Here is a 136,851-nt window from a genome sequence, read left to right on the forward strand (position 1 = left end):
CATAATAGCCTAGAAAAAAAGTCTGACTTTCTGCTTTTGGATTTCAATGGCAAAATGAAAATCTTCATCAGGCTTTTGCCCCGAAATGTCAATTCTTCAGCTCTTCGGTTGCCACCTGACCTTCTGTGCTTTTCACAGCACAACACTCTCGACTCTAATCTGCAGTCCTCACTTTCGTCTTCAGTTACCTGCAGCTCACTGGTGTCTTCTCCAGCTTGGCTAGCATCCCCCAACATCTCAGGGTATGCTGCATGGGCAGTGAACCCCTGCATTCTCCATCCATGGAGTTTGACATCAGTAAAGCTTCAGTCTCACCACATCATCATGGCACAACTGGGGGTTGGCTAATTATACAGCTAGGTTCTTCAGTACAACAGTTTAAAGTTCATCAATCCCTTATACTGCAATGCTAGTGCCAGACCAGTTTGTGCACAATGACATTTACCTTTCTCATGCATCAGAACACGGTATATTTCAGGGCCTTTAACTAGTTTTCATAGCACTCACTCACTTTGCTCTTACTTGGATACTCAGATCATTTCTGCCTTGTCATCACTTAAACACAGGCAGAAAGGCAGGAGCTTGTCATGTTTGCTAGCAATGATTTGTCAAGGGAATAGACACGTAGCTGGATGGTAGCATGCTACATCCATATCACACTTAGACCATGTGCCAGCAGCATACCTGTCAATCTGGGCATCTGGGTTTGAATTCTGCCATGGTAGATGGTGGAATTTGAATACAATAATAATTTGGAATTAAGAATCTACAAATGCCCATGACACCATTGTCAATTGTCAGAAAAACACATCTGGTTTACTAATGTCCTTCATGGAAGGAAACCTGCCATCCTCACCTGGTCTGGCCTACATGTGAACCCAGACCCACACCAATGTGGTTGACTCTCTACTGCATTCTGAAATGGCCCAGTAAGCCATTCAGTTCAAGGGCAGCTAGAGATGGGCAGTAAATGCTGGTTATCTAGTGACACTCACATCCCATGAATGAATTTAAAAATATCACACCGTGTGCTTCAAATAAATGGTCCTGTCTGAAGATCTAAGGGGAAGCTTTACTCCAAATCAGGGCACTATGGTCAGTTGGGAGTTCTGCCTTACCTGGTTGAAGCCAGCTTCTAATCTTAGTCCACAAGATTAATCATGGTAAATTGGTTACTTTGTGTGGTTGGGAGCTCCATATCACTGCAATGTACATGGTCAGTCCTGTAGGTTCAGTCTAACTATTTCTGGGAAGTAGCAGTAAGTCAGTCAGGGAGCTGCACAGAGATAATTCAGTGACTAATCTGTCATCTGCTTGGATTGCCCTTTCCAAATCCAGCTGTGAGGGGCCTGGTCTGTACAACTGGAATAGACAAAGAAGGGATGTGGTGGATGCTAAGAGCTGGAAGAGTGTCAATAGTCTTTTCAGGACAAGGAAGAGGACATTGAGCAGGAGGAACATCACTGTTACTGTGATGGGGTTGTGCAGTGTGGGACACAACAAGCCAGGTGGGATGGAGTTGGCAGCTGGTTCCAAGAGAACCCAAATGGGTGAAGTGATCATTCATTTACTGTGCATTTGTTGCTGCTGGAAAGCTGTCTCTGGTTTAGTAACAAAACAAATTCAGATTTTTTCATTGGATCTTTCTTCACTTTTTTCTGTTGTGTAATAAGAATGAACATTTGAAGGCTTTACAACATGGTGGTTCACTATTCCAGAATGACAAGACATTTTGCTATGAAAAAGAGTAACACTCCTTCAGACAGAGTTTTAATGTCATATTGTGCTGAGGAATGGTATCCTCTGTAGCTTCATTCTTGTACCTGCACCTAAAAAGACAGCCAATCAGAAAGGCAATGATTTAAAGTGCCACCATTTTTAAAGTTAAAAATCAAACAATGCCAGGTTATTTGGAAGCACTAGCTTTCGGAGCGCATCATGTGTTTCATCAACCAGCTGATGAAGGAGCATCACTCCGATAGCTAGTGTGCTTCCAAATAAACCTGTTGGACTATAATCTGGTGTTGTATGATTTTTAACTTTATATACCCCAGTCCAACACCAGCATCTCCAAATCATGACCATTTTTACAAATACGATATTCCACGTACAATGAAGTGTCATCCAATGTGCCTTCAGAAGGCTTCTTCCTTTCTTGCTCTCCCATTATATCCAGACGCAATCCCAGTGTCTGCAGTTGGGCTGGAGGTAGCCTGCCTTGTAGTGGAGCCTGTTGACTTTGAAGATTTGGGCAGACAACCCTGGCAACATTTGTGGCTAAGAGAGCCCAGGTACACTCAGAATATTATTCCCAGATGTAGACTTAGACACCTTGGATTGAACTTCCACATACTTGAAGGAGGTAGGCAAAGTGGACGTGGAATGGCTGGGTACCTCTGAATTTCCATCAGCCACTCAGCATTTTGTTGCACCTGGGTCTCTGTAGCAACTGCCAACTTGTCCATGGAGTCAGCCAAATGCATGCAATCCAGATGACCTTCGTGGACTCTGCTAGTGTTCAATTCAGTTTACCAAGTGGTTGTGACAAACCTGCCTTACACTGCCGCTGTGTCTGTTTGTGCATTTGTATGAAGTTAGTAATGGCTGACACCATTGAGTCCTCTCTTACCTGGGGCTCTATTATCTGGGATGTTACTTCCTCAACCAGTTTGAAGACATGCCAATGATATGCTGATCAGCATATGCTCCTGAATCTAGTCTACCTAATGTACCCATCCAGGCGATTGTGTCAGAGTTGATGAAGGATGCAGGAGATAGCCTTGCCTGTGCTTCCTCCGCAGTCTCTATGGCTTCATTCTCAGAGGTGGAGGAAGAGCTGATGGCCAGAGGAGCAAGTGTCTTGTGGAAGGAAGCTGTGTGGATGGCACTGATGTTCAAAAAGGATAGAGAGAGAATTTGTGTTGCAATAGAAGTGGAGACTTGATTATATTAAGAATATGTTCATGGTGGTGGTCATGAGGGAGCAGCACAGAACAATGAATCTTATTTGATTGCCAGGACATGAGGGATGTCAATCCTCTTCCATGAGGTCAAGTATCCTCTGCTTATACTGTGTGAGGAAAAGAATGTCTGCCCCCCGCCCCCCCCCCACCACCACCACCACTGGTCTCTCTGCCTCATTGTGGCATGTCTCCTCCTGTAATAAAATAAAAGGAGGCATCTTGAGCAAGATGAAAGTGGCTGTAATGACACTAGCAAATCACAAGCCTTGGTGGGAGATGGGTGCAGTGACTGAGTTTGCATGAGTGTGTCAATAGACAGAACATGATTATATTTAATCTTGCAGAATACAGATGGTCATTGACTTTCTTGCAGCATTGCAATGTGTTTCTCCATACCGGTGAAATGACACTGATCTGGCGGGCCACTTTAGGACAGATGAACAGGATCTGGTGCCAGTGTCTTATTTGTTGGTCAACGGGAATGAGAATGGCCTTCCTCTCCACCAGCCTAACCCACAAGGGCCTCTAGTTGGCAAAGTGAGGTGCCAAGTTACCTCTTTCTGATATTTCCTTTGGAATTGATAAATTGTTCATGGACTATGCAGGGAAATTCCTGGCTCACAATGTTTGAAACAGTGTGCAGCTGTGGTTTCAATATGGCACCAGTAACAGACCCAGTCCTGGCACTGCCAAACAGATCCGTTGCTGCCAAGTGACAGATAGTGCTAGATCAGAACTGTGGGTGTGGGTGCAGCCTAAAATTGTGTAAGACAGGTTGTTAGAGTTTAAGAAGAGAAAATATCCATGAAACATCCCGAAATTGACACTTAGCCAAAAATGGGAACACTGAGGCCAGTTACCTATTCAGCTCCCTAATGCAGTTTTAATTCTGGACATGACAATGATCCATTTGCAAAATTGGGGCAATTTTCAAACACTGACTATTTATTGCCTATAAAGTCAGTTGCAGCGATGAATATCTGGTGGTGTCTTTGTGCAACCATATTTCTAACCAGTTTCAGAAAGGCTCAGTGGTGTTCCGAAAGCAACTGAGACGCTAAATATGCAGTACACCATTGCAGAGACTCTAACTGTAATTTTCATGGAGAAGCAGGGAGAATATACAACCAATATTTCTGGGTGTGAAGAACTGGTGAGCTTTAAACAGTGACTGGAAGACTCCTCAAAAGGTAAGTTCTTAAAGAAAAAATAAGATTTTGGTGAGGGCGGGGTGCCGAAAGCAGTAGGTGTACTCTCCCAGTCAAAACAAAAATAAAATCATCTGGCTGACCCATTCTTGTTGAGTTCCCAATATCTGCTTCCTGAACAAACAGGTTTTCTCTGGTGACCTGTTATAGTCAACAAGATATTGACTAACTGTAGTGAAGCATCATTTTCATAGTCTAGATCAAATTTCTGGGCCTAATCTTGAAAATATTTTGTCCTTCCTTGTCGTCACATTGGACAAATGTCATGGGCTGCATCCATGTAGAAAATAGTCTCTTCTTTGCTCCATTTTGGCTTTGTGGTCTTTAAAAGTGAATAATGCAATGGGAAGACTTGGACGATTTGTGTTCCTATAATTCTCAGTAATGAAGAAGATCCTGAACATGTTCTCATGGGGGGAGAAGAAAATTGAAAGGTAATAAAATCTAAGCCTATGAAATCCTGAGAAGCATATATGATGTAGCAATAGGCAAGATATCAAATATAGAATCTCACTGTGTATGCTTTTCACTAATAGAAAATACAACATATGTATTATTTGATGACTACTTTTTTGAAAAAATGCATGCTAAATGTGGCCTTTCTGTATAATTGTACCTGCATTTCCATGAAAGATTAATGCTGTGTAGCTCTACAGTTATATTGCTACTTTGTTGGCATTGCTCAATAAAATACATGTAATACAAAAAATTAAACAGAACTTGAATATAACAGAAATATTTTATATTAAATCATTTCTTGGCTATATTGACACAGACCAATTCAAACTTGTGACCTATTTAGTGGAACACCCCTTTCCAATATTTTATTTCTTTGGAATTAACTCTAACAGCAATCTCCAATTCAATGAGGAACAACAGTCACATGGTGGACCCCAGTAACATTGTTGCACATCTCCTTTCTCACTTCTGTGATATATCTTCTCTTGTAGTGATTGCAATAATTTTCTCTCCATGAAAAACCAAAAATGATTGTTCCACCTAGTATAAGAAATATTGTTTGTTTAAAAGAATATCAAAAATTTAGCACAACATACAAAGATTAGACATTAGCAACATACAATTAACAATCTCCACATCCATATTTATGCAAACGTGAAACTTGGCATCCTGTTCGAGATAGCGGAAAGGGAAGAAGATGTTCCTTTTAATGCAGAGATTAGTGGGGGAGAAAGTAAGAACAAAGGGAATTACATTGTTATTCTGGGACAAGGGAAGGGATTGAGAGTGTAAGAGAAAGAGGCTGGTCAGATACAGAAGAGGGCTTGTCAACTACTATGGAGGAAATCCTCAATTGAAGATAAAGCAGGTCACGCTGGTAACACCCTGGTGAAGATGGTATCATCGGAACATGTGATGGAGATGAGAATTGAGTGGAATCCTTGCAAAACGTGGGGTGTGAGGAAGTGCAGTCAAGGTAGCTCTGGGAGTCAATGGATATTGATGGGCGGCCTATCTCCAGAAATGGAAAGAGAGAAGTCAAGGAATGGGAGGGAAGGGTCAGAGATGGACCAGATGAAGGTGAAAGAAGGATGGAAATTGGAAGCGAAACTGCTTAATTTTTCCAATTCTAGATGAGAGCAGCAAGCAGCACCAATGAATTCATCAATGTATCAAAGAAAGAGTTGTAGGTGGATGAGTATGTCAGCAGGATACCACCACAAAACACATCTTACTATCCCTAATTGTCAGCATCCAAAATAGATATTCCCTCTGTGACATGATGTTTCTCTCCTCATTCAATCCTAACACTTCCTCACTCCCAGTGGCACTTTCCATGCAAATACAGAAGGTGTAAGACTTTTCCACTCCACTCTGCCCTCCTCACTGTCCAAAGCCCCAAACAGACCTGTCAGGCGAAGCAACATTTAGCTTGTACTTCTTTCAATCTAGTTGACTACACACTGCTCACAAGGTGGTCGACTCTACATTGGCAAGACCAAATGTAGACTGGGTAACTGCTTTTTGGAACACGTGCTCTACATGACGTCTCCAACCTTCCAGTTGCTTGCTATTTCAATTAACCACCTTGGTTTCATGTGAACATTTCTGTCCTAGGCCTGATGCAATGTTCCAGTGGAGCACAATGCAAGTTGGCAGAATACCACCTCATTTTTCATGTAGGCACTTAGCAGCTTCTTGGATGTAATACTGAAATCCACAACTTCAAAACCTGCTGGAATGATACCTGTTCTCCAGTTTTCCTATATTCTTAACCCCTCTCTCCGTCTCCCATGGGCTTACCTTGTATATGTCTTGTTTACTTTGCTCTCAGCACAGAGGACCCATTTTCACCCTTCCACACCTAAATTAACCCCCATTTTACATCTCCATTTTTCTTTTGCTACAATTAGCAATCTCTTTGTGTTTAGCATTACGTCTCCATAACCATCTGTTTCCTTTGCTCCTCCTCTGCCTCTGTTAAATATATAAAAAACATTATTTTAAAATCTTCTGGTTCTGAAGAAGCCATATTGAACACAAAACAATAACTGTTTCTCTCTCCACAGATGCTGTCAAACCTGTCGAGTTTCCCAAGTATTCTGTGACCCAGAATTCCAATGTGTGCAGTATTTTATTTTTATTCCATATACATGGTGCAAGCATATATCTTATGCAACATAAAGCTTAGTAGAAAAGTATAAGGTAAAAATAGCAAAGCCTGTTAAAGTACTTAATGTTACCCTTTTACATTAATGAAGTTGCTCAATTAGATACTATTTCACCTAACTTCAGTACAGTCTATGTTAAATCAAGGTCAATTTAGTAAAGTGGTCAAAGTTGTTATACTACACGATCTTCATTACGCAAATTATGGATAAACTTATATCCATAAAATGTAAAGGAGGATTAATACTGTTAATATAAAGCAGGTAGTTTTTATTTACACTTACAGTGTTTCTTTATTTTATGAATGAAGTATCGCAACAAAAGTGATAATCAGAACACCATCCACTATTAAGGAGATGGTCTCGTTTGGGGATGTTCCTGTTTGGCAGATGATCCTCTTTGAAATTCAACTTGCCATATTATCAGGAGTTAGAAAATGCATATAGGGAAAAGCATATTGCGAAGTTACCTTAGTATGCTTTCAAAGGGGGAAAAGTCCTTCTTAAGAAAGAAAGAGATTGAATTGCTCATTAAAATGGTTGATTTTTTCCCCCCTTTTATTCTTTGCTCCCTCTCCATCTTTATTGAGGTAAAAAGATCTTTATATACATCTATCTGTGCCTGGTTTTAATATAGTTACAGAGCTGGCCTGCCACACACTGCATCAGAAAATTACAAGCACACCTTGTAACACACCAAGATTCTCTGATACCAATCAGACAAGACAAATGAATTGACCAGTTTTCCATTGTAGGAAATGTGAATAAAAATATCAGATGAGGGTGATATTTAAACTAGATAAGAGTCAAAAGCACTGAACACAATGATAATGTCCTTGGCCCTTCATTTCTTAATTTGATATTCAGTTTATTTATTTCCTGTAATTTCACAAGGGAACAAGTTATGACTTCTCCTGTTTAATGCCATATCATAATGTTAACTACTTACAGGTACATGACTGCAGCTTAGTGCATTCCAATGCCATGCACTACATGATCAAGCATACCCCTGTCCTTATGTTGGTGCCCCGTTGAAATTTATGCCATTTCTTTGGGTTTACCTGTGGATATGAAGTTGATCTATCAAAAAAAATCAAAGGTATAGGTTTTGTTACAAAAAGAAAGGAAATTATCATGCAACATTTAAACCATTACTGCTTCACATTTTATATTTAACTTTGCATTGATAACCCTGAGTGGGTAGGAGACATTGGGTTGAATTTCTCCAGCTACTGAAACAACATGGGTCACAGTGACAAATTTGAGAAAAGTGCATGAGATCAACAGTAAGGAGATTCCTGAAGTCATGAGCAACATGGTACATTTTTCAACCGAGCTTTGAATGGTGAGATATGATTCTTGGTAGTAAGGTGGAGGCGGGGGGGGGAGCGAAAGATCTATTTGCATGCATCAAATGTATTACCATCTCACCTCATTGATATTCCCATTTTCCCACCTGTTGAATAGAGGTTATTACTGACTTGAAAGACAGAGCAGTTACCTGGTGACTCCAGCTTGCCACTCACTTCTTCGACCCTCCATCTTGGACAACAGACCCTAACATATCAGGGCGTGCTCCATAAACAATGGCAACATGCATCTCCTGTCCACCCAGACCTCCAGCTCTCTGTCAGGAAAGTAGAGTTCCAATTTCCCACTTTTCAACATGTTGGGGCAATTGACAGGAACCACGCAAGGGATCTTCAGACTGCCAACGTTTGACTGGATGGTGTCAGGAATCATGTGAGGTCCTCAGGATGCCAAGTATTTCTGCCAACAGTGCTTAGGAAGATTCATTGAGTGGGACTCCATAGAGACACGGGTGTACACTTAATGAGGCAAGTATCAGAATTTAGTGCGGGAAAACTCATAGAGTAACCCTTCAAGAAACTTACAAAAATTGACAATTAACTGATTTCTGGTACAATTTAGTCCATTGAGTTACTTCTAGGAATAGTATATACCAGGCAATTTGAGTCTTTCTGCAGTCGGTCTGTCCTAGTTCTGAACGTTTCCTTAAAATTAGTTCTAATAGTCTTTTGAAAGTTGCGTCTGTCCTTTGTAATAACTTGGTCATGTTTATCACCTGAGAAACTTATTGATTAAGAGAAATCAGTGAATCTGGGATCAAGTCAAATGGTCACAAAGTATAGTAAGCATTGTTCATGGATGTTTGGAAGTGATAAGTGGTAAAATGGTCTATTATAATACTAATTTCTCAGTTTTGGTTCAATCTGGAATCTTTGCATTCCCTCAAAATAGATGATGTGAGCTCATCAGGCAGCTTTCTGTTTGCTTTTGGTCCTTACTCAACAAACCAAGAAAATTAAACCTCTGAAATCAGCCTATTTTCAGCAATAGTGCCCAATAGTCAAATTATTCTCAACATTCTAATTTGATTAATGATGTCCCTTCCAATATAATAAATAAAATTGATGAAGTACTGATATGCTGTCAATAGATACCATTAGCACATATATTTTGATATATTAAAGGCTTAGTATCATTACTTATTTCATTCTGTTGCTTCAATCCAAACAATTATTAAAATTATGATCATTTTTTTAAGTAGTTAAATTGTCATGATTTATTTATTTATTTACTTACACATGGTTATTGAGGCAAGGGATTGTTGCTGAGTTTGACATCCTGTATTATAGGATCTGTTCGGGGATGGGTGGGAAGGTGGAGAGCTGAACACTCACCATATTTTGTGGCTCCACCTTGCCATAAACACAACCAGCATAGGTATTTACAATCCAATCCCAAATTACAGTATATTTTCCATGACTACAGACAGGGAACGTGGTGCACTAAAGACTAATTAATGTTTATCATTCAGGTTGTAAAAGCCTTTTACTTTTCAAATATTTTGACATTGAGTCATTTACTTGCTGCAGACAGGAGAGTAGGTGGATGGCTCTGTGCCAGGCATTTTATGGAGGTGGTGCATAAAACGTGAAGGAAATCCTGAGTCCAGATAGTTGCCTGTTTGGGGGAGGGCCGCTGAGCAGGGCCCAGGAAACGCTTCGTGAAAATTATCTATAATCAGCAAATGAGCAAACTAGGGGATTCAGCCTCGACCTCAGACTTGTACCCCATTTGTAGAATAAAGGGTTAACTTCTGAAAATGTACATAAAAAGCTATGTCATTGATGATGCCATGACCATATGATGACCATGTAATTACAGACATCATGTTGAGAAGATTCTGAAAGCAGTGCTCAAAACAAAAGAGTGATGGGTGGGATTGCCCCTAAACTGTATCAAAATGCCTGGGAAAATTCAATCATGGTGGTGACCAATTAGCAAAAGGTTACCCCTTAAATTGCATAGACAGAATCACTGAGCAGGTGGTCCTCCAATCACAGGCAGAATCTCTCTCGTGTTGGCTGCTATGCTCATAGTGAACCAACTGGTGCAGCAAATGAAACTTCATTGGAATCTCTCGATGAATACCCATGTGAGTAAACACTCAGAGTGCAGGCACAGTCCAAGTGACTACCAGATTGGGTGTATGGAAATAAAACTGGAGCAACATGCAGGTATGGAATTTACCTTGTCACTTCAAGACACATTTAAAATCATCAATGTATCATGATAGGCCAAACAATGACAGGATTGGACAAAATGTTTCATATGCTATTAAAGTACTCCCCAATTAATGGCCTAAGCAAAGAAGGATCATTCAGTAAATTGTTTTACAATGTGGATGGCATTACCAATGATGTGCATGCAAGGCATGGGATAAACAAAGAGATAGCCACCCACGAGGATATAACTGGTACTTTTGATTCATACTCTTATGGTTCAGCATAAATTTTTCTCATTCGAGTAAATGTTAACAGGGGAAACAAAGTCTGAGAGAGACACCAACTCCTTCATCAATGATTGCTACCATTTGGGGGATATTTACAACACTGAACACTAAGAAGAAGAACTTAATCAGAGACAGAATAGTGGGTCAGGATTTTAGAAGAGTTCCTCTCATGCTTCCTATTGTCTAGGAATAAGGTCCCATCCAAGCTGCCTCTGGGAAAGTCATTCATTTTAAAGCAGTAAGTCACTTTAAAAAATGTACTCTCACAGCAGTGGGAAATGCCTTCAATGAAGCCATCAGAGGATCAGGCAATGAAGATATTGTCTCTCCTTGAAGAAGTTAAGAAATAAGATGGTAAATACCAGCAGGAAAATGTTGAGGTTGAAGGACACCCTCCAATTTTAAACTGGACCCAAATGTAGCCTTTCTTTTCTCTCAGATAAGGTGGTCACATTATAACAGAGCCATTATCATTTAGAATACAAGGTCCCGGAGATATCAGAGCGAAGATCAAAGGCTAGACAGCGAAACCTTTGAAACACAACAATCCAGAACCAGCCCTTCGGCCTAACAAGTCCACACTGATCCACCGAAGCGTATACCACCCAGACCCATACTCCTACATTTACCCTTCACCTAACACTACAGGCAATTTAGCATGGCCAATTCACCTAACCTGCACATTTTTGGATTGTGGGAGGAAACCGGAGCACCCGGAAGAAACCCACGCTGACACGGGGAGAATGTGCAAACTCCACACAGAGAGTCACCTGAGGTGGGAATTGAACCCGGGTCTCACACGCTGTGAGGCAGCAGTGCTAACCACTGTGCCACCGTGCCGCTCATCTGCCTGACCCCAGGGAAAAGACTTTACCTATTTACCCAATCCATGCCCCTCATAATTTTGTAAACCTCTATAAGGTCACCCCTCAGCCTCCAACGCTCCAGGGAAAACAGTCCCAGCCTGTTAAGCCTCTCCCTAGAGCTCAAATCCTCCAACCCAGACAACATCCTTGTAAATCTTTTCTGAACCCTTTCAAGTTTCACAACATCTTTCCCATAGGAAGGAGACCAGAACTGCACACAATATTCCAACAGTGGCCTAACCAATGTCCAGTACAGCCACAACATGACCTCCCAACTTCTGTACTCAATACTCTGACCAACAAAGGAAAGCATACCAAATGTCTTCTTCACTATCCTATCTACCTGCGACTCCATTTTTAAGGATCTGTGAATTTGTACTCCAACATCTCTTTGTTCACCCACACTTCCTCGGACCATTAAGTGTATAAGTCCTGCTAAGATTTGCTTTCCCAAAATGCAGCACCTCGCATTTTTCTGAATTAAACTCCATCAGCCACTTCTCAGCCCATTGGACAATTTGATCAAGATCCTGTTGTAATCTGAAGTAACCTTCTTCGTTGTCCACTACACCTCCAATTTTGGTGTCATCTGCAAACTTACTAACTATACCTATTGTGCTTGCATCCAAATCATTTATATAAATGACAAAAATTAGAGGACCCAGCATCGATCCTTGTGGCACTCCACTGGTCACAGGCCTCCAGTCTGAAGAACAACCCTCCACCCCACCATCACCACAACCATCTGTCTTCTACCTCTGAGCCAATTCTGTATCCAAATGGCTCGATCTCCCTGCATTCCATGAGATCTAATCTTGCTAACCAGTCTCCCTTGGGGAACCTTGGCGGACGCCTTATTGAAGTCCACACAGATCACATCTACTGCTCTGCCCTCATCAATCCTCTTTGTTACTTCTTCAAAAAACTCAATCAAGTTTGTGAGGCATGATTTCTCACGCACAAAGTCATGTTGACTAACCCTAATCAGTCCTTGCCTTTCCAAATACATGTACATCCTGTCCCTCAGGATTCCCTCCAACAACTTGCCCACCACCGACGTCAGGCTCACTGGTCTATAGTTCCCTGGCTTGTCCTTACCACCCTTCTTAAACAGTGTTCCGCTGAATGTTTTCATCACGTCATTTGAATATTATCGTTTAAACTACCTAACCCTTTGGGATCACATCCGCACCAGAGATATTTCAGAGAACAACATATTGGAAGGAATTGATGGCATTATTTGTCTTATGAATAAATTATTCATTTATAGTATGCCAAAAGCAGAGTATGAATATGAGAGGTGTGTTCTCCACCTCTTGATTTTTTATAAAAGAGAGTTCCATATTTCTGATAGGAGATTCCAATCCAAGTTCCTGCAGGTATGTGAAGCTATACTTGCATTCTGACAATTCTCTCATGGTGCAGAAATGATGGGGGAAGGCAAGCCATGCCCCATTGTGGGGCAAAGGATCTGGAACAGGGAAAATTTATTCTGACCCCAAACGGTGATGGGGTGACAGGAGGAGAGACTGGGAAAGGGATGTGTCAGATCCTGAACAAGCGGCAAGGCCTGCGTCTAGGAGGAGCATTTTGTCAGGGTCTGGGGGAGGTGTAAGTGGGAGTCTATAAGGTAAGCATGGGGGTGGTGGGGGGGTCAGTTGAATCATAACTCAGATCTATGTTTTTAATAGTCTAATATTCCCTGAGTAACTACTTACTTAATTTTATCAAAGCCCTCTGAATTCTCCAATTTAAATGGAGATATTCGGCGGATTCCACATGTAGGAGAGTTTCTAAGAGAAATCTTCAATTTTGGGTGATTCCTTTGGATCCTGCAAAAACTTGCAATTCCTATCTCTGCTAGAGTGACGATTGTCTGGCCACTGTAAAAGCCAGGTAGGTGTTGAGAAGACTTTAGCAAAGAAGCATCAGCTTACACCTTACGTACAGAGTGAAATATGTGTAAGCAAAAGCTTACCTTAAAAATGAGCCAAGTGTCCAACTATATCAATACTTTAGGTTAAGAACTCCACAAAGCATCACAAAAAACATATGCAACAACAACTGACTATTAATGTATTTGCCTCTGTTCATATTAATAAACAAATATTATCAAATAATCAACTCAGTCTTCTTGGAAGTCTTGTTTCAATTTGAATAATAAATTTGAACAAGCATTACTTACTGGTCTTGAGCTTTACTTGATGGAAGAGTTTTGGTTGCAGCAGTGGAAATCTCCATCTCCTTTCTTTTCTTAATGGTGCCAGCGTGCACATTTCCATTTACTGCATAACTAGCAGCCATGTCCTGTTTAGTTAGTCTGTTGCTTTTGTTCACATCTAATATTGCACAAATTAATGCACTCTCGCTTGTCCTTTGGTGAGGATGTCCCTTTTCAACATAGTCTGATGCAATGCTCTGTTTGGCAACTTTGCTTGTCACCAATGGTGCTGATCCCTTTGCTGAAAGGTCTGTCGTACATTGTTGCGATAGATTCTTAGAAATCTGTAAGCATGGCTGTTTGGAGTCACTCTGGTCGTAATTGCAACTGTTTTCCCGTAGTTGTTGGCCTGACGATAATTGCATCTTCTTCATGTAATTCACGACTAATGCAGCATTGATTGCTCGCTATGAAAAGAGAGAGGTCAGATAACTAAGTCTCAAGTATACAGAAATTGTGACTGGATGAGGTACACCTAAGAAAGAATTAATTGGCTTGGTAAGACAATGGTCTTAATGGCACAATGACAATAAAATACAGCGTAACAAAGGGAAATTCATTAATCCTTTCAGTGGAACATAGTCAAAGCCAGCATATTTGAAAAGCAAAGTACTCTGCTGTCCTCTAGTGGCATAGCAGTGCCAGAAGTGGACAATTCAAGATTTGGAGATGCCAGTGCTGGACTGGGATGTACAAAGTTAAAAATCACACAACACCAGGTTATAGTCCAATAGGTTTAATTGGAAGCACACTAGCTTTCGGAGAGTCGCTCCTTCATCAGGTGGCTACCACCTGGTGTTGTGTGATTTTTTAACTTTAGACAATTCAATGCATTAATTCAATCAAAATGAAGATTTTTTTTCTTGAATGAAAGACAGGAAATGTGTGAGCAAATCAGCAGGTAATCTTCATCTGCAATTTTTTTCTGACGGAGATTAGTAATGAGGGAACCTTGAACAAAAATAATTCCTTCCAAAAGCATTAATTTCTACCACACATTATGATATCCCATAAAAGTTTCTTTTCATTAATAGCAAGTGATTTTTGGCTTTTTGTAAGTATGTTAAGAGTAAAAGGATCATCAGGGAAAGAGTGGAGCCTATTAGAGACCAAAGGGACAACCTGTACGTGGAGCCTGAGGATGTGGGTGAGGTCTTAAATGAATAAGTTTCATTGCTATTTATGAAGGAGAAAGACATTGTAGTTGGAGATTTCAGTTCGGAAAGTGAGGTTCTGGAGTTTGTTAAGATTTACAAGGCGGAGGTATTAGGCATTTCCGTGGGCACAAAGGTACACAAATCCCCAAGACCTGATGAGATGACACTGATGACATTGCTGCGGGAGATGAGGGAGGAGATTGCTGTGGCCCTGGCAGAGATATTTAATACTTCACTGGCTACAGCTGAAGTGCCAGATAACTGAAGGAGAGCTAATGCTTTGTTCAAGAGTGGCAGTAGGGTTAGGTTAGGTAATTACAGAACAATTAGTTTACGTCTGTGATGGGAAATTACTGGAAAAAAGTTCTGAGCGATGGGATTAATCAGCAATTGGAAAGGCAGCAATTGATCAGGGATAGTCAAGACAGATTTGTTACCAAATGGTCCTAACAAATGCAATTGAATTCATTGCAAAAGTGACTCAATATATTGATGAGGGCAATGATGGACTTCAATAAGGCCTTTTACAAGCTCCGACATGGAAGGCTGGTCTAATAGATAGGAGCCTATGGGCTCCAAGGCAAGTTGGCAAACTGTATCCAAATTTGGCTGACAAGTAGGAAGCAAAGAATGATAGTGGAGGGATTTTGTTTTGTGATTGGAAGCCTGTGACCAGTGGCAGACCGTAGGGATTGGTGGTGGGACTTTTGGTATTCGTTATGTACATTAACAACTTGGATGTAAATATAGAAGGTAAAATGAGTAAGTTTGCAGATGATACAAAAGTTGATGGCATTGATGGTGAGGAGGATGTCTCAAGCTATGGTCTGATATTGATCAACTAGTAAATCGGGCACAGCTAAGCCAAAGATGATATTTATTCTTAATAAGTGTGAGCTGATGCATTTTGGGAGGTCCAATAGAGGAAGGGCATACACAATAATCAGAAGTCCCTCAGAACTACTGAGGAACAAAAGGACCTTAGTTTAGAAGCCCATAATTCCTTGAAGTCATCAATGTAGGTAGACAGGGTGATGAAGAAGGCATATGAGGATACTTGCCTTCATTAGTCAGGGCAAAGAATATAGGAGCAAGGCAATTTTGTTATATATTGATAAACCATTGTTAACGTTACAAGATAGAATACTGTATGCAGTTCTGGTCACCACATGTTTGGAAGGATGTGATTGCACTGCAGAGAAAATTCACTGGGATGTTGTATGTGATGAAAATTTTCAGTTATGAAGACATAGTGAATACACTGGGTTTGTTTTCCTGTGAGCAGAGATGGTTGACGGGGGATCTGATTGAGGGATATAAAACAATGTGAGGCATAGACAGAGAAGATCTTGAAATTTTATTCCAATTGGCAGATGTGTCTAAGACCAGAGGACGTATAAGTTTAAGGTGAGAAAGTGATTTAGAGAAAATATGAGAAAAGAAGATTTTCACCCAGAGAGTGGGAGAAATAAGGAACATGGTGCTGGAAAGAGTGATTAAAGCAGATACTCTCTAACAATTAAGAAGCATCTCGGTAAGTATTTAAATGCCAAGGCATTGTAGGCTATGGACCAAGTGCAGGTAAATGGGATTAGTGTAGTTTGGTGTTTATATGTCAGCATAGACTTGTAGGCTGAAGGGCCTGTTTCTATGCTGTATGACTCTTGACTCAATGACATGTCATAGTTTTGTTTAATAAAGGTAAGTAAGGCCACTGCACTTTATAGGTTTTACAAGAGTTTTAAAGTTTATCTCAGCAGGATTCACCTTCCAATTACTCCTTGCAAAGTTCTTTGTGATCTGAACACTGACAGAAAGATAGATATCATGGAGTGGGGCAACGTTCTCTGTGATCCTGTTAAGAGAAAGAGAAGGTCAGTGACTACATAGATCTGTGAGATTGTAGAACTGCAAAATACCATTACGCACAAGAATGTTCACTCCTCTTCATAGTGAACATTTCTACTACTTTCTATCACTAGAGATATTTCATTAATGTACTTATTAACAATAGTCATTATTAATTTGTTGTCGGCAATTACACTAATTATTCACATCAAATGTGGGATCGGGTTTCCATTAATTGCTATTCACCATCCTTTGGATAATATTATTAAGTTTGAGTGACCCATTGTATTTCACAGTTGCATTCTTTCTTGATGGTCAAGGAATTCTAACAAATACAAACCTTTGGGGACATCCAGGAACTCCACAGAAATGTAATTGGTGCAAGCTTTGTGGTTCTACTGAGAATCAATAAGTGAACCACTACACCGCTAACACAGATTGAATTCTTATTATTATCTATAAATACTCTGCAATGTGATTTTACCATGAGTGGGAAAGCCCCTAACTCACCTACAGCATTCAACAAATGAAAATGTGCATTAATCCTCAACAATTACAATGTGTGATATTAATGTAACTTTATTTTCTTTAACACGGTTCCTTTTCTCAATTTGGTGAGAGGAAAACAATTTGCACAGACTCAAAGCTGTCATGTATAGTTTACCAGGGGTGTCGTAAAGCCTGTTCACAAGTGAAGCGCTTTGTTGGGTCCTTTTCCAGCAAGTGCCTGACAAAAGATTTTGCTGAAATTTTGAAATGAAGAAAAGAAATAGAATGAAATGTCAGTTGGTAATAAGAAAGTATATTCTACATATTGTAAAACATTTCAGTGTAAAAATAATCTGTATTGACAGTTTTTTTTAAGTTCAACGTAGAGGCACTGAGAAAGTCACTTTAAAAACCAGTTCAATTCTTGAGGAAATTAATTCACTTCATAAATTTAATCAAAAGCAGCTTGACTTTTATTACAATGGACATCAATGGGTATGGAAGTAGAGAAAGGAAATTCCTATGAGTCTTCCTTGACAAGCTGCTACACATTACTCATTTAACAAAAGCACAACAACAGTATAAGTCACATTGACATAATTCTAGAACAAAATGGCTAATGGTTAAAATAATGCCCAGTTTCACATATAATTTTCTTTTCAGTACGTGACAGTTTCTTTTCATTCTACTGGGAAAACAAGTGTTTCATATTTATAGCAGAAAACAAATATATCCAAATTTCCAAATTTCCAGATCCTTTAATTTAATCCCCTTTTAGTTTGTGTGGATATTTGTCAATGCATTTTAGTTCATTTATCGCTCAGAAAATAGCAACTAACTGAGCAATTCTATGCAGTCATTTGGAAACTATATGGAACTCAGCAGCCTTTTCCACTGAAGAAGAGTGCTTCCTCTTTGCAAGTATTTCAGTTTGCAAGTACTTTTCCAATTGTGTGCAAGCTGGATTGTGTGGTCAACAGCACTCAACTCTGAAAGCATCTAGGATTCGGGGGGCAAATGTTCACAGGTAAAGGGATGGCTGGAAAATAGGAAGCCTTCAAAAATGAGAACGAGAGTCCAGAGACAGTATATTCCTGTTAGGAAAGGAAAGGCTGGTAAGTGTAGGGAGTGCTGAATGACTAGAGAATTTGAGGTTTTTGTTAAGAAAAAGGAAGCGCACGTTTGGTTTGGACATCTGAGATCGAGCAAATCCTTAGAAGAGTATAAAGGCAGTAGGAGTATACTTAAGAGGGAAATCAGGAGGGCAAAAAGGGGACATGAAATAGCTTTGGCAAATAGGGTTAAGGAGAATCTGAAGAGATTTTATAAACAAATTAAGGACAAACTAGGGATAAAATAGAGCCTCTCATGACAGCCTATGTGTGGAACCATAGGAGAGGGAGGAAATACCAAACAAGTATTTTGCATCAGTGTTTACTGTGGAGAAAGACATGAAAGATATAGAATGTGGGGAAATAGATGGTGACAATCTTGAAACATGTCCATATTACAGAGGAAGAGATGCTGGATAATGCATAAAAGTACATAAATCCCCAGGGCCTGATCAGATGGACCTTGGAACTCTGAGGGAAGCTAGGAAAGTGAATAATCATTGATAGTCACAGGTGAGGTGCTGGAAGACTGAAGGTTGGTGAATGTGATGCCAGTATTTCAGAAAGGTGATAAGGAAAAGCCAGGGAAATATAGATCAGTGACCCTGACATTGGTGGTTGGCAAGTTGTTGGAGGGAATTGTGAGGGACAGGTTTACATGTATTTGGAAATGCAAGGACTGATTAGGGATAGTCAGCATGCCCTTGTGTGTGGGAAATCATGTCTCACAAACTTGAATGAGTTTTTGATAAAGTAACAAAGAGGATTGATGAGGGCAGAATGGTGGACGTGGTCTATGTGGATTTCAGTAAGGCATTCGACAAGTTCCTCATGTTAGACTAGTTAGCAAGGTTAGATCTCATGGAATACAGGAGAACTAGCCATTTGGATACAGAACTGGCTCAAAGACAGAAGACAGAGGGTGGTAGTGGAGGGTTGCTTTTTAAACTGGAGGCTTGTGACCAGTGAAGTGCCACAAAGATCAGTGCTGGGACCCAGCTTTCTGTCACTTATATAAATGATTTGGATGTGAGCATAAGAGGTATAGTAAGTAAGTTTGGAGATGACACCAAAATTGGAGGTGTAGTGGACAGCGAAGAGGATTACCTCAGAGTACAATGGGATCTTGATTAGATGAGCTAGTGGGCTGAAGAGTCATAGATGGAGTTTAATTGAGATAGATGTGAGGGGCTGCATTTTGGAAAGACAAATCAGGGCAGGACTTATACACTTAATGGTAAGATCCTGGGGAGTATTGCTGAACAAAGACACCTTGGAGTGCAGGTTCATAGTTCCTTGAAAGTGGAGTCTCAGGTAGATAGGTTAGCAAAGAAGGCTTTTGGTATGCTTTCCTTGATTTGACAGAGCTTTGAGTATGGAGTTGGGAGGTCATGTTGCGGCTGTATAGGACATTGTTTAGGCCACATTTGGAATATTGCATGCAATTCTGATTTCTCGCCTACTGGAAGGAAACTTGTGAAACTTGAAAGGGTTCAGAAAAGATGTACAGGATGCTGCCAGAGTTGGAAGATTTGAGCTATAAGATGAGGCTGAATAGGTGGGGACTGTGTTCCTTGGAGCATCAGAGGCTGAGGGGGTGGCCTTATAGAGGTTTATAAAATTATGAGGGGCATGGATAGGGCAAGTAAACAAGGTCTTTTTCCAGGGTTGGGATATAAAAGAGTCCTAAGGGGCAACGTTTTCACACAGAGGGTGATGTGTGTATGGAATGAACTATTAGAGGAAGTGGTGGAGGCTGGTACAATTACAACATTTAAAAGGCATCTGGATAGGTATATGAATAGGAAGGGTTTAGAGGGATATTGGCCAAGTGCTGGCAAATGGGACTAGGTTAGGTTAAGATATCTAGTTGGAATGGATGAGTTGGATCAAAGGGTTTGTTTCCATGCTGTACTTCTCTATGACTCTGTGATTCTAAATATAAAGTGAAGTCTGAGGCATAGATTTCCCCATTCCTAATGACAGTTCTAATTTGACACCAAGTCAAGAGGACTGACAGATATTGAAATGTTGCAAATTAAATGATTACAATTAGATTAAAAAGTGAAAATATCATAAACAATCTTTGAAAATAATTATTTAAAATGACTCAAAGTTTTAAATGTGCTAGACAATATTGACATTGCACAAATGTGGAATTTGCTTTTCACAGCCAATCAGTGTGTCTAGTAGTAATTATGAACTTGGAAAGGTGTTGAAAACTCACATAAAAAAGGTGCAGGAGTAGGCCATTCGGCCCTTCAAGCCTACACCACCATTCAATATGATCATGGCTGATTGTGCCATCTCAGTATCCTATTCCTACTTTCTTTTCATACCCTTTGATCCCTTTAGCTGCAAGGGCTACATCTACCTCCCTTTTGAATCTATCCAATGAACACCTTTCTGTGGTAGAGAATTCCACAAGCCCACAACTCTCTGAGTGAAGAAATTCTTCTTCATCTCAGTCCTGAATGGCCTACCCATTATTCTTAGGTTCAGACTCCTAGTTCTGGACTTCCCTAACATCAGGAATATTCTTCCCACATCGAGTCTGTCCAGTTCCAGCAGGATTTTATATGTTTCTATTAGATCCCCCCTCACTCTTCTCAATTCCATTGAGTATAAGCCCAGTCATTCCAATCTTTCTTCATACGTCAATCTTACCATCCCGGGAATCAGTCTGGTGAACATTCATTGGACTCCTTCAAAAGCAAGAATGTCCTTCTTCAGAACCCTAATCTCAGTCTTATTCCAATTTATTTAATTTAGCATGGTGTAATTTTTCAAGGGGTTTAAAAACAAGAATAACAGGTAAAAGAGGAGGCTTTCATTAAATCACTGATTGCTTCTAGATTGTTTTCTGGAGGAGTCCTCAATTGGGCATTCTTTCAATGATCACAATGCCTTTGTGCTGCAATGCTATCTAAACAAGGTGGTCAAATTTCTGAGCTATTTTGAAAAATGAAAAATTTTGGTTAGGTTTTTACGCTCTCCAGATACTTGATCTTATAGTATACATGTATACTGAAGAACTCACAACATCACTCACAGGATCCACAGAAATTTCATAAGCATCTTGATTTTGTTTCAAAGCAGCAGTTCTCTGAATGAAACACTTGTGCTCCCAGAGGTAACATTAAGAAATATATGCTGGTCATTTTGAGATTGATGACCTGAGGACCAGTTTTATGCAGCTTTTGCCCAACTGCCTCCTGTTACCCTTTAAACACACTGCTTTAGAGATGGAATGGCCTATTGCTAGAGGTATCATGATTCCATATCATACTGCCAGGACTTTTTACATGCCAACTAGCCAATCTGCCACTTGCCTGCTTGAAATATCAGGTTGCTCAAGGCAGCTGGTTAATATGAAGGCCAGTTGATTATCATAAGAGCATTAGAAATACAAGCAGGAATACGCCAGAGAGTCCCTACAATCCGCTCCGCCATCAAACTGTGACTGAATCTTCACTCAGCTGCACCTTCCTCATATCGCTTGATTCTCAATATCTAAAGCACATTCATCACAGTCTTGAATATGCTCATAGGTTAAGCATCCAGAGTCCCTTGGAGTATTGGCTGTGAAATGCAGGTTAACAGGATAATGAAATTCTCCCAAGTCCCAAGTGGCACTATCAAAGCACCTTGACAATACCAGAATGAAACTTCATGAATACAGGACAAAATTTTCCATGTAACATGTCAGACATTGTAATGTCCAACAATATATTAAAAAAAATGATTTAATTGGAATCAAGATCTCAATCCTGAAACTATGGTACATACGGAATATACCTTAATATACTAGATAATTTGCAAACTTATTTTTACAGCTGCATTCAGAATATCCTTCATTAATGGGTTCGCAAATGGGAGTCATTCAATGTGTTACGATATTTACAGACTTCACTTGCAATTGCTCACACACCTTGCTCAGAAATATCATCCCAGAATGGAGAGTCAAATTCATAGTCAGCATTTGAAATCCGAGTGAACAGTTTAGTCTCAGTCTCTTCATAGAAAGGAGGGTAGCCACATAACCTATTAAAATTGAAGCAAAATTGTTAGTCTCAATCCTTTTGGTTTGTTGCTTGCAGCTTGCTAGTTACATATAATTTGGTAATTTGTCTGCCATTTTGGGAAAGAAGCAATTTAATGGTTCAAACTTCAAGGGAGGAATTATAGTCTTTTACCACCAGCACTAGCAGATGATGCCCATTTTGCACTGTGCCCTATTTTTCTTTGTGCCAATTTTAACTGTAGCAGATTCTGGTTGGATGTATTTATTTAAAATGACCCTTCCTACCACCCTAACACTAAATCCCAATTTAAGTTGTAGTTTTATATATACATTTACTGAACTCGTGCCCAATGTACCCATCTTACAACCAATTCTTCATCACAGTTGGACTTACATAATATACATTTCCTCCTTGTAAGCAACCTGTTAGTTTTGGGTAATTAGAAAAACAATGCATCTAAGTTTCAGAAGGCTTTTGATAAAGAGCCACATAAGAGATGAGCATGAAAAATTAAAGTCAATATGATTGGAGAGGTAGTGTTTTGAGATAGAAAGAAAACTGGTTGGCAGACAGAAAACAAGGTGATGGAATAAACAAGTCTTGTTTTCCACATGGTAGGCAGTGACTTCCACAGGGAATCAGAGCTGGGATCTCAGCTACTCATAATATATATTAATGATTTTGAAGAGGGAACTAAATGTAATGTCTCCAAATTTGCAGGTGACACAAAGATGGGCGGGAGGGCGAATTGTCAGGATGATTCAGAGATATTTCAGATAATTTTGATAAGTTGAGTAAGTGGGCAAATACTTGGCAGATGCTGTTTAATGTGGATAAATGTGAGGTTATTCACTTTGGTAGCAAAAACAGGAAGGCAGATTACTATCCCAATAGCTATAAATTGAGAGAGGGGAATGTGCAATAAGACCTGAGTGTCCTTGTACACCAGTTGCTGATGGTGAGCATACAGCTACAGCAGGTGATCAAGAAGGCAAATGGTATTTTGGTTTTCATAACAAGAGGATTTTAACACAGGAACAGTTTACCCTGTTAAAATTATACAGGGCCTTGGTGAGATCTCACCTTGAATATGTGTGTAGTTTTGGTCTCCTCATCTGAGGATGGATGTTATTGCTATAGAGAAAGTGCAGCAAAGATTTACCAGACTGATTTCCAGAATGATAAGACTGATGTATGAAGTTGAACCAATTAGAATAATATTTACTGGAGTTTAGAGGATTGAGGGGTGAGTCACAGAAATCTAAGAATTGCCAACAGGACGAGACAGAGTGGATGCAGAAAGAATGTTTCCATTGACAAGGGAATCCAGAACCATGGGTCACAGACGAAGGATTTGGGGTAAACCATTGAGGACAGAGAAGAAAAGAAACGTCTTCACCCAGACAGTGGTGTGCCTGTGGAATTTGGTATGACAGAAAGCGGTCAAGGCCAAACATTACATGATTTAAGGAGGAAGTTGGATATAGCACTTGGGATTACAGATTATGAATAAAAAAAGCGAGAGTTAGATTGAATTCTATGATCATCCAGGATAAATGGCAGAGCAGGGACAACGCCTACTCCTGTTCCTATTTTCTATGTTTCTACGCTGTCATACTTGCTGAGTGTTTCCAGAAATTTCTGATTTTATTTCAGCAATTTTAAAAATCAGCTGATAAAATGGCACATATGTCAGCACAATATATTTTTCTAATGGAATCACGTCAAAACTCTTTACATATCTTCAGAAACTCACAGAATGTATGTAATTACTCCAATAGACCAGCAGTCAACAGCTTTGTCATATGGTTTTTGGTCCAGAACTTCGGGAGCTTAAGAGAGATAAAATATATTAGTTTCTGTGAAAAGAGGTTTCTAGTAAAATAAACAGAATGAGTAGATACCTTATCTCAGACTACAGTCTTTGTTATGGGAATGTTTGATTAATTGTTCTGACATTAATGATCAATTCAAAGCTTTGTTGATGTTTGATAGATACAGTTTTAAAGAGTAATTCTGGGCATTACATTTGTAAAAAATAAATTGCACATATTTTTAATTATCTTGTTTCCATTTTACTGCTAATTTGAATTTGACATTCAAAACATCTGAAAAACAGATACTAGACACAGTTGCACAGATATTAGACAGAAATATGTAGTTCTCCCATATCTCCATGCATAATGAGTCTAACATTACACTGTTTGATCACCATTGGGCAGATATCACCAAATCGCAATGGGGGAAATATTATTATAAGAAGTGAGTATGACACTAGAAGAGTTTCCCATGTACAAAACCTAAACACATAAATAAACAGATTTTCATGTAATGTGAAATATCACCGGGAGAGCTAGGCACATTAGTTGAATAGGATTTATAATAATCTACAAAGGAATAATTTGATTAGGAATAGTCAATAAGATTTGTAAAGAGTAGTAGTGTCTCACAAATCATATTGTGTTCTTTGAGAAGGTGACCAAACAGGTGGATGACGATAAAGCAGTTGATGTGGTGTATATAGAATTCGGTAAAGCATTTCATAAGGTTCCCCACAGTATGCTATTGCAGAAAATACAGAGGCATGGGATTGAGGGTTTGGATCAGAAATTGGCTAGCTGAAAGAAGACAGAGGGTGATGGTTGATGGGAAATGTTCATCCTGGGATTCAGTTACAAATGGTGTACTGCAAGGATCTGTTTTGGGGTCATTGTTGTCTGTCATTTTTATAAATAACCTAGATGAGTACGTAGAATGATGGTTTAGTAAATTTGTGGATAACACTAAGGTTGGTGAGTTGTGGACAGTGCAGAAGGATGTTGCAGATTACAGAGGGACATGGATAAACCGCAGGGCTGGGCTGAGAGGTGGCAAATGAAGTTTATTGCGGAAAAGTGTGAGGTAATTCACTTTGGAAGGAGTAACAGCAATACAGAGTACTGGGCAAATGGTAAGATTCTTGGTAGTGAGGATGAGCAGAGAGATCTCAAAGTCCATGTGCATAGATCCCTGAAAATTGCCACCCAGGTTGAGAGGTTGTTAAGAAGGTGCGAGTTGTGTTCATTTTTGTTAGTAGAGGGATTGAGTTTTGGAGCCATGAAGTTATGTTGCAACTGTACAAAACTCTGGTGTGGCCCCACTTAGGGTATTGCGTACAGTTCTAGTCATCACTAGAAGGATGTGGAAGCATGAGAAAGGGTGCAGAAGAGATTTTTCGGGATGTTGCCTGATATGGAAGGAAGGTCTTACGAGGAAAGGCTGAGAGACTTGAGGCTGTTTTCATTAGAACGAAGAAAGTTGAGAGGTGACTTAATAGAAACATTCAAGATGATCAGAGGATTAGTTAGGGTGGATAGTGAAAGTCTTTTTCCTTGGATAGCGATGGCTAGCATGAGGCGACATAAGTTTAAATTGAGAGGTGATAGATATAGGACAGACATCAGATGTAGGTTCTTTACTCAGAGAGTAGTAAGGGTGTGGAACGTCCTGCCTGCAATAGTAGTAGACTCGCCAACTTTAAGGGCATTTAAGGTCGTTGGATAAATATAAGGACAATAATGGAATAGTGTTGATTAGCTAGGCTTCAGATTGGTTTAACAAGTTGGCGCAACATCGAGGGCTGAAGGGCCTATACTGCACTGTTACCTTTTATGTTCTAAATGTGTTGCTATCATTTTAAAGGCCTGCCCCTGTGATAATGAAAGCATTTCTGCCATCAAATTCTGTGTATACTCAAAATCTGTTCTAGTTAAACATGTTATCAACATTATTGAAGTATAAAAAGGAAATTTTTAAAAATGGTATTTCAGATATTTATGATTTTCTAAATTATATTTATTGTATATCACAATGGATGTTTAGAAATTGAAACTATTTTTTATCTAGTGTTAGCTTCAAATACTCTAAGGTTGAGCACACTGCAAGTGAAATGCAGGTAAAATGTTACTTTTTTACTTATTGAGAAGTATATTCTAACCACCAAATGGGGCAGTACTTCCTTCTTAACACATATATGTCTACTAATCTGTGCTGGTTTAGAGTCAGTAATAATTTACTAGCAATTTTATTAAGAATAAATAAACTCATCTATCTTAGAACCAAAACCAGTTTTATATTGAACAAGTTAGATTCCAGGATGCCAGCATGCATAAAACAACCTACAACATAAATCTGATATTCTTAACATTAACGTTGGAATTATAGATCCAGATTTATGTGCTGTGTCATCCATTCAAAAATGCTCAATTAAATTTTCTCAATTCTGTTTAAAATAGTGAAATTTTGGGTGTAAGACCCAGAAGAAATTTACCATAACTTTAGATAAGTCTTATTTTACAGTCTGCCTTACTTTAGTGGTGTGCAAATACAGCATTTTTCCTCAGCTCAGATTCATCCATGTTTTTGGATTTTAATCCCTGTTTCACATTCCCCAATTTTTCTCTTGATTGTGCTTAGTTAAACTCACTATCGGTTCTTGTACTTATTTCAAACATAAATGAGGCAGCTGTCAATTGGTTTAGATGACAGTACTAATTTGACTAATCAGAGATCAGCAATCACACTGGAGACAATTTCAATGCATGAAACAGAGCTATAGTGCACAACATAAGATCCATATGTGGCTTCCATTTTTTGAGTTTTCTGCACAAAAGGCAGATCCTTGGTGATTATTTGCTAAACCATGGCAAAACATGATGATTTTGTTTACTGCAGGTATGGAGAATAAGCAAGTCCAAGTCTACTTCAGCTATAACAGGGATCAAATAGGGTTCTTGGTATTAATCTATTCCATATTGTGGGATATAGGTAAATTAATAGTACTTCTGCAATTATAATTACTGATGCAGGGTGAATGAACACACACCAGTGTGTAATTGTTTCAGCCAAGAGCTGCGTCAACAAGAATGGGAACTATGTGGAGGAAATGCATAATTTTTTTGTATTAGCTAAAAATGTATGCAAGAAAGAAACGGGACTGCAAAACAATGGTAGAAATACAGGCACTAGATAAAATGCTGTGAAGAGAGGCAGTTAAACTAGATATGTCTGTATAAACAATAGGTATAAATATCTGTTTCCCACTTTTACAGAAACACAGGAACAACCCCCAATTAAAAGAGTCTTAATGATAAGATGCTGAGAGGGGCGGAACAGATGGAAGGAGTAGATAATAGTAAGGCAAGGATGTGCCCACAGCAGGATGAGGTCAAATGGCCTTGTGAGGTCAGGAATACGCATTTTGTCACAGACAAGGCCAGATAAGACAAGAGATAAACAGGAGCAATGGGTACCGGTCTTAGGGAAGTGGAGGATGTAAACGGAGGGGGATCAATGAAATTTTTTTTAAAATTAGGAACCAAATTATATAAATACCGAGTATTTGTTGAATTCAGTGTGTTTTTTTGTCCCTGCCTTGTGGACATCACACCCACTTGCAAGTGTGAAATAAATGGTACTACTGATTCAGATCTTGTCTCGGACTGAAATTGTTGAAGTGAGTGAGCTTTGTTTCTCACAATATGCTAGGCTTTAACCAACTGAGCTAATTGAACTCCAAGTGTGGCTCATCATGCTGAATAAATATTGTTTGGGCCTTATATTTGTGTCATGCAAAAAATTGCCTAAATAACAATAACTGCACACCAAAAACAACCCATTAATTATAAAGCAACTTGAAAAGCCTTCAGACAAGATGAAATATTGCAGTAATGTAATCTCTCTTTCTAAAGTTGATTCCATTCGTGAGGAAAGAAAATACTGATAATGCAAGATAATTGTTGACGTTTTTGAATTTAGTAAAGATTGTTGTGCAGTGAATCACTGAGAGTCGGGAATGAAACAATCTTGTCTCATTAACTATCACAATATCCTATAGACAGCTATCAAAGTTCTAATGTCTAATTAGGAACACATTGAGTTCATAAAACATGCAAACCCTACCCACGTAGCCGGGTGTACCACATGCTGTGGACATCACACCCATGTCCATCATCTTTGAAAGACCAAAGTCACTGATCATAATCTTGGAGTTTTCATCCAAGCTGTAATACAGCAGGTTTTCAGGCTATGAGAGAAATTGTAACATTAGTAACAGTACTATAACATTCCTCGCTATAGATCACTGGTGAAGGCACATTTTGAACATCACAATATTTATTAGGCATTATTGGGTGCTTTGAAAAGGATATGGATCTATCTGACAAGATTCAGAATAGAAAACTAAGGACTGTAGCTGTGAGGAACAGAACATTTTCCAACTCAGGCCCTGGATATCAATAGCAAACACACTCTGGCCAGATATAGGGAATTAGGTGTATTATAAAGTTTCCACTATTTTGACATGCCAAATGTATCTCAACAACTAACCACAGAAAAAAACACTCCTATTAATTTGACATTTATCCCATTTCCACACTGATCATCTTAGGTTGAGATTTGGTATTTGGGGACTATGATTGAAAACCACTAGAATCTAGACTGAGAATGTCCAGCAAAAGTCAACAATATTAAAATTTCAGGTTGATGATCTGACAAACCTCTGAAATGCGTATCTGAGGATTATGGTGATGGCAGAGGTCCCATCTGAAACTGCTGAAAACAGGAGGTGTTCCAGTCTGCAGTAGGACTTTGGAAGCACATTTGCCAGTGGATGTCAATTAAACAATTGCTTCTGTCTGAAGAAGTGTCAGTTCAATCGAAGGGCTGCCAGTTTAGCTACCTTTGCAGCATTATTGCTAAGGATGGCCTTTGTTGGAACTTCAAAATCAGGGAGAAGGTCTCAGTAGCTGGGCATACTCAGAAAAAGGCAGGTAGGGTGAGGGGGAAGGGTCCGCAGATTGAGATGGAGGGAGGGGAGAGGTGGCTTGCTGAAATTCCATTGTCATGAGGTCAGCCATTACCACCAGAGTCCCCATCAATGGAAAGTAGGGTTTTGCACACAGAATCCTTTAGGAGAATGCTCACTGGGCAGTCTCCCTCTGCAATGCTAGGCCTCCCAACCTGAGATGGGCACCATGTCTTTGAGAGATTAATGGCCCTCAATTGGTCACTAAAGAGGATTAATTAGTCTCCCAACAGCCAGCAAATCCTGTACATCTTCCCAAATGCCTAACTGCCTCCAGCCTTCCTGCCTCTGAGCCCATTGCCAAAGGGTTGGGCAAATTCAGCCATTATTTTTTTTCCTCCCTCCAAAGGTAATACTGACTCAATTTTCAAATTTATTTCAAATTTACGGGATCTCCAGTAATTTGCTTTTGTCTTGAAACTATCCAGATCTACTTCACATAGTACTTCTATAAACCTTGATACGAAGTCAATTTGCTCCCATGATTCAGATCTTTAAAATTCTCTGTGGCATGACAAGCTAGGCATAAGGCGACTACTTGATTTTAAAAAAATGTAACACTAGAGTACATTGAAGAATTGCTTGGTTTTAAGCCAATGATAGAGATAAAGAGGAATGATTTTGCAAAATTGCAGTCTGGTGATATTTTGTTTCCTCTTTTAAGCTTCTGCTTGGGATACTGGGACTCTCTTCTTGCTCTGTATTATATTCATACAGTGACAATAGATTAGATTAGATTACTTACAGTGTGGAAACAGGCCCTTCGGCCCAACAAGTCGTACTTATGTGCAAAGAAAGCAGTGCCCATGGTAACAAGCTGGCTTAGTCCAGCCTGTACAGGGTGTCTTACCTGTCAAAAAGACCATTGCATGCAGGTACTTATTTGTGAAAATATTTTCATTACAGAATCTATTGAGAATATTTCTATGGTTACAAATAATTGTAACAACCTATTGAAAATTGATCAATTGGACTAAGGATGCCTTGACTCAGGATGTTAATTAAGATTCATGAAACAATTCAAAAACAGGCAGATTTCCATTGCTATGCTTTTGTATTTCTAGATTATTATGATGTAATTAGATTTCCTTTATTTTGCAAATCGACCTTCAAAATATTTTATCATTATAAGCAAGGAATCCATGTATCAACAGTTTGATTTGGACACACCATACAGTGAGGGGACAGAATATGCATGCTACAAAAATTGTGGGGCTGAAAATAGTCCTCTTTAGTGGAGTGAAATGAGCTCAAAGCTAATTGACAGCATTTAGTGCAGCATGGCTGAGTTCATTTCATGTTCACGTTGAAGATCAACATAATCTCTTTCAATCAGTTAATCCCGTCATGAATTGAACTGTTATCTCTTTCTGAAAAGGGTTTATTTTATCCTAAGCTTTGCAATGCAGTTTGCAAACAACCACACCTGAGTCGTGTTCTGGCCAAACATCTATAAGCCATCTCCAGACTATTACCTTTGAACATCTTTAATCAAAGCATTTACTAACTTGCTTGTACTGCTGCTTTCACTTCTATACTATTAAACCCTTATTTGAGTTTAGATAGGGACAAAACTGCTTTTTCTGGTCAACAACGTCACTGTGCGAGTAATCCAGAACCCCAGGCTAAGGTGCAAATCCCATCATATCAGATGGTGAATTCTGAGTTCAATAAAAAAAGTTCTAAAATGAAAAATTGACAATGTAGGCATCATCAATTGTCATAAAAACCTTTAGGGAAAGAAACCTGCTATGCTTACCTGATCTGGCCTTCATGTGACTCCACACCAAGAGCACTGGGCAATTAAGAATGGATAATAATTCTGGCCTAGCCAGTGATGCCACATCCCATGAATGAAAAATAAAAAACAACACTCTATCTTCTAGAGCGACATGAAATACATTGAAATGCTCATCCAGGAGAAAGGTGATTCAGAGTTCACCTAGAGCGTGTTTTTCCAGAATACTCTATGCATAAAGCTACATATATTTCATAGGCTGCAAAGGAATGGTAGGTGGTAAATGATATTTTGCCTTCATATAATGTCTGAATACTGCATTATTAAATCTAATAATTAATCTTTCCTGCAAAATTAGAACATTATTTGCTCATGATTGCTTTTTCAAATATTGCCATCAGCAAAATGATCTTAATACCTTTAAGTCTCGATGTACAATTCCATTGTCATGAAGGTATTTTACAGCATCAAGTATTTGCTGAATCAGAATACTGGCGTCTTTCTCTGTGTAAACTCCACGCTCTAGAATCCTGTCAAAAAGTTCTCCTCCTAACACACTGGAAATAAATGTAAACTTATATGCTTTATCAGTAAAAAGGAATACACACTCACAATGCTTACACCCCTTCACTCAAAACATTGTTTTATTCCCAAGAAACAAATGCCACAGAGTCCTTTAATCAGCTTAATCTTGTCAATTGGCAGCATATACATTCCTGCAGAAATCAGTAACATAACAATAAAATGATGATGATAATACTGAACTATCCATCACGTTGTATTGGCAAAGCATTCTTTACTGAGATATACTTTCCCCATAACTGTGAATTAAAATCAATGCTCTGTTTACTACTTTTCTAATGATGCATGGAGTAATAAGTTCCATGAGACCCAACTGTTTTGGGAACTATGACATTAAGATAATTTCATAATAGCACAAAGTCAAGTGCAGTCATTTCTCAGTGGAATTCTCCTGTTTCTCAACAATAATCTGAATAAAACTCTGGAACAACCATTATATAATTTCTCTGGAGTTTCTGCAATCTTCTATCAAGGGAACCTGAAGATCCCTATAGAAAATCTATCTGGACCTACATTAGTGGCTTCATGATAGTTATTGATATTCATCGTAACTTTGCAGATATAAAGAAAAAAGAAGCCTCGCAAATAGCCTTTCGCAGCTCAAAACTTTCAAAATCACTTTCCAGCCATTGAATAATTTTTGAAACATTGCAATTTTATATGAAACTTCCCAGCCAAAATACACACAGCCAGCTCCCACAAACACCAATGTGATTATAATCAACTATGTTACCTTTAAAAAGTCTGATTGAGAGATAAAGTTTGGTCAAAATACCAAGGAGAACTCCACTGCATTTAGTGTCATAGAGTCGTATAGCACAGAAACAGACCCTTTGGTCCATCCAGACCATAATGAACATAATCCCAAACTAGTCCCATCTGCCTTTTCTTGGTCCATACCCCTTCAAACCCTTCCTATTCATGTACTCATCCAAATGTCTTTTAAATGTTGCAATTGTACCCACATTCACCACTTCCTCAGAAAATTCATTCCACACGCAAACCACCCTCTGTGTAAAACATTTGCCTGTCATGTCTTTTTTCAATCTCTCTCATCTCACCTTCAAATGGCCCTAGTCTTGAAATACCCCAAAGACACTAAGAAAAAGACAATACCATTAACTCCATCTATACTGCACATTGTCTTTTAAATTTCTATAAAGTCGCTTCTCAGCCTCCCATGCACCAGTGAAAAGAAGTCTCAGCCTATCCAGCCTCATCTTATAACTCAAAACTTCCACACCCAAAACTTTCATATCCATATCCTGGTAAATTTCTTCTGAACCCTCTCCAGCTTTATAAAATCCTTCCTATAACTGGCCAACTGGACACAGTATTCCAGAAGAGGCCTCACCAATATCCTGTACAACCTCAACATTTTTATACTCAAAGAACTGAGCAAAGAAGGCAAGCATGTTAAATGCCTTTTTAACCATTCTGTCTATATATGACATAAACTTCAAATAATTAACTACCTAAACCCCTGGGTCACTCTGTTCTACAAAACTACTCATCACCCTACCACTAATTGTGTAAGTCCTACCCCTGTTTGTTGTACCGAAATGCAATTTATCCAGATGTACACCTCATCTGTTATTTTTTAGCCCATTGACCCATTCTTAAAAAGAGTAGCATGGGATCTTCTACATACACCTGAGAGAACTGAAAGGAGCTCAAGTGAAGAGCTCATTTGATAATGATTCTGACAGCACTGTTCTCCCTTAGTATGTCACTGGAATGTCAGAAGAAGTGTTATGCTCTACTTTTTTGGAGTAGGACTTTCACCCATGACCTTCTGACTCAAAGCCATATGTGCTATATACTGAGCTAGGTCTGACACACCCAACTGTCAAAAGCTTGATTACGTCACAGGCTTCCAGTTGGTATCGGTGTTGAGCTGATCAGTTTCTGTTGGCTTACCCAATGAGTATTCCATAGAAAAACATTTATTGGCTAATCCCATGATTACAAAGCTGCAGTTTCAAGTTGGCACCATAAGAATGGAAAATATTTATCTGCCAGGTAAGGCAGAAACAATGAGGATAATCTTCCAACATTTGCTTTTGGTAGGATACCTAATCTATCAGGAATGCATAGTGCTATGCATGATTTAAAGTGAACATAATGTATTGCAAATGCTAACATTTTTGATACGTCAAAGACTCTCTACTGGCAGCGTGAACCTGATTGTCATCCCAGGTTTATTAGCTCCCTTGGAAAAGGTTCTGTGAAGGTTTTATCTGTTCCTCCAATTGTGGCTGTTCAATTGTGCATATCACCCACCATGGAGTCATCTAGATCCAAGATCTGGAATTCCCTCTGGAAACATTTCCACCTCTTAATGTCTCTTTGGCGTTTTTTAAAAATATACTGCACAAATCTTGCTTCCAAAACTAAGGTTTTGGTCATCTGTCCTAATGTCTCCTTTTTTAGTTATGTGTCAAATTTGATAGCTCATATTACTGCTATGCATATGACTAGTCCTGTATTGTAGTTTTACTAGGTGCACCACATTCTGCTATTGCCATGCTTTCTTAAATGCAATAAACAGATTTTTGGCATGATGATAATGACCGAGTGTGGTATATATGGGCCATAACATCACTATTTGTGGTGAGTGGAATGAATTTCCAGAGGAAGTGGAGGATGTGGATACAGTTACAATATTTAGATGGTATTTGGGTAAGTACATGAATAAGAAATATTTTGAGGATATGGGCCAAGCACAGGCAGGTGGGATTAATTCAGTTTGGGATGATGGTGGGCATGGACTGGTTGAGCCAAAGGTTCTGTTTCTGTGCTGTATGAATCTATGGCTCTATTGTGCAGTGCCTTGGGATGTTTTACCATGCTAAAGGCACTATAAAAGTTCAAATCAACACAGCATAGCACCAATCTCTCAGTTGCATCTACGTCACAGATGCCACATAATTCATGAAATTATGAAAAATGAATCATGGTTCATAAAGTGAATTTGAATGCTACTCACAGTTGCATAACTAGGTAGAAGTGAGTGGGACTTTCATAGATGTCTTCCAGAGCTACAATGTTTTCATGTTTTATCCTAAAATCCGGAAAGATAAGGAAAAACATTGCAATCATTCTGTAATCTCCAGGGCAACTGGGGATGGGCAATAAAATGCTGGCCCAGCCAGCAAGACCCACATCCAATGAGAGAATACAAAAACATTGCAACAGGACATTCATTTAAGTTATGCAAGTTAGTAATTGAATTGCAAACAATGTGTCAGTAAAATACAAACAATCTTACCTTCTCAAAACAGCAATTTCATTTTCTAATGAGATGTCATTAACATCACTTTTCTGAACACACTTCAAAGCTACCATTTTGTCAGTAGCCCTCTCTTTTGCCAAATACACTTCTGAAAAGGCTCCTCTGTCAGGATAAAACAAACATTTATTACATGTATGAGTAACAGCCTAGTTAATGATATCTGTATTATCCAGCTATTTTCAAACAATGATGTGTCCCATTATGGAAATGGGATTGTTTCTATACTCTGCTCAATAATAAGCACAATTTTACAACTCATTTATTGACTTGCTAGAGATATAGGAATATGAACTAAATGTTTGTCTCTGCTACAAAGATACTGATATGGTAGAACATCACTAGAAATGAAATTCAGGCAGATTCCACAATAAGAAAATTATTCGCTATGTCAGATTACCTCTACTTAGCTGTGCTCAGTGGAGCTCTTCCATTTTGTTTTGGAGAAAACAGCTAAAAGAAAGCTGTCTATGTTGTAACTGAGTGGGAGGCTAGTCCTCAGTCCTATTAAGTGGGGTATGTAGTCATATAGGGGATCCTGGCACTCAGTCAGGGGCACAGTCCACACACAGAGGGTGTTTTAGCCACATACAGTCATCAAATTGAAATGCTCATCATCACAGAATGTATGTGATTGTAATCCAGGGAACAGGCAATTGTCTATCTTATAGGGCCCGAGCAGCAGTTAGGGGAAGTTGTGTATAATTGGTCAGACAGTTGCAACATAGCGTCAGGGGTCTAGTCCTGTCTAAGGTCAGCTCATTAAATGTCACTTAGAGGTGTACAGCCAATGCAATCCTTGCTGTCTGTCATTTGGTTGTTAAGAAGGGTGCAAGGAGAGGGACCTCTTTGGGCAGTAGAAGGGATCATTGCCAAAACGAGTGGGGTGTCAGGGCTGGGTCTGGGGAGAAGGAAGAAGTATTTGTGGAGATAGGAATAAGGATTGTGACCAGATGATAGTCATATGTATGAAGGGTATGTGTGACAGCCTTGGGAATGGAGGAATAGGGGGCTTGATAGGCCACAAGATAGGGGCTATTGGCCATAATCACCATTATGGCAAATACATGAAGCATAGGTTTGCAAACTCTAACTATTTCATTTGTAAACATTTCTTCACGTACATGCAATGCACGCAGAGTGGATGTGTTGATGCATCAAAAATACTTCAAAGGCAGATTGCACCGTACCACTGGTGCTAGTTAAACTAACATTGTTGTCTGAGAGACACAGAATTTAGCGGCAATAACTTAAAAGGATATGCTGAGCGAAAGCACCCCATCATTTGTGGAATGTCCAAGGATGCCACGGGACAACAGGAACATCATTGTAAATATGATGATAGGCATTAATGAATGCAATGGAAAGTGGAATGATTGAAGTGTGTCTGGGCTGGGAAGGGAGTCAGAGAAAAGCAGGCACTCCTTTCTGGATGCAATGTGCTGGTCAATCAGCTGGTGTGGCACCTTCACCACGTGGTGCACATGCTGTGAACTGGATAATGATAGAACAGATGATAGGGCTACTGAAGGTGAATTCTGGAGTCACCCTCCAGTATTGCCACATCAATCTGGCCCATTGTGTTCTAAGGCACCAAGGTACTGTGTTAGATGGTCAGGAGCAAGGAGAGTACGAGCAGTTTTCCAAGGAGGAGGATGTGGAGTGCACTATGAGTCAGATATGAGCTGATTGATAACTAGTTCCCGTAGATGAGAGCTGATTGACACCAATTCCAGTAGGTGAGATTTGGGCGCAAGACTGTCAAGATCAAGAACCCATGACTTGGATCACATTGTGGGGGTGAACTGCAGCCTGTACTCCTTTCTTTTGTGTTCTCTTTCAGTGGTTACAAATAAAACCTCATAGTTGGACTTGACCATATGTTTGCCTATCTGTGATGTTCCCTAATAGACAATGCCAAGATTTTGGTGACCACTGGGCTTTGAAGGAAGAATAGTGGTGACTCAGAGAGGCTGCTTGGACGCAATGTAACTTTTGTGGTGCAATGGTGCAGTGGTACTTTCCCGACACTTCGATTCAGAAGTCCAGGTAAAAGTCCCACCTGTTCCAGAGATGTGTAGTATCATGCCTGATCATGTTGACTAGAAAATAAATAGGTGTAGCTCAGAACAGAAGGCCTGGTGATTAATCAGCAACTAGGGTGAGAGAATGGGTTGCAAGTACAAGGAAATGTCAGCCATGCCAGTCATGTTTTATGGGCAGCAGGACTTTGAGGTTACTGTGCCATTATGGTATCAGTAAGTGGCAACGATGGGTTGTCAATGCTTGTCTGTGTGTATAGCAGCCTTTCAAAGATGGTGCAGGTGCAAGGTATGCCAGTCTTTTGGCATATGACCACTGAGTGACAAATTGTTTTGGGAATAATATATGGTAAGGTAGGGATAAAGTCATATGTGAGACACCCCACAGGGCAGGGTAGATAATTAATGGGGTATAGGAACAAATTACTGCAGATATTGAAATCTGTACTGAAAACAACAAATGCTGGAGATCACAGCTGGTCAGGCAGCATCCATGGACAGGGACCAAGCTAATATTGTGAATCTAGATGATTAGTCTTGAAGAGTCATCTAGACTCAAAACGTTAACTTGCTCTCTCCATAGATGATGCCTGACCCGTTGTGATCTCGAGCATTTGTTGCTTTCAGTTAATGGGGTGTGTTTGGTAAATTACAGTGAGAAATCTCACCAGGCCTCATGGTGAGAATCCCTCCAAAAAGAACTTGACCTGGCTTGTATTTAACCAACATAAAAACATAAGATTTAATACATTCTCTTTTCCATTGCTGTGGTTACTCAAACAATATTATTGTTACAAAAAAAGTTATGATATCTAAATAAAATGTCCTCCTGTGAAGATTACATATTTTTACAAATTTGAATTCTCTGATGAAAGTTATTTTTTGCGTGTTATCCTCCCATACACTGTCAGTGAAAGAAAACTTTAATAGTTGGGTGGGCCGTTAGTTAGAACAGCCCATTGAGTAGTACCATTATTTAACAAAGTTTATGCAAATTTTAAAATAGCCATCATCCTCATTCTGGGTTGCTCCTGAACTATTTTCATGAATTTTCATGAATCACAGATTATAAACAATGCTCTAAAAGCATGTAATCATTTATTAATTGTTCTCTCCAGTAAAATTACTCAACAAATACACAAAATGTATTGCATCTTTCGTTCAGTAACTATCATCTTCCTTATCTCCCCTTTTTAATACTTTCATTCTATTCTTTTCTCAATCTACTGTTCATACGGTTTGATGCCTCTGCTTCCAACTCATTCATGATTTTTTTCTAACGTTGTTCCCATTAAAGAAAAATCAGTTTTATTTTGTTAATTGAATCTCTGAGACTTGTTTACTAAGTTAAAGTTGTGAGTGTTTCTACAACAATTTTTTCATCAAATAGTGCTTGAATTCCAAGTTCTCTAGTGATTTCAATCAAGCACTTCTGTTGTTCAGGAAGATGTCAATCAGCTTCAGTGTACGATATTAAATGAAAGATAGGAACTAAATTGTTATTAAAGATGTTATGTCAAACTTGAGATAGGAAAGATAACATCTATGACCTTAGTGCAGTACAAAATTTTGCAAGATATTGTTATAATCTTAAATGAATCTATTCCTGGACAATCAAATCACAGGCTGAAGTTGGGCTTGATAGACTATAACTTGTTTTCCTTTAATTCAACTGAGATGGTCTTACAGATGTTGAATCATACAGCATGGAAACAGATCCTATGATCCAACATGTCTGTGCCTCACCAATATCCTGTACAATCTCAACATGACATCCAACTCCAAAATGGTTTGCACAATGAAGGGAAGCATGCTAAATGTCTTCTTAACCATCCTGTGTGATGCAACTTTCAAGGAACTATGTACTTGCACCCCAGTTCTCCCTGTTTGACAACACTACCCAAGGCCCTACCATTATCTGTATATGACTTGTCTTTGTTTGTTTTACCAAAATGCAATACTTTGCAATTATCCAAATTAAACTCCATCTACCACTCGTCAGTCCATTGACCTACCTAATTGATCAAGATCTCTTTCTAATCTTAGATAACCTCTTTACTGTTGATTAAAGCACCAATTTTGGTATCATCCGCAAACTTACTAATCATGCCTCTTATATTCTCATCCAAATCATTTATAAATGACAAACAAAAATACAGCCAGCACAGATCCCTGCTGAACACTGCTGATCACAGGCCTCCAAACCAAAGAACAATCCTTCACCACCACACTTTGTCTCCTACTGTCAAGTCAATTTTGTATCCAATTGACAAGGTCTATCCGAATTCCACGTGATCTAACTTTATTAACTAGTCTACCATGCAGAACCTTGTCAAAGACTTTATTATTAAGTTCAGGTAGACAACACTACCACTCTTCCCTCAATAATTTTGATTACATACTCAAAAAACTCAATCAAGTTTATGTGACACCACTTCCCATGCACAAAGCTGTGCTAACTATCCTTAATCAATCCTTGACTATCTTTACAGATATCCCCAGGATTATTTGAGGACAGCACATCTATAAACTCATTCACAATAAACTTTTAGAGTCTTAGAGCCATAGTGTTTTAGAGCACAGAAAATAGCCCTTTCGCCTTTACCCACACCAGCCACCAGGCAGCTATCTATTTTAATCCAATTAGAATATGCTTTGTCATTGAAAGTGCTCATCTAAATAATTCTTAGAAGGTTTTGAAGGCTCATTTTATTCATATTAATTCTTTTGTAATCTACTACTTGAGACGACAGCAAACCAATCTTTGCAGAACTAATAAACTATTAATTCCTTCACATAAAACACATTGACAGCACTTCCTTCAATAGCAACATAAATACACAAGTTGTATTTGTAAAGAATTACTCAGGCAGACATTTTGTAGACACAATTCCCCTTACACACTATTGTTACTGCATTATCTTGGAAACCTATGCCTACAATATTCCTATGGCCATGGTCTTTCTGATCTCTCACAGCAACATATAACTATATCCTATTGCTTTGTTGAATGATTGCCTGTTTCTGCATTCTAGCAGATCTATTTAAATCAATGTTCAATAGTGGCTAGCATACTCATTTACATTTAAGGGAAGATGGTCATGTAGTGGTAATATTATAGGCTAGTAATCCAGATGCTCCTGGAGTTCTAAGACCCATCTTGCAGCTGGAAGAATTTAAATTCAAGCAATAAAACCTAATATTGAAAATTAATCTTAATAATGATGGCAATGAAGCTATTGCTGTAAAATCGTTGTAAAACCCATCTAATACACTAATGTACTTTAGGGAAAGAAATTTGTTTTCTTTACCTGGTCTGGCCTAAATGTGATTCAAGAATCATAGGATCCCTACAGAATGGAAACAGGCCCTTCTGCTCACCATATCCACACCAACCCTCTGAAGAGTAACCCACCCAGACCCATTCCTCTACCCTATTATCCTACATTTACCCCTGACTAATGCATCTAACCTATACATCTCTGAACACTATGGGCAATTTAGCATGGCTAATTCACCTAATCTACACATCTTTGGATTGTAGGAGGAAACCAGAGCACCTGGAGGAAACCCACACAGGCACAGGGAGAATGTGTAAACTCCATACAGACAGTCACCCGAGGCTGGAATCAATCCTGGGTCCCTGGTGCTGTGAGGCAACATTACTAATCACTGAGCCACCATTCCACAGCAAGGTGAAATGGCCTAATAAGGTATTAGGATGGGCAACAGATGCTGACAGGGCAACACCTACATCCCGGTAATGTTATAATGTGTTTTCTGTATATTGATTTAATTTTATCTTGTGAATTATCGTCTGGGAATAAAACTGGTAAGTGATTAAGACAAGTGACAAAGTCCTTCAGTCACACGATTAAATGGAAACATCTGACAGGCAAAAGAAGTGGATTCAAGTTCAAGGACAGAGGACAGAATAAACCTTGAACCTATTTAAATTTCAGATCAATTCAGAAACAATGGTTGAATAGTTTTCAGCTGTCAATGAAGATTAGGTTTGGCTTGCAGCCTATTTAATAGCCCTGGCAGAATTTTTTTTTAAAAATAGAAACAAACATACATGTCTGGATTATTTTATAATTCCAATTAATGTTTTTGCTCAACTCACAACAGTCTGGGATGATGTTAGCAAGCTGTTAATTCCCGATTAACAGTGACATTAACCAGGAAGATAAACAGCTACTGACATCTATAATGCAGATTTATCAGAAAATGATCTACATTCAGTTGCCATAAATTCCCTGATCTGCACTGAGACGAAGCAGGAGGCTGAAAGAAAAGGATCTGTTTTCCTGTCAGGACCCAGAACTTGGTCAAGATCTTCGAACTTCATCAAGAAAGAAAACAGGCAGCAGGGATTTTGTATTAACTTCACCTCACTTTCTAAACACTGGGTTGTTGCTGCACAGATAATGTGCTATCTCAGGGCACTGATTGTACCTGACAAGTGGCAATGTTTGCCCACGGAGAAGGACATGTGCCTGACACAACAATCCACACCGGATGGTGGCAAGTCGAAATGCGCAACCCAATTTTGAAAGAGCTGTGCACAAATCAAGCACACAGAATCTAAATCCTTATAAACTGACTGACTCATCATTAATAAGGTGGAAAGCGGTTGAAAAATCCTATATTCATTTTAAAGGCAAAAAAGAAAAATCAACCACTATTGATGAAGTAATATATCTTTCATTGCAAGGATTAACATTATATTGTCTACTTTGTAACAGATAATAATTAAAATTTAAGATAGATCGGCCCTCCTATTACTTAGATTAGATTAGATTACTTACAGTGTGGACAACCTATTAATAATGGGGCTGAAATTAAGGTGTTCTAATGGCGAATGTCTGCTTCGTCTATTTTTAAATACTTGCAGGAGTTAAACTGGAGTTCTCTGCATTCCCCCTGTCATTGTACCCGAGCTGTACTCAGTGAATTCAGGCTGACTACTTGGCGGCTTCTCTCCAGTTTCAATGGAATTTATATTGTATGTTACTCCGGGAAAGATGTCCACCTACAACTTTTCTCCTTCCACAGCTTTGACCTACTGGGTGCTTCCATTTTAATTGCAGAATAGTGTGCAGTCCCAAAACATGTCTCAAAGCGGAGCTACTTACGACCCCAGTTGTTCCATTAACTGGAAACTGTCGGTGATGTTCAGAGTCTGTTTCCTCCTGCAAATACACTCCTCCTTGCGGCCCATCGTTTCTGCCAATCGTCAAACTGGGCACCTCTGGCGAAATAGAAAAGGGGCAGATATAAACTGACAGAACAATTCCTAGGAGAGAAAACAAAATTCCACGTTTTAAAATTTATCAACATCTGAATAACAAAGAAATCTCCGTCTGTTCGGAGCAGGAGTCGGTTCGCCTGTTTGAATTTTAGCAGACAGTGAAATTTAATAACTTGGAATTTCAAGCGTTGGGATACTTACTAAAGATATTGCATAAAAATGGAACAGGACAGTAAATATGCTACTAGCAATTTGTCTGCTATGGTCCCTCGCTTCGAATCCAGCTCCTTCTGTGTCCCTGCTGAGTATTAGTTCCAATAAAAAAAGATTACAAAACAAATCCAAGCCACTAAGTTACAGATCAGCGCCTTAAAGGAGGAGGATAAGGTCACGCTAAACGCACAACTGGAGGAGAAGGAGATATTGAGAAAAGTCCCAATAGCTCATAAACTATGACAAACTCATGCCCTATCCTGCTTTTCCCAGTGTGGATCCCTCAGGGTCTTAGTAACAGATTGCCCTAAGCGTTAAAGTATCCGATCTTTATCTTTTTAAAACAAATCTTTGTTTTCTGATTCCCGCAATTAATTCTACGCAATTTTCTGACTTTTTGCTGATAATCTCTAAGCAATGGAACTATACGAGAGCCCCCAGAGATACATGGAACAGCCTCCGTTTTCTAATCTTTTCTGACGTTCCCTGCTCCCAAACATGACAGTACTCCCAATCTTAAACATTGTACAGATGGCAGTCCCAATCCAAATTTCACTGAAACAGAACATCCGCTGGTAAACTTACCATAGTTAGAGTTTCTGCTTTTTGTGTGGGAAGTCGGTGTAATAGACTTGTTGCGTGTTGGATCTCACCAGATCCCTGTAAAAAGAAAACATTTGAAACTTGAAAGGGTTCAGAAAAAAATTACAAGGATGTTGCTGAGGTTGGAGGATTTGAGCTCTAGGGAGAGGCTGAACAGGCTGGGGCTGTTTTCACTGGACCTTTGGAGGCTGAGGGGTGACCTTCTCGGGGTTTACAAAATTTTGAGGGGCATAGATAGGATAAATAGACAAAGTCTGTTCCATGGGATCAGGGAGATCCAGAACTAGAGGCATAGGTTTAGGGTGAGAGGACAAAGATATAAAAGAGACCCAAGGGGCAACTTTTTCACGCAGAGGGTGGTGTGTATGGAATGAGCTGCCAGAGGAAGTGGTGGAGGTTGGTACAATTTCAACATTTAAAAGGCATTTGGATGGGTATATGAATAGGAAGAGTTTGGAGGGATATGGGCTGGGTGCTGGCAAGTGGGACTAGATTGGGTTGGGATATCTAGTCAGCATGGAGAGGTTGGACCAAAGGGTCTGTTTCCATGCTGTACATCTCTATGACTCTATTTCATCCATCTCATAGAGTCATGCAACACAAAAACAGAGTTTTAGGTCCAACCAGTTCATGCCAAACATAATCCCAAACTAAACTGGTCCCACCTGCCTGCTCCTGACCCATATCCCTCCAAACCTTTCTTAATACCTCTCCTTGTGTATTCTTCAAAGGATAGAACTCAAACTGTACCTGCACTTTGGAAGATAATCTGCAGGGTGTGGTCATTTTTTTCAGCAGGGGTGTTATCAGCCCCTCATAATAATGACAAGAGATCACCTCCCACTCAGTTTGAAATTTCTTTGATACCTCTAGGTATGATATCCTATTGACCCCATACAATCATTTGCTAGTCAGCCACTGAATTTACACTTGCAGTTATTTTGTCTCTGTAGCAGTCCTCTGTTTAAAAAAAATGGAATTAAGGGCTGAAATATTATTTTTAGAGATGGCAATCAGATTGTAGATTGCACCTAAGAAGATAATAGCTGTCAGCTGATGGTATGGAAATTGTCCCCCAGAATGTAATTCCAACTCTTTGACATATAAACAAAACTGGCAAAACTGGCTTCATCTTTATTGGTTACCTTAGATCAGGTGTGACAAAGCTAATTTTGCCAAGAAAGACTTTCATTCCAATTCCACCCAACCACGTGCTGGGGACACATATCCTGTGGAACTCCGAAGGAAAATTAGAGACCATGTCAATTGTTGGTGTCAATTGTTTACAAGCTGGAAGTAACTGCCATGCAAGTCATAGGCATGGATCCTTTCACATTATATATTGTCCAAAATAACTCAAAATAGATCGAAAGCATGGTGTGTTTATTTTTATACTTATGAGCGTGCTAAGATCAGCATGTCCAGAAATACTTGCGTAAGATTTATATTTAGGATTATATTTAAATTAATACACTTGCGGATCTGGGTCAGGAATTTTGTAATATGAAGGCTAATGGGATTAATTATTTATCTTTGTGTCAGGTATGATCTCACATAAGTTAAATATAATTCCAGGCATTTATATTAGCATCACTGGGCTCACCTGAAAAAAGCCTCATTCAAATTGGCAAATTAGTAGTCACAGTGTTTGCTGTGTATGATTAAAGGGAAAATGTCTATTACAATTATGCATATCATCTGATAGTTGAAGAATTTTGTCTGTTTTAAGGTCAATAATAAGCTATCAGTTTCAATGCAATTTTTGGTTATAGTTCCCTTGTGACATGGCAGTACTGATGTTTTTATAACATCATTACATTGTATAAATAAATAGAAGGCAAGTACTTACAAAACAATTATTCAGCAACAGGTGGAAACCTCAAGTGGATATCAATGCACAAATATGCATAGACGTAAGCCTAGAATTTCCACACTTTGGTTTATGACACATCTGTCTCATTAAAACAAACTTTTTGCCCAACAGATGCATTTAAACAAGGCTCCCAGTGTCACAGGGCGAGAGCAGGGGGTGGGACTAATTGGAGAGCTCTTTCAAAAGACATAAGCTCTATTTATGCTGTATAGGTCAATGGGTTTTTTTTTGCATTGCTATTTATGTAGATCATGTATAAATTCATGGGAAATGGGTACACGTCAGAGCTGTGCAGCTATAAAAAAAGTTTTATGCACTCATCTCAGCAACTATAGGGAGATAAATGGACAAGAGGAATGATGCTTGGCTCTTTCACTCTTAGAAACCTCATTGCATTATACAGCCTTTGTTTTATGAAAATGGAATAGAATTATGCAACCAAGCACTCTTTCTACATAAGGACAACAGTTTAGGGTACCATCTAGGAGAAGAATATCAAATGTTACAAGTGTCGAACTCCATATCCTCCTGGAGGAGAGAGAAGATGGGAAGTACAGATATCTGAATGCGATTCTATTAAGTCACTCAGGTGTGTCACAGAGAGGAAGTTCCCCAGCCTATCGCCTCAATCCCAGTGCAGCCAACTGGTGTCAGAGAAAAAAAAATCAATGCCATTAGCAAAGCTGTGTGACACAGAGGCTAGTACATTTGGCACACTTTCCATTTCTCCCTTGACCACCCTGAGCATGCCCACCATCCTCCAAGAAACACTTCCACAACTGACTGGCTCTCACTTCACTACAGGCAAAGGACAGGTGACAGTTCACAGAAATAGGCAAAAAGTTTGAGGAAGCTTTGGGGGCTCATTTTAAAGGGTGCACAAGTGTGGAATCAAGTTTTACCAAAACAAAAGTACATGCATCATTTTTGCAGTGCTGACCAAACAAAAACAATAATGTTCAGTTAAATAAAAGAGGCAACGTTTCACAATTACTCATAATGCTCATTCCTACTATAGATATAAATGTGAAATGAATCAGAAAATAAAGCAGACATTCACTTGCAATATTTTGGTTTAGTTAAAATCTGAACCAGATTTGTCTCTAAATCTGATGTGCCAAGCTTGCAGCAGTGAGCATAAGCTACTAAATTCCTTATAATCTTAATTGTCCTACAAACAGCTTTTGTTGCACAGAGCAGCAATAATCATAGGAGCTGCTTAGGCCATAGTTCAGATTTTATGCAGCAGCAATTTTCAGCGTCAAATAGGAAAACCAGGGAAGTATAATAAGCAGCAGTGATTGTGATACACAGAACAAAATAGTGTTGATTAGGTAGGAGACTTTAAAATAAAGCTCTCAGCAATCTGGGACTTGTTTAAATTATCCTCTAATGTGGAATGGGCTGGACTGTGAGGCGCATGGCTTAGCAACAGTTTGGAAGCAACTGGAAGTAGTAAGGTTCCGTAAAGATTGACAAGGATGTTGCCAGGGTTGGAGGGTTTGAGCTATTTGGAGAGGCTGAATAAGCTGGGGTTGCTTTCCCTGAAGCATCGAAGGGTGAGGGGTGACCTGATAGAGGTTTTTAATATCATGAGAGGCTTGGATAGAGTAATTAGACAAGGTCTTTCCCCTGGGTTGGGGGAGTCCAGAACTAGAGGGCATAGCTTTGGAGTGAAAGGGGAAAAATTTAAAAGGGTCCTAAGGGGCAACATTTTCATGCATAGGGTGGTGTGTATATGGAATGAGCTGCCAGACAAAGTGGTGGAGACTGGTACAATTACAATATTTAAAAGGCACCTGGATGGATACATGAATAGGAAGGGTTCAGAGGGATATGGGGCAAGTGCTGATAAAAGGGACTAGATTAATTTAGGATGTCTGGTCGGCATGGACAAGTTGGACCGAAGAGTCTGTTTCTGTGCTGAACATTTCTATGACTCTATGATTCTAAGTAATACCCTGCAGGATGGATTTCTGCTCAAATCTGTTGAAAATGTGTTGCTGGTTAAAGCACAGCAGGTTAGGCAGCATCCAAGGAATAGGAAATTCGACGTTTCGGGCATAAGCCCTTCCTCAAATCTGGCAAGAATGGCATGGAGGGTACTGTTCATTGCATGGGAGGCCCAAGGATTGCTTGCAGTGCCTGAAACAGCAAAAATGTCACTACTTTTTATTAGGTTTCTCATGCATGACTTCTGGTCTTGGGAAGGAGACCACGTGAATTTCTTTTTGCAGGTCTGGGTTAAAATAACAACTGGGTCTAAATTACCTTGAAGCAAGGCAATTAAATAGAGAAAAATATTGAATTCTGATAACATTGCAAATCCTACCCTCCAAACCCAGAAAGTGCATGGTTTGCTACTCATTAAACATAATGAGGTTTTGTGGAAGACTGTGAAAGAAAACCTTAAAAATATTTCACTGTGATGCCCAAGTAACTGAACAATTACAGAACATTTACGCTGCATAATTAAGAATAGCCACTTGGCCCAAGGTTGTTTGGAAATCCTGGGAGGTGAAGCACTCTCACAAAACAAATGCTTGCAGGGTGTGTGGGGAAAAACTAGGAGGTCTGAGAATTATCTAGAATGGGGAAAACCAGTTTGGAATTTACAAACTTTCAGCTTGGACATGTTTAATTTAACACAGCCGATTTAAATTTGAACAAGTAAAAGCTTTGGAATCATTGAGAGTTAAAAAGTCTGGAGATTTTTTAAAACCGGACAACAATGATGTGAAAAGACTCATGATACTTGATGATGGAGTACAAGTCTGCATTAGTGATAATCCTCCAATGTGAAATGATCCATAAAGTCAGAAGTGCCTTTTACTGCTATTGCCTTGACTTTGCAAAAATCATAACAAACAGTATACAGTAGGAATACAAACAGAAAATGCTGGAGAAACTTAGCAGGTCAGATAGCAGCTGTGGAGATAGAAACAGCTTAGTTTTGTGAACTTTCAAAACAACTGCTGGACCAAATAGCCTGTTTCCACACTGTAGGGATTCTATGATTCTATGATTCATTGGGAGAACTGAATGATGTTTGAGAAGGCTGAGAGCTGAGGAAAACCTCAAAATAAAGGTGCTAAGAAAAGCCTTCCTCTTCAGTGTTGAACAAGGTACAATGGGGTTTCCAGGAAGAGAGTGACTCTTCCAGAAGATTGCCTGTATACATTCCTGAAGCTGTGAAGTTAAAAGTCACACAACACTAGGTTATAGTCCAACAGGCTTATTTGGATGCACTAGCTTTCGGAGCGCTGCTCCTTCATCAGGTGGTTGTGGAGTAAATGATCGTAAAGACACAGAATTTATAACAGAGGTTGACAGTGTGATGCAACCGAAATGATATATTGAAAAAGACTTGGATCTTTTAGAATGATCATATCATTAGATGGGAGACATAACAAACAATCCAGGTCTTTCTCAATATATCATTTCAGTTGCAACACACTGTAAACTTTTGCCTTAAGTTCTTTGTCTTACGATCTTATACTCCTGATGAAGGAGCAGTGCTTTGAAAGATAGTGCTTCCAAATAAACCTGTTAGACTATAACCTTACGATGTGCGATTTTTACTTTTGTTCATCCCAGTCCAACACTGACACCTCCAAATCATGAACCTGGGAAAGCATTGATGCTTTTCTAAAAATAAATCAACCTGTTCGGACACATCATGATAGCATGGATTTGAACCCAGACCTTCTGGGCTTAGAGGTAAGTATGCTACTACTGCATCACAAGAACCCCTCTAAAAGTGATGGCCCCTCTGCTGCCAATTAATTCTAGCCAGTCATGCTTGGTTACATTCTACAAAAGCAATGTTTTTGGACTCCTAATGCATCATGGTCATACTGTGATGGGGAAATGGAGGCATGGGGCATCACAGAAGTTGAAACAATGGATCTTAATTGAGGCTTTGATTGGCTTCCATGCAGCAGACTGTTAATTTCCAAAGCAGCCTGTTCCCTGTAAAGTCACCTAGAGGCAGCTCAGTCTTCAGGAACCATCCTGCTGAGGGTTCCCCACTATGTTCCCAAACCTGGCTTCATGGGCCAGGAAAATTTGGCCTATAACTGTATTTTATTTTCCACTGATGCTGCTAGGCACCTGCTTAATATTTCCACCAACTTCTGTTTTACTACACAAGTGTATTTTTTGCAACACTGTGAGACTGGAAAGTAAGTTGTGAACCTGTAATCACTGACTTCTGCAAGGGTATCCTTAACAGCTCATTGCTGTAAGCAGCTTGTTATTATGGTTTAAAATCCAACGGTGAACAAAACCAAATCTAGTATGCATTCTCAAAATGGCAAGGCCCAATGGTGAATGAGTGCATACATAACATTGACCTTGAAGTGTTCACGAAAGAAAGATTTCTTCACTTAGAGTCATCGAGTCATACAACACAGAAACAGACCATTTGGTCCAACTTGTCCATGTTGATCAAGTTTCTCAATCTAAAATAGTTCTATTTGCCTGCATTTGGCCAATTTACCTCTAAACATTTCATATTTATGTACCTGTCCAAATGTATTTTAAATGTTGTGACCTTACTTGCATCTACCACTTGTGTGAAAATGTTGCCCCTCAGGTCCCTTTTAAAGTTTTCTCCTCTCACCTTAAAATTATACCCTCTAGTTTTAAATTCCCCAACCCTTGGAAAAAGGCCTTTGCTAATCCCCTCATGATTTTATAAACCTCAAGAAGGTCACCCCTTAATCTCCTATGCTCCAGTGAAAAAAATGTCTCAGTCTATCCAATTTCTCCTTATAACTCATGCCCTCATCTAACTTCTTGGTCATATCCTGAAAAACTCAATCAAGTTTGTGAGACATGATTTTCCAAGCACAAAGCCATTGCTGACTATCCCTAATTAGTCCTTGTATCTCCAAATGCATGTAATCTTGCTTCTCAGAATCCCCTTCAACAACTTACTCATCACTAACATCAGACTCACTGGTCTATAGTTCCCAAGCATCTCCTTAGAGCATTTCTTAAGTAAAGACACAGCAACAGGGGTGGCACAGGTCTCAGTGTTAAGTACTACTGCCTCACATCACCAAGGATCTGGGTTGAATTTCAGCCTCAGGTGACTGGCTGCGTGGAGTTCGCACATTCTCCCCAAGTCTGTGAGGATTTCTGCTGGGTGCTACAGTTTCGTCCTACATGCAAGGATGTGCATGATCGGTGGATTGGCCATGTTAAATTGCCTATTGTGTCCAGGGATGTGCAGGCAATCTGGATTAGCCATGGGAAGTGCAGTTACATGGGTAAGGTGGGTCTGTTGGGGTGCCCTTCAGAGAGGTGAGTGTGGACTCAATGGGCCTAGTGGTCTGTTCCCATGCTATAGGGATTAGCCACTTTCCAGTCTTCTGGCACATCATCCATAACTATAGATGATACAAATGTCTCTGCTAGGGCCTCACAATTTCTTCCCGAGCTTCCCACAACATCATGGGACACACTTGATTTGAGTCATAGAGATGTACAGCATGGAAACAGACACTTCGGTCCAACCCATCCATGCCGATCAGATATCCCAACCCAATCTAGTCCCACCTGCCAGCACCCGACCCATATCCCTGCAAACCCTTCCTACTTATATAACCATCCAAATGCCTCTTAAATGTTGAAATTGTGCCAGCCGCCACCACTTCCTCTGGCAGCTCATTCCATACACGTACCACCCTTTGTGTGAAAAAATTGCCCCATAAGTCTCTATTATATTTTTCCCCTCTAGTTCTGGACTCCCTGACCCCAGGGAAAAGACTTTGCCTATTTACCCTATCCATGCCCCTCATAATTTTGTAAACCTCTATAAGGTCACCTCCCAGCCTCCAATGCTCCAGGGAAAACAGTCCCAGTCTGTTCAGCCTCTCCCTATAGCTCAAATCCTCCAATCCTGGCAACATCCTTGTTAATCTTTTCTGAACCCTTTCAAGTTTCACAACATCTTTCCAATAGGAATGAGACCAGAATTGCACACAATATTCCAACAGTGGCCTAACCAATGTCCTGTACAGCTGCAACATGACCTCCCAACTCCTGTACTTAATACTCTGTCCAAGAAAGGAAAGCATACCAAATGCCTTCTTCACTATCCTATCGACCTGCAGTTCCACTTTCAAGGAGCTATGAACCTGCACTTCAAGATCTCTGTTCAGCAATGCTACCTAGGACCTTACCATAGGTCCGAATTTATCTACTTTACGCTTTAGAAGTTATCCAGCACCTCCTCTTCTGTAATGTGGACTATTTTCAAGACATCAACATTTATTTCCCCAAGTTCCCTAACTTCCATGTCTTTCTGTAATATAAACACTGATGCAAAATATTCATTTTGTTTCTCCCCCACATCCTGTGGTTCCACACATAGATGACCTCATTGATCTTTAAGGGGCAGTATTCTCCCCCAGTTGCTTTTTGCCCTTAATGTACTTAAGACTACACTAAAATAAATTTCTAACTTTTTTACAAAAGGAAATTCAAGATTGATTTACTTAGAGAATACATTTTTTACCAGCAACATTCAGTTCCAGCCTCACAATTTCCACAAGCATTTGATATAAACATTTCTTAATCCATATTATTGGGATTTCTGTCAAAGTTATAGGATCCTTACGATGTGGAAACAGGCCATTTGGCCCAACAAGTCCACACTGACCCTCCAAAGAGTGTCCCTCCGAAACCAATTCCCCTGCCTTATTACTGCCTTATGTTTAACCTACACATCCCTGAACAATATGTGCAATTTAGCATGGCCAATTCATCTAGCCTGCTCATCTTTGGATTGTGGGAGGAAACCGGAGAAACTGGAGGAAACCCACACAGACACCGGGAGAATGTGCAAACTCCATGCAAGCAGTCGCCCGAGGCTGGAATCAAACCTGGATTCCTGATACTGTGAGGCAGCAGTACTATGTCGCAGAGTGGCTGGATCATTCAGGAAATTCCTGGAAATTCATTTTTTCATGCTTTTAAGTAATTTAAAGCAGCATTTTTATATGTGTCATATTATCTTCATTGCAAAAATGCAGTGAGGAATGGGTTATTTTTAATGTTTTACTGCATGATAGATCTTGCACCATAAGGTGGCAGCAAACACCTACCGAGAGATGATTAATCATCAGCAGTGGATCTTGGATTCTAGTCATCAGCAACTACCTCTTAAAAATCTGCTTTTAGTTCTAGATAAATACACTTTCAGAACATAGATTTAATTCTCAGGTAGCTTCAATTTTCTGATCCTCATTGAATGAAATAGGGCTGAATCCTATCAGAAATTGCAAGGTATCATTTTTATTAATTTTCATGGAAGGTTTCTCTCTGTGAGGTCTTTCAATGTTGTCCTAAATGCACCTCAGTAACCAAGCACCACACCCTTGGTACACAACTCATCTGATACTCCTCTGATTCTCACACTTGCCAAAGGTGAAATTACTCGTCACTGCTGGGATATCCCACTGTCGCCAGTGCCGTCTCTAAAAGATCATTGTGCATCTAGCCAACCAACTCAGATACTGACACCTCAGATGGTATGTTATCTAGATTGGACTTTGGAGAATCTGCTGGTGAGCATGTAGAAACATTCAATATGATCATGGCTGATCATCCCACTCAATATCCTGCCACATCTCTGCAGCTGGATGAGGAAGAAATGGTCCAAGTTTCTGGCACACAGAGAATCAGGCATATGCTCAGCCCTAGGCAGGAGAGGAGTCCATGGCTTCATCAATTCATGACTTCACTGGGTACAGCAGTCAGGTTTGTCAGGGGGCACTGGGAACCCAATACAAAAGCATGTGACTGTCTGGCTGCCTTCATGGACAGGATAGTTCCTGTCATGGAGAGTCTGGTCTAGCACCCTCAGAGTCCAAGTTGTGAAGTGAGCCTTGCTGCATTATGTGCAGGCTCAGGGAAATTGCAAGGTGATTGCTCCTTGGTAACTAATGAGACTTGTTGCAGGCTGCGATATGTTGCTCTGTTCATTACGGCCATTAGTGGATTGATTCTGTGATGCTGCATGATGTGGTCAAGAGTGCTTGAGGCCAGGATTTGGATTGCACACTATATGTTAATATCTAAAACATGCAGTGCTCCGATGTATCTTTCATGCAGTGAACCTCAGGCTCTGCCTCTGACTATTGCTGAACCCCGAAATATGCACATTCCTCCATGTTCACCCACTTTATTGATCCAAAGGGCTCAGAATTTCTAAAGGTTGCCTTGCAAACAGTCATTGTATATGGACAGATGCTTTCCTGTTCTAAAATTGAATGCTAAATTCTACCATGTCATGGTCACTGTTTCCTAATGGATCTTTTACTTTAAGATTGTTAAATAATCCTGCTTCATTCTACATCCAAAGTAGTCTGATTCCTTTTTGGATTCACAATGATGTTGTTCCTGGAAACTGTCCCAAATGCACTTTATAAATTGTTCCTCATGGTTGCCTTCACCAATTTGATTTTGCCAATCTACATGTAGATTAAACATCCTCATGATTATTGCACTACCTTTCATACATGCTCTTATTATTTCATAATTTATTCTCTGTCCTATAGGACACCTACCGTTGGGGGTTCTGTATACTATTCCGACCAGTATCCTTTTCTCTTTATTACTTCATACCTCCACCCTATATGGATTTTGCATATTAGGATCCCAGGTCAATTCTTGGTATTGTATTTACTCTTTGTACTGGCAAAGTTCCCTTCCTGCCTATCCTTTTGAGAAGTCACACACCACTGAATATTTAGTTTCCAACTTTGACATCTTTGTAAGCCTGTCTGTGTAAAGGCTACAATATCATATCCATAACTTTTATTCGTGCCATTAATTATTCCACATACTGTATGCATTTAAGTAAAGAATCATTAATTTTGCCTTTTAACAATTTTTTCCACTCTGGCTCTGTTTGGTGTTATTTCTTTATGCTACTGTAATCTATCACTTTTTGTACCACTGTGGATATTATTATCAAAACAGTTACCATGCAATGCTGCCATATCATTTTGCTTTATAACCTAACATTTTCTCCCCTCCTGAGTCCTCCCCCAGGAGAACTAAGGCCTTCTCAGCCCAAGGAAGACAAGAACTTCAAGTGCCCATTACACTCTGGTGTTCGATCTAACTTGACAGAGTCCTACTTACACGACATCCTACCCGAATCTCACACACCCCTTCCCCACTGAACCTTGTGGTAGAAATGGTATATAGAACCCCCAACAAAAGATGCTCCACCCAAATACAATCTCCGATCACTTCAGAAGTCATCTCACCCAACCACAATCTCTCATCAGCCCAAGCTTTCTGATTTCTCCCATCTCTGACATTCCCTTTCAATTTGCTGGCTATGGGAATGTTGTTAAGACCCTGCCACTCTTCAGGATCTGAGGGAAACCCGTTCTTCCAGGGAAATACTATGTGGGTTTCCCAACAGCAAAGTACATTTGACATTTAACAGTGTCAAATGTACTGTCAGGGCCAATATATCAGATCAATTACTTTTCAGCAGAACTGATATGTAACGGTATTTAAATAAGTACAAAGGCTGGAAAATTTGGGAGGAGAGGCAAGAAGAAAAGGAGGATAGAGGTCAGGCGAGACTAACTGACAAAGTAGGTAATGGTGCACAGCAAAAGGAGGCGGCAATGGGTGAAGTGAAAAAACGCCTTTGGCAGCCTCTGGGAGTAATGTACAGATTTTGCATTTTGTATCTGAGAGATTCACAACTCTGTCAAATACCTACTGCTGACCTATTGGCATATCATTGCCACAAAACAGAAATTGCTGGAGAAACTCAGCATTCTGGCAGCAACTGTGAAGGGAAAATAGAGTTGGTATATCAAGTTCAGTGACTCTTCTTCAGAGTATCTTCATTGTCAAATTTTAATGTAGCTGTGCTGGTCCAACAAACTGCATGACCAGTGGAGCAGCATGACTTGAAGGGATCCTTTCACTGTTATCTTCCGTCAAGGTCAACTCATTTGTCCTGCCAATCCACTGCCAATGGAGGTCTCAATCCACAAACATTTAGAATATGGAAAGAACTTTTGAAGGAATCACATTTCAATCAACATTCCAGCTTTCAAAAGAATCTACAATCGCCACTTCATGTGTGTGGGTGGGAATAGAATACACAAGACATTCTACCTTTGAGTGGTTGAAACGCCCTGGTATCCAGGTTGCCTTTGCACTTACCATCCTCCCCCTCTGCTAAGTTGCAGCGATAAGAGAACTATGTAGAATAATATCCTTCTGATAGATTTTGGGCTGCCAAATCACAAACAGCAAATGAATAATTATTCCTATGAACAGTCAAAATCTCCACAAAAAGGCTGTTACTTAAATGCTGCACTAAAATTGTCAAGAACAAACCGAAAGCACTCACTTACCTATCTCACAGTATTCATTTTATCTAGGAACAAACAGCAAATGAGCAAAGATCAACAAAAGTGCAAGGAATTCACAGGTCAGTTAATGTTACTCAGAATTCATTCACATAGAATTAGAGTTCAATTGCTTTATTGAGATGCAATAATGTGCAGACCATAAAAATGCTGATGGGAAAAATATGGGTGTTGCTGTTGGCTGGTAAACTAATTGTAGTGAGAACAGTCTATGATGCTCAAGGGGAGGCTGGACAAGATTTCCTCACTGACTATTAATTCTGTTCTAACATTTGAATTCACCACCTAAGCTCCTGCTTTTAAGTTTTTCATCTCCATTGTACACTGTGCTGATGATTTCAGGGTATTTTAATGACACAAGGGCATAATGTTGACTTTGTGCAATGATGTACAGGTGCATTCGCAGTCTATTTTACTTCACTCTCAATTGAATTCGACAAAAATAAAAATCATGCAATATAGCCTACCATACAACTCTAAACATTACCCACAGATCTCCATGCATGTTATTTTTGTGATTACCTCTTTTATTAAAACCTACTCTTCCCAAACTTCAACGCTTTTGGAATTTGCATATTTGTTAACTGCTGAAAATGATTTTTATTAAAATATTAGTCTATATTCAGTGCCGGGTAAAAACAATGACTGCAAATGCTGGAAACCAGATTCTGGATTAGTGGTGCTGGAAGAGCACAGCAGTTCAGGCAGCATCTGAGGAGCAGTAAAATCGACGTTTCGGGCAAAAGCCCTTCATCAGGAATACTATATTCGATACTGTTCAATCAAATATATCAACTGTCCAGCTGCTTAGCAACTGCTGCTCATGACCTGCACAATGTGATATTTTGGCAAATTCAGACAGCTTCTTCTAAGTCAGTAATAAACAGCAAAATAGACACCGAACTCAAACTGATACCTAAAGTACTGGCAATCTCCTTCCATGTTATTATGGGTCTCTTAACTAGCTCTCCTGTTGTCTACTGGACTCAACCAGTTAATTATCCACTTAAAAGCTTTTTACCTGTTCCAGGCCTTTCTCACTTCTAATCTCCCATTCATTATTATATTATATTAGAGTCTTGTTTATCACAGTGTAAAGTGACTCAGCAATGTAATCAATACAACCCAAGTCATACTATAATGTTAATGTGGGAACACTCCACTTTGGTATAATTTAACACATCACTTTTTGAAGTTCTGTTCTACTAAATTGGAGAATTAAAATGGCCGGTCATCCTACCTTTTGAAATTTCAGCTGCATAAGCACTGAGATTTCAAATCAAACCCTTGAAGATAATTATAGTGACTGATGAAATTACAAGTATTCACTGTTGGATTTCAGTGAAGTTTTTGAAAGGTTGCTTGAGCATAATCAGAGATATTTTAATGCTATCTTTCAGAATCAAATACGTAATAAAGAACTCATTTTCTAACCAAAAAACCCACAATTTTTGGAATATAGACCACCTTGTAATCCAGGCTGGCATTTAGAGTAGGGGTGGGGGAATACAGTGGGCTGCAGTTTGTGCTCAGCTAAAAGCAACAACATTTCATCACCCTCAAAGAAAACTGCCTACGAAGACTGAGTAATTTCTGTGTCATCGATTTTCCTTCTGCTGACAGCTCTTTGAATCTGAAGCCAGGTCAGAGGGATTTCCAAGCAGAAGCCATCTAATTACATGGAAGGATTTGCACAGATCAAACCAGAAACCTAAACGTTCTGATTATTTTTCACTTATAAATTTTTAGATAGTGAACCAAATGATAACATTTAGAAAAAAAAATTGAAGCTGGAATATCATAAACAAACTTCTTAAGATGTATTATATAAAAGCATAACTTTTTTGTAAAAGCATAATGGCAAAACTTAATATTCCAAAATATGGAATTGACTTTTCTGGACAAGTGAGGATGTGTAGGTGTAATAAGCTATTAAAAACCCAACTGCACCACAGTGTTATATGTCACAGCCAGCAGGTCAATATGCTTTAAGAGACATATTTATGATATCATCACTATAATAGCATTTAACCTGTCAATATAAAATTCTCATTCCCCCATCTTACTTGGGATTACTTGAAATATAACATTCTACTATATGCATGTTGTCCTGTTGTAACTAATAGATTAATGTATGTCTAATAGGAAGAACAGGCAGGGCCAGGTTAATGAACATAGTGGGACTGATGGTCTGAAGTGTATTCATTTCATTGCAAGGAGTAGAACAGGTGAGGCAGATGCCTGGATTAGTACATGGTACTATGATGTTGCAGGCATTATAAAAGTTTGTTGAAAGAAAGGCAAGACTGGCAGTTCAACGTCCCAGGGTTTAAATGTGATAGAGAGGGATGTAAAAGGGGTGAGGGAGTTACATAACTGATTAAGGAGAATGTCACAGCTGTATTAAGAAAGGACATCTTGGAGGGCTCATCAAGTGAAGCCAAATGGTTAGAACTCAGGAAAAATGAAAACTGTAATCACTATGATGATACTGTAGGCCTCCAAATAGCTAGCAGGGGGTAGAGGAACAGATATGTAAGCAGCTCATAGAAAGATGTAAAAACAGCAGGGTTGTTGTAGTGGGTGATTTTAACTTCCCAACATTGACTGGGGCTCCCTTGGTGCAAGGGGCTTAAATGGGGCAGAGTTTGTTAAGTGCATCCAGGGGAGTTTGTTTAAATAAAACGTAGATTGTCCAACAAGGGAGGGGGCCATACTAGACCTGGTCAGGTGTTTAAAGTTTCAGTTGGGGAGCATTTTAGGAACACTTGCTCATAATTCCATAAGCTTTAAGATAATTAAGAATCAAGCTAAGACTGGTCTTCGGGTAAAAGTTCCAAACTGAGAGAAGGTTAATTTCATCAGTATTAGGCAGGAACTGGACAAATTAGTTTGGGAGAGACTTTTTGAAGGTAAAGCCACATCTTACGTTGGTGGGTTGCTCTTTGGAGGGTCGGTGTGGAGTTGTTGGGCCGAAGGGCCTGTTCCCACATTGTAAGTAATCTAATCTAATCTAATATAAACTACAGCAATAATTCAGGAAACTACAGGCTATTGAGCCTTACATCAGTGGTAGGGAAATTCTTGGAAAAGTTTCTTAGGCGCAGGATTTACTTGCATTTCAGAATGAATGGACTTATTAGGGATAGTCAGCTTGGTTTTGTGCAGGAGAGGTCTTGTCTCACAAATTTAATGGAGTTTTTCAAAGATATGACAAAGATAATTGATGAGGGTGGGATGTTGTCTACAAGGACTTTACTAAAGCATTTGACAATCTCCCTCATGGTAGGCTTGTCCAGAAGATTAAGTCATTTGGAATCCATGCTGAATTAATAAATTGAATACAAACTTAGGTTGGCCATTGAAACAGTGGATATCTGCGGAGGGGTTTTTCTCTGATTGGAGGTCTGGGACCAGCGGTGCTCTGCAAAGATCAGTACTGTGACCTTTGTTGTTTGTAATTTATATAAATGATTTCAATGAAAATGTATGTGGTGTGATTATTAACTTTGCAGGAACATGAACATTGTTGGAGTTGTGGATAGTGAGGAAGAATGTCAAAGGATACAGCAGGTTATAGATCAGTTGGAAAGTTGTGCAGAGAAATAGCAGATGGTGTTTAATCTGGACAAGTGTGAGGTGATGCATTTTGGGAAGTCAAATTAAAGAGCAAATAATACAGAAAATGGCAGGATCTTTAGAACCAGTGATATATGAAGGCATCTTGGGGTGCAAATCTGTAGCTCCCTGAAAGTGGCAATACAAGTGTATGAGGTGGTAAAGAAAGCACACACTTTCCTTCATCAGTCTAGACACTCAGTACAAAAGTTGGTCAGTCATGTTGAAGTTGTAGAAAACTTTAATTTGGCCATATTGGAGTACTGTGTACAGTAATTATACAGAGTATTCTGTAATATCCGCTTATGTCTTTCCCCTAGTCTAGTGTTGTATTTCATTTCAGCTTGCTCAGTTGTATAGTTGTAATGTATAGTTGTCCTTGTTTAAGTTTAAAATACTAATCTCCTGCCTTTCAATCATAAAATGATCGCTGTTATCTAGAAGTGCCTTTTCACAATAGATGCTAGAGGAACAAGAAGAGACAAGGCCAGGTATACAGAGTCATAGAGTCATAGAGATGTACAGCACGGAAACAGATCTTTTGGTCCAACTCGTCCATGCTGACCAGATATCCCAACCCAATCTAGTCCCACCTGCCAGGACCTGGCCCATATCCCTCCAAACCCTTCCTATTCATATACCCATCCAAATGCCTTTTAAATGTTGAAATTGTACCAACCTCCACCACTTCCTCTGGCAGCTCATTCCATACATGTACCATCCTCTGTGTGAAAAAGTTGCCCCTTAGGTCTCTTTTATATCTTTCCCCTCTCACCCTAAACCTATGTCTCTAGTTCTGGACTCCCCAACCCTAGGAAAAAGACTTTGTCTATTTATCCTATCCATGCCCCTCATGATTTTATAAACTTCCGATACTCCAAAGAAAACAGCCCCAGCCTGTTCAACCTCTTCATATAGCTCAAATCCTCCTACCCTGGCAACATACTTGTAAATCTTTTCTGAACTCTTTCAAGTTTCACAAAATCTTTCCGATAGGAAGACCAGAATTGCATGCAATATTCCAATAGTGGCCTAACCAAGGTTCTCTACAGCTGCAACATGACCTCCCAACACCTGTACTTAGTGCTGCAACCAATAAAGGAAAGCATATCAAACGCCTTCTTCACTATCCTATCTACCTGCGACTCCACTTTGAAGGATCTACGAACCAAGGTCTCTTTGTTCAGCAACTCTCCCTAGGATCTTACCATTAAGTGTATAAGTCCTGCTAAGATTTGCTTTCCCAAAATGCAGCACCTCTCTTTAATCTAAATTAAACTCCATCTGCCATTTCTCAGCCCATTGGCCCATCTGATCAATATCCCATTGTAATCTGAGATAACCTTCTTTGCTGTTCACTAAACTTCCAATTTTGGTGTCATCTGCAAACTTTCTAACTATACTTCTTATGCTCACATGCAAATCATTTATATAAATGATGAAAAGTAGTGGTCAACATCGACCCTTGTGGCACTCCACTGGTCACAGTCCGCCAGTCTGAAAAACAACCCTTCACCACCACCCTCTGTCATCTACTTTTGAGCCACTTCTCTATCCAAATGGCTCGTTCTCCCTGTATTCCATGAGATCTATCTTTGCTAACCAGTCTACCATGACGGACCTTTTGAATGCCTTACTGAAGTCTGCCTAGACCATGTCTACTGCTCTGCCCTCATCAATCGTCTTTGTTACATTTTTTCAAAAAACTCAGTCAAGTTTGTGAGACATGATTGCCCACACACAAAGCCATGCTGACTATCCCTAATCAGTCCTTGCCTTTCTAAATACATGTAAATCTTGTCCCTCACGATTCCCTCCAACAACTTGCCAACCACCAATGTCAGGCTCATTGGTCTATAGTTCCCTAGCTTCTCCTTACCACCTTTCTGAAATACTGGCACCACGTTCATCAACCTCCTGTGACTACCGATGATACAGATATCTCAGTAAGAGGCTTGTACTTGAATATGAAGTTAGGTATATCAAAATAAAGGAGTTGTTATAATGAAGCCAAGTTAGATTAACAAGTATAGAAGTGATGGATGAATGGAACACTTTGCAAGTTATGAAATGCGCAGCATAGACTGGGATGAACACAAAGATAAAGAGGGCACAACATTATGAATGATAAAAATAGGTAATAATGTTAATGGAGAAGATATAGATTGCAAGCTCATCTCAGGAGTAAATATGATATCAGGGATAAGAGCAGGCTGAAGCAGTGGCCAGTGAGAGGGACAGAGTTGGTGGAGGAGGGGGAGGGGGGTTATAATGTCACTTCCACTCTCTAAATACTGCTCCACACTATAAAAAGCTTTCAGAAGGAAATGACACCCAGAATGTACCTTTGTCAACAAGGTGTGTATGAATGTATAGCGTAGGGCTTACTACAAACGAGGCATTAATTTTCAGTAATTAGCTAAATTGATCTTCTCTTAGTTTCTTACCTCACAATGGCTCTTCTGTGCCCTGCTTTCGCAGCCAATTGTATTGCAAACTCAAGTATCTTCTGCTTTATGCTTAATAATTCATAAACCTTCCTCTCCAAATATTGTAAAAAGTTTAGATATTTTATCAGATCATGCCCTAACACTATGACAGAATGCATGCTTCATTACAGATTTGATGGCATCTGCACATACAGACGAACATTGAGTGTCTTTGTAAGACTGTACAGTTTTTCAGATTTGGGTGAGGTTAGTTGTTGACAGCCCAAGTCAACGACTGTGGAATGTGAGGTGTGCCAGATTCTGCTCATTCCATTGTAATGACAGCATTTTGTTTTCCACATTGTTAAAGTCAAAAGCCAAAGCCCAGTTTCTAAGATATTTTATCAGCCTTCCTTTTATGTTTCAAAGCATTCTAGAAATTTTCTTTATTCCTGTATTGAACATCAGTGAAGAAATAAGAGGAGACACTTTAAAAAAATGATTTCAAGAACTTTGAAGCACAGAACTAATTGCAACCTGGGTAACTTTCTTATTTGAAAGTCATCTTTTTTGGCACTTCCAACATTTTAATTCAATTATTTACAAGATTCCCAGAAAATTAAAAATGAAGATTGCCATTCAGTCCATCAACGTAAACCACAAAAATTCAAGTCTTTCCATTGTGTGACAATGCTATGGTGTTTAGGGTGTTTGTTGTTTTTTGTTGTATAAAGAAGAGTTGAGACAGAGGTGTGAGCAGTCTGCTCAAAGCCAATAAAGTAAACAACTTGTGAGGCCTTGGGCTCTTTTTAATTTGGAATAATAGAAACAGCCTGAACAGGTAGAATCAAACTCTGACACTGTCAGGTTTTTCTTAGTTTTAGCTTTCAGCCGCTGTTTCTGGGATCTTGAAGCCAGATGTGGAAGGCCTTACTCTTTTCTCTGTTACAGGTAAATGCTTGGGTTTTCTTCCTGCTGCTAGAATTGCATGTAAGTCAATCTATTTTACTGAATTTCCTTTTGCCAAAGGTGTGTTCATGGGTTTTTACTATATTGGAAGAGTTAATTAGTAGTAGTTAATATATCCATTATTTTATTAAGCATTTCGATAGCTACAGTTAAGCCAATTATTTTCTTTAAGTTTTGTCTGTATTTTAATTATCATATATGAATTAAGTTTGTTTTGTTTCAAGCCTGGTAGCTTGACCAATCAAATTGCATCTGGAACACAATGCCTTACACTTACCTTTTAAGTAAGAAAAAGTTAGGGTCTAGACTATCCTCTTAATATATTTTGAAGGGGTTTGGTCTGGTCCACAACAGTTGCCAGATCTAATTATACCACAAACATCTCCACTGCTGGTACAATTACAATATTTAAAAGGCAGCTGGATGGGTACATGAATAGGAAGGGTTTGAGGGATATAGGCCAAGTGCTGGCAAATAGGATTAGATTAATTCAGGATATCTGGTTAGCATGGACAAGTTGGACCAAAGAGTTTGTTTCCATGCTGTACATCTCTATGTATCTATGACTGTACTGGCTTGATAGAACATAGAACATGTCAGCAAAGTACAGGCCCTTCGGCCCCGTATGTTGCACCGACGTGTGGAACCAATCGGAAACCCATCTAACCTACACTATTCCATTATCATCCATTTAGTTATCCGATGACTATTTAAATGTCCTTAAAGTTAGCGAGTCTACTATTGTTGCAGGCAGTGCATTCCACACCCCTCCTACTCTCTGAGTAAAGAAACTGCCTCTGACATCTGTCCTACGTTTATCATCCCTCAATTTAAAGCTATGTCCCCTTGTGCTAGCCATCACCATCTGAGCAAAAAGGCTCTCACTGCTCACCCTATGTAACCCTCTGATTATCTTATATGTCTCAATTAAGTCACCTCTGCACCTTCTTCTCTCTAACGAAAACAGCCTCAGGTTCCTCAGTTTTCCTCATAAGACCTTTCATCCATACCAGGCAACATCCCAGTAAATCTCCTTTGAATCCTTTCCAAAGCCTCCACATCCTTCCCATAATGCAGTGACCAGAACTGTACTCAATATTCCAAGTGCAGCCGCACCAGACTTTTGTATAGCTGAAATATGACCTTGTGGCTCCGAAACACAACATAAGTTAACACACCATCTGCCTTCTTAACAACCCTATCAACCTGGGTGGCAACTTTCAGGGATCTATGTACATGGACACCCAGATCCCTTTTCTCATCATCACAATCAAGAATCTTACAATTTGTCCAGTACTCTGCATTCCTGTTACTCCTTTCAAAGTGAATCACCTCATACTTTTCCACAATAACTCCACTTGCCACCTCTCAGCCCAGCCCTGCAGCTTATCTATGTCCCTCTGAATCCTGCAACATCTTCAACACTACCCACTACTCCATCAATCTTAATCCACAAATTTACTAACCCATCCTTCTGCGCCCTCATTTGGGTAATTGATAAAATGACAAACAGCAGTGACCCCAAAACAGATCCTTGCGGTACACCACGAGTAACTGAACTCCAGGATGAACATTTCCCATCAACTATCACTTTCTGTCTTCTTTCAGCTGGCAAATTTCTGATCCAAACCGCTAAATCTCAAGCCTCAATCCCAATCCTCTGTGTTTTGTGCAATAGCCTATCATTGGGAACCTTACCAAACACCTTACTAAAATTCTTATACACCACATTAACCGCTTTACCCTCATCCACCTGTTTAGTCACCATCTCAAAGAACTCAATGAGGTTTATGAGGCGTGACCTACCCTTCACAAAACCGTGTTGACTATCAGACATTGTCATCATCACCCTTGGGAGACCCCTCAGAGCTGGCTGCACAGTCATATTGGAGCTCTTCTGAGAGTCCTCAACATTGACTCCAGCTCCCATGAAGTTTCATAGCATTAGACCGACCATAAACAAGAAAACCTATTGCTGATAGACCTTATTCCTCAGATGATAAATCAGTACCTCTCCATGCTGAACCTCAATTAGAATAAACACTGACTCTGACTGGCACAGAATGGGTTAATGGAAGAGTACAATATCAATTATCACGGGCTTCTAGACTGGGTGTGCAGAAGTTGGTAAGAGAACCAATATGACGGAAGACTCTACTTGACCTTGTCTCCGCCAATCTACCAGAGTCCCCTTTAATGTTGTTTTCTTCTACACAGGCCTCTGAGGTCCATGTGTAGCAGCAACTTCTGGAACAGGAAGTCAATGCTGCAATCCATATTGGCACACCAATCATCATGCATGGAGCATTGGAGCTGCTGAAGATGCACACATCTGAGCAATTTAGAGGAAAAGTTACCTGTCACGGATGCATATGCCCATGGTAATATTGGTATGAATGATCATTTTACAGTCCTTGTGGAGAAAAGATGATCTCTCATTAAGGATACTCTCCATCGTGATATGTAGCATCACCAACATGCTAAATAGGATAGATTTTGAACAGATCTGAATAACCCTTCCTCCATAACGTCAGATATTCACAGTTGATTGCACAATGATTAATCCCATTCACAATTCCTCAGATACTGAAGCCATTTGTATATATATGCAAAAGGATCTGGACAACATTTAGGGTTGGGCTGACATGCGGCAAGCAACATGCCAGATATGACCATCTCCAACAAAGATTACAACCACCTTCCTTCATTATTCAATGGCATTACCATTGTTACACTTCTTATGAGCAACATTCTGAAGTTACCATTGACAAGAAATTCAGCTGGACCAGCCATATAAAATCTGTAGCTATAAGGACAGGTTAGTAGCTGTGGATTCTGCTGTAAGTAATTCATCTCCTGACTCCCAATATTTGTAAAGCTCATTCATTCATTCATAAGGCTCATGTCAGGTGTGTGATGGAATATTCACATTCATAAGGCTCATGTCAGGTGTGTGATGGAATATTCGCCTCTTGCCTAGAGAGTGCAGCTCCTGAGTTTTTCTTGGAGTTCAGTACAAAATGTCAGTGAGTTAACCTGTGTCTATGTGCCTTGGGGAGAATCACATTTGATGAATGTGTGGACATTTGCTGAAAAAGATCTTATTGGTAGAGTGAGAAATTTTAAAGTGAAGATTAGAGCAATAATTCAATGGGATTCAGCTTCTATAAAGAATATTGCTGGGAAAATAGGTTTCATCATTCTATTTATTGTTTATAGTCTTTACAAAACTGTCAATTGTTCTTTTGTGTCATTAGCATTTTCTCTCTTGTTAAAAACACATTGACAGCCTCTTGTAAATATAATTAGTGATTTGCGAGTTTTGAGAAGATTTGTAGCTCAGGTTGATGTTCTGGATGTCAGTTTGCTCGCTGAGCTGGAAGGCTTATTCTCAGATGTTTCATCATCATACTAGGTAACATCTTCAGTGAGCCTCCGGATGAGGCTTCATCCAGGGGTTCATTGATGATGTTACCTAGTATGGTGACAAAATGCCTGAGAATAAACCTTCAAACACAGCAAGCAAATCAATCATATTTAGTGATTGATCACCATGGTAACCAAGTTGCAAAAATTAAACTAATCAAGCCAGATTTCACTTGGATAAGTCAGAATTGAATCAGATGGGGGCATTAACATTGACTTAGACACATGTTGCAGGATCTTTGTCAGCACAGCTTCCACCTTCTGAAACTCTCTATAGAATAAGAATATATTTTCTATAAGGACTGCAGTGATTCAAAAAGAAAGCCCAGCAGCACCCTTTTCAAGGGCTTATAGGGATAGGTAATTAGTGCTGTCATTAACGGTATTATCTAAATCTCAAGAATGGGAAGATATTTTGTCAAAAATATTATAATTCAAATTAAACTTGAAGCTGGATGTGCTCACTACTTAAATTCATGAAAGGTCCCTGCAACATTGTGGGAGTAACTTCACTACATGGATTGTGCATTAATGGTTCAAGATGATAGTCCACCATCATTTTCTCATGAATAATTGGGAAATGTAGGCCTTGATACTGACAATGAATGAATAAAATAAATTGTCGATTGAACATTTGTAAAAAAACATGTTCTTTATTTCAAAAAAGTGCCTTATTAATTACACACACAACTAACAGGCCTTGACAGGTAGAAGTTCAAATTCATAAAAGCCCTATATTTCACCCAAATAAACAGAGAAAGCAACAGTGATTACCTGTTGGTAAATTGTGAGGGCATCAAGCAAAAACAATTGATAAAGCACAGAAAAAAAACTTTATCCTGTTCACAAAAATATAAATATAAATAAAATTGAAAGTAAATATCTCACGTACAAAAGCAACAGATGACAGTTTGTGAGTTATTAGTTTCATTTAACTGAGAACCACAGTGGAGAAAATCAGCCTCGTCTTGGTGCAGCTGAGTCACCAGTTTCTCCTAAAACCTGGAGCTTGATGTGGAATACTCAGGAATTGCAATGTGCAAAGATCAATACCTATTGCAGAATTATCTGAAGACAAAAGTACAGGAAAATACATTGGACAGAATCTTTAAAGGTCTGAGCGATGTGGGCTATAGCGAGATGTGTGGCAGAATTGTATGAGAAGTCCAGCTGAAGGCTTGGATGAAGACATTGTCTTAGTAGAATGCACTCCTGTCATACACAGTCTTTAATATGCTCTCTATAAGTATTCAGATACCTTGATAGACAGAGACATCTTCATTTGGACCTGTCCAATATTGTTTAGCTCACTGATATGGACGGCCAACTTATAGGAGCTGAGATTGGCTTTAGTATGATTTTGTATTTCAGTTTAGAACATCCTATGGTGTAGGTTTCCACACTTAGCTGACTGTAAGATCTTGCTCTCCACACATGGCAATCCTTCATACAGGCCATATAGCCAACTGAGCAAAGGTGAGCTCTGCTGAATGCACATTCTCAGCACTGGGTATTTGGTGCTGAAAATGTGTTGCTGGAAAAGCGCAGCAGGTCAGGCAACATCCAAGGAACAGGAAATTCGACGTTTCGGGCATAAGCCCTTCATCAGGAATTTCCTGATGAAGGGCTTATGCCCAAAACGTCAAATTTCCTGTTCCTTGGATGCTGCCTGACCTGCTGCGCTTTTCCAGCAACACATTTCCAGCTCTGATCTCCAGCATCTGCACACCTCACTTTCTCCACTGGGTATTTGGTGCCTTGTAAGAAATTTGGTGTTCAGTGCTTTGCTTTGACACTTGATATTGTAGGTGGATCTTAAGCAATGAATTTGGATTACGTCTAAGTATCTTATGTGATGTATTGTCCATCCATCATAATCATGAAAGAGTGATGTGAGAATTAATGCCTAGTAGTTTTTTTTGGATAAACTTTGTGCTTTCCCTAAAACCAATAGGTAAGCTTGATGAATGCTGAGCTATGGGGACTTGGAGTTTGTGACCAGAAGAAGGTTGGTATAAGATGCACTTCTCTATCTTGGCAGAAAATATTAATACTGGATTGTCCAAAGCTAGGCTGCTTTGCATAATATTAACTGACCAATTACCTTTATAAATATCCAAAGTTATTTATTATCAAAGAATAATGTATGCCAGAACTGACGAAGCAGACCTCAAACATCAATCTAGAAAATGGATAAGTTTGTGATCACCTAACTGAAACCTGCAGAACATTGGTCCTGTCCACTTTAATCTATGCATGAAAACCTTGGACAGTGTCATCTCAAGAAACGTAACTGTTATATTTGAGTTGTCTGTGGAAACTTCTGAAGATTAGATGGCAGGGCAAAAGACTAGAAACTGAGGAACTCGTCTGGGCAGACATGCCACATTGAGATAGTCACAATCAGAATGCTTGATTATTTTTTACCAATACAACTCTTCTATGAAAAGCTTGAGTTCTGATATTTAAAAGGAAAAGCTACAAGCACGCTTTGAATGTCTCACTTAGGAATTTTAATACCAAGTCTCAGTCCTGAAAGAAGATCAATAAGATTACTGTACCTGGAGCATTCAAGCAAAAGCAGTGCAACCTTCTTTGAAAGTTAACGTGTATAAGACCCAGACACGAACCACAAGATGTGAAATCCCAAGCCTGTACTTCAACTATCAGCAATATCCTGTCCTTTTTACAGCTGAACTTTCAGGTTGCAGATTGGTGTTAGCAGTTACCTATGTACCATTCAGAACACTACAAAACAACACTACACACGATGAACATGGTTAGTTTGACCTCAGACAATGGACAAGGACCCAATCTACTTAGCTGTGATTCATAGTCACAGTATTCTAGAGTCTTAGATTCACAATAATGAGTGGAGATATGATTACTGAAGGGAGGTTGTTGTAGTTATCTATGTTCTTTAAGGGATATGATAATGGCTGAGAATCTGTTGCAAATCATATAGTAATAGACTCAGATGTGAAACAAAATTCTCACAAGTTGGAAAATTCACAATATGTTACTAAATTTGTGGCATACATTTACACATTATAAGATATACATTACAAATATTTATAAAACTCATATATCAAAAAGAGTCCCAAAGGTACTAATAACTAGTTAATAAAAGCCTGTTGACAGAAATAGGATCTTTGAATGATATTTTGCAATTTCCAGCCTCTGAACAAAGTAACATTTTTATTAGAGTATTAGAGATATGTGTATCAGATTAATCAATACAATTCTCTAATCCATAATCCAAAATTGAATGGAAAATGCTGCAGACACTCAGCAGGCCAAGCAGCATCTGTGGGGAAGAAAAACATAGTTTATCTCTCAGATCTATGGCATTTCATTGCCTTTGTAAGAAATGTTTCGAATGCCTTCCTGATCTACGACTTAATACTCCTTAATTTATTTCTTATCAATCTAACTCCAGTGCTGGAATGAGACTGAACATTAACCTTTCAGAACCATTCCCGAAACATTTTAATGCCCAGCTGACAGCCAGAAAAAGTTAGTTTATTTTCCCTGTTTATTCACAGGATATGACAACTAATCTGTAAATGTAAAGAAATGTCTTTCCCAATTTTTAAAAATATTTTGCATTCTTAATGATATTGTAACAACTATCATTTGTTGTGGATTAGCGGTCTTTGTTGAGGTTATGCACTGTACTTTTTGAATATATGAATTTTGAATATATGAACCCCATTGAGTCTACTACACTATTCAATAATGGTATCAGCACAGTGGCTCAGTGGTTAGCTCTGGTACCCACAGTGCCAGGGACCAGAGTTCAATTCCAGCCTTGAGTGACTATCCGTGTGGAGTTTGCATATTCTCCCTGTGTTTGCGTGAGTTTCCACTGGGTCCTCCGGTTTTCTTCCACAGTCCAAAGATGTGCAGGTTAGGTGAACTGGCCATGCTAAATTATCCCATAGTGTTCAGGGATATGTTGGTTAGGTGCATCAGTTCAGGGAATGGACCTGGGTGGGATACTCTTTGGAGGGTCGGTTGGACTTGTTGGACCAAAGGGCTTGTTTCCACACTGTAGGGACTCTATATAATAAGACCATAGCTGATCTGATTACTCCACGTTCCTATTAGCCCGATAACACTTCTCCCACTTGCTGATCAAGATGATACTTCCATTCTCTTTTGAAGAAGAGTTTCAGACTCACAACCTTCTGTGAAATAAAACATTCTTACAATCTGTATTAAATGGGCAACCCTTAACTTTGACAGTGGTCTCAGTTCCAGATTCTTCCACGTGTTCAAGGTCCTTATTTTCTTTATTCTTTGATCAAACATACCAATTGGCAGCATATATTTTTGAAGCTTCCTCTCATCACAAGGACTTTGAAAGCTCACCAACATATTTAAAAACCTGTTTGATGCTGCAAATGTAGTTACATCATAGCAATTATTTGGGCAGGGCGCAAATCACTCATTATTTTTAGATGATGTTTATGGTTGCATAGTTTTGGGAGTGTCGTGCATGAGAGTCACTACTGGTTCATAAACTTAAGCAATAACTTGCATCTCCAGCAGATCCATTGCTCGTTGATAAGAATTTGGCAATTTTATTGCATTCAACCTTCCAATCCAAACTGTGACATTCATTGAAAGCTTTTATTATACCTTTCAGTCAAAGCTTGATCTTATAAAAATATGTTCTAGTTAACTGTAAATGGAACAGTGAGTCTTTACCACTCCTTTCGAATTACCTTTGAAGCCTTAACCCTTAGACTGCATCCGACCAGAGAAATTCTATTACTCAATCACAACTAAATTAAGTTGCTTTCAGAGCTTACACTGAAAGCAATTTCTCATCCTATGTAATAGTATTACTCAAGCACCAAAAATATCTATGGCATTATAACATCAACTTTCATATTTTTAACATCTGTGGCAAAATTCAGTATACTTTCACAATGTTGGAGATATTATTCTATTTTCTTCCTGTGCTGTCTTGCAGCTTTCTTACTTTTTTTTGTTCTAAAACTTCCTATATTTAAATTTTAAATTTTAAAGCTTTCATTCTCTGCCTTTTGTTCTCATGCATGGGAGAAAATGGGAGAAAATATTTTTGAAATGATTTCAAAAGCTGAAACCAAATCAAAAGCCAAACTCTAAAGATTAATGCAATCATATGTACAGACATTCACAGCAAATTTATAAAACCTGCTGCCTACTAATGTATAGGTTGGTAGACTTGGCATCCAATAGTGTGTTGTGTTTTTGCTTTTACAGTATCACAAAATAACATTGAGGCAACATAAATATAACAGTCGCCATGAAATGTACCATGAATGTTAAGGATAATGACATCATTTTCCATAGAGGTTGATCTTCAATTCATGGATTAGTTAATATTTTTCAATGTGCATTGATTTCTTTGACAAATATGAACAATATTGAAAGTGAACTGATAATAGAATGCCTGGATTAATAGATCTTTGGGAATTTTTGTAATCAAAGGTTGTCTTTTTCATAATCTTGGGTTTTGCCCAGACAATCTTCTTTTCACATTGTGCATTACAGTGATAGGTAGATTGCTATTCATTTCTACTGTTATTGAATGTTCAATTAAATCTTCATAATTTCATCTGACGTCGTCGAGGTGTTTTGAAAGGACATGCATGATTTTTGGCAAATAGAATTCAATTAAAAATATCTTTTCCTCTATTACAAATTTTTAAAAAAGACGTCTGCACAAAATATTTCTGCAGGTACCTTGAAATTATTGTTCTGTCCCAAATTTAAAATCTAAGTTCTAGACTTATAACTAATTGGCTAGTGGCATTACAGTATTAAGGAATACATAAAAATGCTGAAGTTGAGTATAAATACTGAGATAGAAATATAGTATTTTGAACAGAGAAAATAGAGAACGGTTCTTACATTAACACTACTGGATCGTGTTAGTAATGCTTGTTTTATTGTGTCATATTTAAACAATGGTGGAGTTAATCTTACCAGATTAATCTTAAAAAATCTAGTGATTGTTCAACAAGTGATGAATGGTTGTGAGTTCACTGCAGGGAAGCCCTGGAAGATAGATGGGAACATCTATTCTCTCTGTCCCAACATGACTTTTTTAAAAAGTTTGTTAGCTTATGGTGGGAGTGTAAACAAAGAAGTGCCAAATTCAGAGTCATATTTACCATACCCAGCAACACAAGACACAACACATTTCTTCATTCAGTATATCAATCAGCATCTCTTATTTACGAAAAGGGAATGGCCTGATTTAATCTTGGCTAGTTTTCGACATTAAGCATTTCATTTTCTGGAAATAAGGACTGGGGTATCCTTTTTTACCAGTTCTGGGCTGGAATTGTCAGAAAGCAGCAGAAAATTACAAGGCTTAGAGTCCAGCAGTCCAGACCATTGACAAGTGGTGGGATTAGTTGGCATTCTTACCTACAAATAGGGAGGGGTATGAGTATTGGAATGGCTTAAGCTTCCTTTAATGGGCTGAGGGGAATATTCAATTGATCATAGAGGACAAGCTTTAAACTTTAATCATTACATGTTCTCAGCTGCTGCTGGTCCTGGCTCATTTTGCTGTTTGGTGGAGAAACTCACTGTGACCTCTGCCTAAGGTCCTGAGTTAAAATTGTTATCAGTTATGGTGGCATCACAGGAGTGACGCTTATCTATTTATAATCAAAATGAGGCCACCATTTGAGCAGAGGTACTTACCATCGCTCAGTGAAGCAGGTTAAATCAAAATCAGTCAGCTTGTTGCAGCTCCAGTCTGGATAAGCAATTTCATAACCTTTAAAAGCACACCATCCTCATTTCTGGTTTCAATGTGTTGAAGGGTACAAGTCATAACTTTTCCTTAAGATTTGAATTAGAGGGCTTTGTAGCTGTAGCCTCGACGGTGATCCATTCGTGTTATTGATCACTGACAGCATTGGTTGGAAAACCCACCTCAGTCTACAGTACAAAGTTTCTGCTGTTTGTGTGCCTGAAAGAGAAATGATCAGTGACATTTTAGCAGGCAATAAACAACGGTTTGTTTAAGGACACGTTTTTAACAAATGACCAGATTGAAGATAATATGATTTGTAACACTGTCCTTCAGCTAAAGTGCAGCTGCAAAAACCTGTTAGAACCTGTGCTGGGCACTGCCAGAAAAAAACAAGGAACATTGTTAACAAATGAGACACTCCTACCATGAATTCTTAAGCTACAGGTGAGATCTTACAGATTAATTTGTTCTAATTTTTTCCCAACTAAAACAAAAAGAACTTTGTTTTCAAAACAGAAAAATAATGATGTCATTTCTATGCAATCAAGATGACACATATCTATTTACAAATTCCATTTGTGAGGATGGGATTTGGAGCACACTATCATCTATTCAGTTAAACGATATAGAAATAGATGATGTCATACTTGAATGCTTCCAGCAGCCATGGGAAATGTAAGATAAAACTAAATACCATCTCCTTGTATTTAGCATACCTAGGTTTTAACTACACAAGGGCCTGATGCAATTAGAAAATAATGGTCGCAAAGGACTACAATTTATTTTATTGTTATACTTCAGTTGTGTATCAATGGTGGTCAAATTGTCATTGTGTGTAGAATCACAAATTCACAGATGATGGTCACTAATATAGTCAACCTCTGACAACATTGTCAGAAATGTGAATGTCTTACATTAGGTGGAATTTAATGTGTCAAGATTAGAGTGGTGCAGGAAAGCACAGCAGGTCAGACAGCATCCAAGAAGGAGGAAAATTGACTTTTCAGGCAAAAGCCCTTCCTGATCAAAAATCACCTATTTTGTTTTCATCTATTAACTACCATCAGTAAATTTAGAGAAGGTCGATCACCGAACACTAGTTGAAGCCTTGAACTGAGCAATTAATGGTCGTTGAAGGATCTTATTACTTCTGTTAAGCAACCTTGCTGCATTTGATGTAGGTCCCCAGACGGGTGCCTCATTCAAAGGCAATCCATGCCTAATTTGAAGGACCCAGCATTGGGAAGCAGTGTGACCCATTGAAAGTCACTGAAAGTCCTTTCTTCTGAATGCCCCTTCCTCCATTTTTAACCACCAAATCCAGAGAGCCCCTCCTCAAAAACCACATCGCACTCTCACATTCAACAGGTCTCCAAGATCAGTTCAGGATACAAATTTACTTTAGGATCAAAAAACACGTTCTTGCTAACATCACTGCATTTGACCTTCAGACATAAAGATCTTCAACTTCATCTTATCTGGCGTCAATTGAAGCCTTTCACCCAATTAAAAACATACAACACTGTTGTAACTAAAAGCTTAATATTAGTCCATACACTCGAATTTATGCAGAATATAATATAATAGTTAAATGTATCTAATAGCTTTAAATTCTCTAATACCATGATATCCACACCCAATATTTGATATTATAGAAAATAGCACAATCATCAATGCAACACCTAAAATACTCAGCTGGAGGCAAACTAATGGTATGTAATATGGAAATCCTTCTCCATCAGAAATGGCGTGGGCCCCTGAATCTTATCCAGCTTGTGAATAAGATCCCTGTAGCCTAGACAAAATACTACCCAATACCTCGAAGAGAATAAGACTATCCGACATAGGAGTGAAAGTGAGCCATTCAGCCTATCAAGTCTGCTCCTCCAGTCAATGAGATTGTAGCTGATCTGTCAATCCCCAATTCCTTTTTACTGCTATTTCCCACAACTCTTGATTCCTTTACTGATTAAAAATCTGCTTCTCCTCAACCTTGAATGTACTTAATGGCCAAGCCTCTGCAGTAAAGAATTCCACAGATTCATGACTCAGTGGTATTAGAAATCATTCCTTATCTCTGTCTTAAATGGCCAACCCATTACTCTGAGATTATGTCCTCAAATCCAAGACCATCACACAAGGGGAAACATCTTCATATCTACCCTGTTCCCTAAGAATCTTGTGTGTTTCAATAATGTTGGCTCTCATTTTTCTATACACCAATGAGTACAGGCCCAAGCTCTTCTTATTAGACGATCCCTTCATACTTGGTATCGACCTAGCAAATCTTCTCTTAACTTCCTTGCAATGCTAATATATCTTCCCCTCAACAAAACTGTTCACAATATTAAAGCTATGGGCTGGCTAATGTCTTGTATAGTTTGAGCAAATCCTCCTTATTTTATTACTCCAATTTATTCAACCTTTCATGTCTTCAGAAATGCCAAACTTCTGAACCTTTGTAATTATAGTTACTGTTGTTATACAGTTGCCAAGTTACATTCAGAAAGGTCCCATAAATAGGACAATTAAACATTATCCAGTTGAGCTGCCTGTACAGTGTTGATAATGATAAATATTTTACTAGGGACCTAGTTCAAATTAGACCTTTTCTCTCATGGCCTGAATACTATCTGCTAGACAAACAGATGTGAGATCCACAAGCAGGTATCACTCAGCACAAATTGTCAGACTGCACAGAAACTTCAAATTTATGAAGACATCTCACTTTTGGGATGTAGGCATTTTTAAAATTGCCTTCAGTCTGTGAAGGTGATGGCCAAATTGTATATTGCTAGACTACTAATCTATAAACCCAGATAATATTCTGAGGACCTGAATTCTAGTCTTAAATATGAAATGATAGAATTTGAATTCAATAAAACTCTGGAATTATGAACCTTACAGTGACCATCAAATTATTGTCGGGGATATTGTTGTTGGGTGGCACGGTGATACAATGGTTAGCAATGCTGTCTCAAAGCACCTGGAACCTAGGTTCAATTCCAGCCATGAGCGACTGTCTATATGGGGTTTGCATGTTCTCCTTTATCTGCATGGGTTTCCTCCTACAGTCCAGAGATGTGCAAGTTAAGTGGATTAGCCATGCTAAATTGCCCTGTAGGGTTCAGGGATATGCAGACTAGGTGGGTTAACTGTGGTAAATGTGGGGTTACTGGGATGCTCTTCAAATGATTGGTGCAGACCCAGTGGATTGAATGACTTGTATCTACACTATATGGATTTAATGACTGTCAAATTCTATGAAAACCATCATGATTGCATAAAATACTCTCAACATGTGTCCAATGATTCAGTCATATTTTCTGCGGAACAATTATTTAAACTTGCTGATTTAAATTTTTTTTAAAAATGGAGTCAAATAAACCAACTGACAAAATAGGAACTGGACTTGTTGTTATCATTCAACATTCTTTCTAAATTAAACTGAAACTTAACAATTAGTGTAACACTACAGACAAAATTAAAGATGGCTACAAAAACACAAAGCTGAAAATGTGTTGCTGGAAAAGCACAGCAGGTCAGGCAGCATCCAAGGAGCAGAAGAATCGACGTTTCGGGCATGAGCCCTTCTTCAGAAATTCCTGAAGAAGGGCTCATGCCCGAAACGTCGATTCTCCTGCTCCTTGGATGCTGCCTGACCTGCTGTGCTTCTCCAGCAACACATTTTCAGCTCTGATCTCCAGCATCAGCAGTCCTCACTTTCTCCAACAAAAACACAAATGCTCCTTCAATCACAGATGAAGCAAATTACATGTGCAGGCAAATTGACCTGCTGACAGTTCTTTTCCTGGACATAGAACTTCCTCTTCAATAGATTATCTTGATTAGTGGCCAGAGGACAAACATGATCAACAACATGTACAAGATTTCCATTGCAGTAAGAGATATGTCACTACAACTCTTACACAGAACTTATCATTGGTTAAATAAAAGTTCAAATTAGAATTGAATTAGGTGATTTAATCACAATTGAGTGAACATCAAATTGGTTGTTGTGGCCTGGATAATCTATTAATTTTATAAGCAATACTTCTAGCTGTGGTGATAGGGTCTTCATTAAACCCTTAACTTTGGAAATGGAATTTAGAAGTTGTAAATCTTCAAGATTACCACAATGAAGAGAAGACTGCAATGTCAGGTAAGTATTCAGTGGTCAGGATATGCTTCGACAGAATCACCAATCTCTCTCCTTAACAAATCTAAATACATGCGCTTACCTATGTTAAAATCAACTGTGTGGATATAGTTTAGAAGAAGATTACAATATTAAAACAGTATTGTATTTCTGTTTGAATTGCACAGAATGAAATATGAGGCAACAGTAGATTGACTGTTCTCACTCACAATCATATGTCAGATTAATTCAGCTGGCAATGACTAATCAATTCTATCTTCATTAGTCACAGTCATGAACTATTCATCATGTGGACTGCTTCCTGCAATGAATTGTGCTGAAATGGAATGACACGTTCCATCAATGGCAGAGATCTCTGACCGTAAGCTTCCAAGATAGTGGTCCATAACTCCAGAATCAATAGATATCATATCTCCCCTGCCACACTCCCAAAGCTGCACAACATGTTTTAATAAACTCGTGCTTGAATGATGATTTTAAAGGTGAAACACTTTTTTATCCTGCATCAACATCACGAACAACAAATTGCTTTCATATGTGCACAATGCTATTATATCAGCATTTTGGAACAAAACTAAATGGGTACTTTCAAATAGTTTCTTAAATCCATACAATTCTTGTGAAGGCAGCCAGGGTGGGGGATTTGGTGGGAGATTTGGTGGGGAGAGTGGAAGGTAACAACATTTTTATCCATGGTCAGTGCAACATTTCCTGCAATGTGAGTTAACCTCTCTCAAAAGGCTATTCATGTTAAAAAAGCATTTCCAACTTAAACATTCAATTTGTATATCATTTAAGGTTTTATTTCAAGGCATTTTTAAAAGTAATTCTATCTTGAAAAAGCCTGAAGCTTTCAATTACGTTCTTTTACTTGATTAGCCTAATAATGTGTCCTTTATCTTATTTATAATGTTTCACCATTAATCTTGGATATCCACAGAGTTATGATATTTCAAGTCACTCATCACATATCAAGTAAATGTAAAAACACTGAATGAACTTTATGTAATTGATATCAATAGTTCAATTTAAATGACTTTTACAGCAAGTTTTGGAAATTCATTTTGAATTAACTAAACTATTTGTGAATGATTAAATCTTGATATTATTGTTTAGGGTATTGAATTGTATTCTTGTGTCCATTATTATAACAAGAGTTAATCATGCTAATTAAATAGCAGGCAGAATAATGTTTCACAAATAATTTAAATATTCATATGCTGATACATGAAATACAGTAATATTGCCAAAATGAATTTATAGCTGTTGCAATTTTTAATTAGATTTCAGTATTTGAACTCCTGTAAAGCTCTAATCTTATCTAATATGTTACACCCACCTAATCTAATATTATACAGAGTAAGGGTATTTTTGACACAAATGGCTAGAAACAGATGTTAACTTTTTTTAAGATTCGGTGCACTACTTGCTGTAACATTTTGAGTTCAAATTGTGCTCGTGCTTTAGGGGCTGATTTCAATGTGAATAGTGATTTACAACTTAAACAGAGCCTAAGGAAATTAAAAGGGAATTGCTACAATACGGTAATTCAAAAATTCTGGAGGTCTTAGACTTCAAAACAAAAATCTTTGGAAATTACAGAAATTAAAAATAGACCAAAAATTGTCAATGAACAGAAAATCCAAAGTGTAGACACATGTCTTCACGTCTCTTGGCATTTTGTCTGGGGACATCTGTGAGGTTTTGAGTTAAGTTTTTTTTCATTCGTAAACTTTTCAAACATTTATTAGAAGCTGTACAGTGCTGACCTCAAAATTCTGAAGTTGAATGGATGGTCAGAGACAACTATCAACGTAGAATTAACTGATCTTTAAAACAAAGAAAATATTGTCTTTTAAAAAAGAAAACAGATCATGAAGTTTTTTTTCAACATGATTGGAATTAATCCCTGCTATCGTTACCATTCCATAAAGGTTGATGAAAACCAGTCCACAGGCACACAGATCAACTTAAAGTACAAATTGAATCAGTGAAAAAAGCATGAAAGCCTACTTTGCTTTATCAAAATCAACCCAGTGCTATCATTACTCAGAAAAAATGTTCAGGTCATGTGCATGTGACTCCAATATTACATCAGCCAATGAATGCATCGCACTGTAGTACTTTATAATGATTGTGTGAGGGAGTTTGGCCAATTATTAACATAAGGTATTTAGTGATGAGAACTTTAGGCTGTTGTTCTAGGGTACAGGGTCTAACATGTTGAAAGTCAATTGTGGACCCCCTCCAAAACACATACTGCCTTATTGCTGATCTGCTGCAGAAATTTAATCCTGAGAAGCCAGACATTCTTTTTCTCAAGTCAGCTAAATGCAGAAAAATTACACTGAATTAATTACTTTGAGTTGTGAAGGTTTCACTGAAATAAGAGTTAAAGGATAACATTAGTTCCACATTTTACTAATTACCATTGAAAGAACACAAAAACCGTAAATTCATTTATTGACTTAGATCTTGATTAGATTGCTGAATACAAACTTCCATTACGTAGAATGACACAAATTCTAGTGGGGGCAGATACTAATGTAATGTTAAAAAATCAAAGGAAAACTGTTACAGCACCCTTCTATAGGAAAGATGTTATTCAACTTGAGAGGGTGAAAAAAAGATCTGCAAGGATATTTCCAGGTTTGAGCTATAGTTGAATAAGCTGGCACATTTTTCCCTGGAGTGTCAGAGGCTGAAGGGTGACTTTATAGAGGTTTATAAAATCATGAGGGGCATGGATAGGGTGAATAGCCAAAGTCTTTTTGCTAGAGTGGAGAAGTCCAAAATTAGAGGGTGTAGGTTTAAGGTGAGTGGGGAAGAATTTGAAAAGAACCAGTGCAGTAACACAGAGAGGGTGGTGCATGTCTGGAATGAGCTGCCAGAGGAAGTGGTGGAGTTGGGTACAATTACAACATTTAAAAGGCCTTCAGATATATAGAGAGAAACCTTGATTATCCGAGGCCATTGGCAGGCAGTATTTCTTTTGGTTAATTGAATTTTGGATAATCGAATGCTGGATAACATTGTTTAGCCAAGCATTGGGACCTTGCAATCTTGCCAGATAATCAGATTTCCAGATAATTGAATGCTGGAAAATTGAGGTTCCTCTGTATATGAATGGGAAGGGTTTAGAGGGAGATGGGCCAAGAATTGGCAAATGGGTCTAGGTCAGACTGGGATAGCTAGTCGGCAGGGATGAGTTAAACTGAAGGCTCTGTTTCCATGCTGTATGACACCATGACTCTATGTTTCTGTGCTACTATATACTAAAACAAAGAAATTTGCACATCAGAATTATTATTAGCAAGTGAATAACTGCAAAGTATTGTTTGTAAAATTATGATTTATTTGTCACATTCTCTCCATTACTTATATTTTCCAATATTGTTAATTTAGTGCTGATACCAATGTCTGGGTCATTGGCTTCAAGTTACCAAATCTAATCTAATCATCTCTAACCACTTCGGGTTGGAGGATTTGAGCTATAGGGAGAGGTTGAATAGGCCAGGGGTGTGACCTTATAGAGGTTTATAAAATCATGAGGGGCATGGATGGGATAAATAGACAAGGTCTTTTCTCTGGGGTGAGGCAGTTCAGAACTAGAGGGCACAGGTTTAGGGTGAGAGGGGAAAGATATAAAAGAGACCGAAGGGGCAACTTTTTCACGCAGAGGGTAATACATGTCTGGAATGAGCTGCCAGAGGATGTGGTGGAAACTAGTATAATTGCAACTTTTAAAACGCATTTGGGTGGGTATATGAATAGGAAGGATTTGGAGGGATATGGGCCATGTGCTGGCAGGTGGCACTAGGTTGGGTTGGGATATTTGGTCAGCATGGATCGAAGATGGATTGAAGGGTCTGTTTCCGTGCTGTACATCTCTATGACTCTATGTACAAGATTCAGCGATGCCTAGGCAGAATCATCACCTACAAATTTCTCTCCAAGATATACACCATCCTGTGTTAGATGTATTTTGTCATCCCTACATACTGTTCAGTCAACAACCTGGAATTCCCCAGGTGGTCATTATAGAAACAACAAAAAGCATAAGGACTTGGTTCAATAAGAAGGCTTATCATGAGTTTCAGCAAGTTCTTGTGCTTTAAAGACTATGTAGGTAATGAAATTATGGATAGGGTACAAATATGGTCTTGACAGTATTGCTTATATCCCGAGAACAAAAACTTTTTTAAAGAAATGGGTTATAAGGAGGAGTAGTAGGGAGCCAATTCCAAACCTAAGCCCTTGATGTCTAAAAAAACAGCCAGCAACAATAGAATAAAGAGAACGAGGGATGTATCAGTTACTGGAGGGTTGCTGGGTAGGTGGAAGATAGAGAAACGAGCTTGGGCAAAAGAGTACATTGTGGAATGTGAAAACAAGGACGAAGATTTTAAAGTAAGTCTTTGGGTGACTGGGAACCACTGTACAGCCCAGGAGTGATGAGTAAATGGAACCTAATGCAAGTTGGATAAAGTCAGAGTTTTGAATCAGCTCAAGTTTATGAAGAGTGAAAGATAGGAGGCTAGCAAAGAGAGGATTGGAATAAGCAAGTCTAGAAGTAAGACAAGAAGGACATGGGTCTAAGCAACAGATTAGCTGAAACTGCTAAGATTGACAATAAGGTGGAAATAAACAATCTTGGCGATGGTAAGAATTTACAGTATGCTGAAAATTCAGATTAGAGACACTAAATGGGACACCAAGATTTTTTAAAAGTCTGGTCCAGGCTGAAATATTGGCTAGGCAGGGAGAAAAAGTCAGTAGTGAGGAACAGAATTTGTAGGAGCAGCAGCAGAAGAAAACAGCTTCAGTTTTCATAATATTTAATTAGAGAAATGTGGCTTTTAAAATATCAAATTCTGGTTATTAACAATTTGAAGTGAGAATTGGTTGACATATGGAATGGAGAGAGTAGGAGTGAGTGAGTCATTCTCAGGTTGGCGGACTTTGATCAAGGGGAACCTGAAGGATTTGGCAAGTGTTGTAAAACAGAGTGAAGGTGAATACTGCAGATGCTGGAGATTAGAGTCAAAGATGAAGGGCTTTTGCCCGAAACATCAATTTGCCTGCTTCTCGAACGCTGCCTGACCTACTGTGCTTTTCCAACACCATTCTAATTTTGTAAAACTGAGTGATCTAGGGGTCCAGATACAAAATTGTTTGAAATTTGCATCACAGGTAGATAGGGTGGTTAAAAAGGTATTTAGCACACTTGCCTTCATTGCTCAGATCTTTAGTGTAGGTATAGGTCATAGTGAGGCTGAACAGAATATTGACATGGCCTCTTCTGGAATACAGCATCCAGCTCTGGGTTCCCTGTTATAGGAAGGATATTATTAAACAGGAGAAGGTTCAGAAAATATTTACCAGCATGTTGACAAGAATGGAGGGTTTGAGTTATAAAAAATAGGCTGGGACATATTTCACTGGAGTGTAGCAGGTTAAGGGGTGATCTTATAAAGGTTCATAAACAATGAGGGGCACAGATAAGGTGAATAGCAAAGGTCTTTTCCCTAAGATGGCAGAGTTCAAAACTAGGACGCATATTCTTAAGGTGAGAGGAGAAAGATTTATAAAGGACATGAGGGACAACTTTTTTGTGCAGAACTATCAGAGGAAGTGATGGATGTGGATACAGCACAACATTTAAATGACATTGGATAAGTACATGAATAGGAAAGGTTTGGATGGATATGGGCCCAACACAGGCAGGTGGGACTAGTTTAGTTTGGGAACATGGTCAGCGTGGACTAGTTTGCTGTATGACTCCGTGACTCCATGATCAGTGTTTAGGCCCCATTATTCATAATTTATATCAATGTTTCAAATATGGAAGCCAATTGTAATTTTTCTGGGTTTGCAGATGATACAAAACCTGGTAGAAATGTGAGTTGCGAGGTGGATACAAAGAGGCTCCAAAGGGATTTAGACAAGCTAACTGAATGGGCAAGAGCATGGCAGATGAAATGTGGGTAAGGGTGAGGTTCACCACTTTGGCATATGGAATAAAGGTGTAGAATATTTCTCAAATGGTGCAAGATTAGAATGTGTTGATGTCCAAAGAGATCTAGGTGTCCTTGTTTATAAGTCGTTGAAAGCTAGTATGCATATACAACAAGCCAATGACATCCAGTCACTTTGAGTTTCACCAGAGCCACTCATCTCCTGAGCTCATTCTAGCCAATTTCAGAGGTCAGGTAAGAATGACTGCCCTTGATATTAAAGCTGCCTTTGGAGTCAAAGAGCCCCAGCAGAACTGGAATCAATTGAACAAAGGGAAAACTCTTTGTTGGTTGACAGTAAGATGGTTATGATAGTTATAGACAAGTAATTAAAGAACAGTTAACAACTCAGTGGAGGAGGAGGCTCTACAACTATCTCCATTTCCAATGTTGGAGGGGCCCAGTACATCAGTTGAAAGGATATGGTTGAAGCATTTGCAGAAAGCTGGATTTATTTTATAAAAACTCACTACCACCTTCTCAATGACAATTAGGATTAGACTGACTGATTGATGTCTGCACCCCATGAATGAAGGAACAAAAGATCTATAGGAGTAGTGCTGGAATACGGAATTGAAGAAGATAATCAGCTTTATCTAGAGTAGTGGGGCAGCTTCCAGGCCTACTTCTACTCCACTTTTCTGATCACAATTGTTTCAGACTTGAAATAGTGAAATTTAAATTATTAAGGCTTCAAATGTAATTGCCTTTCCAAGAGGAAAATCCAGTAAAACTGGTGAATGAAACGTACTGCTTGGACCTGTCTTGTCCTGTATGCTTAAAATGGAGCTCCATCACGATCAATGCATTAATTTTCAACTATTACTGATTTTTAACCTGTGTTTTCTATCTGAGATAGAAATAGTTCTCTGCCTTAAATTAGACTACCATGAGACTCTAATACTAGGATAATAACTTTGTTTGCTGTATATCTGATTACATCCCTATGAAGAACCAGGATTTTTTTTAACACTTACCAAGCATCTTATAATAATGTGATGATTTGGAGATGCCGGTGTTGGATTGGGGTGTACAAAGTTAAAAATCACACAACACCAGGCTATAGCCCAATAGGTTTAATTGGAAGCACACTAGCTTTCAGAGTGTTGCTCCTTTATCAGGTGAATACCATGATAGTTTTACTTCTTTCATGAAACTATCAAGGTATTCAAACAGATGAAAGACTCAACAGAAAATCAAGGTATTTTTCAATATATAATTTCAGTTACATCACACTGTAAATTTTTGCTATAAATTCTGTGTTTTAGGATTGAGCCCTCCACTATCACCTGATGTAGGAGCGACGCTCTGAAAGCTAGTGTGCTTCCAATTAAACCTGTTAGACTATAACCTGGTGTTGTGTGATTTTTAACTTTGTACAATAATGTGAACTGTTTCCATAGGTGGATGGAACAATAGGGAGGGGACAGTATATTAAAATTGACAAGAATCAAGAGGCGAAATTAGAGTTTTTTTTAATACAGGGAATTACTTGATTAAAATTGCAATGAAAGTTTAAAAAGTAGGATGTATCAAAAGATAATTGGATATGTAAATAAAACTAAACAATTGAAAAGGCATGGAGTAAACACAACTCTATGTTGGAGCTAATTGAATAGTTCTGTCAAAGAGTCTAGTCAGGCACAATGATTGAATGACCTTTTTATCAATACTCTTTCAAATTTGTGCTTGGTTAATTTTTACAATCCACAGTAACTTTAATTTTTTAGCATGGTAAAGACCGTGTGAGATATATTCTAGGCGGTTGTGTAGCTAGATAACTTAACTGGAGCATTCTTTCCCAGTAAATTTCAAAGATTCTATGCCACATTAAGTGAATGAATGTAAATGTAGATAGTCAATACCATTCTACCCGTTTCACATTAGGAAAGTTAAGATAAAATAAACCTCCAATATTTCTGCTACAATGCAAACATTTTATTATGATTTAAAACTAATTGTCAAGTCACAACATTAAATACATTTTTTTTCTAATATTTTGGTCATTTGTTCTGAAGGTTTTCAGTCTTGCTATCTAATAGCTCCAAGAGTACCAATAGTCTTACTCAAATACTAATAATTTTATGTTCCACTGTGGGTCACAGGTTATTTGATCATTAAGGCTTCAAAGCTAGGGTTAGAGGATTTGAGCCATAAGGAGAGGCTGAATAGGCTGGAGTTGTTTTCCTGGAGCGTCGGAGGCTGAGGAGTGACCTTATAGAGGTTTATAAAATCATGAGGGTGAATAGCCAAAGTCTTTTCCCTGGGATGGGGAAGTCCAGAACGAGAGGGCATAGGCTGAGGGTTAGAGGGAAAAGATTTAAAAGGGGTAACTTTTTCATGTAGAAGGTGGTGTGTGTATGGAATGAACTGCCAGAGGAAGTGGTGGAGATGGTAATATTACAACATTTAAAAGATATCTGGATGGGTATATGAATAGGAAGGGTTTAGAAGGATATGGAGCAAGTGCTGGCAAATGGGACTATTTGGTCGGCATGGATGTGTTGGACCAAAGGGTTTGTTTCTGTGCTGTACATCTCAATGACTCTACAATATTGTCCTTACCCAAAGTTCATACCAATTTCAGTTTCCATTGGAAGTTCTGTCTTTACAATCAGGAGGAGGAATGAAAACCTATTTCCCCAGCTCTTTCACATTCCAGATGTAAAAACCACGAAAGCCACCCTGGCTCAGATCCACTAACTCTACTGAGCCCAGGGACTGGAGCTGTATCCTTGCTGATGATTGAGGCTCAGCTCCACACAAGGTTTTGTGTTTACCCTTTACACCATTTGAGCAAAACAAACACTCTGTAAATGTTTTATTATGCATTTGCAGCACAAACAATGACTAAACAGTAGAATATTCTTGGAACACTCCTGAATTTAGTTTAATTTCAAATCAGTCCACTCCTTTGGCATACTGAACCAAATTTCTTGAGTCACTATTTCATGGGCTTTCTTCTCATATCGAGTTTCATGAGCACTGTCCCTGATCTTAGTTGGGATCTTCTCCTGTTGGTCTCCTGCCAATGGCCATGTACTGTGACTTTCACATGTCCTGATTTCATTGGAATGTGAGAGCTTAAAACTCTTTTACAAATTTAGTTATTTATTGAAGTACTTTGATAGCTGGAGTTGCAATGGTAGATGTGGCCATAAATACCAAGGGATGCAATATTTGGAATAATGTAAGTAAGTCCCTATCATACTAACATGCGCATAGTAACTTATTAAATGTCACTTTTTAATTTACAAAAAATATGTAAATAACAATGATTAAAAGATGATAGAATTGTTAAGTCTATTTAATCAATTTTAATTGCCATTGAGGTCTGGTTGGCTATAATCACCTTGCAGTTATAATCAAGTTAAACCGATTCAGGTCAGATCCAAACTGGCTTTAGATGTTATCAAATTGCTATTGACCAAATGGGAACATAATTGTCCTATAAATCTGGCTCCATACAAATATAACCACACATTTCATATCTTCACAAGGAAGCGAAATCTTTGGAAGGAACTGTGGCAGTAACTGCAACAAATATCTAGTCAAGCAACGAGAGGAATGGGAGGAATTATCATGTATGTGTGGGAGTCTTAAAACATATGAGCACAGGCATGGTATGCTGAACGGACTTCTGTGTTTTCAGATTCTATCTGAAAACTCTGGCATTTAATTTTGGAATCTGCACATTTTAACTCATATTTTCAAAGAATTCTTGTTAAATTTCAACACCACTTGTTTTTGGATCGGACAGTTTGTTGAGTCTTGCAAAGTGAGCATGTTACTTAGCATTCCCACACTTTATTTCTGTTATTTAGTCATCTAGAACAAGGCTAAGGAAATAATCAAAGTTGTAGAACATTATAAGAACTTAACCAATCTGGGAGAATCTTGGGTTGAGGTTGAAGACAAGTTTAAAGGAGTGAGGAAATACCACGGTTTGATTCTGCTGAGTTCAATGTGAGTTTAATTCAAACTCCACATTCACAGGTAGTTTATGTTAAATAGCATGAGACAGAAATGGGTAAACAACTTCACAGGAAAACAATATCACACAAATGCCCCCATTTGATTTTTTTAACCACTTTTAAAGATGTCTTTAAATTCAGTGTTACCTTTCAATTCAGACATGCTTATACTAAAAGTTGAAGGAAATAATGACTTTACACAATCAGAACATAGAATTATGATCTTTTTGAAATACTAATTATGTTACGTGATGAAATCCACTAAAACTGAGATTAAGGTGAAGCTCAGGTAACAGTTTTTTAAAAATGCTGTTTCGTTTTCTGTAGAGATCCCAGGTAATATCTGTAATGTGAAGTGAATCAACACCATAAACAGTAATGATACAAATTTTTCAACCATCTCAGCAAAGTGAAGAAACCAGAATGTTGCAGCATAATCTATTCCCTCATTTCTGCCATTTTCAAACAAATTTCATCAGTGGCATTACATCGTCTCCCTGCCTACTGACTGAAGAGGAAACTGTCTCTAGAAACCCATGTCAGCAGAAAAGGTCAAATTAGTATGATAAAATATTCTTCATTTTTTAAACATTCTGAAAACACAATTCTCCTCTTTTTCAGCACTTCCTTATGTTTGTAGTTTTATAGGTAGATTTTTGGTTCAATCTCTTCTCATTTTTCATGAGTTTCTTTCTTCATTCTCGTTGGATATTTTTCTGAGCCCTTATCCAGCTTTACGTCATTACATCTTGAGAATCTGAGTATTTTTGTCGGATTATTTGCACCTTAGATACTCATTATTCACCAACACAATGGTATATCCCTCGGGCTGATGGCATTTAGTAGTAAATTTCTTGTTTCTGTGACTTTCAGTTCTGAATTTTGTTCAATTCCTATTTTCAAATTCCTACGTTTTTTAAATCTTACTTGATTTGTAATTTTGCTGCCTCTGCAACATCTTTTGTTGGAACTGATGAACTTTATAAATAAATAGGAAGAAAAGTATGATGAAAGAGAAATATATAACAATCATTGCAACTACCCTAGTTACCAGCAATACTGCTCCCTGAACTCAGGAACCACTTTCACTGAAGACAACAGTACATAGAATGTTTGATCTGTCTCTATGACAATACTTACAAATATACATTCCATTTTGAGTTTCAACTGGCAAAAGCAACAGAAAAGAAGTACACCAAATTCAAATAATATATTTGTTAAGCTTCCATGAAGTTTCAATTGTTCACTGCTTTTTATCTTAAAAAAAACTCTTTGCTTAAGGAACAGACCCTGAACTCATAAATAGTAAGAAAGATATTGAAAGCCACATTTGGTATACTTTCAATGTTCCAAAGAGCAATAGAATTTTTAGAATTTATATATCTTACATTGTACAGTCTATTTTTTATGAATCCAATTTTATTTCCAACTAATAAAAAAGGAAAACAGGAATAAATAGCTGGCATTCATATTCCACTTAAAAAGCCTCAAAATATTCCACAGAACTTCCCAGTCAATGAAACATGTTGAAGTGTATCAGTATTCTAACGTAAGGATATCTGACATAGTTTCTAACTGAACCTGTTTCTAAATGTTGCGGTTGAATTACCCTTACCTCTTTTTGTCTATTCTAATACATTCTGTAAACAGGATACAAATATAACATATTATTACAATTTAAAACATTTAAATCTGAAATGTAGCTTACATTGTTGAATTAATTTTCTTTTCAACTCTTAATGATTAGACAGCAAAAATCTAACCAAAGCAAGACTAAGGCATTTTATCATAACATTCTACTTGGCTTGATGTTTGTTCCACTATTTAGTCCACCACTCTTATTCCTCACTCAGTGCCTTGTACCACTTTCTGCAATAAAGATGCTATGTAAATGAAAGTCATTGTTCTTGAGAGAAATGAAACTTTTTTCCCTCAATTTTGCATCAAAGAACTATTTTTCTATTAAAACGTGTGGCAGCTGATTTGAAAATGCTCCCTGTGCAGAATTAATTATTAAGTTACAGATAGTTAATTGTAGAAGACCAGAATAACACTCGAATAGTTAATGGGCATCAGGTGTATTGAGAGTCAAGATTGTTGTGCTGGAAAAGCAAGGCAGGTCAGGCAGCATCTGAGGAGGAGGGGAATTGACGTGACACTTCGGGCATAAGCCCTTCATCAGGAATAAGGCTTGTTGGCCGGGGGGCTGAGAGATAAATGGGAGGGGGTGGGGCCGGAGGGAAGGTAGATAGGACGCCTGGAGAGCATCGTCAACTATGTGGGAGGGGAAATTGTGGTCTTAGAAGGAGGCCATCTGGGATGTTCTATGGAGGAATTGATCCTCCTGAGAGAACATGCAGCAGAGGCAGAGGAATTGCAAATAAGGGATGGTGTTCTTTACAAGGTTGGGAGGAGGTGTAGTTCAGGTAGCTGTGGAAGCTGTTCGGTTTGTAGTAAATATCCATGTCTATTCGGTCACTGGAGATGGAGAGGTCAGGAAAGGGAGGAAGGTATCCGTGATGGTCCAGGTGAATTTGAGGTCAGGATGATTGGTGTTCGTGAATTTCATGAACTGTTCAACCTCCTCAGTCCTCACTGTCATCCGTAGTAAGATCGGTTATGTGAATGACAGATTATGTCGCAAATTACTCATTATTTTAGTTCTTTCTCTGTAAATGTTGATCTTGAATGATTGATGAACATTCCACTTCTGACCTTGTGATGGAGGAAAACAGCTGTAATTCCACCATGGAACATCTCAAATAGCCTTCTTCCTCATCCCGGGAGACCACAATTTCCCTTCCCATGTATCCCACGATGCCCTCCAGTGCATATCCTCCACTTTCTGCTCCTCCACCCTTGAACCCCACCCCTCCAATCAGAACAGGGACAGAACCCCTCCCCGGTCCTCACCTTCTACCCCAACAATCTCTGCATACATCATATCATCCTCTGCCATTTCTGCCATTTCTGCCATCTGCAAATAGATCCCACCACTATGGATATATTTCCTTCCCCACCCCAATCTGCATTTCGGAGAGACTGTTCCCTCCGTGATTCCTTCGTCAGATCCACGCTACCCTACCCCCCCCCCTCCACAAGCCCACACTCCACCTCCAGCACCTTCCCCTGCCATCGCAGAAAGTGCAAAACCTGCGCCCACATCTCCTCTTTCACCTCCATCCAAGGCCCTAAAGGACCTTTCCACATCCAACAGAAACTTACCTGTGCTTCCATGCATGTACTCTACTGTATCCATTGCACCCAACATGGTCTCCTCTGCATCGTGGAGACAGGACACCAACTCGCGGATCATTTCAGATAACATTTCTGGGACACCAGCACCATCCAACCCCATCACCCTGTGGCTGAACATTTTAATTCCCCCTCCCACTCCACCAAGGACATGGAGGTCATGGGCCTCCTCCATCGTTAAACCCTTACCTCCTGACACCTGGAGGAAGAACGCCTTATATTCTGCCTTGGGACCCTGCAACCAAACGGGATCAATGTGATTTTCACTAGTCTCCTCATTTTCCCTCCCCCCACATTATCCCAGTCCCAAGCCTCCAACTCAACATCGCACCTTTGACCGGTCCTACCTGTCCATCTTCCTTTGTTCTCACCCATCTGCCCCACCCTCTCCTCCGACCTATCATTTCTACCCTCACCTTTACCTACCTATCAGATTCCCATCTACCTTCCCTCCAGCCACAAACCCCCTCCTGTTTATCTCTCAGCCCACCCGGCCCACAAGCTTCATTCCTGATGAAGGGCTATTGTCCATCTTGTTGATCTCCTGCTCCTTGCTTTTCCAGCACGACACTCTCGACTCTGATCTCCAGCATTTGCAGTCCTATCACTCGTATTCAGATCAGTTATGAGAATGAGAGATAATGTTGCAAATTACTTATTATTTAATTTAGTTCTCTCTCTGTAAATATTGATCTTGAATCATTGATGAACATCCAACTTCTTTGACCTTGTGATGGAGGAAAGCAGCTGTAAGTTGGTTGGGCCTAAGACACTACCCTAAGGGTCTCCTTCCTATTGGAAAGATGTTGTGAAACTTGAAAGGGTTCAGAAAAGAGTTACAAGGATGATGCCAGGTTTGGAAGATTTGAGCTACAGGGAGAGGCTGAACAGGAGCGTCGGAGGCTGAGGGATGACCTTACACAGCTTTCAAAATTATGGGGAGCATAGGTAGGGTAAATAGACAAAGTCTTTTCCCTGGGGACAGGGAGGCCAGAACTAGAGGGCATAGGTTTAGGGTGAGAGGGGAAAGATATAAAAGAGACCTAAGGGGCAACTTTTTCACACAGAGGGTGGTACATGTATGGAATGAGCTGCCAGAAAAAGTGGTGGAGGCTGTTACAATTGCAACATTTAAGAGGCATTTGGGTTTGGAGGGATATGGGCCAGATGTTGGCAGGTGGGACTAGATTGGGTTGGGATAACTAGTCGGCATGGACAGGTTGGACCGAAGGGTCTGTTTCCATGCTGTACATCTCTATGACTCTAAATTTCCTGGAGCTGGAATGACTGATCCCCCAAAATCACAACCATCTTCCTTTGTGCCAGGTATTACACCAATCATCAATTCCCATTGAATCCAGTTTTGATAGGGGTCATTGATACCACACTTGGCCAAACATGGCCTTAATGTCATGACTTGTCACTCTCACCTCAACTCTGGAATTCAGCTGTTCTGTCTATGTTTGAATCAAGGTTGTAATGAGTGCAGGAGCTGAGTGACCCTGGTAGAATCCAAACTGGGTGTCTCTGAGTAGGTTATTGCAGAACAGCTTGATAGCACTATTGATGACACCTTCCATCACCTTCTTTTCTCCCCCCCCACCCCCACACTACCGCCTAACTGTGGTAGTGCTTATTTTTCCCCAGCACCCATGGTGTGTGTGTGCAGGTGTGAGACATAGTGAGAGACACCCTTCCATCACTTTACTGATCATCTAGAGTAGACTGATTGGCTGGTAGGTGGAAGTGGGTTCTGCAGATGCTAGAGATTAGAGTCAAGGTTAGAGTGGTGCTGGAAAAGCACAGCAGGTCAGGGCAGCATCTAAGAAGCAAGAAAATTGATGTTTCGGGCAAAAACCCTTCATCAGAAATTGATTGGCTGGTGGTTGGCCAAGTTGGATTTGCTCTGCCTTTGTGTACAGGACACAACTGAACAGTTTTCCACATTGTCAGGTAAACACCAGTGCATTACATCTGTACTTGAAAGCTTGGCTAGGGGTGCAGCAAGTTCTGGAGCACAATTATTTATTTCTAATCAATGTAAGCAGGGCCCATAGTCTTTGTACTATTAAGCACCTTCAACTATTTCTTGAAATTTATCATCGCAGTAAGTAGATACATGACTGTGCAGAGTAGCTTGTTGCATTTTCATCAGCTGTCATAGCGAAAGAGGAATTGAAACATTTCTGACTCGTTTTCACTTCACCGTGGCAATTGGTCATAATTAAAGTTTGATTTCCTCTTTGCTCCAATAGCTGTTGGAAAGTGCAGTATTGAAATGTCTTTAATTCAATAATATACAAGTCCAATATTTAATGACCAGCCCTAATTAGCCTGGAGGTGGTCATGGCAACCCACCATCCTGAATGCAACTCAGTGGCTTGCAAACCACTTCCAATAGCAGTTGAGAAGCCCAACAACCATCCAGTGCAAAGGAGATTTATTATCTGCGTTTTAGACACTTTGACCAGTTTATGTATTAAAAACACTTTAGCCAAGTGCTCAAGTCAGTGGGGCGGACAAAGGGACACAGAATTTGGTTTGCAGTTCAACTCAATTTTATTAACAAAATATTCTTTACTAAAAACACCTTGTGAGCACTTCCCAAATTCCATCATATTTAGTCTCTATCAATCTGAGAAAAGAGACCATTCACAGCAATCCACATTTTTGACTTAGGTCTTTGGAATCTCCTTCTTCTCTACCATAGAGCTGGCAGTCTTCCACGATGGTGGGTCTTGTAGTCAGGGCATACTTTCTCTGGACCTTGTTGGGTTGGTATGCAATCTTCTGTCACAAGTCCTGCTGTGGGCTCCAGGTTTTTTCTAAATTCCACCCCCTCCCCCAGACCTTCCTGATTGTTCTGTAAACTTTGAACAATGGGTCATGAGCATGGTTCAAGCATCCAAAGGGTTTGAGCTACTGTTGCCATACTGGTGAGATGTAAAGTGCATGTCCTCAGGCTCTGATTGGAAATTATGATGCCAGGAAGTCTGATTGAAAATTCTCCAATACACAACCTCAGGCTAGTTGTAACTAGATGCTCCCCATGAGGTTTTGTGACCTCTTAGACCTTGGTTTCCACTGTTCTGTGTTGCTGATAACCACTGGCTGCTGTTTAATTTCATTTGGCCAACTTCTCCTATTTTGTGCCTGTGGTCATTTGACCACAGTTTTTAACTGGCAATCCATCCATCATCTTAAATATTCACTCCCTCTACCACATGCACAAAACAGCTGTCATGTATACTGCCTACAAGATACACTGCAGCATTCACCCCAGCTTTTTTGACAGTAGCTTCCAAAAACACAAACTCAATCACTTTAGAAAATAAGGAATTCAGGCACTTAGGGACACCATCTCCTCCACACATTCCCACCAAGCCAAATATCACCTTGGCTGGGAAATATATCATTATTTCTCCTTCATAACTGGACCAAAATCCTGGAACTCCCTCACTAATAGCACTTTAAACTCACATTCTGTCACAGTTCAGAAAGAGCAGCACCTTCATGAGGGCAACAAGGGGTGAGTGACAAAGGCTGGTGATGTCAATAATGCTCACGTGACAACAAATGACTAAATAAATAAAATATGCATGTGTATATCAAGTAAACATTCAGCAATGATGTTCTCTGGCTTTAACTCAGTTATTCATAAAGGAGGATATTTTTTGATATTTTACTCCTTGTTTCAGTTGCACATGGTAGCAGAAGAAGGAAATGAGTCAAGTCCCACATCATCAAAAATACTCAAATATGAGTTCTGAAATATTTTTCATTGGTTTCATTAAATGTAGCATCCTTAAATGACTGTACTGTTTGTGTTAAATTTGTACATCATGAGTATATCAGATCTGAATGAGATGAGTGGAGACAAAGTTGCTTTTTTGCAGAGATTAAGAGAACAGAAAATTATGTTGTGGTTCTGTTCGCTGAGCTGGGAGTTTGTGTTGCAAACGTTTCATCCCCTTTCTAGGTGACATCCTCAGTGCTTGGGAGCTTCCTGTGAAGCGCTTCTGTGATGTTTCCTCCGGCATTTATCGGCCGGAGGAAACATCACAGAAGCGCTTCACAGGAGGCTCCCAAGCACTGAGGATGTCACCTAGAAAGGGGACGAAACGTTTGCAACACAAATTCCCAGCTCAGCGAACAGAACCACAACAACGAGCACCCAAGCTACAAATCTTCTCCCAAACTTTGAACAGAAAATTATCTTTAGGAGATTTAAATTTATGGGGATTTAAAGGTCTTAAATGTCAACAAGAGAAAAGAACACATCAAAGCCATTTGGCCATGGAAACTAATATTAAAATTTAGGTCAATATCAATTCGGTCCATGTGGAGTTTACACATTTTCCTCATGTCTGTGTGGGTTTCCTCTCTCAGTCCAAAGATGTGCAGATTAGGTGAATTTGCCATTCTAAATTGCCCATCATGTTCAGGGTTGTGTAGGTTAGGTGCATTAGTCAGGGGTCAATGTAGAGTAATAGGGTAGGGGAAATATGCCTGGGTGGGTTACTCTTTGGAAGATTGGAATGGACCTGTTGGGCCAAAATGGCCTGTTTCCACACTTTAGGGATTCTATGATTCATAAATGATTTTGGAAAAACATTGCAAACAAAAAATCAAAAGTCAGTAATCATGTACAGACTTACAGTATAACTAAAACGAGAATAGTAGTACTGCAATTGCTCTTATACAGCAAGAATTGGTGGGTTAGGATATTGTGTAGTATCATGGAAGATCTTCACTCCACACTAATCTGCATTTATTCCTGAGGATCATTGAACAGTGCTCTAAAGCACAAATCTAGTTTGGGTTTGAAACAGAGCAAATATCAAAGAGCAGAAAAACCAATTACATACCATTCTGTCTGGTTTAGTTAATTTCATCCATAGTTTGAACTACCCATTATGCAATTTCTTGGCCTGTGCATCTACTCATTATTGGGAATGGGAAATCCTGCTTTCTTTAAATATATAGTGTTTTTGCTTCGCTTGAACTGTTGATAGAAAAACAAGGGTGGGGCATTCAACTATCAATAGGCTCACTAATTTCAACCATGCAGGCCTTGGATAAGGATCAATGGAAAATTTACAAGTTCAAACAGAGGTCTTGCCATTGACGGTGGAAATTAGATCCACCATGTTATCTTCTGTCAACAAGCTTTACTGCTCACCAATTATAGTCCCACCCTTGTTTAATGGCAACATTTACTATTTACATTTACCCATATCCAAGTGCTCTTAAAGTACTAGGAAGGAAATAGAAAAATACTGAACCCAAACTGAATGGGTTAGTGATCTACTTTACAGTAGGCAAATTTCCATTTATAATCACATTAAATTTGATCTCTGTAGACCATCACTTTACCATATTCATTGTGCTAAAATTACACTTGGGAATGATTTTCTTTTACAGCAGCAATAATAGCCATTTGTGAATGTAAAATGTGCTCAACTCCTAAAGTTAGCATTTTGCTTCGTACTGAGGGGGTTGATAGAGTCAACATCTCAGTGAGATTGTGAAACTAAAAGGTTACACAACTATTGTGTGAAAAGGAGAATAAAGTATTTTGTACTTTTCCCCCAAATATTACTGGAACCATTGTAGCTCAAGTTTGTTGAATAATGATCTCAATCAATATATTGTATAAACAGAAGTCACATGATGAAGGGTTTATATGAAAACAAATTACTTGTGACACTTCCATTGGGATTTATTTTGAACAAGTGTCTGATCCACGAAAACACACTTCATTCAACTTAGATATGATTTTCAATTTTTTAAATTTTGGCACTATGTCACAGCACTTTTTTTTGTATAAAAGCTACATTGAAAACCAATTGAAAGTTGTCATTCATTCATCTATATCACCCCTTTCTTGTAAATTATCAGGACAAATCTTGAATAAAACTTAAACAAAATAATACAATTACCATGTTAAGGGCTCCAGAAATTCAAACATCATGGTTTATGAAACAATAAAAAAGATTCTCATCAGAAAGTCACTTTGTTTGCATGATCAAAAAAGCTGAAACATTAAAGTTTCACCTCACTTCCTCCACCTCCCAGCACTTAAAGCATTTTTCATTAAACTAGATACTTTGAGCTTAGGTAAATTAGATGTCGCTACTGATCCTTCTCATCAAGATTCTTGGTGACTCTACTAATGGGGGAGGGAGATTTAAGAAAAGCACAAATGTTATTTTTAAACTAATTAAAATGTATTCTTTAAATCATTTTAATTCCTCCTTAATGTAGAGCTTCCGACCTTAGAATCCCTAGGAATGGAAGATTACTCTTTCAGACACTGTTACAAGTAATCCAGGACAAAAATCAGAAATTAATAAAAGCTACATTTTCATTGTGTAAGGATTTGATGAAGAAATAAATTGACATTTTGTGACGAGCCTTCAGATAATCACGACACTACTCCCAAAAGATGAAGGTGGAGTATCTTGAAGATGGAGATGCCAAGTTATCAATGGTGAGAGCCTGGAGAAGTGTCATCAGATGAAGTTAGAATTAGCAACTCCCTTTTGATGTTGCTCTCCTGTGGAATCCTAGCTAAATGACTTGTTCATTGTTGAGCAGCACCTGCACCAGAGGCCATTTGACCATGAGTGTACAATGTTGAATAAGATGCTCAGCCATTGAATTGCAATATGTAGATATACCTTCAGGGAGATGCTAGATAGTAACCAGATGTCTTGGCTTAATTTCCCCTCATTAATTCAAGCACAGAGCTAATAGTAGCAATCTTATTCTTACCTTAAATCAAGCACTAAAAAAAAGGACCCTGAGCATTGTAACTGGTTAACTATAAATGAATGTTCACTATTGGCACCCAGCCCTGCACTAATTTTCTGTAGTATAAATTGAAAAGCTATTCAAATTTTAGAAGAAATCTGTTCTCGCACAAGCCAATTCTTGCAATTTTAATCAGAAGTATTTCCTCTTGCACCTCCACTTCAAATATTCAATTGCACATTAACTGGTTCATTTCTTTGTTTTATATATCCAATATAAATGGCTACAAGCTTCCCAATGTCAAACTCAATGTATTTACAGTAACGCAACATATGTTTGTGGTCAATGGTGCTGTGCAGCAGTTAAACAGATTTCAGACAATTTGCAAACCATTTTAGTAAAACACTCTTAAAGAAACCAGTGCAATCTATTCCTGGTGATTGGACAAGAGATTATGGTTCTGACAAAATATCATCCTGTCAGGTAGTTGATAGGAAATGACCGAAAGGGAACAGAAACTAGATGCTAAAAGAGAAAAAGGAAGGGCCTACTGTCCATTTAGCAGCTGTCATGTAGAAAGGCTTGAGTTAAGGCCAGAGAAAACTTATAAAGAAAACAACACCAGTGTGTTCCTTGTTGAAATCTTGCAAATTTCAGCATTGGATAACAGTATTCTGTACCATTTTATTACCAAATTTGAATATTTATTGTAAAATCAGCTGAAAATATTTAAAAACAATATACTTGGAACTTATGCTAAAAGATTTATAGTACTGCTTGGAAATTAATGTTTTAAATTCACGACTTGTGGCAGGTAAGTAAATTCTAGTTCATTTACAAATTACAAACTGAAATAATGTCTTAATACATATTAGATTTAGCATTTGTACATGACAATTAATATAATCATAATTAGTCAATTTTTAGACAGATCTAATGGTATGTTATGGAATGAATTAAAAAATTGTGAAGTGATACTGGAAAGAAATAGGGCAGAGTTGGAATATTTTTTCTAATGAGACACAAAGAGTATCTATACAGAAAGTTCCACACATACAAAAAAGTCAGAATGCACTTAATTATACATTTACACAATGTCATAATTAAAACTATGCTTTCAATAAAAACTAAAATTTCTCTGAACAGTATTACAACATAAGTCATTGTTTTAAAAGGAGAGCATTTTGAAACACAGTCATTTCTACTGCAAAACACAGAAGTCTTTCATTGTATTTTGACATTAATAATAGGACTGTTCCCATTAAGAAAATTAATAGAATCTCTAATCAAGTCTTGGTTATTGGTTCCAACAAATTGGACAACAGTCCAAACCTGGACACATACTATTGAAAAACTGGAAAGCTGTCTTGCATTGTACTAAGCATTCAGAGGTCACATCCCACAAAATGAATCAAAGGTGAACATGCAAAAAAAAATGCTTTATATATCAAAAAGTGACAAAATTGCAGTAGTTACATTAATTTAAATAGACAAAATAAAACAGCTCATTTTAAATTTCTCTCTTTAACCATATTCTAATTCTACAGCTTCATTCCCATGCCAGAGATTGTAATGATTCTATGGCTTTATGTGGCAGTAAGTTATTGCCTGTTTTAGATAAATTGGTTTCCAGCATGTTGATAGAACTCTCTCAAGTCCATGAGATCCTGTGCAGCCTTTTAAATTCATTTCTATTCTTTTAGAAGGCCAAGTTTTCTCAGTGCTTCTCTGTGGTCTTTGCTGGTTGGTCCTGGTGGCGCAACTTGCACATTAAGCGCCTTTGGTGGAGATTTCTGAAATTTGGCCGAAATATGGTTTATTGTAATTGGAAAAGACTTCCTTCCTGGTTTATCAGATGATACAACTTCTAACGTAGATCCATGTTTGACTGACAAATCCTTCTCTGAGCAAATCGACACAGGTCTGGGCCTACTGTTTGTGTTCACACCAAAAGCAGAGGCAGCACCAATCGAAGTATTTCGAGCAACATCAGAATACAAGGTGGGCTGATTATGATCACTAGCTGTGCCAAACCTCTTTAAGCTACTTGCCTTTGTGGCGCCAAACTGCCACTGTGCTGCATTTATATTTTTCACTTCTCCCTCGCTTGCATTTGCTGGTCTTCTTGCAAGAGGGAGTGTTTTGCTCATGCCAGGGTTAAGGACCGTGGTGGTTGGCATGCTGGATCGGGCTGAACCTATGCTAACGGTTGGAGGGGCGTTTTCACTGGCTGTGGTAAACCTTTTTAAACTGCTCGATTTTGTGGAACCCAGCTGCCACTGCACTCTGTTTGCATTCCCCACAGTCACATTTGTCATTTTACTTGCTGTGCCACTCACGCCAAGGTCAGCAGCAGTGGCTGCTGAATGGTTCAGAGGAGGTCCAATTCTAATTGGACGTTTCAGACTGTTGGTGTTTTTCGCTGACATTTCTGGTTGGTTCCTTTTAACTTCATTACTTGCTGTGACTGTCTGACCAATGTATGTCCCCTCTGTTTTTAGACTTGGAGGACTTGCTGAATTGGTTTTCTGGCCATCTGGCTCTGACAGCAACCCTAACTTACTCAAAGCTTGCATTCTTACTTGTTTTACTTCCTCATCAGTGCTGTTGTCCCTAGATAAATTATATCCATCATTTTGTGCAGCAACTTTTGGTACTTTAAAGCTATTCTGAGAGTTTCTATTAGGTACCATAAGATTATCATTCTTCTGGAAGCTTTTCAGTATGATATTGGATGGCAGTTTCCGGGGTTTTGGAGCCGTGGGAGGACCTAACTTGGTCTTTTCCTCAATAGATTCCACCAATTCACGCTGAACTATCGCACTGTTGGATCTTCGCCTTGTATCTTCAGAAGGAATGGGGGTTCTGCTGGATTCTGATATCTGACTGGATATCATGCTTTTGCTTTCAGCATTAGGTTTTTGGGTATATTTAGGCAAAGTATTTGCTCCAGTTTTAGCTCGCACCATCTGTGGGGATGTGGAATCAGTACAGTTTTTATTGCTGTGTGGTGAAACTGCCCGTGGGAATTTATATGCTCCAGATTTTTCCTGCACCGTCTGTGGGGAGATGAATTCAGTGCTGTTGTTCTTGTTGTTTGGTAAAACTGCTCTTGGGATTTTTCCATCAGGTTCTATTAAGGAATTCAAAACAAAACAAAATTAGGAGAACTTAAATAAATTCAGAATTCTTCAAAACTTAAATGGCAGCTAAATGTAACAACCATTTCAAATAACTATTAACATGTAGATAAAAGCTATTAGAGGTTCAGCACAGCTAAACATCTTAACGCACAGTCCTTTGGAGTTATCGAGTTAGATAATATCCCATCCAATAAGGCAAAAGCGTTACCCCATACAATTCATCATATAGCTGCTAATGCACATCTGTATTTTATCTAGCTTATCACTTTAAAGTGTAATTGTAGTAAATAGACAGCAAGACCATTTATTTTAATTAACGAAGATGGTAGATGCAGCTGGAATTTATAATCACAGACAGTAAACAAAACTATGTTTAAAATTATATATGAAAGAACTGCGGAAATGGAAATTGATGGAAAAGCTCAGCAGGTCTGGCAGCATCTGTGGAGAGAAATTAGAACAATGTTTTGGATCAAGTGACCCATCCTCAGAACGATTCTGAGGAAGGTCACTCTATCCAAAAGTTAACTCTGTTTTCTCACCACAGCCTCTGCCAGATCTGTTGAGCATTTCCATCAATTTCCATTTTTGTTTAAAAATATATTTCTGATTTTAAATTACAGTGCATGAAACCTTTACACATGGTCTATCATTGTTCCATGGCTCACAATTACAGAAATTAAATTTGTATAAAGTTAAACTGTCTCCATTCAGGTATTGCTATATCTTATCAACATAACCTTAAATGCCTTCCCTTTTGATTGGTTTACACAACATTTTATGATTAGTATCCAGCATTTGCTTTAAATTAACTTGTGCAAAGTGGCATTCAATTCACTCTAAAGCAACACACTGACTGTTCAATTATGTAGTTAGCCCTTAACCTAAATTAATACTGAAAAGTAACTTACTTTTTTAACTAAAACAATGGAGATGCCTACTCTTCCTATTAAAAGAAAGAACAGTGTTGAAAGAATGGGTTTGTAGCAGTATGTAGAAGCAGTTAGTGTAGGGGCATTAAATGTCGTGGGATTAAGGAAGCATACAGAAGGACTCATCCTGTGGAGAGACAACAGAAGATGACTGGAGGTGAAGGAAAAGAACAAACTTGTAAATGGGACATATGTTGTATTTAATGGGGTTGCTGGCTGGGTATAGGGAACATGGTGACAGAGAATGCAACTCCAAAAGAAAAAGGGAAGGAATGGGAATGGGTTGACAACCTGAAGGTGCTGAACATAATATTCAGTTCAGTAGGTTGTAAAGTGCCTAGTCTAAAGGTGAGATATTGTTCCTCTGGTTTGTGCTGTGATTCACTGGAACAAAGCAGCATGCTGACGACAGACAAATAGGCAATTGGGGATGCTTTGTTAAAATGACCAGCTACAGGAAGGTCGGGGTCATGTTGTGCATGGTCTGGAGGTGTTCTGCAAAGCAGTCACCCAGTCTGCATTAATCTTTGATGTCCTTCCATAAGGAAATTGGTCATCCTGACAGTCTGGTTTAGGTATAATTCCAGCTTCACAGCAGTGTGGCTGACTGTTGACTACATGTTAAAAGAGCCCAGCAAGTCACTTAAGCTACAACAGAAAACCTTGAGAACCAAACTGGATTGACCACCCAACTATTTGAACAAAGCTCTGGAAGGAAAAAAAGTACATGCTTTCTATTTCTCTCTGCAAGTCTTTCTCATTCGTTATTTGACATATTCCATCATATTGTGCAGCACTACCACACAGTATTAAATGGGATACTTTAAGAACAGATTTAGCAGCTGTCAACCAACCAGTCGTCTATGAAATGCTATAGGCCATCATTCACAGCTCCAAGTATTCAGCTACAATCTGTAACCTTGTGATATGACTTGTCCCTTACTCTACCATTAGCACCAAGCCAGGCTACCACCTTGCTATGTAAGGCAGCATGTCAGGAGCAGCATTAGGCAAACTTAAAAATGAAAGGTGCCAACCCGGTGAAGCTATGTAGGAGTGCATCCATTCTAAACAGAAGTGATGCTGTAAAAGACATAACCAAGTGACCACTCAACTACTGGATGGTAGATCTGCTATATCCAGACAGGAATTGTGTTGGTCTGCTAAACAATTATTTGCAAAAGGAAGTTTTGTAATGATAGCAGAGACCAGAAAACCAGTCCCAAAGAGAAAGCCACCATTTTCAAGCAGAAATACTGAATGGGTGATCCATCACTACCTCCTTCCAAGGCCCACAGTGCCACAGATGCAAGACCTCGCCAAATTTGAAACCACTCAAAAACACAGCTGATGGTAGTGGATACATCAAAAGTTTACAGGCCTTGACAATATCCTGGATGTGGCAGTGAAGATTAATGTTCCAAAGCTAGCCATGTCTATAGTAAAGCTTCAACACCCACATCTACTTCAAGATATGAAATAATTGCTTAGTGTGTCAGGTTTACATTTAATCACACAAGGTAGCAAGAAACCTTAAGGAAATAGAAGTCAAAAAGAATAAAGACAAACTTCCCCACTGAGTGCAGTCATACAGAGCACAAAAGAAAGATAGTCACAGCTGTTGGAGGCAAATCATTTCAGCTCTAGAACTACCACAGGAGTTGCTTAGGGCAGTACCCTCTTTCCAATTATTTTCAGATGGTTCTGAATGACATTTCCCTCATCAAAAAAAGGTCAGATAAGGATGTTTGCTGGTGATTGCACAAAGTTCAGTACCATTCAAGCTTTGCTGATGAATAAAATAACAACGCCATTCATGTCACACAAAATGGTGGAAATGGCTATCCCAATAAAGAAATGTAACTACCCCTGACATTCAACAACATTATTACCATTGAGGTAAAAACAATGACTGCAGATGCTGGAAACCAGAGATTTTGGATTAGTGGTGCTGGAAGGGCACAGCAGTTCAGGCAGCATCCAAGGAGCAGCAAAATCGACGTTTCGGGCAAAAGCCCTTCATCAGGAATTTTTAAAAATGATGAAGAGCTTTTGCCCGAAACGTCGATTTCGCTGCTCCTTGGATGCTGCCTGAACTGCTGTGCTCTTCCAGCACCACTAATTCAGAACATTATTACCATTGTAGAATTCCCTCAAAATAATAAGCCAGACCAGCTATATGTTTAGGTCACACAGAGTATTGTATTCAGTTCTGGTCATCTCATTACAGGAAGGAGGTGGAGCCTTTGGAGAGGGTGCAAAAGAGGTTTACCAGGACGCTGCTTGGATTAGAAGGTATGAGCTATAGGTAGAGACTAGAAAAACTCAGGTTATTTTCTCTGTAGTGGCAGAGGCTGAGGGGAGACTTTAAAAGAGGTCTATAAAATTATGATAGTTCGGGTTGACAGTCAGAATCTTTTTATCAGAGTTGAAATGTGTAATACTAAGGGACATGCATTTAAGGTAAGAAGGGGAAGTTCAAAGGAGATGTTGGGGCAACTTTTTTAAAAAAATGCAGCATGGTAGGAGTCTGGAACATATTGGCAGGGGTTGTGGTAGTGAAGGCAGTTACAATGGGGGGAGTTTAAGAGACTTTTAGATAAGCACATGAATAAGCATGGAATGGAAAGATATGGACCAAGGGTGGAAAGATTTAGTTTAATTTGGTGTCATATTCCACATTATATGGTGAGCTGAAGAACCCGTTCCTGTGCTGTACTCTTCTATGTTCGACATAAATATTGTGGTTATAAGAACAGGTCAGAGGCTGGGAAATCTGTGACAAATAGCTCACCTCCCATTTCCTCAGACATTTCATCATCTACAAGATAGGAATGTGGTGAAATATTCTCCACATTCTTGGGCAAGTGCATCTTTAACAGCACTCAAGCAGTTTGATATCATCCAGGACAAAGCAGTCCACTTGATTGGCATAATATCACTTTTAGCATTCATCACCAGTGAATAATAGAGATGGGCAATACATGATGCCTTGCCAGCAACAAATACACATGAACAAATAAAAAATTAATGTTCTTTTTAAAATATGGTCAGTTTGAGAATGTAGGATATGTGGTAGGAAATTTGTGCTCAGCAAGATGTCACAAATAGTAATGTGATGATCATTTAATTTCTATTAGTGATGATCAAGACATTCTGGGAACTCCCCTTCTTTTCGTCACAGTAAAGCCATCCAAATAATTTCTATCCGCCTAAAGTGGTATGCATGACTCAGTTTAACATTTCATTCAAAACACAGCCCGTTTGATCATTAAAGCACAACCTCAGTACCTCAGCTAAACACTCGAGTAGGTTATAGGATGGGACTTGGGACATGCACAACCCTATTAACTTAAGTGGTAATTAATTTATAGCTAACAAACAAGGTTCCAGTTAAAGCTGGAGATAGCAAACTGAATGTTTTATGAAAGCACCATGGGGTGGAGAGGGGGAAAAGTTGCTTGTTTTCAGATATTAAGAGAACAGAAAATTATCTTTAGCAGGCTTAAATTATGAGGATTTATAGGTCACAAATATCAACATGAGAAAAAAAGAACAAAGACAAAACTATGGAGAGTAGGTTGGAGATGCATGTGTCATTAGCCACACGAGAACTAGAATTTTCTTTGCCACATTGAAGGTAATGAGGATGTTATAATAAAGCAACGGTACCTTTTAAGAAGAAGTGAAAGCTGCCAAAAGCAAGGCTTGAGATATAAAGGAAGTGGCAAAGTGGAATCATCAGAAATGGTAACCATGCTGGATGAGTCATTATATAGAAATAGAATATTAGTCAAGGAACAAAATCTAACTGATGGAGTGGAATTCCAGGGAGCTATACATTGACAATAATAACTGCATTATAGTGTCAAAGGAAATTACTTGTCTTGCTCATCAGCTATACAATACAGTGCTTAGAGAAATAGCCTTTAAGAGTGCACAAAAATCAATATTCTGCTTGTTGTGTACAACCTAACAAAATGACAAAAATGTTTATAATTATCAGGTGCAATTTTTCCAGGATGCAGGTTCTGGATCCAAATTTTTTCATACCACAGAAATGGATATATACAGTAGAAGAGGAAGCCATTTAGCCCTTTAGGGATTTATTGCAATTTGCTGGAATGATCTAAACCTAATCCCACTGGTCTCTCTTCACTCAGGACTTTATTTCTACCCTCATTTTAAACATATTTCTAACCACAACGAAGGTGCCACCAATTGCACGAAGACATGTACAACTATTTAAAATCAGAGTCTTACCTGGACTTTGACGATGTCCTAATTCAGGGTGTGACAGGATAGGTCTCTCTGGCACACTCTCCGTTTTAGTGGAATGTTTGGTTTGCTCCAATTCAGCAGTAGATAACCCATTATTGTCTTCAATATCTAATGCATCAATAGTTTCTTCAAGAAACATGAGACATTCCCTCTCTTCTGCTGAAAGATAATCCAAGTACTCATCGTTCTGTTGAAGGAAAATCAAGGCAAACATTTAGTTCCATTGGATGGGATTGTTTAAGTTTGAAATTCGAGAGTAAGGGATAAAAAGCACTGACCCACACTAACCAAAGCAGGCTTTATGAATTACTGCTATTCACAAGAAAAAACAGTGATCCTCTGCTCAGTATAAAGGACTTTGACATTTCAACAGCAGCAACTCGCATACAATACAAAACCTATCCAAACTGGCTCAAATTAAACTTGATTGGACTTTGTCGAAATCCTACATTTCAATTCCATATCTATTCTTTGCATGAGCAACCTGAATTTCACCCCAAACAAATATCTCTCTCATCCATCTCCTCACCCCTGACTGTTTTAAATTGGTTTAATCAAATGTTTTAGTCAAGTGCCAGAGCAAGTCCAAAAAAATCCATGGAAATTGGAGATTTTGAAAAAAGTATAATTCTGTATTATATGCATCTCATATCATTAACTAAAGCCAACATCTCACAAAGACTTGCAGGAGTTCAAGGTCTTAAACTTTTTAGAAATATTATTTTTGAACAGAGATATTAAAACCCTCACACATGATATCTCTTTGTATACATTCATTGTCACACTGATTTTGTATGGTCATGGGTGAACAAGTACCATGGAGCAACAGAAATCGTTTCCTGCACTGACAGGAAAAATGAGGTATTTTTTTTTAAGTATTTTCGTCAAAGGAATGGTTGAGTGGGATGGTTCAGCCATCATGGCAGATTTGAGGGACCAGTTGGTCATTTCCCACCCATGAATTTTGCTTGCTTGCAATTCTCCAGTTCATAACTTGTATGACCTAAAACATTTTCCTCCACCTCCTATCCTTTTAGAATAAATACTGACAAACAACATGAACTACTCTGACCATATCTGAGGAACAGCCCACAAGCTGTTCACAAATCCTAAAGAACTGAAAACAAAATGAAGTGGGTCAACATCAAGTCTGGAGAAAAAGGGTTAGGGGTACATTCATATTGCAAGTTTGCCAATGATACAGAGTTAGTTTTGTTTCATAATACGATGAAGTGGAGAAGGAAAATATAGAGAGGACTAAATTAAATGAAGCAAAAGTTTTATCCCAGAAGGATCAGAGTCAAATTATTTTGTTTTGATGTGGAATCAAATTTGATGAATTTATGTAAAGATTTAATTGACAAACAGCTTTGCCAATTATCAACGCTAGGCATAGACAAAGCTCACCCAGAAATGATACAATTAAAAAGTTCTAGATCAGCATAAACAGGAATCCTGTATGTTTGAATATAATCTCTCATAGCTATGGAGCAAGTCTTCCTTTTTTCAGGGTTTATCATTTCCTCCTGTAAATTTCCCAAGTGTTAACAAACCTAACATGAATATAGATTTACTCAATAATTATGTCAAAATATTCATATGGACAAAATTACTTGTCCACTAACTGCTAGAAATACATATCTCATCAGCAAAATACGAGGGAAAAGTGTCAAATTAAATATGGTCTTCAAGATTCAGCAATGCTCCATAAAGTATTTTAAGTATGTGCAGGTCACCAGGAACTACAGCCCAACAGAAGTTTCCTTATCCTTTGATTTTCATTTACTTTTCAGAAATGTTAAACCTCAACAGGGATAGACAAAAATACTTCTGTTGCTTGTTGTCAACAGACATGGAGAAGACTTATCTTGAGATAATATCCAAATCTACCAGACTGAGATGGATGACATTTTGGGGATAAAGCCAGAAAAGGTACTCTGTTCAATATAGTCTGATTACGTTCCTGCATTCAATCGTTATGAACAATGATCCAAGCAGCCATGGAGAACAAAGCAATGATTAAATCTTACAACATAGGGAATTGCATAATGAATTGTCCATCTATGAACATTTTGGTGACACTAACCTGCAAAAGGAGCATTTGCCTCTCTCTAGTTAATCAAAATGAAATTCTTATACAATTTTACAAATTTCTCAGAGTAATTGGAATTCAATTCAAAGTTAAATGATTAATGCAATTGGATTTCCAGTCAGATGTTTCAACTGGATATATTGTTTCTCTCAGGAAATGTTGTAAAAGGCTTCATCAAAACACAAAGTATGATAATAAGATTGGGATTTTGCCTTACTCTGTCAAGTACAAAGTTAAAAATCGCAACGCCAGGTTATAGTCCAACAGGTTTATTTGGAAGCGTTAGCATTCGGAGTGCTACTGTCTGAAAGCTAGTGCTTCCAAATAAACCTGTTAGACTATAACCTGTTGTTGTGGATTTTTAACTTTTTACACTTCAGTCCAATACAAAATAATGTCTGTCCAAGTACAGTAATGTTACTCAATATTGTAAATTGCCCGAATGCCTTATAAATATGGTATTTGTTTGCATTGTTCAATGTCAGCTGTACAATAGTGTAATCCATTGGTATCACAATACTACCCCATCGGTGATCTGAACTGAATATTCAAGTCATTCAAATAGATGATTCTTCAATCTCTCAGCAGGTGGACTAGGTAAATAATTCTGAGTGATAAGGTTAGATAGGAAGCATTAAGCCACATTGTTTCACAGTAAGTAGACAAACATTAATATAATGAGCAGCTTTCAAATCAGTCCATTTCATGTTTGCACAATAAAGTATACATACATTATGAGGCACAATCTCACTTCACTCCAACATCATTTCAATACTGAATTTTAAACTTACATTTAGCAAAAAATCCCTCACAGCTTAACTCAATAAAAGCTCTATTGAATCATGTGTTTTATCAGCCTCCTATTCATAGCCATAAGGGATTAAAGTCTTCCTAACACAATGGATGGAAGATGTTTATCAATTGTCAAAACACTGTGTTTACAGTCCTTAAAAGAAAGAGGAAGCACAATTACAATCCCAACCACCTGTTACCTTAAAATGTCATCTTAAATTTATAACATTTAAAATAACTGTTCATAATTTTTTGAACTTAACTTGTGAATTTTTTTTATTGTACATTTCAAATGAGAATTCTCATTCTCAAATCATTTCATGACCTCAACACTTACAATTTCTATAAAATTCACTAGAAATACATACACTCCTCTAATTCTGGCCTTTTGCAATATTGATGACAATAACTGCTCAAGCACTGGTAACTCTGCCTTCAGCTGGTGGTGAACAGGAGCTTGGAATTCCCTCTCTAAACCTCTCTTTCTCAAAGAATCTCCCTTAAAAACTTACCAGTCTGGCCTAATATCCGTATCAACTGTTTGATAATGCACCTGACAAACATCTTATTCTATATTACTGTGCTACATAAATGCAAGTTAACTTATTCAATGAATCTGAACAAAGTGCATAACATTAGAGTATATTTTCTAGGCCTCCAAATAGTGACATAAATATAATCAAGCAGCAGATTTGCAGGGAAAACATAGATGTGCAAAGATCATAAAGAGCGATGATTATGAGCAACTTTATTATCCAAATATCAATTAGGTAAGTTTTAGAATAGGGGGCAAGGGGAAGTTGGCACTTCTGAAACATATGCAAGAGAATTTCTGTTAACAGTATGTTCTCAGGCCAACTAGAAAGGAAAATTTACTGAATCTGTCAATGGGGAAGGAGGTGAGCCAATGGCTCAAGTGTCAGTGAGAGAACATGTGAGTAAAGAAATAATGATCACTCCAAAGTGTAGATTAACAATGGAAAACAACAAAGAATAACTTAAATTAGGGCCTCTAAATAAGAAGTAGGCTAGTTTTATTGGGATGAAAAGGCAATCTAGCCAAAGTAAAAATAGAATCAAAAGACTGATAGGAAAACTGCAAAATGAACAACAGATAATCTCCATAGAAGATGTGTTAGGCATAGTCTAGGTATACCTCAAAAGAGTGAAAGGCAAGGAAAGCAGTGTCCAATATCCTTGGATAACAAAGGAAGCTGGAGAATGAGGGGGAAAAAACCTAGAGAAAAATTTCAATATACATCACAAAGAGTGGCTCAGCTACAGCACTACTGATCAAGCTCTATAGGACATGGCTGCTAGATTGCAACTGTGACAGGTAGTGAGGGAACAAACAACAGGGAAAACACACTTGACCTCATCCTCACCAATTTACCTGCTGCAGATGCAACTGTCCATGTCAGTATTGGAAACAGTGACTGCACAGTCCTCATGGAGGCAATTTCCTGTCTTCACATTGAGAATACATTATATCATTCTATCTGGCACTGCAATGGCTATGGCTTGGAAAAATATTCCATCAATTGTACTGAAGACTTGGTGCTACAGAACTTGCCACAGACCTGGCCAACTACAGCTACAATATTGGCATCTACCTGATGTGGAAAATTGTCCAGATAGTTCCTGACAAAAAAAAAATCCAAAACCAGCCAATTACTTCACAGTCAGACTACTCTCAATCATTAGTAAAATGATGGAAGGCATTGTCAGCTGTGTTATAACAAGCAGTAACTGCTCACTGACACTCAGTTTGGGTTCCACTAGGGCCACTCAGCTCCTGACTACTTTACAATCTTGGATCAAACATGGACCAAAAAGCTGAATTTCAAAGGTGGGCTGAGTGTGACTGCCCTTAACACCAAGGCCACATTTGACTAAGTTGGCATCAAGGAACTCTAACAAAACTGGAGGCAATGCCAAGTAGGGCAAAACTCTCCAGTGGTTAGTGTCATTCATAGCACAAAGGAAGATGGTTGTGGTTGTAGGAGGTCAGTCAGTCAATTCAGCTCCAGGACATCTTTGTAATAGTTCATCAGGGTAGTGTTCTAGGCCAATCCAACTTCAACTGCTTCAATGACTTTCCCTTCATCATGAGGTCAGAGTGGGCGGTGTGACTCTTCAAGTACTGAAGCAATCACTGTCCAAATGCAGCAGACCTGGACAATATCAAGGCTTGAGCTGACAAGTCACAAGTAACATACATGCCACACAATAATATCTCCAATAAGAGAATTTAACCACCATCCTTTGACATTCAGCATTACCATCCACAAATTCCCCACTGTCAATATCCTGGGGGTTATCTCTGATGAGAAAGTGAAAAGACCTGCCATATAAATACTGTCTCTACATTAACAGATCACATTCTAAGAAGCCTGCAGTGACCACCTCACCTGCTGACATCCAAATCATGCCCACCATCTACAAGGCACAAGTCAGGGGTGTGATGGAATACTCTGCTGTTGCTTGGATGAGTGTGGCTCCAGCAACTCAAGAAACTTGACATAAGCCAGGACAAAGCAGCCCATTTGATTGGTACTGTATCCACCAACATCCACACTACCAACACTCAATACACATTGCAGCCACTGTCTCCAAGCACTGCAGGAATTCACCAAAGCTCCTTAGACAGCACCTTCTAAACCCACCCATCTAGAAAGACAGATAAATGGAAGATAAATGGAAAGAAACACCTGCAATTTTCCACTCACCTTTCTGACTTAGAAAATGTTGTTGTTCTTTCACTATCACTGCATCTAAATCCTGCAATTCCTCTCCTAACAGCATTGAGGGTCTAGTTACAGCACACAGACTGGTGGTTGAAGGTAGCAGGTCAGCAACATCTTCTCAAGGGCAACTAGTGATAGGCAATAAGCATGTTGCAATGTCCCATGAGCAAACAAAACATTGCTGAGGGCAGTTGTAGGATTAGTTGGGAAAGGAGGAAAATAAAGCTGCCAAAGGCTAAATAAGAGAATTCTAATTAACATCATAAGGGAATCCAATAATTTAATAGCATGTGAATAATAATGGATTTTAAAAGACAGGAACATAATGTATACTTGCAGGCACAGGGTGGATCTAGAATACTAGAGAATGTTGGTAAAATACTGGTAGCAAATTAAAAATTGATCAGAAACCTGTACTAGAAAGGCTGATGATGCTTAAGAATTGATAAATGATTTGGTCTGGTTCCTTTGATCCTAGTTACGAAAGGAAGTGGAGACTGTGAACGGGCTGTCATAAATCTTCCTTCTCGGGGAGAAGTATAAATCTTTGAAAGTGATAGTCTAAATTAAGAGAGCAGTTAGTGACGCATATCCCTTCTGAACTTCATAAATAGAGGTATTTATTACAAAAGGTGGGAAGTTTGCTGGACCTTTATAAAGCGCAAGTTAAGTCACACAGAGAGCTTGTGACCACTTCTGGTCAACATTCTTCAGGAAGATCCCTGACAGGAACAGAGGAGATTTATGAAAGTAGTTGCAGGAATAAGAGCTTTGAACTGTTAGCTTAGGGAAGCTGTTGTTAGTCTTTGTGGAGCAAAGGCAAGGGGGCATGTGTTTATAGAGTCAGAGATGTGCAGTACTGAAACAGACCCTTCATTCTAACTCGTTCATGGGACCAAATATCCCAACCCCATCTAGTCCCATCTGCCAGCACCTGGCCCATATCCCTTTAAGCCCCTCCTATTCATATACCCATCCAGATGCCTTTTAAAAGTTGCAATTGTACTAGCCTCCACCATTTCCTCTGGCAGCCCATTCCACATACACACCACCCTCTGTTTGAAACAGTTGCCCCTTAGGCTCTTTTATATCTTTCCCCTCTCACTCTAAACCTATGGCCTCTAGTTCTGGACTCCCCCACCTCAGGGTAAAAGACTTGGCCTATTTATCCTACCCATGCCTCTCATGCTTTTATAAACCTTTATAAAGGTCACCCCCTCAACTTCAACACTCCAGGGAAAACAGCCTGAGTCTATTCAACCTCTCTCTATAGCTCAAATTCTCCAATCCTAGCAACATCCTTGTAAATCTTTTCCGAACCCTTCCAAGTTTTACAACATCTTTTGTTTTATCAAGTTATGGCATATTTCATTACAGGGGCAAAAGAAGATCTGTTCCAATCAGCTGAGAATACAAGTGACTGGGGACACAGACAATCTCTCTACAGACATTGGAGGAACAGATTTTTCTGGGGCATGTAAGAGTTGAAAAATGTGATGCTGGAAAAAGCAAAACAGGTTAGGCAGCATCCAAGGGGCAGGAGAGTCAACATTTTGGGCATAAGCCCTTCAGGAATATGCAGAGTGGGAACAGGGCTGAGAGATAAATAGAGGGGTGGGGTTCGGGCTGTGGGGTAGGACGGTAGGTGGGATGGTGAATAGGTGGATACAGGCCACCTCCCATCTGCATCCATCAATTACCATCCCATCTATCTTCCCTAAAGCCCCAGTCCAACATTTACCTCTCAGCCCCTTTCCCCTCCACATTCCTGATGAAGGGCTTATGCCCGAAATATCAACTCTCCTGCTCCACAGATGCTGCCTTACCTGCTGTGCTTTTTCCAGTACCACACTTTTCAACTTTGAGTCTCCAGCATCTGCAGTCCTCACTTTTACCTGGGACATGTGAGAGTCAGAGATACCATTTAATGAAATATAAATGTGCCAATGACTTGGAACTCCCTACATGATGTGGTGGAAGCAGACAATTGATTACTTGAATTGGATATGAAATAAAGGGTTACAGGGCGAAATTGCTCTGGATGGTTTCTAACCAATCTGTTCAGGGACATTACTACACATTTTTGGAGCAAGTGGATCTTGAGTGAGCTCACATAGTTTCAATAGCTGAGTGGTCTCCCTCTGTGTCATAGACTGATCTGTTAGACTTTAATATGATTTGATTATAGCCTGGTAAACTTAAATTAAAAATTAATTTAGTTGCTCAGTAAATCAGATTTGATCTTTTTGCTTCAGATATGTTTCAAATTTGAAACAATTTATACAAGAGATTCTATTTGTTACAATAGAAACATACAAGAGAATAGGTTAACTCGCTAAAGTTAAATGCAGGTTGCTGCATGTACTTTTTAAAAAACTACAAAAGGTGAATATTTTGTTGTTTAAATCAGCAACAACAAAAAAAAACAAATGCTGACCCAGGAGTTAAACAGATGAATCACAGTTAATCTACAAACGTAAATCCTAACTGGAAGTACCAGTTTCAATGAGCTGAAAGGTCAGTAAAAACAGGTTCTTCTACATTCTTCAAGTGAAAAGCAAGAAATCACCAAATGCCCCAAATAAAAAGCTAAACATACAGTATGTCCTAATATCTACTTCTCAAAACTATCTAACAGGGTTCCATTTTTAACTTGTGTTATCACAAAAATAGCTACCATGAGTAAGGAAACCAATCAGTCCCCAGGAATTCTGTTTCACAAAGCAATCAGTATGTTTCATGTTAATCACAATTGGAGATCACTCAGCTCATCGGGGCTGCGCTGACACTTCCACAGAGCTATCCAATTAGTCCCGCTCCTATTTCTGCATGAAAATTAAACAATATTCACAAACTTAATAATATAAACAAATCCCCTTTGTATTTGAAAACCACAACCATCTTCACAAACACAAAAATGTGGTATATACAAGTACCCCAGCTCAGCTGTCACTTTTAAACCCTGAAACTTCCCTGCTTCCCTCCCAAATGACTCAAGGTAATTAAGAGAGACTTGGAAAAATCAAGAGGGATAGTATGTGTATGCTATTTGTAGAAACACTGACAAATTCATAAAATTCATTGAGATGACTTGCATAAAGTATATGGATTTAGTATTCTGGGTGTGTAAACTGTCAGATCAGTCCAACTGTGTTATAGACTTACAGCAATTGAAAATTATATCCTATCTCAATTCCACATTGATTAGCTTGATGAGTTTGAAGTTTCCTTTACATTAAGGAATTATGCATTGGTTTTGTAAAACGATATAGAGGTATCGGTGGCACAGTGGTTAGCAATGCTGCCTCATAGCGCCAGAGACCTGGGTTCAATTCCCACCTCAGGCAACTGGCTATATGGAGTTGGCACATTCTCCCCGTGTCTGCATGGGTTTGCTCCGGTTTCCTCACACAGTCCAAAAATGTGCAGGTTAGGTGAATTGGCCATATTAAATTGCCCATAGGTGTTAGGTGAAGGGGTAAGTGTAGGGGAATAGGTCTGGGTGGGTTGCTCTTCGGAGGGTCGGTGTGGACTTGCTGGGCTGAAGGGCCTGTTTCCACACTGTAAGTAATCTAAGTAAATCTTAATTCTGGTATTGATGAAACACTGCAGGCTTTTTCTCCCCTCTGTATTTGATATAGCATGCATTCAGTGATGTGCTGCATGGCTTGTCCAGTCAGAATTTGGAAGTTGTAAACAACAAAATTGGAGTTGGAGAGGTTATGGATATCAAAACAAAAATATTTTCCTCTTGCTTAGGCAAATAATTGTTTTGCAGTGTTACACATTAGATTAGATTCCCTACAGTGTGGAAACAGGCCCTTCAGCCCAACACCACACCGACCCTCCAAAGAGTAACCCATCCAGACTCATTTCCCTCTAACTAATGCACCTAACACTATGGGCAATTTAACATGGCCAATTCACCTGAACTGCACATCTTTGGACTGTGGGAGGAAACCCACACAGGCACAGGGAGAATGTGCAAACTCCACATAGGCAATCACCCGAGGCTGGGGTTGAACCTGGGACCCTGATGCTGTGAGGCAACAGTGCTAACCACTGAGACACTGTGCCACCCATGCAAATGTTGTTGACTAGATATTCAAACACATTAAGTTTTTTACTACTATGCAATTGTACTCAGATCCCAAAATACAAACATAAGAAAGAAATAAGGAACTCCACCCAAGAAAAATCAGAGAACAGTTTTGATTATGAAATACTGGATTAAATATGACAGAAATTATGGTTGGTCACACAAAACATGATTTAAAGAAAATAATCAAAATTATTGGCTACAGATGGCACAACTTGCTTAATAACACAGAAAAATGACCTATTCTATCAACTAGTAATGTGCTGAGACAGAAGTGGGTGATCCAAATAGCTGAAAATGATTAATATGACAAACCACTGAAAAAAAGTTTTATAAACTGTTGAGACGAAATCTTTGATCGCTCCATATGCTTGAATTAGGGCATTCCAAATTTTACAAAATTGGTCAAGAGATCAGAAATTTCAATCTTTTAAATTAGAAAATATTGTTACAAAATAAATTATCAACTTAAAAAAAAATTAGTGATAATTGTTCAGTGTAGTGAGATTTTGTTGCAAACAATTTAGACATCAGATTATCTTGTCTCCTTTTTTACAATGACCACACCCACCTTGGAAAATTGCTACCAGTTATTAAAATATGAAAGACTTACAAAAGCAGAGTTAGTGCTGATTACATTGTTGCAGCTTCCAACAATACTGACACTGGCAATGGAATCCATGGGAAATTGTCCAGCCCACGTATCACTTGTGGGCATTGCACTAGGGCCTTCTTAATTGGATCAGTTCAGGCAAGGGTGTACTTTGAATAAGAACCAGAAAAAGCCAATAGCGACTGTAAACAAGAACATAAATATCATTGTAAAAAGAATAAATCAGAAAAGAAAGTCAAACAAGAAACTACCAAATATTGTAAAAATCACATTATGTTAATTCACAATATATTCTAATTATATTACTTCCTGTTAATAGAAAAGTCAGGAAAACATTGGAGATGAATTAACACGTGGCCATTGTGTACTGTACAGTATATCAAATGTCACCCCGTTTTACGACTAGATGTACCATACCATGTAATAAGATATGAATTTACTGTAAGAACACCCACTATTAAAGTTGCAGATTTCATATCATCAATGTTTTGTGGTCCAGTTTCCAAGAAGTGCAGTTGATAATCGCACAATGAGGGAAACTACATCTGAGATTGGGGTGAACAGAATAATTATTATGCACAGTTGATTAGAGAGAATGATTATGAATTAAGCAGTAGAAGATGACAAGAAAGTATAGACTGGAGTAGATGAACTCAATGTCAAACTATCCACAAAGGTTGGGAAAGTTCCATGGCACCACAAGAGGCCTTAACAGATTCTTTTAAGCTTTGTATTAAAGAAAAATACTGTGGATGCTGGCAATAAGACCACAGGAGTTTGGGAGCAGAATTAGGTCATTTGGCCAATTGAATAATGGAGCAAATTCAATCACGGCTAATATGTTTCTAACCACACTGCCCTGCCTTCTCCTTGTAACCTTTGATTCCTTTACTAATCAAGAATATGTCTCTGTCTTAAATGTAATGAATGATTTGGCCTCCATAGCCCTCTGTGGAAATGAATTCCATAGATTCATGACCCTCTGGCTGAAGAAATTCCTCCTCATCTCAGTTCTAAAGTGCCTTCCCTTCACTGAGGCTGCGACCTCAGACCCTAGTCTCTCCTACTGGTAGAAACATCTTCTCTATATACACTCTATCCAGGCTTCTCAGTTATTTGTATGTTTCAATGAGATTCCCCCTCATCCTTCTAAACTACAAGTACAGAGTCCCTACTCTCTCCTTATGTGAAAAGCCCATCACTACCAGAATCATTCTTGTAAACTTCCTCTGGTACCCTCCCCATTAGCACATCCCTCCTTAGATGCAAAGCTTAAAATTGTTCACAATATTCCGAATGCTATCTGCCCAAAGCCTTAAACAGCCTCAGCAGTACATTTCTGCTCGTTTACTGAAACTGCGTATTCACCTTAAAAGAATCCTGAACTATGACTTCCAAGTCCCATTGCATTTCTGATTTCTGAAGCCTTTACCCCCATGTAGAAAATAGTCTATACCTCTATTCTTCCTAAGTGCGTAACCTCACTCTCATATCATATTCCATCTGCCACTCCTTCACCCACATCCTTCTGCTGCCTCTCTACTTCAGTACCATCTGTCCTGCCACCAATCTTTGTGCTATCTGCAAACATAGCAATAATGCCCTCAGTTCCTTCATCCAGATCATTAATGTACAGCATGAACAGTTGTGGTCCTAACAGATCCCTGCTGAACTCAACTAGTCACCAGCTGCCATCATGAAAAAGACATCTTCATCCCCTGTCTCTGCCTTCTGTCAGGCAACCAATCCTCTGTCTATAGCAGTACCTTGTCCCTAATAAACTTATTTTATTTAGCAGCCTCCTGTATGACACCTTGACAAAGGCCTTCTAGAAATCCAAATAGATTGTATCTGTTGCCTCTCCTTTATCTAGCTTGCTTGTTACCTCCTAAATGAATTCTACCAGATTTGTTGGTCATGACCTCATGATGAAGCTGTGCTGACTCAATCCTAATTGACCATGCACTTCCAAGTACTCTGCAATCTTATTCTTAATAATGGACTGTAAAATCTTATCAATAATTGAATTTGGGCTACCTGGCCTACAGTTTCCTATCTTCTGTTTCCTTCCCTCTTAAACACGGGTGTTACTTTAGACATTTACTTTAGTCATTTTCCAGTCCTCTGGGACTCTCCCTGACTCCTGTGATTCTTGAAAGATCATCTTCTATCTTCGCCAGTACCTTCTCCTTAGTGAGGGCCACTACACTCACCTCTGCCCCCTGTCTTCTGAAATGCTGCTGGGGTCTTCCACTGTGAAAACTGAAGCAAATTACCTATTCAGTTCCTCTGCTCTTTCTTTGTTCTGAACTAAAAATTAAGCCCTGAAAATACTTAGGACTGTCAGCACATATAAAGAGAGAAACAGGGTTAACCTTCATTCAAATAAGATTCCTCTTCGAATCCCAAATAGCATGCTTCTTAAAACACAGTCTTCTGAAGTAATATTTGACTGGAAATTATATTTCGGATTTTCTCTTCAGAGATTGGCAAAGCTGCTGTGCATTTCCAATATTTGTTTCTTTTTCACTTATTATATGTAATCTTCAAATGACTCCCTGTCAGCAGTAGTTCAAATCAGCACTAAACTTTCAGTGGGGAGTTTAGTTTGCTTATATATTCTATGTAAATTCAGTGGTGGCACAAGTTGAATGTATTTCGGTTATGAGCCCAACAGAATATACCATGTCATAAAGCTAACCACAACAATTTATTGTATTAACTTAACATCAAATAACCTCACTGGAGCAGTACACAATAAAATTTAACAACAAGTCACAAAGGAGTGTGGCCAAAGGCTTTGTCAAAGAGATTTCTAAAAAATTTCTTGAAGGAGTAAGGAGTGTTAAAAAAGGTGGTGAGATTTAATTGGGAGGAAATCCAGAAGTTAGGGCCATGGCAGCCAAAGGCATAGCCATGAATGTCTGAATGATTAAAATCTCAAATAGCGGCTTTTAGATTTTTCAATTTAATCAAAGACTTTCTTAAGCTTGCTGCATCAGTGTGTAATTAATTCCAAGATGGCAGCAGAGTAGGACTGCTCAACTGGAGCTTGACCGCTCCCTCCATTTTTGTGTTTTTCTCCCCCCTCTTTCTTCTGACCTTGTGTCCTTGTAAAAGCAAAGTCATCATGGACTCCTGGCCTTAAGAGCCTCAGGTGAAACCAGTGCAGATTCCTGGCCTCAGCACAGACTTCCTCGCACTTCTGCCCTCGAGGTGAAGCCCAGCACGGTCTGCAGGTTAGATGCCAGCACGGATTGGGTTGGAAGGACTGTTATTCTGAACTTTTAAAATTCATTATTTTTTTATTTCTTCCTATGATTTTGTACTTTTGCACCTAAGGTGGCACAAAAGGTCTGTTTTCCCTGCCACCACCCATCCACCCCTCCCCAACCCCGAAGAATTTGTACTTATGAATCTGTACCTAGATACTTCTGTAGCCAACATAGCACCTTAAGTGGCAACATCTAAATTTTTCACTGTCCTCATGTGAGCACATGTGACAATAAAGCTAATTCTAATTCTAAATACTGGTAAGGCTTATTTCAACATCAAAAGATGCACCAATGTTTTATTCACCTGAAAAGTGTACATCTCCTTATAAATCAGAGCTCATTTAAATACACTCAGATCAGCAAATTTATACATCAAAATGTCTCTGCTATGATTAGTGTGCACTTGCCATAAAATGGAGAGTCATTAGAAAGGCAACGTGGAATTGCCTTAATGGGCACACCACTTAAAATGCAAAGATGTAGAAAGTTTTGACTCGTGAAAACCACGAAACAGCATTTATGGGAGACTGTAATTAACATTGTACAGCGCGTTTCTCCGAACGTGATTTTGGAAATATACATAAATCCTATTTAAATTCTAAATGGCTCTTGTATTTTTTTAATCAGACTATCATTTTTTTTTTAAAAAGCAGTTTGAACATCGCTTTGTAAATTTCAAAAGGGAACAGGGCAGAAGAATCCAGTTTTAAAACAATCCTTCAATTTCGTTTCTTCACCAGGAAATATAAAAGGGAGGAAGAGAGAAAGAGTGGTTCTCCTTTTGGTCTGAACTTCAAATTCAACATTTAACAAATGAGCGTTTCCCCCACGACGCGCGATGATTTAACTTGTCCACCACACGGTTACACCTCTTCTTTCCTTTCAGTGAACATTAGAAAATACGAAGGGGCAAAGTATGCTCAGGTATGTACGAAGAAAGCAGCATTTTTACCCAATAAGATTAACGCAAATTGCTCCTGCAATATCAGGTTAGTCGAGCCGCCAGTTTTCAACCCACGATGTCAGGTCATGTGATGGTATTGACAAAAGGTGGGGATAAGATTCAGCTCAAACTGAACATTTTTTTTCAAAAAAACTCCTTAGAACACAGAATATCTGCTTTAAAAAAAAGGTTGAAACGAAGTACTGGAAGTGTACTTTACACAATACACCAATTGGGTATTAATACATAGTTCAGGCAAATCCTTTGGTTACTTTCAGATCCTAAGAATAATGAGTCAGGAACATTATGCTCACTTTCCCACTACATCGTTTCAAAAATCCCAGTCTTTGCCCAACATATCATAACGAAACTGGAGGGTTTTTAACAGAAAAAAAACAAAACCTGGAAACGACTTCGGAGTAAGCAAAATTAACTCAGGAATAGAATGACGTTGATCTACTTTGGGTATAACACTTTCCGGGAGATAGTTCAAATAGATGGCAAATCAACTTTCCCTGATACACAATCAGCTCGTTCACCGAGAATCCAGAGTTATCACGGATCTTTCATTTAGTCTGTATTAAAGTACGCAGAAAGCTTGAATGCATCGAGTGTCCCAGGTCGGACACGGATTCGCTGCACAGTCTGGGACAGAGTTCATCAACCTTTTACTAAACCTGAAGCGCGCTGATTGCTGCGAAATCCCTGGCCTCGACACCGGGCAACGCTGTGCCGTCTATCCTACCAAATTAACCCTGACAAACGATCATACTTTCATTTAGAGTCGAGTCAAGAGAACTTCACCCAGCGTTTTCTCTAGCGCTCTCAATGACATTGAAAGGGACTCCCAGTTTAATCATTTACTCACCTGAATACAACCAATCCCGATAAATCCAACTACGTTTAGAAAGAGTTCATAGGCAATTCAAAACAAATGAAACTCACTCTCGCTGGTTCTTCCGGTAACTTGTCGTGTTTTAGTGCGTCCGCTGGTTAAATTCTTTGCTTAATCCTTCCCTTTACAGCTTCAGAGATGCACCCTTCCACGCCAGCCAATGAGCTTTGGCTTTCTACCTGCAATAAACATACCAGCCCTCTCGAATCTCTGCACATGGTGACAAATCAGATTCCTTCATTTTTACTGAACCTGTCGAACGCATCCCGCTCACTCACCTTAGTCAACAAAACCTTGCCTCGCCTTTCTCTTACTCGCATCCAACCAGATCCAGTTTCGTTCAGCTCATCAACCAATCAGCACTTCTCGTAGCATACCTCCCGACCAGATCACTGGGAATGCTCCGCCTCTTTCTACTAGGAAATACCCCTTTAGAAACGGGGCTGGCCTATATGGATGTTTTCGTCAAGTTGTGGGAACCTTACTCTTATCAGGATGAACCGTTACAAATTCCAGGCTAGCCCCACTGGAGAAAAACTGCCCACAGAAAATTTCTAATGTTGCTTATAGTGCAATATAGCTGGGAATTTTGATGTAAAAATATTATTGAAGAATATAAAGCAGATCTGAGTCAGAGATGAAAAGCGTGGAAACACACCCTTCGGTCCAACCCGTCGATGCCGACCAGATATCCCAACCCAATCTAGTTCCATTTGCCAGCACCTGGCCCATATCCCTTCAAACCTTTTCTAGTCATTTACCCATCCAAATGCCTCTTAAATGTTGCAATTGTACCAGCCTCCACCCTATCCTCTGGCAGCTCATTCCATACCCATATCATACCGTGAAAAAGTTGTCCCATAGGTCTCTTTTATATCTTTCCCCTCTCATCCTAAACCTATGCCATCTAGTTCTGGACTCCTCAACCTCAGGAAAAAGACTTTACCTATTTACCCTATCTATGCCCCACATAATTTTGTAAACCTCTATAAGGTCACCCCCCAACCTCTGACACTCCAGGGAAAACAGCCCCTGCCTGTTCAGCCTCTCCCTATAGCTCAAATCCTCCAACCCTGGCAACATCCAAGTAAATCTTTTCTGAACCCTTCGAGTTTCACAATATCTTTCTGATAGGAAGGAGACCAGAACTGCACGCAATATTCCAACAGTGGCCTACCCAATGTCCTGTACTGCTGCAACATGGCCTCCCAACTCCTGTACTCAATATTCTGACCAATAAAGGAAAGCATACCAAACACCTTCTTCACTATCCTATCTACGTGCAACTCCACTTTCAAAGAACTATGAATTTGCACTCCAAGGTCTCTTTGTTCAGCAACACTCCCTAGGACCTTACCATTAAGTGTATAAGTCCTGCTAAGATTTGCTTTCCCAAAATGCAGCACCTCGCGTTTATCTGAATTAAACTCCATCTGCCATGTCTTGGCCCATCTGGTCAAGATCCTGTTGTAATCTGAGGTACCCTCTTCGATGTCCACTACACCTCCAATTTTGGTGTCATATGCAAACTTACTAACTATACCTCTAATGCTCACATCCAAATCATTTATGTAAATGACAAAAAGTAGAGGACCCAGCACCGATCCTGGTGGCACTCCACTGGTCGCAGGCCTACAGTCTGAAAAACAACCCTCCACCACCACCACCTTCTGTCTTCTACCTTTGAGCCAGTTCTGTATCCAAATGGCTCGTTCTCCCTGTATTCCATGAGATCTCACCATGCTCATCAGTCTCCCATGGGGAACCTTGTTGAACGCCTTACTGAGGTGCACATACATCATGTCTATCGCTCTGCCCTCAGTCCTCTTTGAATTATTTGAGGAAGTAACAATCAAGTTTGTGAGATATGGTTTCCCACGCACCAAGCCATGTTGACTATCCCTAATTAGTCCTTGCCTTTCCAAATACATGTACCTGATGTCCGTCAGGATTCCCTCCAACAACTTGCCCACCATCATGGTCAGGCTCACTGGTCTTTAGTTCCCTGGCTTGTTCTTACCACCCATCTTAAACAGTGGCAAGCATGATTCCAGTTCAGTTCCGAAGAGTCGTCACACTGGACTCCAAATGTTAACTCTTATTTCTCCTCACAAGTACTGTCAAACCTGCTTAGTGTTTCCAGCACTTTGTTTCATTTTTAATTTCTGTTGTCTGAATAGGGCAGGAGCAAAAAAAAGGTAGAAGGTGATTTATGTTTCTCAACTGTAGAAAACTAGCACTACGCGTAGGAAGAAGTTGTATATGAAATATGCAAAAATGTGCCAAATCAGGCACGATGGGCCGAATGGCCTAATTCTATGCCTATATCTTATTTGATCTCATAGGGTTGTATCATATCATTCAAATTGATCAAAGCCGATCTAATTTTGGCTTTTAACACTCGAGTCATTGAGGTGTACAGCATAGGAACAGACTCTTTGATACCAACTCGTCTGAGCCGACCAGATATCCTAACATAATCTAGTCCCATATCCCCTAAACCTTCCTATTCACACACCCAACCAGATGCCTTTTAAATGTTGCATTTGTACCAGCCTCCACCATTTCTTCTGGCAGCTCCTTCCATAAATGGAGACAGGTGGTAAATGCAAAAGCATCCTGGACAGCCATCTTCCAGAAGATGGACAAGCGTGGACTAAGCCACTGGAAGTTTTTTTTTATTCATTCATGATGACAGCATAATTGGCCGCTCCTGCATTTATTGCCCATTTCTAATTGCCCGGGGGCAGTTAAGTTAATTTGGAGTCACCAGTCGGCCAGACCAGGTAAGGAGGGCAGATCCCTTCCATAAAAGGACATTGGTGAAACAAATGGGTTTTTCTGACAATCAGCCATGGATTCATGGTCATCATTAGATTCTTAATTCCAGATATTTATTGAATTCATCATCTGCTGTGGCAGAATCTGAACCCAGGTCCCTTAAACGTAATCGAGTGACCCAGGTAAAGAATCTAGCAATAATGTCACTAGGCTATTGCCTCCTCTTGGGCCAGCCATGGCCCAATCCTTAGAAATAAGAATGGGAGGAAAGATAGACTTTGTACTGTTATCCAACACAAATTAATTGAATCCAAACTGGTTTTATTGTTGAGAGAAAGTGAGGACTGCAGATGCTGGAGATCAGAGTTGAACATGCGTTGCTGGAAAAGCACAGCAGGTCAGGCAGCATCCAAGGAGCAGGAGAATCAATGTTTCGGGCATGAGCCCTTCTTCAGGAATGGGGAAAGTGTGCCAAGCATGCTAAGATAAAGGTAGGGAGGAGGGACTTGGGGGATAGGTGGAAGGAGGTTAAGGTGAGGGTGATAGGCCGGAGTGGGGGTGGGGATGGAGAAGTCAGGGAGAAGATTACAGGTTAGGAAGGTGGTGCGGAGTTCATGGGTTAGGACTGAGACAAGGTGGGGGGAGGGGAAGTGAGGAAACTGAAGAAATCTGAGTTCATCCCTGTGGTCGGAGGGTTCCTAGGCAGAAGATGAGGTGCTCTTCCTCCAGCCATCATGTTGCTATTGTCTGGCGATGGAGAAGTCCAAGGACCTGCATGTCCTTGGTGGAGTGGGAGGGGGAGTTGAAGTGTTGAGCCACGGGGTGGTTGGGTTGGTTGGTTCGGGTGTCCCAGAGGTGTTCTCTGAAAAGTTCCGCAAGTAGGCGGCCTGTCTCCCCAATGTAGAGGAGGCCACATCAGGTGCAGCAGATGCAGTAAATGATGTGTGGGGAGGAACAGGTGAATTTGTGGCAGATATGGAAAGATCCCTTGGGACCTTGGAAGGAAGTAAGGGGGGAGGTGTGGGTGCAAGTTTTGCATTTCTTGCGGTTGCAGGGGAAGGTGCCGTGAATGGAGGTTGGGTTGGTGGGGGGTTTGGACCTGACAAGGGAGTCACAGAGGGAGTGGTCTTTTCGGAACGCTGTCACTCTACTTCTGCAAATTAAATGTATCTATAGTCCTCATGACAGATAGTTCTGTAATCACTAATGCTTCCATATTTGTAATGATTTTCCTTTACTTAGCTGCTTTGTGTGAAGTCATAGCGAACTATGATCTGTTTGAGTGTTTCCCAAGCATAGATAATGAATAAATACGAACTCCACAGTTCTTATCAGGTGATCTCACTGTCACTTCATGACCTGTTCAGGTTTATTAGATATTACACAAAAACGTGTTAATGTTTAAATAAGCCCAAGGTCTTTTCCTACTAAATGAAAGTGCCAAATATGCCAAGCAAAGTTTAATAAGTCATCAGGTAAGAATCATTCAAATCAAAATCTGTTAGCATAATAGCTTAGCGAGTTTTGAGAAGATTTGTAGCTCAGGTTGAGGTTTTGGATATAGGGTTGCTCGCTGAGCTAAAAAGGTTCGTTTCCAGACGTTTTGTTACCTTTCTAGGTAACATCTTCAGTAGGCCTCATGCGAAACAAATGCTGAAAATTCCTGCTTTCTATCAATCAACATTAACCTGGCCAAGAAAACACTGAGACTACACTATTAGAAGACCCGAAGACATATACACCAAACACCACCAACTTCATCAACAAGGAGAATATCATCAAGCTAGTGGACCTATGCCTTTCCACCCACTTCAACAACAGAACCTACAGACAAACCAGTAGAACACCCATGGGATCTCCGATATCAGGGTTCTTAGCAGTGGCAGTAATGCAGAGACTTGAGCAAACAGCTCTGCCAACCATCCAATCCAAACCCTGGGTCTGCTACATGGATGACACCTTTGTCATCATGAAATGAAACAAGTTAGAGGAAACCTTCAAGGCCATCAATAATACCCTTACTAGTGTAGACTTCACTAAAGAGGAGGAAAACAACAACAAACTGCCATTCCTAGATGTCATAGTAGAGCAAACAGCTAATGGGGAACTTCAAACCAGTGTCTACAGAAAAACAATACATACAGACCAAATATTGAACTACAGAAGCAATTATCCCAAAACCCACAAACGAAGCTGCATCAGAACATTATTTCAACAAGCCAATACACACTGCAGCATAGAGGAACTATGCAGAGCAGAGGAAAATCACCTATACTGTGTATTCAAAACAAATGGGTACCCGATGAACACAGTTTGCCAATTTCTCAGCAACAAACCCAAACAAGCAGACAAAACACGTCCAGAAACCCTAGCCACTCTCCCTTATATCAAAGGCATCAGAAATGACTGCCAGACTACTCAGACCCCTTGGCGTCATGGTAGCCCACAAACCTACCAACACACTAAAACAGCAACTAATGAACTTGAAAGACCCTATACAGACAACGAGCAAATAAAGTAATTTACAAAATACTGTGAAAGAACTGTAACAAAACACTACATTGGACAAACAGGCAGAAAACTAGCCACCATGATACATGAACACCAACTCGCCACAAAAAGACATGACCCTCTCTCACTAGTATCCTCACATACTGATGAGGAAGGACGCCATTCCGACTGGGACAACACATCCATCTTACAACAAGCCAAACACAAACATGCACAAGAGTTCCTAGAAGCATGATATTCCAACAGGAATCCTATCAACAAACACAGAGTTAGACCCCATCTACCACCCCCTAAGAAAAGGAGCAGGAAGTGACTTGACCAAATGACATCACCAACCCAAAGAAACCCAAACATATAAATAGAAAAAATGAATTTTTAGCATTGCTTCACATGAGGCCCACTGAAGATGTCACCTAGAAAGGTAACGAAATGTCTGGAAATGAACCTTTCAGTTCAGTGAGCAAACCTACATCCAAAACATAATAGCTGCTCTTTCCAGATTCAATTAAATGCAATCTGTGACTACCTGGTCAGGTCTACACTCCCCAACAACCAACCCTTCCTTCCTGGCACCCTGCCCTGCCACTGCAGGAATTGTAAAACCTGTGCCCACACCTCCTCCCTCACCTCCATCCATGGCCCCAAAGGAGCCTTCCACATCCAAATGTTTCATCTGCACATCCACCAATGTCATTTATTGTATCCGTTGCTCCCGATACGGTCTCCTATACAGTGAGGAGTCTGGACGCCTCCCAGCAGAGCACTTTAGGGAACATCTCCGGGACACCTGCACCAATCAACCCCATCACCCTGTGGCCCAACATTTCAACACCCCCTCCCACTCTGCCGAGGACATGCAGGTCCTGGGTGTCCTCCACCACCGCTCCCTCACCACCCAACGTCTGGAGGAAGAATATCTCATCTTCCGCCTCGGAACACTTCAACCTCAGGGCATCGATTGGATTTCACCAGTTTCCTCATTTCCCCTTCCCCCACCTCACCCCAGCTCCAACCTTCCAGTTCAGCACCGCCCTCATGACCTGTCCTATCTGCCTGTCTTCCTTTCCACCTATCCACTCCACACTCCTCTCTGACCCATCACCTCCATTCACCCATTGTACTCTATGCTACTTTCTCCCCACCCCCACCCCCCTCTCATTTATCTCTCCACTCTGCAGGTACCCTGCCTCTACTACTTTTGCCCGAAATGTCAGTTTTCCTGCTCCTCGGATGCTGCCTGACCTGCTGTGCTTTTCCAGCACCACTCTGATCTATACACATTTTTACCTAGTATACTGCTACCTGTTGCAAATGTTTCCTCCACTTTACTGTGAAATTCCAAACAGAAATTGATCTCAGATGCACTGCTGGTTACATGTAAATCAATAAAATTCATTTTTAAATAGATGCTAATTAAAATGTATTAAAACAATTCCAACATAATTAGAATAATCCTTACATCATTCCTGATAGAAGTTCCAATGGAGAAGGGGACAAACTTGTCAATTTGCTCTGCATCTGAGGGAATATAGTCTTTTTAATGAATGCATCCAACAAATACACTTAAGAGGGGTGATTTTCATTATTCATAACATACCTTCAAAAAAAGATCAACTCACCAAATCAGTTCTGCCTGGTTCAGTAATCTCAGTATCCTTAAAGAATCTGCCTTTTCCAGACAGCTGTATTTCACACATCAAGTTCAGGTTTAGCTGCAAACCTTTCTCCCCAATACATTGTTATTCATGTAAAAGTCAGCCTTGAGAACGGTTTGAACATTTGATTTCCCCAAGTTGAGAAGCAAAACAAAGGTGGAAAGGAATGGAGCCTGTTAGTGGTGGAATGATTTACAGATGAAGAAAAATAGTAATGTCCCTCAAAAAACAGCTTTTTTAAATCATACTAAGAACTTGGCAAATAAGGATGTCAATAGTTTTAAAATATTTCTTTTCCTATAGCTACATCCAATTTTCAAATCAGAAGGCTGTAAAAGGAAGAAATGTAATATTTTTGCCCCCAGAATTTGTTTTAGTAGTTAGATAGGCCATTTATATATAACAAAACAATATATTGTTTAACTTGTGCAGACACAATTACATCAGATTACCAACAATTAACTTTGGAATATGACAGTTAGTTATAATCCATGCGTGAGTTTATTAGTGTTTTGACATGGTCTTCTCTGCTGCATCGTAGATCACCAAAAGACACTTAAAGATTTTATATACTTGGTGATATCTGCAAGGATAATATGCTAAAATTGACAGTTTTAGATTAGGTCCTAGCATAAATTATTGTTACAACATAATGTAAATAGGAAACGATCAGTGGCTTTACCAATACAAACCAGAGATGTTAGTCATGATGTGGCTTGAGAAGATGTTTATCCAGTATCTAATCTGTATTACTTCTAATCAGTTTTCATCTTAAGAAACTATTGTTCTGAAATTTAAGAATTTCACTTGATCTTTAATATTGCTTGACTTGTTGCAGCAGCAAAACTAACTGCATTGGTAATTTGCACAAATTGTAGCAGTCATTGAAACCAGGCTTCTTGCTATCTGTTAATTCTAGGTACTGATGAGTTGGAAAAGGGAGGTAACAGTAACTCAGGTCAGGTTTTTTTTGCCTGTTATAGCAGTTAATATTGTGAGTGATTAAGTTTTAATCCCAATATATGTGTCCATAACATAAAACAGCAATGACATTTGACTCAAGTTCACTGTAAAAACTCAGGAGAAGAGATTTAGATGATAGGAAAGCTGAGAAAAAGTGTGTTGGGTCACTGGTTCTCATGGCCTATCCCTCATTTTAAAACAAATAAAGTAAAATTTCCACAATCAGGGTGAACTGTACACAATACACACAACAGAATCAGCTCATTTAACACTGTATTCAATTTATTTTGAAAAATATAAGTTACAAATGACCTTATATTCAGCGAGTGAGTAAAGATGGACAGAATAAAATTCATGTTTTTCTCCCCCCAACCAACAGCATATACATCATACTTGTAGCAGCAGTGAACTGTAAACACCTTATGCTGATAATGCTTATACTCTTAACAATATTTGAGGTCTACTTTAGGCAAAACGCCACTGCAATTTAAAGCACAATTGAAGTCACCTATCCCACTTTCACCAAGTCACACTGCATAAATAACTTGTATCACTAGATACGTAACATCAAAAAAATATACAAATTGTACAATATGTACATACGTACTGAACAATAAGCTCGATAACTAACTGATGGATGTGAGATCCTGAGTGTATCAATCGTAGTATACTTTTCCTGAATACAAATATGACCTTTAGAAAATCAATGGTTAAGTTACATAATGATTTTAATGCACAAAAAAAAAGGGTCAGGAATTTATGGCTTCAAAAGGTAAATGCAGTGCCCAGTTTCAAAAATGGTTATATAGTACATCAACGAAGTGCAAATAACCCAGATATACATCTTTTATTGATCTTTATAATTATATAAATTTAAAGAAGGAAGTTCTATTGACAATTTGTATTAATGTCTCAATCCGGTACCTTTTTACTTCAAACATCAGCATCATATGACTAGAGAAAATTAGAAGCAAATTCATCAAACCTTGTGAGTCATCCTAGACTAATGTTACCTTACATTCACGAAAGTCAAACAGCAGCATACACTACTATTTTTACCAAATGAGTAGTTCTGAAAGACTATACCTGAATTTGCACCTCATTCACAGAGGTGACAGAATTGCCACTGAGCAAGAACAGCAGTTAACAGCAATTTTAAATGCCCCCAAAATGATACCACGGTGCTGTGTGCATGCTAAATAGTGGTGTTGACTATGCATATGAAAATACTCTGGATTTTGTAGTTAGATACTCTTGGGTCTGTAAAACAATCTAGAAAATAAGATTGTTTCAGCTCTTGATTTCTGGACATTGCAGGTACATAGAAAAACAATGAATTTTATGGTTTATATTCTAATAAGAGCACCTGACAAGGGTAGCTGATTATACCATCTGAACTTGGGTAAACGGATCAGAACCATGTAAGACATTAGCTCATCAACCCCATATTACTGCCAAAGATATTTATGGTTCTATTTTCAAATATCTAATCAGAACAGCATTTTTGAAATGTATGAATGGAACTCAGATTAAAACTCAATTTACAAATATCCAAAGTCACATGGTATACAGAAATGCTAGTTACCAATCAGATACATGCTGTTGAAGCTTTGTATCTTTGATTCATCAAAGCAGATACAAGAATACCAGATTTTAAAAGGAATAATAATTTCTAAAACATGAGACTGGGAATCTACTTGGCTGCAAAGTGAATTCTAACTGGCCAAGGTAAACTTCATGGAAATTGGTCCTAGAAGTGTTGCCAAAGCTTTTGTTTAAATTCAAAAATGGTGAGTTGACTCTTAAGCCTCCAATATGTCTCACTGAGCGGCATGGTGGCTCAGTGGTTAGCACTGCTGCCTCACAGTGCCAAGGAATCCGGGTTCATTTTCACCCTCAGGTGACTGGTGGCATTTGCACATTTGTCCCATGTCTGCGTCAGTTTCCTCCCACAGTTTGAAGATGTGCAGGCTAGACGGATTAGTCATGGGAAGTGCAAGGTTATAGCGCAAAGGGGTAGGTTCTGGGTGGGATGCTCTTCACAGGGTTGGGTGGACTCAAACGGGTCAAATGACCTGCTTCCACACTGTAGGGATGCTATGAACTATTTCCTGGTGCATTCTCCATGGCACAGTCTCAATCAGAGTTTGCTTACCAGTCAACTAACACCCTGATCTCTCATGCACTACAAGTTGCTGTTCCTTTTGAAATTTAGTATTCCTGTCTATCCTGATTTGTGGAAAACGAAAAGCTTTGGTAGTAAGTTTCATTTTTTTTAAGCAATACTCTACTTGTAAATCACAAATGAATTTGAATTTATACGGAGTGACATTTATGATCAGTTTTATTAGATTAAACAGACATTCTTTTAAGAACCACACTGTAGACGCTGTTGTGTTAAAAACTGTTGGACTTCAACTTTTGACCCAATTACAGAAGCTCTAGACAGTAATATTTTACTACACCTGAATTCTACTGATGTATAGACCCATACGCACATCGGATCTTTGTTCTGATTAAAATTATTTTTCTAATGTTATCTGATATTCATCAAATAGTAAATTGCCAGTGAGCAGGTATACTGCACTATACTTCCGTACAGCTAAAGGTGTCAAGTTATATATAAACGTAAATAGAACTAAGCACAAGTTGGTATAAATAGTTTAGTTAGTTTTGACTACTGGCTATAAACAGAATAAAAAGATACAAGTCAGTTAACTGGTATGAAGTAACTGCAACAAGGTAGCTGTAACTTTATATATCCAGTATAACAAATCAACAGAACTGCATTTTTTTTTGTCATTAACTAAGTTTATCTTCCCCTAAAAGTATTTCTTTTTATATAGTAACTTTCATCTAGAAAGTATTGAAGCACTTCACTATGATGTATGGAAAAAAAAGATTTAGCCTAAAAAGGATAAGGATGTGACAAGAAGTTTGATCCAAAATATAATGCTGATGGGATTAGTGATTTAAGAAAAAAATTCCAGAGTGCATCAACCAGGCTTTGAACACCAAGTCTTTAGTTAAAAAAAACTACAATGATAATATTTCATGGAATTTTCTATATTTTGCTAATAAAGTAGCATTTATCTATTTGGTTGCTATATTGTTCAAACATTGGAACCTGTAGCACCTGAATTCATTACATCCTAACTTCTCTCTCCATGGGAAAAATTAAACAGAAAATCAGTTTCCAAATAACAGTCCGGTTTAGGCATATTAATTTTGCAATCATCTGGACCCAAATATACTGGAAGCAGCAATTAATTACCTTAAAATGACAAATCTGCTCTGAAGAATCATTTCAAACTTGAAACATTAACTTTATTTCTCTCCACAGATGCTGCCAAACCATCTCAGGTTATCCAACACTTCCCTTTCTTTTAGATTTCCAGCATTCACAGTATTTTTGCTTTTAACAGAAATTTGATTCTTAATTATTCCAAAACTTGTATTAAGCATCTTGTTAAAGCTGCAGTAAAATTTAATGTCCAAAAGTACCAGGCACCAAGGATTATGTTGAAGGCATAGAATCACATAGAAGCTTTAAATATATATAAGATATTGCACACTGTTGTGTGCAAATACAGGTAATAAAATGTACTTTCTAATACATTGTCAACTCACTAATGTCTACTAGATTCAAATTAACTTAAACCTGTTTTGTATGTTTTCATTTCTTTCAATAAACTAAGTAAATAAAATTTTACAAAATGATAAATATGAAAATGTTTGTGGATATGGTGCCAATCAAGTGGGCTACTTTGTGCTGGGTAGTGTCAAGCTTCGAGTGTTGTCGGAGTTGCACTCATGCAGACAAACAGGGAGTTTTCCATTACACTCCTCACTTACGTCTTGCTGATGGTGGACAAGTTTTGAGAGTCAGATGGCAAGTAATTTGTTGCAAAATTCCAATCTTGATGTGCTCTTGTAACTATAGCATGTACATAGCTAGTCCAGTTCAGTTTTTTGTCAATAGTATTGACAGTGGGAGGAGGATCAGCAGTAGAAATGCCATTGTAAGTCAAGAAGTGATGGAAATGGTTTGCTGGAAATAGCATCACTTGGACAGGGTCTGGCACTTTGTGACATTTTATCATTTGCCACTTGCTTTCACAAGCCTGGATATCATCTATGGGCATGTGTCTTGCTGCAACATAAAGAATCGCAAATGATGCTGTATATTGTGCAATCATCAAACATTCCAACCTCTAACGTTAATGATGAAAAGTCGTCATTGTTGAAACAGCTGAAAATGGTTGGACATTGGACATATTTTAAAGGAACTCCCACAGTGTTCCTTTATAGCTGCTATAAAGGACTAGCTGCTTTATAGCACTGATGATCCCCACCAAACTACTTAACTAATAATTGAGGTAGACTGGTGGGGCAGTAATTAGCCAGGTTGGATTTGCCGTGTGTCTACACATTGTCACATAGCTGTACTGAAACAAGGTGACAAAAGGTGCAGCTGATTTGGAGCAGAAGCCTTCAGCACTGCTGGAATATATTTCAATATTACCTATTCAAGTTTACTTTAAAATATGATTGCACAGCCAAATAAACATAATACTAGTTACTCCAACACAAATTCGTTTACCCCTAGAAACCAGTTCTTCAACTCTTCCTTCCCCTGCTGTGTAACCTTTACATTTTGATCATGCTCACATTGCATCCAAACATTACTCACTTAGGTGAGTCTTTTGTTGCGAGTCATGGATTTTATATTATTGTATTGTTATCCTTACAAAATTTACATAATATTTACATGCATACACTGTGCTAATTGCTAGAATTAATTCAGCGTTCATACATGGACCCTGTATGATGAATAATATTATAGGAATTGTGAGGGCTAAACTGCATTGATGAAAACAGATTGAACATATTTATATGGCAACTACATATTGACTAATGAAGAAAAACAAAGTTTTGTTTTAAAGTATACTTTTCCACATATGATAGATCTCCTACAAGCAACTAAAATCAGAGTTTAGTCGTTAGTTATTTTACCATGCATACATTATTCAAATTATGCTAATGTAAAAAAAAAATCACTTTTACTATTCAGATGCAATATTATAGATGAATAAGCAATGGACGTTCAATTTTTTTATAAAAAAAGTAACCACTTTCCGATCTTCAAAGCATGGAATTCACAATCACAAATACTAGCTCACATTTAGGCTCTTTGGCTGAAATCAATGCATGACTATTGTAGATGACGACCTCACGCTACAATATCTAGTTCACGTTAAGTTTGCACTATTCGAAGCGATATGATTTGTGCACACTTGTGAATAGAAAAGATCATGACTAACATCCCTGTTACAAATGTAAATAAAACCCAAATAAAACAATGCTACCATTTTAGTCATCTTCCAATTACAGACCACTAAAAACATAGGCATTTCTTACCTCTTCCAAGCTCATTCCAGAAAACTCACTACAATTTTTAATCTTTAATGATAAAAGGCATTCTGCTCCAATTTAGTTGCAGTTGAGCATTTTGGACATCGTGTAGTTATTAACACGGAATGAGGTCAAGCTAATTATTTTTAAAAATTGATCCATACGAAGCTGTGCTACAAAATTAAATAAAAAATTTAATCTTTTACGTGAAACAAGATTTAATCAAATTAAACAAAAAATGCGCACATTACAAACTCATTAACTCGAAGTAGCTTCCTGGAAAATGTTGTTTAAGGAAATTATTCCAAATTTTCTTTTTGAAAATTTCTGTAAAAATCACTAATGCCCACTTCCCCACTAAAATCTGACTTTGCATTAAGTTTATAAAATCATGGCACACAAAATTATTGATGTTATTCTACATCTTCAATTTCAGGCTGCCCCTCTGAGGCCTTGAGCTGTACTGCAGCCTTGTGTACATTTAGGTGGGGAGCAGAAATACTAATAATTCAGTTTTTCTCCATCTTCAACTTTTTCATCTGTCTAAACTGCTTTGATTTCACACACGAGAAGTTCTCATCATGCAAAAGGATTCCACTATTGTGATTATTTACACTGTACCAATGAGGATTATAACATTGTGAAGGTTTAATAAGGTGAACATAAAAGTAGTCGGTAGTACAGAAACTGACTATTGCTGAAAAAAAGTGACATCGTGTTGAAGCTTCTCACCATGTAATCATCAGGACAGATGCAAACATGCCAAAACACTTCTCCAATTAAGCCAAAACACATGGGACAATAGCACCCTGTACAATCTCCATTGCAAAATCTCAACCATCAAAACTGACTTTCAAAGCCATCAGCAGCCTTTCATGCCATAAAAAATATTGCTTACTTTGAAATTGCACATTCTTGCGCCAGTCGTGATGAACACAAAAAAAGTGACAAAAGCTGGACTCTTATTTTCAGCAATATCAAACATGAACTGTGGTTCTTTTGGTTTGAGTCACTGATGATAGTTCATCAATTAAAGCCATCACTAAGGAAGGAAGGAAATATTTGCAGTTAATTCTTTACTTGGTTGATGGAGCATAGAAAATTTTTAACAATGGAAAATTGAGGACAGAAAAAAAGAAAATGTGAAAGCAAGGCAGTGTCCTTTAGAGTTATAAAATTGGATGACACTGTACGAAGTAGATCAAGGAACATGCTTTAGCCAATAAAAATGTTACTGCAAAAGGTGAATTGGCATGGAATTGTAACCTGGTTTTTCAACTTCAGTCTACATTGATGAGATGAGTGTCTCTTCAATTTCAAGGGCAACTAGGGACAGGCAGTGAATCTGGCTAGACAGCAAAGCCCACCAGTGAATAAAGTTAAAAAAAAAAATTGCCCGACGAGTGAAATAGCTTTTGACCAACTCAGACCAGTTTGTTTTTGATAATTACCTGCTGTGAGAACACTGATACTAACCTGGTGATTTGTGGGGAAAAAGCCCACTCTTCTTGAGATGCAGCCCAATCTATGGCATTGATTTTGGTGATAAGGCACACTTTGTGTCAGTGTAAGAGGGAGCATGATTCTTTCATAAGAATTATTATTTCATTTTGGAGTTAATGAATGAGAATAGCCATATTTGGCACTTTGGTGCATTTACATTGCAATTTTTGTAATATGATTTTGACATTTTACTTAGAATCATAGCATTTTACAGAAAGCCACTCGACCCACTGTGTCTGTACTAGTTCCTCAAAGAGCTATTTAATTACCATTCAAAGCTATTAATAACTCTCGACAGAATAAAATACCTTTCAGATCGTATAATAATAATAATGACACAATAATAGCTAATGGAAGTTCTCTGTATAATAGTTGAAAGGACAGTTGGGTATAAATTAACATTTTGATACCCAACCAATCACAATTTGTTCATTTTCTCAACTCAAATTACCAAGTTAAATGAGCATCAGAAATAAAAATGATGTCAAATTTAACAGATTAAGGCAGAATTGTAGCATCAAAAAGTAGTGCAGATGAAATGTCATCAACCCGAAACATCTCTCTTCAGATATTGTCAGACCTTCTTAGTATTTCCAGCATTTGGTGATTTCGTTTCAATGTTTAAAATCACCATATCAAATGAAGTTTCACCATAAGTCACTTAAAAAGTCTCTAAAACCACAAATATTATTTGATCTACAAGCATTCGAATGGAATAACACATATGTTTCTTTCTGGTGAATACATATCAAGTAATGATAAAATGATTTAGTTGTTTCAAATTTTAAAAAGTTAGCTTTACATAACTATTACATTCTAAAGCATTTCTTTGTCAATGTTTGGGGATAACCAATACAATATAATTACCCTGATTTATCCACAATGACAATGATGCAAGCAAATTTTTCTTCACTAAGGCAGAGACAAAAGTCAGTTGTTCACAGGATGCAGGCAGGATCCTACATTTGCTAATGCATCAGCTTACACATAAAAAGATTGGCTCAAGTGCAAATCAGATGTTAATCGTTTTTTAAAAACCCAGCTTGTCAAGTAATTGTATGCTGAGGCACCATTGGGTATTTGTACTTGATTCATTCAGTAATAACGCTATGGCTTTGGACTGGACATCCATAGCCTTGCTTTTTGACATGCCTTGAGTTTAGCCTTTTTTCAACTGGCCATTCACAAACATCACACTGAAAAATTCATTTTTTTCTTCCCCTTGGAGTTTCAGCTACTTTAACTACTTGCACGTTAATTCAGTTTTTGTTTAAGTGTATGTATTAACAGTAGATAGTCTTTCTGCTTGTGCATTCATATTTGTAGGTCGAATATAGCAGGTTGACAGTGTAATATCTATTGACTTTACAATACAATCATGTGTTGAACATATCATTAGCTCACAGTTGCGTTATGTTGGAGTAGAGGGGATAATTACAAGTCCTATGATACAACATCCTATTTCACATATGAAGGGTGCAGATTTCAGTTCAGAGGAATCTCAACCTGTTCATAGAAACTCCTTTTTTTCCTAGGAGTGCAAGTAATTAGGATATGCGTGAGAAAGTGTTAACTCAAAAGAGCAACTAATTAGAAAATATGAAAAGTACTCCCCTGAATATGTCAATAGATGCCAGGTCTAATGTA

The 136,851-nt window shown here is 38.8% G+C and overlaps 2 protein-coding genes across 3 annotated transcripts; both read right to left on the minus strand.

Annotated features, from left to right (window-relative positions):
- Nucleotides 1-4,985: 4,985 nt before the first annotated feature.
- On the minus strand, nt 4,986-72,406 carry LOC132828381 (calcium/calmodulin-dependent protein kinase type 1-like). The gene is made up of 14 exons (XM_060845435.1): nt 72,349-72,406; nt 42,887-42,961; nt 41,973-42,088; nt 34,772-34,897; nt 34,490-34,564; nt 31,337-31,475; nt 28,277-28,400; nt 24,093-24,168; nt 22,243-22,355; nt 17,375-17,453; nt 16,630-16,717; nt 13,670-14,112; nt 7,748-7,878; nt 4,986-5,170 (listed from the first exon to the last, which is right to left on the minus strand). Exons 3-13 carry the CDS (start codon nt 42,056-42,058, stop codon nt 7,788-7,790), a joined length of 1,440 nt encoding a protein of 479 aa, XP_060701418.1. The 5' UTR covers nt 42,059-42,088; nt 42,887-42,961; nt 72,349-72,406; the 3' UTR covers nt 4,986-5,170; nt 7,748-7,787.
- Nucleotides 72,407-97,348: 24,942 nt separating this feature from the next.
- On the minus strand, nt 97,349-120,637 carry zgc:158258 (uncharacterized protein LOC791186 homolog). Of its 2 annotated transcripts, none has more exons than XM_060845434.1 (4): nt 120,427-120,637; nt 115,264-115,445; nt 104,903-105,107; nt 97,349-99,697 (listed from the first exon to the last, which is right to left on the minus strand). In XM_060845434.1, exons 2-4 carry the CDS (start codon nt 115,366-115,368, stop codon nt 98,256-98,258), a joined length of 1,752 nt encoding a protein of 583 aa, XP_060701417.1. In that variant the 5' UTR covers nt 115,369-115,445; nt 120,427-120,637; the 3' UTR covers nt 97,349-98,255. The 2 variants fall into 2 exon arrangements, with proteins under 2 accessions (XP_060701417.1, XP_060701416.1); XM_060845433.1 differs by having other exon boundaries at nt 120,350-120,637.
- Nucleotides 120,638-136,851: the final 16,214 nt, after the last annotated feature.

Source organism: Hemiscyllium ocellatum, chromosome 26 (assembly GCF_020745735.1).
Source record: "Hemiscyllium ocellatum isolate sHemOce1 chromosome 26, sHemOce1.pat.X.cur, whole genome shotgun sequence".
Taxonomy (NCBI): domain Eukaryota; kingdom Metazoa; phylum Chordata; class Chondrichthyes; order Orectolobiformes; family Hemiscylliidae; genus Hemiscyllium; species Hemiscyllium ocellatum.

Coding starts and splice junctions, on each gene's coding strand:
- zgc:158258 (XM_060845434.1), bottom strand. CDS start 115,368: ATGCCCACAAGTGATACGTGGGCTGGACAATTTCCCATGGATTCCATT. Junction 105,108..115,263: donor TCAGCACTAACTCTGCTTTT/GTAAGTCTTTCA, acceptor TTCCTTCAACAG/AACGATGAGTACTTGGATTA. Junction 99,698..104,902: donor AGGACATCGTCAAAGTCCAG/GTAAGACTCTGA, acceptor ATTCCTTAATAG/AACCTGATGGAAAAATCCCA.
- LOC132828381 (XM_060845435.1), bottom strand. CDS start 42,058: ATGGGCCGCAAGGAGGAGTGTATTTGCAGGAGGAAACAGACTCTGAAC. Junction 34,565..34,771: donor GAAATTGCTGTTTTGAGAAG/GTAAGATTGTTT, acceptor TCCGGATTTTAG/GATAAAACATGAAAACATTG. Junction 24,169..28,276: donor TGGTACACCCGGCTACGTGG/GTAGGGTTTGCA, acceptor ATCTCTCTTAAG/CTCCCGAAGTTCTGGACCAA.